The sequence below is a fragment of the Cyprinodon tularosa genome, unplaced genomic scaffold (assembly GCF_016077235.1).
Source record: "Cyprinodon tularosa strain WSP-4 unplaced genomic scaffold, ASM1607723v1 ctg569, whole genome shotgun sequence".
Lineage (NCBI taxonomy): Eukaryota > Metazoa > Chordata > Actinopteri > Cyprinodontiformes > Cyprinodontidae > Cyprinodon > Cyprinodon tularosa.
The window spans coordinates 177,104-286,673 of record NW_024039306.1 but is presented as its reverse complement, the minus strand read 5'-3'; the positions used below and the strand labels follow the sequence as shown (position 1 = coordinate 286,673).

Sequence of the window (109,570 nt, the reverse complement as noted above, 5' to 3'; positions counted from 1 at the left end):
CTCGTGCGGCGTTTGATTCAACATTTATTAACCCCCTCACACACACACACACACATACATTTTCTCTCTTTCTTTTTCTCTCTCTAACACACACACACTTATTTGAGCCCCTGAAAAAGCGGGGATACGGTTGGTGGCATCCGTAACATCAGTGCGGGGTTCTGACCTGGCCGGGCTGTATTAATCACAGCCCAATACTAGGTAAGATACATTTCGGGTTATACAAGCTGCAGCAGAGACAACAACAACAACAGCCTCTGCATTTCCTAACATTAGTTTCCTTCTCATAACTTATATCCTGTCTCCAACTCCCCACTTCCCATCTCATATCCTGGCACCCCTCCTCATTATAGAACAATTTTCTGCCCCCACATCAAACACAAACACTCTGTGCTTCCATCTCCTTCTCTTCATACATGTCGGCTCATAATTCTACCGTTATCACAACCTGCACCCCTTTGGAGCAAGTCGCAAAGCTTAGAGGGGCCCCCTGCAGAATTAATGACACAGTCGCACTGCTGATTTCATAAATAGCCATTCTTCCAGAAGAAGTTTGTGTGCTTAAGATATATAAAGTTACAACTTTCTGGTGCACGTTAGGCTCAGTTACAGGCAGCGCAATGATGCAGAGTGAGCCAGAGGAGTATCCAGCATGCAGATAGGCAGCCCTCACAATTCAGACAGACAGACATTGGGATAGATAGCTGGATATACAGACATTAGACTGGGTTTTTGGCTGCCATATCAAGTTTCCTCCCCCTCTGTCTGTCTGCCGGGACGGCCTTTTCTCTGAGGCCCTGACACCGAGGCACCACACAGCCAGCCACGACAGCTGCCACAGCAGCATCTAATACCAACACACTCCATGCTCCGCCGCCACTACAAAGAGAACCATCGTTTCAAACATGGCACACTTTGATGCTCTTGTAATGATCTTATTTTTTGTTGTTTTGAGAGAGAAAGCAGGAGGACGTAGAATTTGTATCATGCCCTTTTTTTTAATGCTTGTTTCTTGAGAACAAAGAGACTGCTCTCTACAGCTGCTGGTTGAAGATTAAGTGAGGAATAAAAAAAAACTCTCTGTGGTATCAGCATGCAACTTTGTGCATATATGTAACCTTGTGTCAGTGAGAGACCAAGCACTGGTTTTGGCCTCTCTGATTAGGAACGGCTGACGAATGGCCGTACATTACGTTAGAGCGATTACCTTGGAGTGTGCACGTATCAATCTGTGGCTGTGCAGCCGGCTTGTCAGCGTAGTTAAGGAGGGTGTCTCAGCCTGGAGAAAGTGCAGGTCTAGCCTTGGTCATGTTGATGGAGGGGCGGCACTTTAGAGGCTCCAGGACCCCATGGCACCAGTCTCCCCAGTCCCCCAGACAGACTGGGAGCATCTGGGCTCTGTCAGCGCCTCTGGCCCCTGCAGACTGCGATCTATATGACGGGAGAGAAGAGTGCAATGGATCAGGCCGAGGGAAAATATGAGCCAGATTCCTCTGCCTTGTGCTAAAGATATGCTGTGCCAGTAAGCGTGTAATGTGGATGTGTGGCTGCATTAAAGGGATACTTTAGGATTCTTCAAGTGAGCTTTTGTCAGAAGGTTATAAGCTGCTAAAATCTGACCTGCTCTAGGAAACTCTACTTGTGTCTTCATTTAGGATAAATTCAGATTATTTTGACCTGCAGGCTAAAGCGATAGACCAAAAATTAAACGGACTTCTGCTATCTCAGATCGATTCCAGATTGAAAATACATTGTATTTAATGTGAACAGTAGTTTTTATAAACCTGGAGTAAATCATCATATATGCATTTTGTGGGTATTTACAGAGAAGTGGGTGATTATTTATATGATAAATGGAGCAAATAACCATGCTTTTTGTTTTGTTTTTTCTTGTTACACCACTTTTGAATCAGTCAGTTACTCTGATCAGAAATGACCCAGATTGGATTTGCATAAATAGGCTAATGTTGCCACCTTCATCTATTAAAGTTGTTTGAGCAATTATCCAGTTTCTAAAATGTTTGTAAATCGTTCACGTTTAATAACTTAGCAGCAATTGATGATGGGAGGTTTTATTTACAGCACCTGTTAAAAACTGAGGCAGAAATGGTCCTGAAGGATTTGTTTAAAAAAATTGCATACACCTACCTAAACTTTTTGACGACTGATCGGATGATATGAAATAGACCTGAGGAAGATTGGACACAGTGTGCCCATGTTATTCCAGGGCTAAACCAGAGGGTTTTTTTTTCTCTGGCCCAGTTCCAAGTGGTATTAGGAAAGAACCAGTTTTTGTGGTCAGAGATGGAGCTTTTGATGACTGAAACATAAAGAACTTGTGCATTTCACTCAGCAAGATCACGGATGCTGCAACACCTTGTAACAAAATCTTTCATCTAATTAATCATTTGTGTCTACAGTAGGTAAATAAGCCCCTGATGCTAACAGAGATGTCTGCAGCTTGAAAGAATCAAAAATAAATTACGGTACATATAAACAGCTAATGTTTTTATTTAATTTAATTGAAGTCATTTTAATTTAGAATTTTTTGTAAGCCCGTCTTAGACTGGATGTTAGCTTAGCCTTTGGGACAGACTTATAGAAGGAACGTGCCAAGACAGTTTTACACTGCAGGTAAAATGGTAACCGCTTATAACCTCTTAATAACACCTTACTTGGAAAATCCTAAAGTATTGAGGCCCTGATTACAGTTCATAAAATTAATTTTGTAAGGTTTAAAAATTAGGTTATAGATTGGTGCCTGGTACTTAAAAAGACCCTTTTATTAACTGTCCAATTAGGACTTAATTAAAAGCATGGTCCTAAATATGTGCAAAGCTGGTTCAGAGCAAAATCAACATCAACATACGTCTGATAGAAATCACTCCAGAGTTCCCTTATGAAAGAGAGCAATGATTTGATAACTCCAAAGCTCTGCCACATGGAAACTGATACCGTCGCTCGCCAACACTAATTAATCCATACACTGAATTAAGAATATAAATGGTGGTCCCATTTTAACAAGGTCGTTTTAACTTCTCCTTTTACACTTTAACTGCTAAGGAAAAGAGAAAACAGGAAAAAAAAAAAACTATCAATGTGTTTCGCTTATTATGATTGACGATTGATGATTAAGTCCTCCAGCTGACACACACCACCAAAGCCGGTGAGTTGGAATTGGATGTGACACATACACAGTTCTGCATGTTAGGTAATTCGTTGACGAGGGGCCAAATTCATTTATGGAACAGCGGTATTGGCAGGCGTGGACACTCTCTGCAAAAACAACGATAATCACAGAGGTTTGGCGCGGCGTGACAAGGACTCTTCAGGGAAAGGCCCTTACACGCTGCTTTGTTGGCCGTCCCTCCCTAAGATGGAGGGAAACATCCGCCGCTTGGTCTTAAGACGAGAGCTGCACTGGAGAGGTTTTTGTTAGGAGTGGCTAAATTCAATAAAACAGCTCACACTTTATCTGGTATGTATAGAAATGGATTCTGCAGCAGACTTCCTTTTTTTGTTAAATTGATCAAATAAAGGGTCTGATAAATCCACTGTAATGAAACATGAGGGGGACCCTGTTGCAAGTCATTTAATCTCTTTCCGCATTCTCCATTTTTTCTGCTAATGAGCCTTATTGACAATCAAACAGAAGCTGTCATCCCCCAGGATGCAACACTCCCAGCCCCTGCGTGTTTGTCATAGTGTCCTGGCAATCAGAGCTGCCTGCACGACCAGGCTGGCTGTTAGTGGTTCTCACAGCAGCACTGCCTGAAAATGGCACACTTCCTGTAGAGTTGCAGCTGCCACCTCTGCTACTTCCATTACTTTCTATAGCATGCAGATGTTGTATCAACATTCCCTGCCAAGGGGACTGCAATAACTGCGAGATTCATGCCATGTTTCAGAGGCACGTCAATTTCTCAAGTGGCACAATTAAAGAGGGAAACACTGTAACAGGTTTTTCACAGGCGCTGAAATCGGAAAAGGGCTTTTTTCACTTCTTTTTTTTTTTTTCCAAAGGAGTTTTGTTTCATAAGGGTTCAGAAATCCACCCAATTTTTACTGCCCTCTTCCTGAGTCGAGCTTTTCTGTGAGCCTTTGTGCGGCAGACCTGTTGTGACCCACAGCGGATATGGAAATGGGGCTAAGGTTTTATGGGCCAAACGGATTGGACACACTCGAGCTCAGGGGGCATGAATATTGGATGTTATTTCTGCTCCCTTTTTATGTAATCCATTGCCAATACATTATTAATAGATGATATCATATCCAGAACTATACTGGACAAAGCACTACACAGAACTAGTATGAAAGGAGCTCTATATGCTGGAAACTGTGGTAGAAAATACAGTTCAAGTGATATTATTTTATCACTGCAGCCCTGCATGCCGCTGCCAAGAAGTTCACACTCTGTAATTTTTAGGCTAAGTGGAGTTCATATACAGTCCCTCGCAAAAGTGCTAATACTCCTGAGCTTGTTTTGTGATGTTGCATCCATAAACTCTAATGAATCTCATGGTCCATCACTGGCACCAGCACATCAATAGTTTATAAAGGGGAACATTAAGGAAGGTAACATGGTTATGGTTATCTAGAGGTTTTGCAAAAATAATCATTTGAAAGTGTCCTTAGAATATTTATTCGATCCCTACTACTTTAATACCCCTAAATAAAACTGTAGACAGACAACTGCTCCAGAAGTCAAACTGTGTGCATTTTAAATCAGTATTAATCAAGCTGTCAGTTACAGAACATTTTACAAAGTTGCAGTGAAGCTAAAGGAGGTTGGTTATAAAACAACTACCTAGGCTTTTACTTTGTTCAATTCGTAGACTTCAAATGCAAAGTTTAAAAAAGTAAAAAAGTTTAAAAAATGGAGATTAACTAAGAAATTGGTACCCATCCAATACTTTTTTGGTTACCCATGGTAAAAAGTATCATTTGCACACTTTCCAAATATATAATTTATGTTATTATTGTTAAAAGAAAGCTGGAACAAGCTCCTTCTCCAGTTTGCTACCAGAGATGTTGGGACAAAGCCAACATGTGCAAGACGGTGTTCTAATATGAAGAAACTAAAGTTTGTTTTTTTGCGATTATGTTAACATAAAAATTGTTATATGTGCCAGAAAACAATCACCATACCATGTCTGTGGTAAAACATTACGCTGTAGAGGGGCTTCTCTTAAAGGTATTGTGGAGGATTTTCCCCAAATTTTTTTAAAAGACCCACCCTCTCCGCTTTAGAAAAAATACTTTTTCTTAACTGACCGTGCGGACAGATGATCACTGCTTTTTGCTTCGTTGGTCACGTAACTCCTCCTCCACTGCACAGTGCCTGCGTTATCTTTGTTATTAGTCGCCGCTGTCGGGTAGCAACAGCCTATGGCAACAAGCGCCACTGTGCAGCAAATCCCATAATGCTTTGCGAGAAGAGCTCTCCGCGCAAAGCATTCCAGGATATATCTGCCTCTTCTGAGGCCTTTCTTTTCCTCTCATAGACTTCGTAGAAACTTTTTCTCTTACGATCCTCTGCTATTTTCATAGAACCGCGGTGAGAAAGGCGAACTTCTATAAAAAATATAGCTAAAGGGACGAGCACATAGGACGGCCTTACGTAAACATATCACCAGAATGATTGACAATTAGGAGGACCAATTATTGAGATGATCCACCGGGAAATTAAACATTGTCCTCTATACCTTTAAGCAGTGAAACTGGTCAAAGATAGGGGGAAGATTGATGGTGTAACATAAAGGGTAGAACTGAAAGTTCAAGGTTGCAAAATACTTGAGACTGGTGTGGAGGTTCATTAACTATAAACATGTCCACAAGGGATTGGTTGCATATTTAAGATGGTGCAAAAGTAGTTAATTATGAATATATGTCGTCCTTTTCAGGTTTTAAACCAACCTTATATTGGTTTATCACAGAAAAAAAAACACATTGAAGTTTAGTTCAGTGCTCTGCCCCAAAACAAGCAAGCATTTAAAAAAGCATTTGTAGGGCACTATACAGGGAGAATTTGGTTAACACAGAATTTGCATCATGGGTAAATCCCGCATTCCCCCCACCGGATTGAAATGCTCTGAAACATTGATGAAGTATCAAATGACATGTGAATACAAGTTTAATGGACACTGAAGCACTGGGATATTTTGCTCCTACTTCTCTACTTGCAGCGAGTGAAGTGGAAATCTTTGCGAGGATCGAAAAGATTTCCCCTTTTCACAAGTTTTCCTGACAAAGCTGACTCCCAGTGTACAGTAACAGGGGAGCGGTGTCTTATCTGATGTACAGAATCACAGACATGAGGCGGCTCTAATGTAGAAGTGTTTAAAAAAAAAGGGTAAAAAGAATGGGGGGGGTCCTGTCTTATTTTGATTCAAGTACTGAATTGTTCAAAAAGGTCAGATGTTTCATTTTTAAGTTATGGTCTCTGCTCGCACAGTTTTTATGACTCTCAGAAGTGCTCTACGTCTCATGCATAAACTACAGGACGGTTGCAGCCACTTTTTATTTTCCTGCACACAGCGGTTAAAACAAATCCCCTCTGTCAAAGAGAAAATCCTTAAAAAGTACTTCTCAACACTGCCCATTGCACAGAGAAGATAAACTACCATTCACCTCTAAGTTTTATGATCTGTCTTGATAGTGAACAACATAATGCCCCTAAGCATGAATGCAAATCCTATAAGCATACAACTTACATCAGGACAAAATGCACAAGGTAATATATATTCTCTTTTTAAGGTCAGTTTGAATTGTTTTTTCTCATGGGAAAATGCAGGTTGATAAAGAGCAAACAAAACCTCTTTTTTGAATGCTTGTCCTCCATGGCCTCAATGAAGGTTTCATTCCTTTATATTATCCAGCCCAATTCCCAGCATGCATGGCCATTGTGGCGCTTTCAACTGGAGCTCTCCATTGACTGGCCCATTGTCCGGTTGCTCTTTTGTGCGTGCTATCACCGGAGCAGAATCTTTCACCTGAACAGCTCAGGAGCGCAGCCTGGATGTGGTCACATTTAAAAAACAAAAACAAGTGAGTCACCCATGTAGATGCCAGGCGGCGCAATTAACCTGACACTGATGAAGAAATATTTGACACTTTAAAAACCTCCAGTGATGCTTCTTAATAACGTGGTCATTAGTCATGCTCAGGGTGCCTGCGTCACACAGAGATGTTCAATATTACAGCTTGGGCTTTTATTACCGAAACGACTTTTTCCCCCTAGTTTTTTTTTTTTTTTTTTTGAAATATAACAATACACGAGCAGATGTTTGAAAAGTGGCCCTCGGCAACACAAGGCTAGTTAAGATCGATATTGCTTTCAATATTTCTTTCCTTTGACAGATAACCAGTACTGAGGAAAGTCTTGATAAGAGTGGCAACATATGGATGCGGTAAGCCTTGCTTTCTTTTGATTGTGTGACCCCATGACCCATGCCTCTGTTTGAGAGCAAGGCAGCCACATGGTACGGTGGGGGTCTGTCAGGCTCTGGTTATGGGGCATTATTGACCCAGGATTTATAAATATTTAATGCACACATTAAGATCATGGTGGAGGGTGGCCATTAGAGTTCTCCAATAAAAGAGGCTCTCACGATGATTGAATGGTGTGGCAGAGCTAGTGGCTGTTTGTTGGGTACAAAGAAACCTGCTGAGACTATATATACTGTACCTCCAGCCTGCCTGGCAGGCTTCAGAGGTCTTAAAGCGCCCAGCAACTTGTCATGTATTCGTTTTTTTTTACCCTTTGATTTTCAGCTTTTAAAGGGGGTGCTTACGGATTGTTGATGTGAGATTCTGTTAAATAGTTATCAGGACCTGATATCTACCCCTCAGTAGATAATCATTTTTTTATATTTATTTATTTAATATAAAATCAGTTTTGTTGGTCCCATAGGCTTATGGTGTTGTTAGAGTGCCATCCATCCATCTTCTCCCGCTTATTACGTCAGGGTCCAGTGGGGCCAACACTCTATGGGGGTACACGCTGGACAGCTCGCCAGTCTTTCCCAGAGCAACATAGACCATACATTCACATCTAAGGACAACGTTTTTGGACTGTTTTTGTAAGCTGGGGTACCTGGAGAGAACCCACGCATGCACAAGGAGAACATTCAAACTACATGGAGAAATCCCAAAACAGTGCTACAGCCAGTCCAAGAATGACATAGACCTTTTTTAGACTTCTGCTATCCAAAGTCTAAACTTTTATGGGTTTTTAGGCAAATTGCATTTCCATCTTTGCATTTCATCAGATAGATATTTGCAGTACAGTGAAGCAAATAACTGTTTACTCAGCAAACACAGCTGAGCCACTAGTGACCTTCCTGAGTGAAACAGAGACTGAGAGCAGGACATTTAAAGCTCTTTCTTATCTGAGAATACATAATATTTATAATAAAATAAACTGCACTTCATATTAACTGTTATATTTTAATATTTTATTCCACTTATTAATATTTAATAATTACTTTAACAAAAAAACAATAACAACAGGAATGAAAATGTATTTACCAAAAAGGTCACAGAGGTAACTTTGATTGTTGCTGAGGCCTGGAAGCTAAAATCAATTATTCTAAAAATATATTTGATAATAAAGGTAAGAATGATTTTATCGGCTGCTGGTAGCAACATTCTTTTCAGCTATAATGATGAAGTACAAAATCTAAAAATCAATTAAAGGACTTTTAAACGACTAAAGAATGTTTGCCTTTGTATCAAACAGAAAGCTCGCTTCCCTAATAACTAGTTGTAGTTAGTTTTATTTTTTGTTTTTCCTCTTGCAAATTATAGAGTTTTTACAGCAGGTAAGATGCCGTATGAGCTACCTGAAAATATTCACATAGCTTCTTTTCAATAACACTGAAATGTATCCTCAGGTTTTGTATATTTGTTTTTTATTTAATTGATTATTATGAGTTTTGTACCTTTGTTTTTGCTTTTTTGTTTTTTAAAGAACGAAAACAAAAAAACAAAGCAGAGGGCGTGGAAATGGATTCAAAGCTGTGTATCTGAAATAGATAATGCAACGTCAGGAAGCAGATGTGCCCATTGTTATCGGATTCACTCGGTTATCAGGGAAATTATTTGAAGTTTGCAGAAAATTACATTGCTGCTTTTCGTGTATCTGTCCTTTGCACTATCAGCAGCTCCAGGAGGATCTCCTGTGCCGTAGAGATCTGTGCATGTGGGCTGACATAATAAGCTGCTGATATGCTGATTGCTACTCGGGTTGCTGTCACTTAATTGTGCATTAAAGGCAGACGTGGCCTCTGACAATGGTGCCTTGATGAGAAATTGACATTTTGTGACCTGCGCTCTACGAGCACTCAGGATGCCAGATAAGATGCTCAGTTGTTTTTAAGGAGAACCACTTTTCTAGCCTCAAACACTTCTATCCTCCTGTTTGACCCACTTGATGAGTATAGATTTCACAGCCCCCCCTCCCCTTCAAACTCCCAACTATAAGAGGTTCAAAACGATACCAGCTCTTATAGACAAAGGATAACCTTGCTCTTTCAATGTATCGATTCTTTATTAACTAGGTGGCTTAATGCAATGAAATGAGGGATTTGAATGAGCCCCATTTGGGGTGCTTTGAATAAAATAAGCTTGCACTGTTTATGAATGACTACAATGAACCTTTGAAGCACCACGGATGCAGAATGTGCTCATACAAAGACCAATAGAAACAAGTCAGAATGCTCTTGCTGAAAGAATATGGGGAAAGAGCAGTTTTTTATCTTTTATATGGATGTTACACTTCTTCCACAGGTTTCAAACAGTTATCTCCATAGCAATGTCTAAACACTACATCTTACAGATGAATCACAGGTTCGTCCTCAGATGCATCTACTGTCTTTCTTTTGTTTGTTTGTGTTCTTGTTCCTGATTGTCAGTTTTTCTGCCATCCAAACTGGGCTTAAAACTGAAGAAGTCCACAGTTGAGGAGTTATTGTGTTTTGTTGTTGTTGTTTTTTTACTGAAAATTTTAATAAAACATCACTTAGTCATTTCTGTTTCCATTCCAAATGCTGACATTTTTAAGTTTTCTTCCCTGTAAACACATGTAAGCTATGTGGCAGAGTCTTAAGTGGTGAGTAAGAATGACTTCTATACATTCTACAAAACAGAAAAAAATACAACCACAAATGGAGTGTTTTTTTTTATCTCCAAGGTTGCCCCTCATGCACATTTGTCTCTATTGGATCTTAACAACTATCATATGGGTCACAAACAATTTATTTGACAATACAACCAACAAAGTTTTCTCCAAAATGGTCGGTATAGATAATTTAAAATCAATATAAAAATAAACAATGAAGTTTGACTTCCCTTTTAAAAAAAATGGACAGAGAGTCTTGACGGTGTAACACAAAAATTTTGAGGATACACATGAAATATATGCACATTGCATTTCATCAAATACAAAAAAGAAAAACAAATGAAGGCAACAGTTCTTGGCTGAATTATCTGTGCTGCATCACTATATTAAGGGCATGACGATTAATACATACATAATGAAAAGCAATATACAAAATTTCAGAGATAAATACATTATTTATAGTTGATATGTTACAAAATTTCCTTCAGTGAGCGCAAGTGTGTATTTGAACAGAAATATGACAATGACCTACTGTACTCCTACATTCTCAATGGGTTTCATTTTTTTTTTCCATTTTTTGTTGATCTAAAAGAACATGAAAAAGACAGATGTATAAATATTTAGCACAAGTTTGGCAATATCACAATAGTCTACATTTTTTTTAACCACATATAAAACACAGGGGAGTTGGAGCCAAAAGGAGACTGCTCCTCATCAACAAGAAACAGACTTCACAGTAGCCTAGGAATGCATTAATATACAGTGCTAGCAAAAAAGTTGAAAAAACATGGCAAAACACACTTGCTTAAAAGGAAGCTCTAGACGTGGAAGTACATCATATTCATCAACAGAGCAGTGTTTTTGTACACATCAGTGTGCTTGTTGACTCCGAGGATTTTTTTTTTCACTTTTGAAGATGATTTCTAACTACAATAAATTACAAAATTTAAGTTAAAATGCAGGAATTAAACATGACACATCACCCCCTCCCCCCACCCCCACCCCATCCCCACCAGAAAATAAATCCTGTTTTTACTTCATATTTGTTGTACATTTATGATCAGTTTTGCTAAATTATATATTTCATATATTTTTCCAGTTGAAATTTAAATGGTCTTGGCCCCTGTGTCATTTTCTCACACATAAAAATACAAAAAGTCACATTATAAAGACGCACAACTGTTGTGAATCTATTAAAAGATGTTGAAACACAAGAGGAAAAAAAAACTGAGGCATACAAGTTTGTTGGCAAATGGTCTGTACATCAGTGTTTTTACTTTACAACCAGATGGTGAGTCCACAGAGTCCTTTCCAGTACTGAGAGCGGCTGTCCGAGGCTGAAGCTCAACTCGACAGGTATACAAAATAAATCCTTCATCATCCTGCGTCCTCTTCAAAGGTTGATAAAATTGTGGGGTATGGAGGGTAAAGAAAAATAAAATCCCACAGAAAAAAACCCATTAAAATATTGTTCTCATTAAATCCTTTTTTCTACAGGTTCTGAAAGTCATTGAAAAGGGAAAAAAAACTGTTTTCTCTCTTTTCTTTCTTCAGAACGAGCAGTTGACTATACATTGCACCGGCATTTTGCAGTGTGCTTGGGAAGAGGGTTTGGGGAGAGGGGGAGTGTCCTGTGAAGTGGTAGTGTGTCGACTGGTGCTCAAGATGACAAAAGTGCATTTACATTGGAGGAACAACCAGGCCGGACATGGCTGAGGGGGATAGAGAAAGGACAAGAGAGCAGATTAGTTGCTTTGGCTGCTACAGATTTAGATTTATAAATTTTAAAATTGTTAAAAACTGAGTGCATGCATGTGTAAAGTGTGTGTGCCAGTGCGTGCTTGTCGGAGTCCAGCCACTTGATGCTGCAACTGCGTGGATGTAAGCCTTTAAATGTGCCTGTTTACGCATGTGCCTGCGAGTGTTTGCCGTGTCCGCCGGCCCTCTCTGCCATACGTTCCTCTAACCTCCCTCCTGCTCTGACATTTCAGCCCACAGCACGCCGCTCCTGCTATGTGTGATATTTCTCTGCCATCGGGGTAATGGCAAACAGTGCCCCAGACTCCCAGGAGAGCTGGCTGTGGTGATGACGGAGAAACAACATGGTCACTTCCTGCAATACCACAACTCTTCTCAGTCTCCCACTCAGATCCATTTCTGACTTCCGTCTCTTTCCCTTGTCTCTTTATCGTATGCCTTTGCGTCATTATCCAATAGAGATTAGGCAAGATCAAAGGTAGCTCCTTTTTATTTCACTAAGACCATCTGCTTTGGATATCATTAGCAACTGTAGTTCACCCTAAGAGTTTATATATTCAGTATTTTCAGATGTTTTAACAATTAGGCGGTTAGTGAAGTGCTAGGATGATATATTAGTGTATTGCTCTCAGTATATTTGTAGAGTCATGCTTGAAATGCTTTTAAGTTTGCCAGCGCAGATGATGGCAAGGCATTGCTCATTAATTTCTGCACAACATGTATTAATAAGTATGAACGTGTAGCAAGATGAACTTTAATTTCCCACTTCATTAAGCCCAATGTTATTAATCTTGGGGCACGCGCTACAGCTAAGCTTGTTTTCAATGCAATCATGTTGGTCATGACACACGCACAAAACCTAATAAACATAATTACTAAAACAATTCGCTGAAGGTCTTGTCCTGCGACATCGGAGCGGATCATTTGTATGTAAGTTCAACGAGGATGTATGTATGCATAAATGTTTGCACAGACACTTTCAGACCTATGCTGTACTGCTCACGCGTGTGTGTGTGTGTGTGTGTGTGTTTGTATGTGTGTGTTGGCATGCTCTCTGTAAGTGTGTGCGTCTAAATGTAAAGTGAAAGGTGTAAATTGGCCTGTCAAAATGCATATATTTGTAATGATTAATCCCTCACCAAACCGGACAGAGGCCTGAGCAGCGGTATCTGACCAGTAGTCCGTAGGGAAGGGATGAGGGGGTGAGGGGGGCTCACCTTGCAGTCCGTTGCCGTTGGCGCTGGTGCAGGAGGGGGGTGGGGAGGCCTGGGGTCGGACCACAGGGGCGAAGGCGCTCTTTTGTTTAACTGCGGAGACGACAGGGAGGGTAAGGAAAGGAGGGAGGGCGAGAATGAAAACGTGCTGTGAGCGGTGCTAGAGAGGGGAGAGGGCAGTTAAGGTAAGGCCAGGGTAGAGTTACTGCCAAAGGGGGGAGGACACATGATCAGTACTCACAGGCCTCTATGGTCAACATTCTGTCCGGTTGAACAAATACATGTATAATGTAGTGAAATAAACCTAACATGTTCACAAATATAAGCCACATGTGTGTTCTCTAAAGTATTCAAACTTTTATGAATGAACACTTACATATGATCACCATCAATAATACTCTCACCCCCATTAGAAACGGTTGGTAGAGGTGCAAACAAATGCGGGAGCTGGAATTAAATCAGCAGCAGCTTAGTGCTACTACAGCGTGCAAGAGTGGCAAGGCACTCACTTCCATATGGGGAGTTGGCAGAGGATCCGTTGAGGAACCCTGGGGAGCTTGGCACACCCAGGTTCATACCGGCATTGCCGTAGCCATTCATGCTGTTGCTGACTGTGTTGTAGCTCGACTGCTGTGGGGTGCTGCTGGAGATGTAGCCTCTGGGGGACACGCTGCTGGTGTTCCGGATGTAGCCAACTGGATGACACAAATGTAAGAAGCAGAAGGACATTCATTCATTTTTTGTCTTTTCTTCTGGGGTGAAGTTGAAGCTCTTGATCAAAGATCTTTACCAGGTAATTATTCAATAACTTCTTTTTTTACTTATGAGTTAGATGTTTCTGTGAACCTCTGGTACCAAAGTGCTAACAAGTAGTGCATCAACGTAATTTTTTGGGGTGACTGGGGGGACATTTTCAAATGTCCTTTTTTGTTCCTGCACATTTTACTGTCCAAAAACAATGTTACGCTACAGAACACATACACTCGTCGAGCACTAAGACCAGTTGGCTGTCACTGCTGTCACTCTGAGAAGCTCACTTTACAAACATCTGATGCACCACTGACTCGGGTCTGTGATTGGATAGTTAAACATGCTGAAGTTAGTTATATAAAAAAATACTTCTGAAATCAAAATTTCGTCCATGAAGTAGCGCTATTTTTACCATTTACATTGAGTGAAGAAAGAAAGGCATTTTACACATATGGTGTTTAAGAATATTGTCAGAAGTAGCACAAAGATTTTAGGACACTGTTTAAGAGCCATCTCTAACATTTTGAGACACATCTAATAAATGGTGATGGCTCTATTTAACATAATTCTGCATGATATCTTTCAAGAATTTATGTATCTTCTTCTTTTATCTATCCTCAGTAAGAAAGGTGAGTAGAGAAATGTACTAAGAAATCTGCAGATGACAGGAGGAAGATGACTTGATTTGAAACTCAGAAATCAGACATTTTTTAATATCAGTGAACCCATGTTATAAACACGCCCCTTAAAGCGGACGTTACTACTAAGGAAAGAAAAGTAAAAGTTGCACTTTTTCAGCTTTGGTGATGTTTCTAAAAATGAAATCAGAAGACGATGTATCCAAAAGGAAACCATGTTCCACAAAACGAGACATACAGTAGCTGCAGTTAATTAAGAGTATGAGACAGAACAAGATTTTCAGTAATAGGAAAGTTAAATGTTAAGCTAATTATATTAAGCATTCTTTTTTTTTCTTTTAGAGCATACTGGAGTTGAAAATGTTTGCAACATTATAGAGAAGACATAAATAAATGACTGTCTTGGTAATGCTTTTCTTGATAATCCCGCTTTGATCTAATATAATACACTAAAAATAGGATGGTAAACTTCCTGTCAGTTTCTTGGTTGTAAAATAGCTGTTAAACTGTTTTATAAAACACCTTATAAAAGACTGATGAATGTAATGCAAATCTTTTTATGACAACATACTACAACTTTCAGAATGAATATATAGAAGATGGCTCATATTAATACTGTTGTTATATTTGGAAATTCTGTATTAGTTATTATTTAAAGCCAACAAAAGGTGAACATATTTTCCCTATTCTTGTAAATTGCTGCGCATTCCTCCAGGTAGCGACAGCGATCCTTCTCTAACCCCCTTTTGAGCACCTCTAAGTTATGGAGCTAACACTCCCAAATCACACACCTTGGTCATTCCCTTGTGACTCAGACACGTTGACTGCTAGCTGGCTGCTGAAGGAGTTGACTCCCATCATGCCATGGGAGGCTGTGTTGGCGAGAGAAGGAATCTGGTTGTGGTTGCGGGGAACACTGTATAGGGCTTCTGCGATGTCAGCTGCCCTCTTCAGAATAATCTCCTGGGAGGCAAAAAGAAGGCAAAGGGTTTTTTAATGCATAATACATGGCTGTCGAGTTGACTCGCAGCACTATTTTCCCCTAGATATAGTGCTGAATGTAAGCCTTAATTATGTCATCAAAAATTCTTTATGTGTAAATCAGACATGCTGAGAGGCTTTTTGAGGTACCTGATTGTTGTGGGGCATTCCATACAGGGCTTCTACGAGATCGGCCGCCCTCTTCAGTAACACCTCCTAATTAGGGAAACAGTAAAAGGAAATAAAAGTTACTCCCACAAAGGATTTTTTCACCCCTCAGGCCTTTGTCCTATCTAAAAGAAGATCCTGCTTTTGAAAAGAAAAAATCTTGCAGTGATTAATATGTTTTTGCTTTCAAGATATTAAAGCCTTAACAATGCAATGATTGCTTATTACTAAATTATTAACCACATACAATGTTTATTTAAGCAACCAACTCCAATTGAATGATAATACCAGCATTTATTGGGCATAGATAGTGACAGAGTGGTTCAAGGAGTGACTGAGCACCATGTTTTTCCTCTCCAGTGTTCAGACTTTTCTTCTTAAAAATGTTAGATGCACTTGAGAACTTGTTACAAAGCAGTCTAACCATCCCAGCAGTAAAGATCAATGACAATGATAGAAAAATTTAATTAACATGGATGAAACGATTGCTTATTTTTATTATTTTTAAACACCATGAAAAACGTGGTAGTCCAACAAAATATCATCTAAAATAGTTTTTGTTATTACTTTTGAGGACAGTGTGGGAGGGTGTGTTTGTGCAAGCAAAGTACAGGTATAACAGACAGAGAGATGCACATTAAAAGTGCTTTAAAATGTTTACATAAATAAGAGCCACCTAGATTGAAGAGGCACCAGAGGTACATTTATACAGCACTACCATTTTGCTCCTTCCAACCATGCAGAGCAGTGAATAATGTTCCCTATCTTAATTAAACTGGCATAGTCCTTTAAAAACAACACCTCACCCCTGATTCCGGGCCCCATGTTTGCTCCAGAGTTCAGTGCCGAGTCCCCTCTCTTCAGAACAATAAAGTGAATTAGCTCTGGGTTAATCTAGTTCTGTTGTAATGACATTAAGGAATTTTTCAATTAACCTCTTTGACTGGCTGTTGCAAAGGACTTCACAAATGACTTCCCATCCAGCAAGAGCTGGGTGCTCGTGCCTTGGGGACACGGATGCTCAGGATGTGGTCTTATCCATGTCTGCATGCTTGCCCCCGCTTGACAATGCGGATTAGCTGTGTTGCTTTGGCTCTTAACAGTGAAAATGAGTTGGCCCAGGATCACCCCCCCAACCACACACACACACATACAATCACACACACACGTACAATGTTTTGGGCTTTCAGCTAGGTGGGGTTTTGGCCTGTTTGTGTGTCTTTATCGGCTCTTTGAATTCAGCACTTACAATTAAATCCCTCTCCAGAAACCAGGCTGCTCTCTTTGTTTTCCATAATACAGAAGGCAGTTTGCTCTATGAAAACCCTCTCCTCCTCTTAAGAGTGCATTTAATCTGACAAAGGCGAGTTGCAGTCATGGCTGTTGTATGTTTGTATGTGTGTTTAAAATGCTCTCTTGTTGTCACCTGCTGTAGAGCAGAGATTTGTCGACTGCGCTGTTAGAACTCCGGTTAAAAGCAATGCAAATCTGTCACTAGAAACATCTCAGATGGTGCTTGTTTTCTCCCCACATTCACTGTGTTTTCTTTTGCAGGCCTCGGTAATTTGTCTGAAGTGTTCCATCACTTGGCAATGGCAGTGTGGGATTAAGACGGCAGCTGCCGTAAATGAATGTAAACACAGCCTTCGCGCCTTCAAACAGCGGCCTCCAAGAGTTGGCCTGCATCACCACGGCACAGCGTATGCAGTGTGTACGCAGCGTGTGTAAGGGGGCCCCCTTTCATCCTAAGGAGCATATCTAGCCTACGTCCTTGATTTATCAAGATGAATCGCTGTAGGAGCCACTTGCAGAGTATGCCATGCTCTGTTATAGAAACATATCGCTTAATCCACCCCAAGTTACCGGATGGGTGGCTCTTAGAATGGGCATTTACCTCTGAAATTGGTGTGTATGCTCAACGTTGCATGCATCTAGTTTGCATACAAATAAAGAATTATGGTTGTCGTGAAGCAGGTAGACTAAATGAGAGGCCCAGCTGTCTTGATGTGTTCTCATCAGGCAGAACAGATTTCTCTCTCTCTTGCTGAGTGAGATAAAGTGGTTTTCTTTCTTTTTGTCTGCAGTTAATAATTACCAATAATCTATTCTATCATATTTCAAGATCTCCTACATGGCTCTCAATTTTAAACAACAATTAAAGCAATTAAGACTGTCGCATTCGGAAGCCATGTTTCATTCTCTGCGAAACGTCCTCTCCCTCCTTGTCCATATGGTACTTTGCAGCAGTGACATAAGGACAGCTTGGAAAAAAAAGAGGAGGGGAGAAAACGATATTGCCTCTCATCCTTAATCTGTCGTTTACCGCGTGGTGTCTTAACTAACCAAGCTGACTCGCAGGGGCTATGCTTAAGTGGCAACCTAGTCATATCGGCGGATGATGAGAAGTGCTGCACCCAATCAAGGAAGGAAGTTTGTTTTCTTCTGACGAGACTCCTTCATGCGCATCAGCTCATGCTGTGAATACGATTAGTACGGAATAGCGTTCCGAGGGCATTTCCATGTAAATCTCAAATGCTGCTCCAGCATAAGTGTAATTGGCTTTCTTGTCATGGAGACATATCTGAACACACCATGTTAAATTGAAACAATTAACGGCTTCAAATGATTTCTGCTGTTCTGTGACAAATGCGTGACTGATTTCTGCTATTGTTTGGGATTGCTCTGCATAAATGGTCTCATGCTCCTCTAAAACGCTCTGATGACTGATCACCTAAGATTTAAAAGCTGCTTCGTGTGATTGCCAAGGCATAAAGCTAAGGGGGAAAAATCCAAAATGATGTCTTATGAAAAAAAAGGAGTCTTCAAGCACTAGATTAACATGGATGTTGTATTTATATTATCACAGTTAATAAAAGAGGGCCTAGGTTATGTAGCTTGGAGTGCTAATGCCATTATAAAACTGTAAGGCAATTACTCTGTTAGCTCTAGCCTGAGGTAATGAATGCATTTAGAAGCATAGGGCCATTAGATGAAGGTACTTCAAAGAGCACAGGAAGAGAGATTCATTTAAATACATGGGTAATTGCTTGACATGAACACATTTGTAATATTTTTTCCTTGTGGATTACACAAAGAATTGGAGAAGAATGGGCTTATGCTCATTTTGGGAGGGAACGAAAAGAATCCAAAGCAATCAGCTTAATAATAAAACAATATTGAGTTTCCACTTTTAATTTTATAATGAATCTAATTTGTTGCAGAGGAGAGAAATTGAGTGTGATATAATGTGATATCCAGTCTATTTGTCCATTACTGCCAGAGGGCACAAAATGGTATTATAAATTGTCTTTTTTATATTATGAATAGAAAATTGTTTTATAACAAGATCTTAAAAAGGAGGGTGAATTCCAAAGTCTCTCTTCACTTAACGCCATGCCCGCAAACCAATCTCCTTTCTCATCACTTGACTGCTCACACTTATTACTTTCATATTCACCCTGGACTTTGCATTGAATTTTTATATCTCTACTCCTCCCACAGGGTCAGGCTGTCATCTGCGATGTTGTCTTAGAATTACGAGGTAAACTTCAATCAGAGGCAGCTTCCCCCCTTTTTTCTCTGTGTAGCAACAATATTAGCGTGCATCCCTTGCTATCCATGAGCACTCCCATATTGGCTTTCTGTCTCCTTACAATTACCACGTGTCTTACTGGTCCCAGGGAGAAGGCTGGTGGAAATCAATAGCACAGTAATATTATCAACTGGAGGGTGAAGTCATGGGAGGGAGAGAACGGAGGAAGGAGGGGGGGGTGGCTGGATAGAGGTGGTGAGTGGGCTTGGTGTCGATTTGCCTTTCTGCTAATGCACATCGCGCTGTCCTCCAGCTTTATCTTCTTTTTATAGAGTCTCCCTGCCTCACCTGCACCATGTAATGGTTCTTCTCTGCCGTTCCTTCTCTCATTCCGAATGTGCGCGGCAGCCTCGGCCCGCCGCAGGCTTGTTTTATTAGGAATGTGCTTTTGACCCCGAGAGCTGACCCTCAGATGGCAAGCTTAACAATGACGAATCACTTCGTGGGATCATTTACATGCCCCCTGAACCCCATATTTGGGTCCATTAGAGAGCAAATCAAATATTTATGTTGTTTATTGGGAGTGCAGGGTTTCATCTCACTCTCTGATTGTTTCATGCAAAGGCCGAGAGACCGTGCTATATTAAGTATACGCTCACCCAGGAAACTAATCTCGGTCTCAGTGTCAACATCTGTCCAACAACCAGCCATGCTTTATATTCAAGGTTTCTTTGTAATAAAGCCATGTTACCTCTGGTAACATTGGGTCTGTGGTTGCAGAAAACATGTGACTTTGTTCATATACAGTGGCTCTCAGTAGTGTACATAGCTGTGTTAAAGTGCCAGGTTTTTGTGATGTAAATAAAATTAAATCTTTTTCACACTAATATATATCATGCAGAACTAAAGCAGAAAAACAATGTAGTTTTTTTTATTTGAAAAAGGTCCAATAACCTAGTTGCTTGGGTAATTATACCCTTAAACTAATACTTGGTTGAAATGCCTTTTAATTCATTTAATACACTATATTGCCAAAAGTATTTGCTCACCCATCCAAATTATTGGAATCAGGTGTTCCAATCACTTCCATGGCCACAGGTGTATAAATTCAAGCACCTAGGCATGCAGACTGTTTTTACAAACATTTGTGAAAGAATGGGTCGCTCTCAGGAGCTCAGTGAATTCCAGCGTGGAACTGTGATAGGATGCCACCTGTGCAACAAATCCAGTCGTGAAATTTCCTCGCTCCTAAATATTCCACAGTCAACTGTCAGCTGTATTATAAGAAAATGGAAGTGTTTGGGAACGACAGCAACTCAGCCACGAAGAGGTAGGCCACGTAAACTGACGGAGCGGGGTCAGCGGATGCTGACGCGCATAGTGCGAAGAGGTCGCCAACTTTCTGCAGAGTCAATCACTACAGACCTCCAAACTTCATGTGGCCTTCAGATTAGCTCAAGAACAGTGCGCAGAGAGCTTCATGGAATGGGTTTCCATGGTCGAGCAGCTGCATCCAAGCCATACATCACCAAGTGCAATGCAAAGCGTCGGATGCGGTGGTGTAAAGCACGCCGCCACTGGACTCTAGAGCAGTGGAGACGCGTTCTCTGGAGTGACGAATCGCGCTTCTCCATCTGGCAATCTGATGGACGGGTCTGGGTTTGGCGGTTGCCAGGAGAACGGTACTTGTCTGACTGCATTGTGCCAAGTGTAAAGTTTGGTGGAGGGGGGATTATGGTGTGAGGTTGTTTTTCAGGAGCTGGGCTTGGCCCCTTAGTTCCAGTGAAAGGAACTCTGAATGCTTCAGCATACCAAGACATTTTGGACAATTCCATGCTCCCAACTTTGTGGGAACAGTTTGGAGCTGGCCCCTTCCTCTTCCAACATGACTGTGCACCAGTGCACAAAGCAAGGTCCATAAAGACATGGATGACAGAGTCTGGTGTGGATGAACTTGACTGGCCTGCACAGAGTCCTGACCTCAACCCGATAGAACACCTTTGGGATGAATTAGAGCGGAGACTGAGAGCCAGGCCTTCTCGTCCAACATCAGTGTGCGACCTCACAAATGCGCTTCTGGAAGAATGGTCAAAAATTCCCATAAACACACTCCTAAACCTTGTGGACAGCCTTCCCAGAAGAGTTGAAGCTGTTCTAGCTGCAAAGGGTGGACCGACGTCATATTGAACCCTATGGATTAGGAACGGGATGTCACTTAAGCTCATATGTGAGTCAAGGCAGGTGAGCAAATACTTTTGGCAATATAGTGTATGTTTATATTTTCAAAGATGTCAAATCATGTTTAAAGTCAATCTTATCAGTGTGGAATATGGATCAACTGGCCTTGCAGGCTTTTTATACAGCTTCCTCTTTCATTTTGAAAAGTAACTCATGATCTCACAAAACAGTATTATCAGATAGAAGAATAGTACCAAAATGTAAAATGAAAGCGATATTAAATGATTGATAGAGCTCTTAGAAAGCTTCACAAACTTATTCCTAACAACAATTGTATTTTATATAAAAACTTCCATTTCTCTTGCAACTACAGGTACCTTTACTAAGAAATTGGACTGCTATACAAATCCTTTTTTAGTTCAAGTAAAATTTTTAGTGGGAGAAAACCAAACTAGAACCTTGGGCCATGATTCCAAAAGATCTTTTTGACTATAAACACCAAAAGACCTTCTAAAAGAACCACATGTCTACAGTGACACAAGGTGAAAGAAACGTCATGATTTGATAGTTTGTTTCTTGGAAATTTGGATCTTTTTCAAAATGAATTAAAATATTCTGAGTCAAAACCAGCAGTGTATGTTGTCTGTTAACACCTCAAATGGAAGAGGGGTTTTATTTTTCAACATTACTAGGAGTCTAAGCATATATCCTTTTTAATGAGATATTAGTGTTTGGAAAGAAGAATTGAAGTTTTGGAATTGCCTGGACAGAATCCTAGACCAAATTTGACCTGTGTGGTCACTTAAAGAGCTGTAGAAAAGAGTTGTCTGGAAATATGTCCAAGATTTCCAACTTAATCAGTTTTTGTACAGGACAATTTTCACGTATGTGGGAAACAACGTGAAATGATTTATAGTTCTACCATTTTAACATGAGGTGTACACTTTGGAGAGCCCTTGTAAAACTCTAGTCTTACCAGCAGAGATAGAATCGCGGATATAAAAGGTAAGGGAACTTCACCTTTTGGTCAGCGTTTACCCCTGAAATTAGAGTAACATTTCATGTCGAGGTGTAGCTTCCTGTCTCCGCAGGGACCAGGTCTAATTGAAACATTTCATATACTGAGCCAAAGACTAGCTGTGAAGTTCCATTTCTCCAGGATGCCTTGGTCAAACATCTATAGCTAACACACACTCTGTTCTTTATTAAATTGTCTGTTGGACATTAATAATATTGTTGTGTTGCTTGCTGGGATGTAATAGGTAAGGTCTTTAAAGGTTTCCCAGTATTATTAAAACTCCAAGGTGGCCCCCGCTTTACGGCATGCCGAGGGGTTCTGAATTGACTAATCAGTCATATTATTACTTTTGACACATCTGAAGGGTTGGTCATCACAATGGTTACTGGCAGGGTGGCAATTAGAGAAAACACACAGATTATATCAGTGAGAAGCTGAAAGAGGAAGAATCAAAGTAAAAGAATAAAGGGATCAAAAAGACCACGCAAGCGAGGATCTATAAAACAAAGACGTGAACACCTCCGTTTTAATGCTAAGTTCTTTCTCTCACTTTGGCCCATTAATGTGTGATGCCAAACTGATGTGACTTTCAACTGGAAGATGAAAAAAACAAAACATTTTAAAAGCCAAAGCATAATAACATGCAGTCTTTGTCTATTAGTTGCAGTAAGACTAGAAGGGTTTACGGCACAGAGTCCTGTAAACAAAAGATTAAACCAAATCGAGCCGCAGAAAATGAAAGGAAAACATGAGTGGGGTAATGAGGGTGCAGGCGTCGTTTCTGACCAGATTACCATCTCCACAGACTACTGGAGAGGAAAACGCCTGATTGAGCTATTTTACCACACAGAGAGTTTACGCCTCTCTCCCCACACACAAAAAACCAATACCATTACCACGCTGGTTGGTGGGTGAGCCACATATGTGGAGCAAAAGCTGTTAGCGCTTAGGGTTGCAGTGCTCTGCACTGATGGGAATGTTATTTAGTTTATTTGTCACAGAGTATTATCAAGACATTAGCTGGATCGTTCAGGATTTCTGTTAAGGTTCTGTTAAAGGAATATAAGCAGTTAATATCTTACTTCAAGTACCTAATTCTCTGGCTGTGTTGATTAAGTATAAATCTAGATCAGTTGATCATAGAAGCTGAAATTTGCGGCAGAGAACCTGTCAGATCTAGATAAAATTAAATCCCACAAATATCACAGTGGTTGATGTAAATGTTATTTTACCAAAATATGAATGTACCTTGTGTGTGCAGTGGATGATTACAGGTGATGGCAGCAACAAAATATGTTGTTTTGTAATCCACAGAGTTAGATAGTCACTTAAAAAAATATTTCAGGAGGACTTGTGCTTTGTCATACGTTTTAATGCTGTACTGAGTAAAATGAGTTGGATACTCTCCCCACCTTGGGTAACTCCAAAGCTCTGGTGAATATAGAGTAAACAGCAGATGTTGTCACTGCAAATTCTTGATCCTTTCCCAATATTCAAGCATTATCTACAGTAAAGATTGTATTTAAAAGTATTTCTTCCATTTATTTCATAATCATCTTACTTATTTTTTTTTTTCAATTAACTTTTTAATACATTGAAAGACAATAATATACACATTATTCTCAGTCTGGTTGCCTAATTTCAAACATCACATGTTAGGATCTAATGCTTCTCAGTACGTGAAGTACCTTTTCACTCTTGAGAAATTTCATGAGAAGAATTTTACTTGAGTAAAAAAAAAAATGCAGTAGTGCTGCTCTCACTTAAGTACATTTTTTGGGTACTCTACCCATTTCTGGTAATACATGTACTGACAATGTATAGTGTAAAATCATCCTGATGTTAAAGCAAATGGGTTTAACAAGCAATACATTATTTAGGTGCAAGCATCCTTTTATGATGTTATATGCTGCCGCTGTTCAGTTTTCAGTATGTTTTACAGAAGATCACTTGTGGCACATCACCAGTGTGCATGCCTCCATTGTTAATTACTAGTTTCGTTTTTACCTGTGATGTACCTGAAGTACCTGTCTAGACTGTACTCTGTTCAACAACTATTAGGCAAGGGTAGTTCTCCAACAACAAGCTACCAAGGACTATCAGGTATACCCAATGGGTAACGACCCTACTTGGACTAACTGTTAGCTTAAGCCTCACAAGCAAACTAGTATGGATTAAAACTAATCTAAAGATATTGGCAATTCATTTCTCCACTCTGTTAAGACAATGTACTGACCTTTGGTAACCTCTCAGGATCACCAGGGTGTCTGGGGATGACCTTCTGAAGCCTCTGGAAACCGTAGTCGATGGTGGGCTCATTCAGGGCTAGAAAACAGAAAAGGGGGGATTAGATTTAATTCACGGCTATTTTTTGAGATATGAGGGAACTAATTGAAAGAATTGGGAGTTTATAGAACAGAAATAATATCAGAATGCCTAATTTCAGAGAAACCTCAAGGGGGGATGCAGAAACAGATTCTTTTTGACACTTGTGTCACCTAGTGCTATTTCATTAGCAGCCATGACCTACATCAGTCTAAGAATCCTTTTGTGAGACCCTCCCCCTTTTGATCTGTTTGGGAATATTGACTACAGTAAACTACATACTGGGGGTCTTTTAATCTAACAGAGCTTTAATAATCTGTGAAAGACTGTCCACACATTGATCTAGTGTAAGTTGCTGTCATTTCACCCTTCTGCACCAACTGTACTGCAACACTGGGCCTGTGAAATACGGTGGCAGATCCCATGGAGCCATTAATCTCTCCCACCCCTCAAACAGTAATCTGGGGCATGAGGCATATTGGGCGATGAATCAGAGGCACAAAGTAAATGAATCATAACCCAGACTTTGGTGAGAGCCGGGCGTTTTATGTCTGACAGTCCTAATGGGTAATTGAAGGTTTCCTTACAGCTCCGCCTGATTCTAAACAATCATGTGTACACTCACAGAGAGGCCGGGGGGAGGAGGGTTAGGAAGGAGGAGAGCAGTGTAAAAGGGGAAGGAATGGCTTAATAGAGAACATCACTTCTCAATGTAGATATCATTTTCAGGAGAGTAACTCCGCCAAGCAAGGCGCTTCATAAATCAATGGCTTTCTATGGAGACTAATAAGAGCTGCCTGCCTCTATTCATTGTTCAGCCTGTAATTTGGCCCATCACTCATTACTCAGCATGTAATTTCAGCATTAACACCACACAGCTCGCTGAACCCGCTGAATGTATAAGCAAGTGAACAAAACCCCCTACAATTACAGAGAAATACACACACACACTGACTAGTTGGTATGTCTATCCTCAGTGGAACGGATTTCTGTCCATTTAAGTCAGTCTATTTGTACCTAACCCTGACCATCACCAGTACCTGCCCAACATCATAACCTGACTCTAACCCTTAACCTTAATGTTATGTTGTACTGCACTTGGACAAAGTCTACTAGTCTTTAAAAGATTGCTTTGGCAGAAAACAGTCCTAAACACACCATAAGCATTCACGCTCATACGCAGTCAAGGAGTCAGGGCCGGTGATAAAAAAGCCACAAAATGAATCTCTCCAATTTCCTAGGGTTACCCCTAACACCACCCACTCCTTTATCTTGTTGCACTTATTAAAGGGATTGGGTAAAATTTACCACTGCAAAAGAGGACGCTTCTTCCTCAAGCTGATACTTAATCAGTTCTTACCAATCACAAATCTGACCTAATATATATTCAAAAAATATCTGCAAGTTCTGCAGTAGTAGATGAATCAAAATCATATGTCAAAGTATTTGACTAATATTGTAATAAATAAAATTATTGCAAAGAGAACGTGATATGCATTAAACTACAGAATATACTGCTTGTTCTGATGGTAAAAAATATGTAGATATTTTACCATTAAGAGTATGTTAACTTGAAAATCATTTGTATTAAACTTCAACCCTGTTTTTACATAAATTCTAAATTTACGATATGGATTCAAAAAGGGTTTTAGCCCTTAGAACCAAAGAGCTGGGAGTTGAGATAAAGGGTTCTGGTTTGAAACGGGTCTAAATGGGAATCAGGACTTTATTTCTACACCTACTGTTGACAGAGACACTAATTTCTTATTCATTCAAACTTGCTTTTACAATTGAACACATGCACCAGTAGTGCTAAATGCTGAATACAGTAATTGCCAACTCGGGCATGGTCAAACAAAGCAATTATGTACTCAAGCATGGACAATGTGGGGGCTCTAATCGATAGCAAGGATCAAGCTTACAAACACAGTAGTATTCAACCCAATAGTGGAGATACACCTGAATAAACCCAATGCCACAGCTACATACACTGCTGGAAATATGATTTGACATGTCATCATGTGTCTCAAAATGACAAAGGTCCGCTTTGGAATGTATGGAGGGAAAGCCATCTTCTCCTTAATAAAGGATTGATCTGCCATATTGATCGTACATGACAAGGCTGTAGCGAGGAATTTGCCCCCTTTTCTTTTGTTATTTCCAGTCCCCTCCTTATGCTATGCACTCTGGCAGACCCGTGTATGTGTACACACACGAGAGTGTGAGTGCCCATGCCCTGCCTGGAAAACGCGTATGTGCTCGACGGCCCTGCCAGACCCTGCTGCTCAGTGTGATGTAAATTGTGTATGTGTAAAAAGCACTCCATAATCAGGCCATCCATCATCAGAGGCTGTCAGTGGGCTCTCTTAGGGTGATACATCACGCTCTCCTGTCCTCTGCCTCAGCTGGGGCCTGCACAACCCGCCAGGCATGCTGGGAACTCTGCCGGACAGATGTACAGTACAGAGCGAGAAAGAGATCAGGAGAAGTTGACTTTCTGACATATCTTTACAATGTTAATGATGCCCCTACTGTAATTTCCTGTCTAAGAATTACAATGAATGTGATTTGGAGGGCTCAGTTTGAACCGGGTTCTGGTGCCAGACCAAAAATATATACTAAAACTTGTCTTAGTTAGTGTCAGAACTCAGTGTAGTCCCCATTCCAGCACGAGACATGATCTCCCCATGCCGGCATGTCGCCGTCTCATCTATCATGGAGATGATCTTTGTAACAACCCTGGCGTAATGAAATTGGTGACATAGACCGCCATCTGCTATTGATTTCATGCAAATGCTTTTGACAGTTGATGGAGACTTGCATTAGTGCTAAACGGTGCTGTCAGTTGATGAGTTGACAGTTTTGTAGTCATAGCGTGTAACGCTGGTGCAGACAGGCACAGACAATGTCAATAATCCTGTAAGAGCTGCTGATGATATATACTGAGCACTTATATTCAGTCTCAACAATAAATGTGCAGTTGTTGCACTCCTCTGCACATTTTTTCCTCTGTGCAAAGATTTCCTTTCAGCTGCTGAGCTTTTACAAGAATCATTGGGACCACTCTCGTTACGTTTTCTTGCATTGACAGGCGTGTTTCCACATTTTTACCCTCTTCACCTCCAAGCCTTTTTCAATCCTCAACACCTCGTCACGTTCTTACTTCTCACTCATAAACTTTACGCTATTATGAAGAGGTGCAATGATCCTATGCCAAAATTTGTCTGGTCCTCCTTGACCTTTCAATGATAAGGGAAGGCAGTCTCACACCCCCCCTCCACCATTCTTACGCCTTCTGTAAGACTTCTGAGTCGCCTCAAGGAAACATGAAACCCTCCACACTCATCCCATAAATCCTGCGCTGGGTAGGGAGTCTAGCCGAAGGGAGGTGGAGGGACAGAGAAAACTATGGGAGGTATGGCAGGGAAGGAGGGGGGGGTCAGTGGCACGTTCCAGTCACGCCCGCTTCCCGGCCCGCGGCCAATCAATACCACTTTCCTGTTTTAGAGGCGGGTAATTATGAGGTGGAGAGATTGTGTGACCTCTCACCCCTGCTGCATTACTCGCCTGATATTAAGATAAATTGCCTGATTTTGGGTAAACATATGCTGCAATTCAAACTGTCAGCACTGGTTTGCTCAGGGATAATTTGTATTGATCTCCTGGCTTCTTCCCCATTTTGCTTACTGACCTCATGGATAATTAGAGAAAAAGAGACACAGGGAGGTAAGGCAGGGCTTGCATTTGAATACTTTGCTGGAGAGATGAAGAGCACATGGGGAGGGGGGCGGGGGGACATTAGACACTAATAGAATTTTCATTTTCTTTCATTTTCTGCACAGATTTAGACAGGTTGCATGTTTTGTTCAATTATATTCCTTTATATCTCTTCGCCCTGCCTGGATCACAGATGCTTCATGTTTTAATTTCCAAGATGATAGAAATTTTCCTAACCGAATGTGACAGCAAATATGTTTCAAATTTAACAGCTGATAACTTAAAGAATTATGGCCACGTGTGAGCAGAATTAGTATGATAAGTAGCAAAAGCACTTTCTACGGGCCATCATGAAGATTTGGAAGTAGATATTTTTATTACTATTTTAATAATTCTCTCCAGAGACTGAATGATCAAGTTTCAGAAAATGAAGAAATGGAATGCATGACTCTGAGAGCAGCTGTGACCGTATCGTTTCCTCTTTTGAACAGCCTCGCATGCGCACACTCGCACCCATGGCAGGCCTAAAGTTAAATTCCACTTCCCTGGAATGCAAGCTTCCCAATCTTATTTCTAAGTGACGCCCTAATCTGCTCCCCTTCATTCCTGCTATGTTTTCTCCAAGAGGGGCTTTAGCAGCCTTGGTTGCAGCCACCTTACTTAAAATGTAGAGTGGATCGCTTGTACATGGCATACGAGTGTGGTGTGCTGCTCAGTTCTCCATGTTCTCTGGAAATAGGACATGAGTAACCGCTCTGAGAGAGCAGAGAAACATGGCCGGTTGCTGGCAGCCAGAAGTGCTTACATGGCAATACAGCAGTGTGTGCCCTCAATCTATATGAAAGTGGACTGAACACGTGTATTGACTTACAGTATCAGGGCATAAACATAGGGAAATGTTTGAGCAAAGCAGTAAATTCAAGGGAAATTGTTCCTTGTTAAGTCTATGAGCGTGAATGGAAGCTTGCACAGAGTACTAGCATTCCTGCCAGCCATTACAGCTTATTACGATAACTCTATCTTTCCAGGAGATAAAAACCTAGCCTTGTTGCCATTTGCCAGCTATTACTTTCGCTAATTATACTTAACTGCTTCGAGCTTATCTCCACTCCTCCTACACCATTGAGCAGTTATTTTTTTTTTCCCCCCTTAACACAAATTAGAGGTGGAGTGGGAGTTGGAAAAGGGGAGACAGATAAACAGCGCAAGCAAGAAGTTCATTCAAGTGTTATTGCATTTGTGACTTGTCAAACAGTCAAACTGAAGCCCTTTAGGCACCTGCAGTCTGTTAGATGAAAGCAGAACTATCATCCACAGAATGACCTCTTCCCACCCAAATTCACCAGTCTATATGAATTGCCTTGTTAAAGCAATAGTACACAATTATGCAGAATACTGCTTACATATATATATATATATATATATATATATATATATATATATATATATATATATATATATATATATATATATATATATATATATATATATATATATATATAATCTACGAGAAATGGCCTCCCATTCTCTGAAACTTTGAAATAAAGTCCAATGGAATCAGCTGCCATCAAGAGTCATTTAATCAGCCCATCAGAGAGTAGTTTGTTGGCAAACATTTGTTAACAAACTGTATTAGGGAGAACAAGGGGCACAGGAGATAGACTTAGGATAAAGTTCTGGATATGTTCAAAGCAGGCTTAGAGTAGAAAACAATACTCCAAGCTTTTAAAATCTCACAACACACTGCAGAGTCCTTGAATTCAAAAATGGAAAGAGCCTGGTGCAACTGCACACCTATTAAGATGTAGTAATCTATGTAAACTGAATGGTTGTATGTAGGCTTATGGTAACTGTTTAAGCTGCAGAAAATGACAGCAAAGCGGGTAGAATCTGTTGAACATACAGTAATTTTTTTTGTCACTCTCTATAGAAAAGCGATAATAATTAAGCCATATTAAGTCCAATTTGAATTTTGCTATAAGCTCATTAAGTGTAAACAGCAATTATATAGAAAAAGTTCTTCACGTAAGATAGCACTAGAATTAAACATTTTGTCCTGCATGCAAAACAATGTCAAAAACACTAACACAATGTAGTGGTGGCAGCATCATGCTGTGGGGATGCTGGTTATAGTTGTGGGTGAGCTGGGTGGAGATAAATGTATAATACTTAAAGAAAGTCTGTTAGAGGCTGAAAAAGGACTCAAGACTGACATTAATCTTTAATCTTAACTATGACCATTAAAAACAAGCAGAGCTACTAAACTACTTCAGCACCAATATACTCTAGACATTTATAACACAAGAGACATAAATGCAGTTAAGATTCTAAAACAAGATTTGAATATAACCTTTCACAAATCCCAATAAATACACCAAGCATTTTGGTGTAAAATGTGAAAAAAGCACACAAAAAAACACATCTGAGGTGTGAATACTTTAGAATTTTTTCCTTTAGAACTTCTATAGGTAGAGTGAGTGGCTTCCAATGGTTACTGTGTAAGGAGTTAAAACTGAGCGATTCAAGTAAAGGGAAGGAACAAAAAACAGAGGTCGTGCTGCTGCTCCTCAGAATAGATAGGTTCCCGTCAGAAAAATAGAAAACATGCACAAAGATGTGGAAACCAACTTCATAAATCAACCAAACCCAAACCAAGCCAAATGGAAATGTTCACAGCAAACCCACGCAAAGCAAACCTCATCTGTTTTAACACTGACCATATCATCTCCATCCACTGCAGCCAGTTACCACTCAGTGATTCCATCTCCAGCAGTCTTGAGATGAACAGGAAATTAAAATTTCAAAGATCTGCAGTTAAGATAAATCAATGGAGACAGATCAATGTTCATTGAAATTTCATGAACTTTGAGCCAATACAGATGAAAAAAGCTCAACAGTTACAGTCTCCCACAGATATTGCCCCTGCAACAGATAAAATGTAATTAACACGGTTAAAAGGGAGCAGTGTTACAGATTGCACATCCATAATTTCAGCTCCCTTCATATCGGCTGCATTATTAGAAAGGGCCAGAGACACCTGTTCAATCCTCTTAGATGACATCTAAAGCATGTGTGCCACTTCTCTGAGGACGTTGGCGGACTTTCACACATTACCGGCCTGCAGAAATCAAATGGGCTCCCTTCACAGCTGATTGCAAGCGCAAATTAATATTGTAAAATTAAGATCAATACATGGACAGGGCACGGATCGATGGCGGCTAAATTACGGGTGAATTTTCCCCCTCATTCAAGATGAGTTGTGTTTTCCTCTCAAAGTCAATACCTTGCTGCCTCCCTCATTCATTTCTCAATAAACTCGCCGATGAATTTCAATCAAAAAGCGGCAGCCGAGGAAAGGGAAGGCTGTTTGGAGGCTCAAGTTCCTTCAAAGCCCGTTGGGTGGGAATTTGGCTTAAAAGAAGGGGTGGACGTGAAAGGAGGTATTTTTTCTAACTATTTAGAGGTACATATTTCTATCTATTTATCTTGTGGAAAAGGACAAATACTGTCACTTAGCAAACAAACCACCAACAGTTTCACAAAAACCAATTAAAATCAAATCAATGTATACTATTTTTAATGGTAGAAAAAAACGCTAATACCTTTTCTTTTTTTTCCTCCTGAAAGTTAACCACTTTCAGAGAGAAGTAATGGGGAAAAAAACACGCTCAACCACCAGTACTTATTTCAATCAATTTCCTGAAGCTGGATTTCACAGGTCACTTGCTGATAACACGCTGTGGAATAATGCCACAGTGTGCTTCTCAAAGCTTACCTGACAAGCAGCCTGACAGTGGGGGAGTGCGAGCACGTGTCACTTCAGCCCTCTAATTGGACACAAGGACCTTCCTCTGTGGAACCTTGTCGTGATGCACACAAGCTCACAAGGCCTTCAAACTAGGCCCATCTAACTTGGCAATGAGTGTCTGCTCCACTCCTGTGGAGCTAGCGCTAAATACCAGCAGTTGTAATAAGACAGGCAGGTATGGCGATGGCTGGTGGGTAACACGCTTTGACACATGCTAAAACTGTTGTGCCAACTGGTTACATCCCATTTCACTGTGGTGATGACATTTATAAATGCCCATGTCATCCTTTATTGCTACTTTACTCGCTTCTGTCTTAAAAACAGGCTGTTAAGAAAGGATCTGAAGCCCAGTGTGGAGCAGATTATATATATATACTCAGATTCAGTAAGAACTATTTAGTGTGTATTTGTACTTCCTCTTCAGAAGTTGATCTGTTTACATACCTCCTTGAATGCCTTTGATTATAACATATCTTTCAGTAGGCCACACCCCATCACTGACCAGTCACTAGTGAAGTACCAAACCCAGCCCTGCAGGACAGGAAATGAAAAGGAAGCTCTCCATCTAATCAGCTTGTAAGTCTAGGACTTCAAAGTGACGGCAGGGCGGAGAGGATAGGCTCAATTCACCAGCTGGACAGAACAGGGGCCTATCTGATGTGCACCGATAAAGATGTCTGTAGTTGTTTATTTATCTATTTATTTATTTTTAGAAGAGAGGAGGGTCTAGAACCGCGCTACATTTTTTTTACACTTTCCACGACAGGAACAGGAAGTGTTTGATTTTTTGGATAGTACTATTTATAGCCTTGACAAAAAAGGCCTGTTCGCTAAAATGCAGGGAATTCCCAAGCATAAGTATGTGTTTTTGCATTAGTACATTTAAGATATAAGGCTGAAGTTCAGGTGCCTTGCCAAAGAAAATATACACTGTTTACTATGGAAACCAAACTCCTTTGAGGATATTTTTCTACCACCTTTGCACATCTAGAGTCCTCAGTATTTCCTTATTCCTTGCAAAACAGTTAAGGCACATTAAACGAAATGCATGTTTTTGTCTTGACTTTGACTAGGCAATTGTACAGATGTATACACTGTGCTCTAAACTAGTCCATCATAGCTTTTGTTTTGCTTTTAGAGTTGTCCTGATGAAAAGTGAACCTCCAACCTGGTCTCCAGTGTTGCAGCAACCAATGCGTCTAGCCAAGGACAATTCTGAGCTCATCTTCTCTTGAACTTTACAAGGCCTCCCTTTCATTGCTGTTTTGTAGTTAGTGTGCATGTGTCAAAATGTTTTATATTTCCATAAAGACAAGATTTTGGGAGCACTTGGCTGATATTTGATTTATACCTAGATTCTCCCACTACGCTTTTAGTTTTCCATCTCTACCAAAGACACAATATTTGTCTTTACTGCCATAATGAAAAACTTTATTTGCATGGCCTATTAGTTTAGCCAGAATGCCACATCTTGATAGGTTTGTAATAGTCTTTTTACTTTTAGAACTCATTTTATAAAGTAAATTCCCTACCTTTCCATTTTTTACTATTTTATATTGCTGTATCACATAAAATCCCTAATAAATACTTAGAATGTTTAGGTTGCAAAGTGACAATTGACAAAGTGACAAATTGAAGTGGTATGAACACTTTGTCAAGACATTTTATCTAGATAGAGATCCCACTTCTGCACTATCTACCTCTTCCTTTTTACTCCCTCGCAGGGTTGACATTTCTTGATCTCCACCCGTATTGAGTGAAGCACACATGACCCCTTTGTCCTTATGTTGATGAATGGCTGCCTCATACCCATTTTGTCAGATTTTGGTGCAGTGGAGTCGATAGCGTCACCTTGACAAGGAAACTTTGTGATCCATCAGCCCTCAAGGCTGTCTGGCCACAACTAAGGCCTGGCAAGAGCAACTCTCTGTATGGGGGGCATCTGCTTCATCCCAAATCCTTCACCCAGTGTGCTACAGTCTTGTGAGGTCGGACGAATGGCTCTTATTACTGCCGCTTTACAGTGGGAGGAGGGAAAAAAAAGAAAAACACTTGACTTGTACTAATAGCTGGGAAGCCATGCTGGTCACCAAAGGTCTGAAGACGAAGCACCCTGTCAGTGCCTAGCTTGGGAAATTAGCAAATAATGTTCCCTTCCCCCTGACAAATATGTGACAGCTCGCCTTCGCCAATCATTCTCTCCTAACGTTATGATGCATGTCCTGGATCCCCACTGGAGGATACAGGCGAAGTTTACTGACCCTCAATTTACCCATGACAAATGGGGTCCCGGTAAATGTGCGTTTTCTGGGGCGCGGAAGGGGTTCATTTTAAGCAATCCTGGTTATGTGGATGTCACTGATTAGGATAAATAGCGGCTGAGTGTGTTAGGACTGCTCGCAGAACCATATTACCACAGGCCTGCATTGCTGCCCCTGAAAGGGAGTTCTTCATGGAAACTTGGCCAAGATAAAAAAAAAAACAAAACAAAAACAAAGGCTCTGATGCAATTAGGAGTTTAAATTGGAAGGATTTTACAGTCAGATATTTATTTATGATTCACTCTTTCGCACATCTTTATAAGCTAAAAAAAAGGTAAGGAGGCAACAAATCTGAGCTTTTCTTTTATTTTATGATATTTGACTGAACCAATTTTGTTTCTGTTTTAAGTACCTTATGAAGTGTAAAGTAAAGTAAAATATTGACTGAGGTGCAGCCGTGACTTTCTCCTTTTGATTTTTCAACAACCTTGCTGACAGCTGGTTCTACCACTCCTGTCCTGACCAATAGATAACCAATACATGGATTAGACAGAGGACAAGCATGTAAGCTCCAAGGGACAAGGCTCTTTTAAAGAGCTGCAAACAAACAAAAATAGCTTCTCGTTCCTTTAAAAAAGTGTCAATTAAAGAACATAAATAGGCTCCTTGAAGCACTCAGCTACAGCTTAGTTACGTTTTATATGGTCTGTCTGTTTGTCTCATTAGTGCTTTAAGCATTCAATAGTCAATGCAGACAGGATTATTTGACATACGCTACAGGATACTCTCTTTCTGAGAATGGATTGTGAGTTTTGGAGCTGATCCAGGGTGCTAACCTGACTGAGGACGTGTCCCTTTGCTGTTCAAATCGACTGCAGTCTCCTCTGTGTTGACTCTTGGTAATTTGTGATAATTTCTTAAATTGACCGAGCTAAATCTCCACAATTAGGGCGGTGGGAAGTGAGCAGTCAACATGACGGAACAAAAAATTATCCCCCACTCCTCAGGTTGCATTCTGAGGTCGAAGGCTTTGATAACTCTGATATGCATGGGTTGCTCTGCGGTAAGGTTTTGTGCGTATTTGACAGCACTGTGTCACTGCATGCCCTTTTCTGCTCGTGTAGTTCCAATCTTTTTCTGTGTGTAGGCCATGTGTTCAAGTGCTGCGCAAGAAAAAGGAAAAACTGTGGTCTTAAAATGAGCTGTTTCATTTTTAAAGACAGAATCCACTCTCCCCGCAGTCAATTTGCTTTTTAATCTCCAAGAGAAGTAGCTAACATCCTTTTTCCCTCGCAATTACTCTACATATGGAATCAGCGACACCTAATTCAGGCGTTGGGCTGCCTTTAGCGGTTTAATTCTCGTAAGCTTCACCCCCATCGCGCAATCACAGCGAGCCATGGCTGGAGCATGGAAGCAAAGGAGTCGGACTTGTCAGTTGGTGACTTTCTCTTTTAATTCACCACACTAATCAATTGCACCACCGTTGCCTCCAGGGGTAATTGTATCTTAATACTAACTAGAAGTGAGAATGAGATGGGAAAGACGGAGTGGAAGAATGGGGGGGGGAGAAAAATCAACAAAGATAGAAGGAAGGGGACACATTTCTCCAGTAAAACCTGATGGTAATCATCCCAATCCGCTTAGCCTCTGTGACTAATGGGGTCTGTTCTTAAGGGACCTGGCACTTTCACTATGGTGCTATAGAAGCCATTAATGTCTTAACTTATACACCTTCTTGGGGCTGTTTAGTAACACACACACATAGAGACTCCTTCGCACTCACACTTTCTCCCCCACTTTCATTCACTTTCAGACACACACATACACTTACGCAGTCACACTGCACTCCTGTTTCATTATCCCGGTGCCTTGTTGGCCTCTGCTCCGCTCCTGCTAGGGAGGTTAAACGCAGGAGAGCTGGGCCAGACTGCACGGTTGGAGGAAAAAGGGGACCAATGGCTGCTTCTGGGGAGGGGTGGTAGTTCTGGGGAATCAGAGCAAGGGGGACTTGATGAGAAACAGCTGCTCCAGGATTGAAGGGTCTGGATTGGGATATTTTTTTGGGGGGGCTGGCGGAGCTAAAATTTGGCCTTGCTGTGCTCAAGGCCAGAGCTTCACTTGAGCTGGAAGGGAGGGGGGGATTTCATTCTCCACACTAGAGTTGGAACAGACAGAGGCTTCCAGGTCAGACAGGCTCTGACCCTCACAACCTCTGTCTACTCACCAATGATGACAGATAAGACCACCACTTCCTTCTGTTAGGCCAGATAATCAGATCTTTTACTCATAGTGTGACACACGTGCTCCCGCTTTCTCTCACCCTCTCTTCCCACACTTTCTCCTACAAATTCATGCCGATCACACATGAGAATAACTTCAGACACGATCATTCACTTAAGCTAGTTATAGACGTTATTATTTGATTCATAAAAAAGTGAAAACGCATTTGACTTATAAATTAAGCAATTTAAGCTCAGACCTAATCTGTTAAATGGCAGATATAAACGATTAGGAGAAAGATTTCTCTTGATGGCTTGGTTTTAATAAAGCATGGTACCTGACCAGATCTTACATACTTCACATTCAGCGAACCAAATCATTTTAGAAAAAGCATAGAAAAATTTGCTGTTATATCAATCAGAAAATTCTCAAAGTCAGTTGTTGATGGTATCAGTGAGGTTTTTTATAATGAATCCAGAGGCGGTGAAGAGATCTAAGAATCTATATTTTGGATAAGATGCCGACAGATGTCTGCAATTCTATTCTTGAATTGAAAATCGTGTAATTGTTAACAAATCTGTGATTCTTTTGTCTTTGGAAATAACAGGAAAACCTTGTTTATATTGACTGCTCCCTCCACTGCATGGTGTGATGTTTAAATTTGCTCTTGAAACAAATTTCAGCTGCTCATGGCAGACAAGCAGGAAGAAAAATCCTTAATGTATCTTTTTTATCATTTTGTATTGTAATTATCCACATCAACCATAATCATCTTTGGTTAGGCTTTGGAAAAAAACAAAGATAAGAATCAGTCACAAAATCTTGTTGGGTGCGTTTTTTTTATGAGTTGGAGTCTATAGTCAAATCGATTGTAAAAAGACAAAGAAAGACAGGAAGAGAAGGTTGTGACTCACCAGTGTAGACAAATCTCCCAGGGGCACCTTTGCAGAACTGCTTGGACTTGTAGGACAGCGTGACTTCCACAACGCCGGGGATGTGCCGAGGGGGAGTCTGAACACGGATGGCGTGGGGAGTTATCAGCTGGATTGCAGAGGAGGAGAAAAAAAAATTATAAGTTGCTGTGAAAAAGAATATGTCAGAAATTTTATGTTCAATGCAAAAAGTAAAAAATCTAGTGTAGGAAAAAGTCCTGATTCTGGAAGCTGACACTAACTGCTGGTCATCAGTCTAAATCAGCTCTAATTTATTCATGCAAACCCTGTTCGAATAAGCTTTAAATCACCACAGTTGCATTTAGTGTTTATTTTATACAAAGGTTTGAATGATATTTCTGTTTGAAATACATGTTAGTTTCTCATCAGAGATTCTTTGAAAGCATAAAAACTGCTATTTCTGTTATTCTTATAAATATTTACCATCTGTCAGGTTTATGGGATAACTACGATGGATGTAATACTAATTAAAAAAAACCAAGATATCTACTTATAACCCTTTGAACAGAAACTCAGTCCTAAAATTCTAAACCCTTTTAACAACTTTTCTATAAGGAAATGTTATATCATACCTCACTCCATACGAGCATGGTGCCGAACACGACTTGTAGACCATCGAAAAAGTTGTCACCGATGATGATGACGGTGGCTCCTCCGGTGGTCCATCCCTCACTGGGGCTGATAGCCTTGATGCATGGGGTGGCTGCTTATCCAAGACAAAGAGAAGAGCAAATTCAGCACATAGGCTTTGACACTCCAGCACATGTCTCTTTTCAATCAGACACGTTACTGAATCACCTCCACCTTAAGCCCAGCATGTCTCTCCCACAAAGACATATCATGGAAATTGCCTCCAGAAAAAAAAAAAAAAAAAAAATGATGGATTTGTCCTTTAAGGCATGAGAATCAAAATCATTTATCAGCCTGGTGGAGTGGTTTAGTTAAGCAGACCCTTCAAATGGTCCACTTCACAAAGGCTAAACGCCCAGGCTCACCAGGAAAATTATTTGATGGAGCAAATTATGTGTCAGGGCAAATGTAGCTATCAGAATTGATTAAGCATGCACGGACATGTACAGTAAAATTTTAAAGCTGAACACATCTTAAATGAGTCAAGACGTGGAAATGACAAGCTAAAGCTTTGCTGCTTCATGTTATTTCATTACCTTTGTTCTACGATACAGTGAAGGCACACTAAGGATAGGTTCAGGTTTCATAACGTGGAATGCGCTCATGAATTATTCAGAATGAGTTTTTTTTTTTTGCTTTCTTTTTGTGATCGATTCAATCCATTTCATATTGTTTATTACAATGCTTTTCATCTGGCATGACTTCTGCTGTGAGGCTCTGCCATTCATCAACAGTGGGAGTTGTTATTATAATCTAATTTGAGTGATCTTATGCCTCACTTTCACTGTCACTTGATGCATTGCCTTAATATGGCGTTCGGCAAAACACTGTGTTTACAACAGAAATAGCATGACAGCTTGCCATAAAATAGCAATATCAAATTTAATCTATTTTCATCAATATCTTATAATACAATGTGAAATGTGCATGTTTTTCCTGCTGCTCAGATGCGTGCAACTATTCCTGCAAGTTCTCCCTCAATTTTTTTTGTTTTTCTTTCCTTCTTCGCTCCTTCTGCAAGCTCACTTCTAAACCTCCTTTATCCCTTCCATCCAGTAAGTAAATCACAGTCAGCCATTGTTGTATGGATCACCTCAGACAAGACATCTCCCTTTGTTTGCCTTGCTGTTGGGTCTGTTCAGGTCATGTTTGCTCTCTCTCCCTGCCCATGACGTGCGCACACACACATTGGTACTACAGGGAATCTGACTTTAACAGGCGCTGTTGACTTCATGCTAATCACCTCGTACAGATTTTCATTTGTGAGGCCTGGAGGAGTGACATTTGCTTTCCTTAATTGCGAAGCAGAGCGTCTGAAAGAGGACCAACCCTCCATGGGCATGCCGGGGCCCCCTCTAAGGGCCTGACCTTCATCAGTGCGGACGATTACAGCAAATAATTCACCCTTCAAAATTACTGTAAACAAATTGACTTTGGGGATGAGAGAGAACGAAAGGAGGAGAGGAGGGAGAAGGGGGGGCAAAAAGAGTGCCTGATGGTGACGGTGACTTTTCAGGGGGGGCAGCTGCTGCCTGAAACCTACGACGTTCTGCGCTTAGTCACGCACACACACAGACACGAACGTAGACACACACCACCTTGGAAATCCCAGCAATGGCTAACCACCTCCTGCCCCCCAAAACCCACTCCTACACGCAGGAGGACCCATGGCGAGGCAGCGACTGAGGCTCTAAGCCGTCCACCCTTCTGCCTGAAAATTTGCATATGTCTCAATGCACAGTCAGAGCGGGGAGCATGTGCTGAATGGGGACCGTGGCAAAGTGGATTACACAGTCAGCACAGCCGATGTGATGACAGACACGCACAGCCCCCCCCCAACGCACCCACCCGCCACCCCTTGATAGACATCAGTCAAAATGGACAGAGGAGGACGCAGTGAGCCTATCTGATGGGTCACTGAGTCTTTGGGTTTGTTTGTTTTTTACAAACTTTGGGCTTAAAACTACAAATTTCAAGACAGTCCTCTACTTAAACACACAGCAGGTTATTTTATGCTTAAAAATGACAACATGCTGCAACTTTTTAACCTGCTTTTCATCTTTTTCTTTCTCAGTTTAGCGTTAGCCACGGAGGACGTCAAAACCGATACAAGATCTGAGTGGAGGAGCTTCTGGCTCTGGTATAGTGACACTCAAACAGGTCTGATGTGGCCCTGTGAAGCCGTCCTTTGTTCTGCCTGCTGAAATGTGTTGTAATTGGGCTGTGGGATGTCCAGATGGTCGGTTGATAGTGCAGCTGATGGGATTATACCTTTTACCTCTCCCTGGGCCATCTGTTCCCTTTGACTCTCTCTTCTGTCTCTCTTTCTTGCTGTCTCACCCTCTGTCTCTCTCCTTCTCTTATTTCTTTTTCCTCTATCCCCTTCTTCCCTTCTTCTTCTTTTTTTTTTTTTTACCTCTTAGACCCGGCGGTCTGGATTCGCTTGTCTTTATTGCATAAACCCTAACAGCATTACAGCCACTTGGCATGCAAATGAGTCAGGAGCTGCAGGCCCTATGCTAAGTCTCCTATATTGTCTGGGGCTCTATAATGGTGAAACTGAGCTAAGGAACGTGTGTGCATGAGTATATGTCTGTATTTGTGTGTGGGTGAGTGAGTGAGAGCGTTTCTGTATTTTTGTGTGTGTGTCGTGGGGGGGGGGTTGTTGTGTGTGAGAGACTCAGCTATTTGTGAGCATGTTTATGCACCTTTGAGCCTGAATCCATACATGTTTGAGTGACAGCGGGCCTCAAAGCACATTCATGTCTGAATGCATAATATGCTTGTTGTGTGACAGAGCACACAAGTGAACAAAAATGTCACATGGCAAGATTCAGTCTGTCATCTAGGTGCTTTCCCCTCCCGGCACCAATAGGGGGCAGCACTTCTTGAGCCTGAGCTGCAGATTGAAATGATGCATCCCTGCTTGAGCCAGTCAGACAGCCACAAAAGCTGAAAGCCTCTCGCCCTGTGAACTCCAGAGGAAGAATGTGTTGCTAATTTAAAGCACGCTGTCTGTCTGTTTGCCTCCAAGTTGTCAGAGCAGCTACGGAGAAAAAGGCTGGAGTTCCGTTTTATAAAACCGCCTCTCATTTTTTTTCCTCCTGTGCCACATCTCTGTTTGTTAAAGGTGACTCAAACAAAGTGAGCCATCGCTGTTGATGCATAATAAATTAGTTTGTTGCAGAGCTGAGCCTGGGAGGAAAAAAAAAAACACATCTCAACTTCTAAAGAAGAGGGAAGGTGTATTAAAGTTATTAGACAAAGACATGTTCAACTGGGCGGTTGACAATTGCTTCTTTTCGTGCTTTACGGGGCGTCACTCTTCTGCTTTGAAGAGTGCAGTGAAGAGGAGAATAAAAGGATGGGTTGGGGTAACCTGTAAAGAACCCATACACGCACAAACACACACACATAACACACAGAGGGTCTCATGGGAGCGGGGGAACACGGAGGCAAGGGCTCAACCTCTTTAATTGCTCTCCTCATTAAGAAACTGGTTGCTAGGCGATCCACACCTATCGTGTCATAAACGTGAAACACACAAACAGAACGTCAGTGAACATAATGACTTTGGTGCTCCGGGCAGGACTTTAATTATTTGATTTTGTTCTCGAGTAGAGGAGTCATTAATAAAGACAAAAACAAATAGATTAGCTTTTTCCCCCACTAGGACTAGAGAGCATCGAGATATATTAATTGTCTATGTTTTTTCTTTTTTTTTTTCTGTATTTGTCGTTGTTGTATTAAACATTACATTTGCTTTTGGTCACAGAGGCATTAATGCCCATTAATGTGTAGAGAAGCTTGTTTTAGTCTGTGGCATATATATAAACTGTTTGCCTAGCCATAATTGGCTCTTGAATTTTCAATATAAGCAATTGCAGGAATGTCTAAGTCAGCTTTCTCTTCTCTTTTTTACAGCATTTCAGCTGCACGTTTTGCTTCTATCCATAAGTGAGGGCCACAAGGGTCGAAAGGTTACACTTGGTACATTTAACTTTTTGGATTTCCCATGGTTTGGTGGTCCCACTTTTCTCTCTTTTGGCTGAGAAGGCAATCAGTCTATCATATGGAATCAGTTGGAGGAAAAACAGTAAGTTCTGTTTTTCGCATAGGCCACCCCACTCCTCCATGCACCCACGCACACACATTCAGTATCAGCTGCAGACGCCCCCCTCCCCGCCCCCGCCCTCTGTCTTTTCTTTTCTCTCCCTGTTTCAACTCTCACTCAGCTAAATCTACAGAACCCCAATGGCAGGAAATTGACCTCATAGCCAAATTCTTCAGCAATTTGATCATGCTTCAAAGTGGCTTTTAGGACAAATGTAGGTGCATTACGGAATTGGTAGGATAACATTTTTTTTTCTTTATTGGTTGTCACTTGCAGTATTTAAATGATAAACACTCTGCATATTGCATAGTATTTCCAGGCACCACATCACACAAGGTGGGATGGAAGCGAGAAGCAACTTCAAAAGTAAAAAAAAAAAAATGAGATGATTGAGAGTCTATTGATTCTAAAGGAAGAATAAGGAGCTATGGGTGTGTGATCTAAAAACTGGAAGTAAAAAATAAAAAAGAAGAAACTAATAGAAAAAAAAATGAGCGTAGCAAATTATAAGATGTAAAAATGTGCCTACCATTTTCCAGATAAGGAGGCGTACCTTCTGAAGGGTCGAGTCTGCGAGCCCTTCGCCCATGCTTGGAATTGTTGTGCACAAACATGTTGTCAGAAACGGCCAAAACATGGCCGTCCACGTTGACGGTCGTCGATACGACAACCTGCAAGGGAAGCACAAAGAAGATTTGATGTAGCAGATACAGGCTATGGATTCGAACTGTGAAATCTATATTGCATACATCATTGTATATCTTTAAAATATAAATACACACAGCACCTTTTCACATTTGATCACATTATAGCCACAGACTTTAATGGAGTACTTTTTAATGGACTGCTACAAAACAATTCATAATTGTACAGTAGCAAAAACTAGATATTTGAATTTTTATCTGGAAACTCCACATAGCCCCGAACACAGCATCCTGAGGATGAAGCATGTTTATGGCAGCATCATGCTGTGGGACATAGTCAATTGGTATGAAGGGAGCTTAAAGAAGGGCCATCCTGGAAGAAAAACAAACAGCTGGAGGCTGCAAAACATGCAAAACCAGGGAAGGGGTATCACCTTCCAGAGGGACAGCAACCTCAAACATACAGTTGCATGAAGAATGTATGCCTGCATATTCAGATTTCACAAAGTCCTAGAGTGACTGCCTTTAACAAATTAAGAAAAAAAAATATTATTTTAAGTTAGTTTTTCTGCAAAAAAAAAATTTTGTTTTGAGAGATCTGATAGAAACATACACACTAACACCATGTTATTGATTCAACCAAAAAAGATGCATGCTAAACATGTCTATATTATTCTTCCTCTACTTCATTATTTTTAACTTGTTTTGGTGTATTTCATGATATTCCAATGAATTTCATGAAGTTTGTAGTTCTAATTTAAAAAAAATGAGTAAAAAACTGAAGGAAAATGAATTTCTTCCTGGTCAGGAGCATACCTTTCTAACTGTTGTTACACCTGTTGGAATGATTACCCCTTTTGAATAATATCACTTTGCAATCTTCTTCATTTCTGTTTTTTTATGTTTTGCATTTTTTTTAAATTGACTATTTAATTGCTTGAATACCATTTCCATTTATCCACTCCACTAACTCCCATCGTGACTGACACTCAAAAATATTGATCAGTATCCCACCAACCCTGAGCATGGAAGGCCGTTCCTTTTAAAATATTACCGGAGTCATTAACATCCAGGCCGTACGCCATCCCCATCGCTCAGCAAACATTTTACCAGTATCATATTCCAAACCACACTCCATATTTTATAACGCTTATTTTTGTTGTTGTTTTTTGGCCACCGCATTCCAAACAAGCAGGCCTGCCTGTGAATGGCTGAAGTGTTTTCTGAGCCGGAAAGAGAGAGCCCCTCTCAGGTTTGCTTCGCCGGTAAGTGACCTCGGCGTGGTGCTGGAATTTAGGGGGGGTCCTTTTTTGGTTGGTTTGGGAAAGGTGGGGGTGTAAACGGGAGTAGAGGGAGAAGGGGAAGTGAAAGAGCTCCATTCTTGTGAGCAGGTTCAGAGCTGGGCCAAGCAGAGGATGATGGATTGGGCCCTTTCTGGCCTCCAGCTGGTTTTGGGGGGTAATAAGTAGAGTCTAAGGCATGTAAAATACACAACTTTGGCCAGAGAAATACCTATGCAGAAACATCTGGGAAATCCATTAGGGGGGTAATGGCATCCTAACTGTTACGATCATCATCTTTTAAAATAAAAAATATATCCTTTTGTTTCAGAACCTAAAAAAAATGAAAGTTGGTTCTTGCATTTCTTCCAGCCACTATATCGTGAGGGGTAAAAACCCATGGTGGCTGTCACGCATCAGTCCACATTCACCCTGAGGGAAGATTTGAGGAGGCAGGGGAGGTTTGATGGCCGTGACATCAGGAGGGGACACCCTGTCTTGTCTGTTTCACGTCTGGGCTTCCTCCTGGAGGATGCCGCCTCATATGTCTATCACTGCATAGTGCTGCCAGTGACGGACGCTCTCCTGTAGTTTGTAGTTACCGTGATAGAACAAATCACACTTACTCTTGCTGTCTCACCTTGACCTAGTGGGCTGTTTGTGTTGAAAATGTCTCAGTAGGATGGATGAATGGTTGGATAAATGGATCAGGAGAGGTCAATCGCTGTTAGTCTTTACTTCTCTGACAGATCAGAAGTTTGTGGGAAAAGAAGCACTAAAATCACTCTGTTCATGTGTTCACGTTTTTTCAGAGCCTGCTTTTCCCATTCTTAGAGCTGCATGACTGGCATTAAGCATGTGTACATGGGCCTTAGAAGTAGAAATGGACACAAAAAAAGCAAACACATGCGCTCCGTTTATGTGCATGCATCCATATGTGTTCGTGCCCGTGCATATGAGTGCGCAAGAAGGTATGCATTTCCTCTGCCAGACAGATCCTGAGTTAACACTGTTGTTACATGTGGTTGGATCTTCTCCCCTATACACTGGGGCTCAGAAAGCTGTCAGGAACACAATTGATGGCACTCTTAAATCCTATATCCTTATTTGTGTCAGATGGTATTCCCTAATAAATATTCTGTCCAGGGCACGCATGACACAAAATCCCTCACTCTTTCTTCCTCTGTTTTTTTTTCTGCTTTCTCCAGTGCCAGTAATAAGAATGTGTTCATATGTGAATCTGTGTCAGGGTGAGTTAGTGCAGAGTAGCAGCTGTAGCTGCACATTTCTACACCTGTGCGTGTGTGTGTGTCTGAAAAAGGGAGACAGACAGTGAAAGACAGTGACAGAAATAGAACATATGTGTGAAATAGGTTTCAGTCACCTGGAATCTGCGCATGTCTCGTGGATTCCCTGCATTTTTCAGACAGTTCTGATTGCACTTGAGAAAGAACTTTAGGAAGAATCTGAAAGAGAGGAACAGAGAGAAGCAAAAACGATGACTTATCTTTACAAAGGTGAAATACTTTAAAGAAAATAAAAACACTACTTATTTAATGAAACTCTCCAAACACTCCTGGCTGCATCCATTCATTCATCCACAGCATTTTTATGTTATTTTATTTTCTAACTCAAGAGCTTCAGCTTCTTTGTGATCTCACCTGAGTTCACAGGTCTACCCCAACACCCATCTGCCACTAACATACAGGAAGTCACTTGATATTCCACCCACCTCTTTAATCCCAGGACACCCCCTGTGCAATTAAAGTTCTCCTGTTCAATAGGGAAGCAAATGAGGCCCACCTGTGACCAGGTCTTGTTTGAAGAGCATCAGGGATAAAGGACCTAACAAGGTGAGAGCGCGCCACAAAACTTATAGTCCTGTCAGGCAATTAGGCGGACACTCCTGGGACCGCAAAATGCCACACACACAGGCGCACACACCTAATGCATACACACACCCATGTACTTGTGGTTGGGTGAGGCAATTATGCCACAAATTACAACCTGGCTAATCGCGTCTGAACAAATGTCACGTCTGAGTGAGATCTGGGCCCGGTTTAGCTCGCATCAGCTTCCCTCTTCTTTTGCTGGACGTATTGATAAGGGGGCAAATATAGAGCTGTGCTTATTCAGATGTGGCCTCCCCAATGCAAGATACTTAAAGATTGAAATTTTACTGGAGAAAACTTGTGCAAGAAATGATCTCAGTTGTAACCCATTGTGCAAGAACTCTACACATAGAATAAACAATGAAATCGACCACAGATCCTGACTGATTGTGCCTTTGGTTGCTCCAATTAGAAAATACAGCACAGCCATATTTATTTTTCATCACATTGCACAGTTATTACTATATACAATGCTGGTTGCCTTTGTAAAAATGACTTGTCTGTAGAATCATTGTGTCTTACTGGATTACCATAGATTGCACCATAGATTGCACGGCCATTTCATTCAACTAAATTCAGTGGCTTGTGTGGCCTGTGAGGACGCTTTCACAACACTTAAGACTTTGCGTTCACCCAGTGGGATTCCAGCCAGGCTATAAATCAGACTCTGAAATGACCCTTCTAACCCTGGCCGCATTAACACATGCACTGGTCATTTAGAAGTGTTCTTCGATAGACTCCTATACTTTTGTGCTCCAATGTGGACCCAGGAGGGAGAGCAGAGGTGAGAAAATATTTTCCCTCCACATCCAAGGAGCTTTGGCTTCAACATCAATAAAAGATGTTTTAAACCATGCCAGAATGCTGATTGCCTGTCGGTGTGTGGCAAGGCTGTAAAAAAAAAAAAAGACACCCTAACTTGTCATTAGTGCGTTTCACTTGATTGTGTTCTCTGTGTTTTTCGGGTTGCATCTGTTGGCTGATCATCAAAATGACCATTATGTACTCTAATTCCCTGACCCTGTTTTTATTTCCCAGAAGAGTCATAATGTAGAGCAGCAGACATCTGCGGAAAGCAGACCTGAAATACGACTTTTATTTGTCTGTCGCCCCTCATAGAGCATGCATGTATTTGAATGTGTGTGTGTTTGTGTGTGTGTGTGTACATCACCTATTGAGAGACAATTTATGTCAGTGCTTGAGACAGAACATATTTTTCAGGTATTCACTTCATAAAAAGACTTTGCATTGTCTTTTCCTTGTATATTTCAATACCTTTTCATGCAATTTCTGCAAACAAAAAGTTAATGTCCACACAGTAATAAAGCAGCTTCTTTATGTTTAATCTTATGAAGGCAATTAAGTACAACTTCTCCTCTTAAAAAGAGGCTTCATTTATATTGTCCAAACTGCTATAGCATTCATTACATTTGAGTTGGTTAGGATTCTCCATGAGTACTCTGCAAATTGGTCCTTGGTGAAAAGGAGAGCAATTAAGACAAGGCCCCTCTCTCTCCTGTACTTCTTAAATATCTACAGAAGTTTGTGCTGGTGTTTTGGCACGCACAGAGACAAAAGGAGGTTGTTTAATTGTTTTTTAATGGGATATCAAGTCGTCGCTGCCATTAGATGTTGGCAATGGAGGGCAAAGGGGGATAGAGGGAAAGAATGAACTGCAATTAGGTTTGATTAAAGCTATCCTTCTCAATAATCAGCTGTTCTGACAGGACAGGGGGACCCTGGTGGCCGCCGAGATGGAGGAAGGTGTTGAGTGATATTAAGGCCAATGAAGGGGATATTAACATGGCTAATTAAAGCTCTTCCAAAGCCGGGAGAGGAAGCTCTCAGTGGACTGCACTGGATGAAATAATCGGCCAAGGCAGCTATCAGTTGGAGGAGGGAGAGAACAGGAGTGTGGGAAGGGGTGGGGTGCAGTCCATGCAAGGGAAGGGGGGGTGTGGGGGGGAGGAGAGTTAAGGGAGGGATAGTGGGAGGCGTAAAGGAAAACTATGAAGTGTGAAGAAAGACAAAGAGGAAGACATCGACAGGCATATAGAGAAAGACTTCCAGGCCTGCTACAGAATCTCTTTTTGACATCAAGCCTCTCATTCTGTACGCCTGAAGTCTGCCAGTATAACTAAGACCTGACACGGGCTTTTATCTCCGACAGCTAGTCATACAGGTCCACAAATCAACGTTAAAACAATCCTGCTCGTGCCTTGGTCTAAGGCAATTAATACGGTTCTCCTGTAGTACCTCCATGCTCGCCCACTGCCGAAGCTACTAATCATGCCATAATGATTTCTCTCCCTCTGGTCAAAGGGGAAATAGATTGTCTCTTTAGTAATGCAGCAGGCTCTGCGCCTTCCACTCCCTGGCTTCACAGACCCGGTAATTGAGGAGAAAAAGGCCGACTTTGGCACTTTGACTGATTTGAGGGCTGCTAGACCCTCTTATCTTTACTCTGATCATTTTAGGCTGACACTCAAAGGAAGACCCATCGCCCTAATTCGAGCTCACCCTCTCCTATCATCAAACAGAGGGGGGAATAGGGAAAAAAAGGAAGAGAGAAGAGGGGAAAAAAACAAACACAGGAGGTGATGAAGCCCTTCTCTCATTCAATGGCCAATTTAATTGCTGGGTTGATGTCACTCATGCATAAATGTCCAACCTTTTGATTTGAGTGAGGAGGGCAAATAAGGATAATGTTTTATTATTAAGAACGTTCTATCGATTTTAGAGGCCAGCTCTCTTTTCATTTTTATTCTTTTTTTCAAGGTTTCTGTAAGGTGTTTAACGGTGTTTAATTTATTCATCTTCATTTTAAGCCTTTTAGTCTTAAATATGACCAGAATTTTTAAACAAGTTATAAGTTCATTTCTTACCTTATTACTCTAGTTTCTTTTTTTTTTTTCTTTGCTGTATTTTTAGAAAGTCTTTATTGTTTGAAACGTTACAACTTTGTTTCATATCTGCCAACCTGTCATGATTTGCAGATGAAAATTAGCCTTTGCGACTAAATCTGGCATATCTACATGATGGACTAAAGAGCTCATGTTACTTAATATGAGATGTTTCTTTACAAATGTTTTTTTGGGAAAGCACAGATCCCATGACGTAGAAATGTAAAAAGAAAAAAAATATTTTTTTTTTTTCTTGAGACATTCAGCTTTACTTGCAACCTATATATATTATCTGTCTCTGAAGCACCATAATCTATTTTTATTATAAACTTTGAAACGTTGGTAATTCAAATGAACATTGTATTTTATTGAATTTTTATTCAAATTTTTATTGAAAATGGCCACCTTATCTGTTTTTTTTTTTTTTTTTCAGTTTTTCTCCAAATGATCACAACATTGTAATTGACAAAAAGCAATAGCTGACTCTAAAGATGTATAAATTAAGTTTAGGGATTCATTTTTAATTTTGAATATAGTGTATTAAAAAAAAACAGTTTCAGTATAACTAAAAAATATGTTTTGGCAAATAGATGATCAATTTATTAAAATATGACTAGTAACTCAGTATTTTAAGGCATATATTGCTATGTGTTTGCAACCAAATGAGTGAACATGTTTTTTGTTTTGCATAATAGTCATTGTAAAGTGTATTTCTAAATAAGTTTGGCTCAAAGCCAGGATATCAGTTACGGGTCTTAAGAATTCAGTGCATCTTATTGGCTTAAACCTGAGAGACCCTATTCACATGCCAGAGCCATTGATAGAAATGCATTTTACTTAAATAGGTTGAATATTTGGATTTTTGTTATTATTATTATTATTATCTGAAACATAAAAAAAAATTTGTATATCCATTTCTGTCTACATTAATTTCTGTCATTTCTTAATTACTTCCTGGGAAGCAATTTTTTTCCCACTGAAAGTACACCTTGTTCTTATTGTTCAAAAGAGCTCCCTGTATTTACTCAGGCCGTTACACAATACACTGACAGATGGCCACAGTATCTGTAAGAGGCAGGTATTGACAAGTCTAAGCTCCTGATTGGTGCCCCGGTACTAATGACTAGCATGCAGTGTCCACAGCCGGCAGCCATGACAGTGAGGTCATCCGTTGCGGGGTGGTGAGTATCGATCACCACCCAGCTCTAGCCCATCAGGCCCCAGCTGCCTCCCAGACTCAATGGGCCCCTGTTACAAGAGCCCTGTAAGAAACGGCTCCCAACACCAGACTACAATCTGCTGACACCAGATCTCTACGCTGAGATAGTAGTACACGGGTCAATAGCATATCGGATTTCCAAAACGCCAGGGTCTTAATGTCAAGCCTCCTGCCTTTCCTACCTACTGCTCTGGTTATTAGGCACTTCACTGAACTGCATTCAGATCCCTGTTGTGACAAGGAGGGGCAGGTAAAACGAGAAATAGAGACACTTATAGATCTTAATCTTCCCCGAACACTTATTTATGCAGCTGAGCGTGCCCCGATATACATGCCAGTTAAGTCCCTGGGAGGCCGCACTAAGTGAACTCGGCCCTTTCTGTCATATTTCTGGTTTGCCGCTGTCCTCTCTCGTCAAATAGGGCTGTTTTTTCTCGTCTTAGCTGAAGTAAACGACAGCACATTAACAATATTTGCTCTACCCCTGTACAAGCGCCAAGGGACCAGACCACCAGATCCTATCACTTCTTTATCAGGGAACAAGTGCCTCACTATCCGACCTTATTGGGTTTGGGAGATTAACCCTTCCACCCACTGGTGCTGCCCACCTCCTCAGAGAAAAGCAAGGCAGATGTTGCTGTGATTATTATTGTTCGACATCGAATACACCCAACTACACGTCTCTGAGAATTTATTAGGTATTTCCAAGGCCCTTTCTGGGTTTTTATTTCTTTATTTTTTTCAGCCGCTATTGTTGGTTTATAGTGTTGTTTCATATTTCATATTTCTGTTGATCGTATATGTGGGTTTTGCGAGGGTGTCACAAATAATTTATGTGCTTCCTCTGCAACGTAAGATGTAGCTCTGTCCCTCCATTCATCCCTCTTTACCCTCTCCACCACCACCCCACCCCCTTCCTCTCTAATGGGCAGAGTGGCATTGACATTATTTCACTTGAGGATCCCTCACTCTGTCAATCCCTCTTCATTTACTCCATGGCTACAGGACTCATTATGGTATCTCTTCCTCCTTCACTCTCCCTCACACTCTCACTCATTCTCCTCACCACCTATCTCTCTCTCTCTTTTTCTCTACACTGTTAGTTTCTTACTTAAGAGAATCGCTCGTCTTCACAAATGGTTTCACGTCAAGCCCACTCCCAGAATAGCCCCCACTGATTCCCTTCGGGCTTTGGCATAGGTTTACTGTAACAGATTAGACGAAGACTTGGAGCTCCTGCTAACTATCCATCACCAGCTAACAGTGGACTAAGGCTGTGTGCTTTATGCAGCTTTTAGCTCCAGCCCCGCCACACATTACATGTTTAGCCCCAAGCTTTCTCTGCCTTTCCTATCCCATTCAGATCTAGATGCCGTAGAGGCTGTGTACTGTTGCATGCTGTTCTTTGTTTTACTCAGAATACGGCGTTACTCTACCAGGACTTTGAACACAATATAATAAGACACGGGGCATGAATAATTCTGCGTAACTTTGTCTTGTCTAGTGCTTTGGTAAAAAAAAAACAAATAAGATGCTAAATGCCACAAAGCAACCATCCTCTGCATTGAAGGTGGAAATCCTCAATACAGCTGAATGGCTGTTTAGCTTGAAAAAATGTTTATTACAGATTATGCATGGACAAGGGAGAGGTTCCCTTGATACAAAATTAAGAAAAACAGCAAGGTTTTATGATAATGTAAAAATTTAATGATTGCTTTTGTCAAAAAGAGAAAGTCAAACTTATGTTTTACTGTTGGCAACATGTTTTATGTTGTATCTATTGGCAACATAAGGTACCTAGCCCTAAGAAAAAGTAAAAGATTTAACATTATCTAAATTTGGAAACATTTTCTAGCAATTATCATACTGAATATTATACTTTTTTCTGTTTTGCTGTAGTAACATATCCCATTCAGAAACAGTTCTAAAGATGTCTTTAAGATGTCTTTTGTAAAATCTACTTTTTTTCTGATAATCCCAATCTAGAAAATGCAATTTTCTTGTAACTGTCCAGTTACTGATAAAAAAAAAAATCTCTTACATTGCAAATCTTTAATCCACTGAAGCTTGTAGTACAAATGTATTTTATATGGCTTCACAATAAATGTTCTGATTGAGTTGCAAATTATTACTACCTCGCTTTATTCCCATCATTATTGCATCATATCACACCAAATTGGGTTGCATGGTATATTTCTGTTTAGAATATACCAAATTAAACTAACTGTAGTTGAGAGCTATAGGCTAAATCGTATAAATCCAGTATTTGTAGTTATTGCACCTTGAATGTTAAAGAATCTTGAAAATGTATGAAGAGATTATTATTTCAGGTACACAGTAATTAAGCCAATGCCTGTACAAAACATTATGTTTAAACCATAGCTTAGTAAAACATTAGTTTTACCTTTTATTTGTATCACCTATGACAGTATAAACAGTATAGATCGATTCAGCCATTATAACAACACTCAACAACCCAGCTTCCAGGAATACCTACTCACCAGCTGGACACCAAAAAGGTATCCGCTTGTTTTTTGGGGGGCGGTTTTGTGCATAGGAAGAAATATGCTGCTTTGATTACTGGTCAGAGCTGGAGCTTGAGGCCTTGAGGAAATACCAGTCAGCACCTCCTTGCACTAGTGAGATGGAAGATAACCACATGTTGCAGTGGCTGGGTGAATAGTTGTATTTAGGGTGTCAGAAGGGGTGCTCTGGAAGAACACAATAAGAGCCATACAGTACAGGCGCTCTCCTGTGGCACCCCTAAGAGTGATCAGATCCAGGCGAGGTGCAGAAGAACACAGCTGTACAGCAAAGGTTTGCAGGGAGGCTGTTACCGCTTACAGTGCAGACAGTCTTGGTGGACTTAGCATGCCATCAGGGGCTGATTTACATATGTGTGTATGTGTGTGTGAGTGCTGCTTTTAGGTCAGTGAGTCAATAGTTTTTGCAGTCAGTCCAAGCATGCTCGTATTTATGCGAGTGTATTCCTACATCATATTATTACTGATGTATAATACATACATCTAAAGTGGCTGTCAGAGCTGATCAGTCATCATGAAGCACTCACTGTGACATTGCCACCACTTTGACGCATTCTCAGAAGCTTTAAAAAAAAAAGGAGGGGGAAAAAAAACATAGCGGACTGTCATGTAGGTAGGGGGGGATAGAGACAGAAAGACAGAGAGTGGGTCGGTGCTTAAAGCTAACAGGTAACCTTTCTCTGCACCTAGGACAAAGGCAGGGGGGAAAAAGAAAATGTCAAATTAAGAGAGGCCAGGCAGAGAGACGTGGCTGCCATATTTGTGTGAAAGCCCAGTGCTGTTGGCAGCAGAGATGGCTGCTTTCTGATTCATCTGGGGCCGTATGGCAAAGCTTTGTCAGTCTGTGCGAGGTATAAATAATTCAGGGTGAGAGATGGCAATTACAGGGCCCTGCACAACCAAAATGAATATTTTATAAGGACTAAAACTGCCCTGGAATGAATCACACACATGGAGTCACACACACGCATGAGTGTAAGTGAATGTGTGCACACGTACACAGATGCAAGCAAACACACACAAAGGTAGTTCTATGAACCCTTAGCATGGCTGTTGTGTTGTTGACAGTGTGACTATTAGGTTAGTCTTTGCATTCATAGGTTAATCATTTTTGATATTCTTGTACACATATAGGATTTCTGTGTATATACAGTAATGTTTCACTACCTTGGACTTTTAAAAATACTCTGCTGGAAAACAATATCATTTGTACGCCTTTAATGAGTAAAACGTGTTGATCAGATCTCAGTAAAAGTAAAAAGTGTCAAATTTGAGGATAATAAAACAGAATTAGAGTCTGCACTTTTTGACCCTGTAAATATGGTCTTTGTGTGTGAGCACAGGGAAAGAGGGAGTGTAGTGGGGGGGTGCAAATGCTAATGGGAAAAGATTAAACCCAAAAGCCGCCTGGAGCATTTACCTCTAAAAGGTTTTGTCTGTCAGGTTTCCTGCAAAAGTCTGTCTTTATAATTCTGAGACAAAAAATAACATTGTTCCTGAGTCCTGAGGAGCGCAGTGACTTGGTTGAATGGCCATTGTGTGAGCCTAGCTAATGATACCTTAGCTTTTGTGAGAGGGAGGCCAGGTAGGTCTGTGACATCAACGTCACACAAGTGCTTCTCTGTCCGGATGTTTAGGGAAGGATTTCGCCCCATGGTGGGAAAAGAGTAGAGAATAAACAGATCCTGCTTTTGTGCCATCGTTTGGAACCCCACATTATGTGAAAAGAAATGACTTTTAAAATTTGTAAATTAATCATAACTATTATCCAAGGGTGTGATCTGTACATTTGCAGCCATATATTTGCATACACTGTATAAAATAACTGAAAAATCTTCTTTTTGTATTTCTTTTTTTAACTTTCTTAAAATTCCAGAATGTTACATAAATTTCCTCAGTAATTGGTATAAATGCATTTTAAGCTGCGCTACTTGGGGAAATATGCATGTTATCTTTCTACAGTATTTTGCAGGAATTTATGCCCATTCCTCCTGACTCCTAAGTGATTTTGTAATATGTAATTTGTCAGTTTTAGAAAGCTTTTAAAGAAGTAAAGTCTTTCCCTCTGAGTGATCTGATAAATATTTTTTTAGATGTAAAAACTTTCCATATTTTAATTGCTATGTCAATGCCTGAATTATGCAAACCTGTTTGACTGACAAAATTGTTTAAAACTTCATAAGGACAAGTAGTTATTTTAATAAACCAAAGTACTAACCATGCACCAGGGATCAACATATTCTATACCTGAGTGCACTTGAACAGCCAGAGCAAGGCCTGTTTTCCATTAAAAATTGGGGGAAAAAAGTTCTTATAATAAAATTCAAGCGGAATATGATTACATTTTGTTTGTAGAAGTTTAGAAGTAAACGTTTTAAATTCTGTTAGCAAGCATAATCTTTTTCCCTAAATTGACAGGGTTCCTAAAAGTCAGTGAACCACTAAAATAGGCAGGTATATCATTAGAGCCTAGTTACTAAAATGTGTTTCTTGGCAACATCTAAAAGCAGTTTATAAATTAAACATTGTTTGTAATTTGGGGTCATAACAAAATTATCATTATTGGAGAGATGCCTAAAAATATATTTGTTTTTTCTCAGTATTAAACACCCCTACATTACCTCTATCATATCATATAATATGTGAGCCTCCGTTTCTAGAAGAGCTACCAAAGCATCGAATGATGTAATTTCAGCAATGCATTTTTTTTCCCTCCCCACTTCTTTCTTTATATCAGTGGGAGTGTGGACGTTTTGTCAGTCCAAAGGGAAGATGGCAACCCTCTAAGGGAGGAAAGACCCCATGCATGAAGACACAGAATGCATGTGTTGGAAAAAGTGACAGCAAGGCAAATGCTTAGAGAAAGCTGCTTCCTTACCAAACCGCACACTGTTAGTGATACAGCTCGTTGTTATGAAGGCAGCTGACAAACCCCTAGCATGGCATGTCTCGCCCCGCTTGTGAATTTTCAAAGACTGTGATTTGCAAATAACATGAGTCTCTGGGCATAGACTGGGCATGTAAGTACAGTCGGAAAAAAAAAGAGCTCCCCCTGTTCTGCTGGGGGAAACCATTACTTGTCAGCTCAGTTCTTTGTCAGGAACCTGACAGATAAATAGACGGTGTTTTGCTGCTCAGTCCTCCTGCCTTATGTACACAGAAGCGCGTGTCTGCTTCCACATTCAGGTTGACTAGCTTTAGGCGGAGGAATTTGTTGAAAGACACCCTGCCGCTTCTCAGGGCAATGACTGAAAATATCGTGGGCCACTTCAGACAAGCCTCTAACAACAAACAATGGGGGATGATGTGTAACCAGATAAAACACAGATCGGATAGCTGGGTCTGAGCACCACTACAGGGCTTATTTTTCATGCAAATTACTACTAATGAGCTTCCTGAAATCTGACTAATTATATCAAAGTGATTTCTTTAATTAGTTTGTAATAAGTCCTCGCAAAAAACATCATAGTAAACAGATTAAGCTATATAAAAATATCAATTTGTCACACTTATATAAGACGCTGCACAGTTGGAGCTAATCTAGCTTTTCCAAATGCAAGAGCAAACATTTATTAAAGAATTAAACATGCACTTAGAGAATAGTTGGTAACATTAAAGAGGCATGTCTTTTGCATATTTGTCACTGTTTCTCCACAATAGTATAGGGAAGAAGGTTCTAAAAGATGGTCCTAATAGTGGGTGTAATGACTTCCACATATGTGACTGCTACGACATTTAATAATTCAATACTCTAATAAAAAATTCAGTAATTAAAAGTCATGAAATATTTTAACTATCTAGTCCAAGAAGAGCTGGTCTTATTTTAATCAGCCATCAGAGATTACACTTGCGAGTGACTGGAAATACTGCCCATCAAAGCCCAAATACCTATTTGAAAAAGAGCAGATGCTCTTTGAAAAGATAAGAAATTGAATTTATCCAGCACTTTGCACCTCTTGTTAATCCGACAACATTCCTCAAAATTCCCAAAGGGTAAAGAAGAAGAAGAAGAAAAAAAAGGTCTAATGTAGTACCAGTCACAGGAGAACTGCAAAGACTACCGATCTTTTCTGATACCTTCAATCTGCACTGAGATGGATTAAACATTCAATTTGTTACTCGCCAGACCACCACCTTGGCTCACCACTTACCATACAAATGGAAAACACGCTAGTAATCTATTAGCCTGCCTGGCCTGACACTGTATTATGTTGTATTTGTATTATATTTACTTCGGGGAAATTACGATTCAAGTCATATTTATCTTCGTGTGGAAATGTGTGTCTAAATGGAAATCACCTATAGTGCGAGGGTGGATGCAGAGCAATACTAATGTGATCCATGAACCGTGCGATTTAGTCACCCTCTATGGATGCACTATGGGCTGATTCTACATATCAAACATGCTCTCCCCCTGTTAAAGCCCGTACCCAGAGCCCCCGATGCTGTTTGATAATTATTACGCTTACATTGCAGCACAAGACCTTGCCTGTGGAGCTGCAAGAGCCAGCCCCCTTCCCCATAAACACACACACTCACACATGCAGACGCACACACTCCCTTTGTCATATACAGTAGTAAACAGCTTCCCAGTAAGCTGTTTGCACTTCATTGCCCGCTTTAGGAAATAAAAACAAAGAGCAAATTGGGGGTTTTGCGTCTCGGTGAATAAATAAGGTTGTTTTACTCACAGAATCCATTACCTTTTAAAACATGTGCCTAATGCGTGGAGTCTTTTCATTCCACAAACAAAGCTCAAATTAGGAATTAAATACTTTCGAATTTAGATAACGGCATTAGCTCCCTGACATCAATGTAAAAAAAGTTGGAAGCCATCCATATCATTCCCGCGCCTCCATTGTTACGTTAAATTGCAATATTAATCCCGCGCTCCAACCAAGGTGCCGCTGTTTTTTTATGCGATACACTTGAATTATGCTATTGAAGTAATTGATAGTGATTCACTCATTGAGGGTACTAATCCCATGATTCAGTTCATCTCTCTCAGTGCCATTTACCTCCAGATGTTTAGGGTTTGGGGGTAATCAATAAAGAGGGAATAAAGATTGGCATTCACAATACTCCCCTTGACAAGCTCCAGCCGAATGTTTGTCAAGCAAATTAAACACACTTAGACTTTTCACCTGCTCCTACAACGACACCACATATGGCCGTGAAGTTAAAAATAAGAAACTGTGCATACATTACCATGCATAATGCACAAGTCCCTCCATTTAATATGCAAATTTTGTAAAATATTACTGAATACCTTCTGTTCAGAATGAATAAATTTGAATTGCAATTAGAATAATCTTGTATAATTAATGAAAACTGTCAATTTTGGTTCCGAAGTAATTTGATTAGCATGTTGATAGGACACTTATCAAGTTCAGTAAACTGTTAGATTAAGAAGATGAAAAAAAGAGAGATTCTAAGGATATTTTTCTCAACGGCTCTGACATTTTCCCTTGGCATTGTAAACAAAGACAGTAGCTGGCAAACTTCCTGATTCAGGGGGTGGGGGCTTCGAGAGAGGGAGGGTGCAACAGAGGAAGAGAAATAGAGACGAGGAAAGAGATAGAGAGCCTCTTGAGATAATCTGTGAATCTCAGTCCACAGATGAAAAGAAGTCTATCGTCGAGGTTCCTGAGCGAGCCACTCATCTCTGCCCTCTGCTCTCCAGCTAAGCCCGAGTTTATGGGATTTATCTTCTGAACCATTTGTAGTTTTCATATTACATGATGAGTTAAAAACAGCACACAGATTCGCTAAATGTTTCCAGGCTATGAATGTGGAGTTCTCAGCTCAAACCCGCAGACAGCTAATCCCAGACTGCAATTCTTCTGAGAGTAACTATCTATTAGCGATCAACAAATTGATGTACGCCATTGTTGCATTGTATAAAACAGAACCATCTGTACAGTCTACAGATGAACAGAGCTAGTGACCTCCTTTTCCCCTCTCTTTCTCTGCTCATTAGCTATCCTGAACCTCTTTTTCTCCCTGCCTTTAGTTTTCAAATCCCCAAATGAGACCTAAATCGCTTCCAATACAGGTTAGCTCGAGGAAGGAGGAGGAGGGGGGCAAACATCTGTCGCGCTAGGTACCCGCATGCAGCTCGGGGTATCTCCTGCGAGGAACTTTGGGGATGTTTAATTCATAAACGCTGTCATCCATGTAAACCTCCTGATTTCATAATGACTAACTCTTGGTGGTTTAATTAATTTAATAATGCCTTTCAGAAGCTATAAATGAAAGGGTCTCTGAAGTGGCGCATTAATTAGCTGATGCCGATGCTACCCCTGTCAGACTGGTGGCTGTCAAAAAGCGGGGCAGAGCGGAGGATGGGTACGGCTGACGTCTCCAGGTTCAAAGGTCATGCCAATCACACTCCTCACTGTGCCTAATGAGTCGTAATTTGTGTCTCATACACACGTGTGTTTGAGGTCAACTTGTGGTCATGTCCGTAATTCTAGACCACATGAAAATAACCGGTAGTGCGACAAGGTAGTTACATCCTCAGTAATAAGCAGTGGCATGGCCGCATTATGTTCCAGCTTGTATTTACATAGTAACCTCCCTCTCAGAAGAAGGACTCCATCACAACTCTACCTTTACCTTATGTAAGGCTGGGGTTCTCAATTGCTGTAAAGGAGAGTAGAGATGTCTTTGAAACAATATTCTGTGAAGTTATTATGAGTAACAGTTCCCTTACCTGTAGAGGAAAGATATCACTGCAGGTTTGTAGAAGAGGAAAATCCTAAAAGCTGTCCCTGTGTCTCAGTTGATCTTAGCATTTACAACAAATCAAATAGAATTTTTTTCCCCGTAGTATACAACACTATTTTGTGAGCTACATCTATAGCAGCTACTTCCTGCCCATAGCACACCATGGTCTAAAATGGTCTTGTTAGGAAGAGCTTTCCAAAACATATAATTTCCCTTTGACATAATTTAAGTATTTATGAGTTGAAATAAATGTAATTAAAATGAAATAAGTTGAACTAGCAGTCAGTGAAGTTTGTTACTGTTTGTTGTGTTACCAAGCTGAAGTTGGGGTGGCTGCCAGGTGGGTCAATTTGCCTATTAAGCTAACTGGAAGTATGATGGGACAACCCTCCGTGCAACAATAGGGCCATCTCTGATGCTTTTGCACAAGTGACAGCATTTTACACAAACAAATATATTTAGGTAAAAGCACTTACAGTCAGCAAACATGGCCTTAGGTCTGACAATTGTCTTTTGAGAAACTTCAATTAGAATACAATGCAAAAGATCAAAGATGGAACATTCTTGTGAGTTTCTAGGTCAGTTGGATGTTTGGAAATTATCCTAGTGGAGTAATGATCACCTGATCAGCAGATGAGATGCATCGATCCAGCCAAGCAGTGTAACATGGAATTTGTTTGGTTCAGATAAAACCATTAATGTTAACAGTATTTGTCTAAGTCTGTAGACCTTTGACTGTTACTCATATAGCAATTTACATACAGCCATGAGCATTTTAGCTATAATGTGAATTTCTAAAATTTGCTATATCGGGCATTAGCTGTTAACCCTTCTGCTCCCTGAGGTTTTCTTCACTTTACTTTTAACCCAATGGTAATGTGACATATCTGTCTACAATAACTAAGAGAACTGTTACTCAAAAGAACTTCCCACAACATTACTTCAAATAAATCGCAACTGTCCCTTTATTTGTAGTATTATGGCTTCCTTGAAAAGAGTCTGCAAAATAGATTAAAACTAACATTATTAAAGAAGAAAATCTCTGCAACTCAACGCATGAGTACACAAAATCATCACAGAAGCAACTAGATTATATTCCAAACTAACTCCATGCATCTCATAAGGAGGTTGTTTTCCTTCTTCATATTTCATAAATATGAACCAGGGTGGTTTGGGTCTGTGCCTGTCCATTTATTACCATAAAAATCAGCTGACTGAAGTATCTCACTATCTGTGGAGGCAATTAACTGTTTTGAGAGAATGCGTAATACGGGACTTTGTAATGGTATCATTTGGAGTCAAGGCACAGATGCGCCGTGCAGAGCCATACTGTAATTAGAGAGAAACGCTGTACAGGTTTTCCACTAATTAGCAAATTATGCTGAAAATAGCATCAAGCTAATTAACAGTTATTATGGCATTTTTGAAAGTATGACTTTAATTAGCAAAGTCCTGACGCAGGCAATTTCAAACTCGTCTCCGAGAAGATGAGGAAGTAGAGCTGAAAAAAAGAAACATGGGGCATGATCAAGAAGATACCCAGATTATTATGATGCTGTCAAAAACTAAAGGAAGGGAAGAAAAAATGGCAGTAGGGGGAAAGAGAGACTGAGGGGCTGGGAGGGGTGGGGGTAAGGCTTTTGTGTGTTGTGTCTGAATCTCCATCCAAATGAGGGGACATGTGTGCTGTGCCACGTTGCCAAGAGGAGCCCTGAGCCGTGTGCCCAGTGTCAGGTGGCGGCGGCTCACCCCTCAGCCACCAGGCGAAGACGAGAGTGAGCTCAGCTGGTGCCCATAGCCACTCACTTATTCTACTCCGCTGCACATTAAAGGAGCCCTCGAGTGGAGCCAAGCAACGCCAGCCAGCCAACCTGACAACACCGCTCCACCTCCTCCTCATATCCAACAGCTCCTCTTAGCACTTCCTCAGACCCACCTTGAAGCTAATGATGGTGTCTGCGTAAACTTAGAGAATTCCTTGCTCACTGAATGAATTTCACATTTTACAGTTAAGAGTTTTTGCAGTTATTGATACAGCTGATGAGTCGAGATTTCTGAGAAGCTTCATGAGAATGTGTGCTGGCCAAAGCACCTGTGCAGAATCTTTTGAAGGGAGGAGGTGTCACCAATGGAAGTAGGGAAAAGAGCAAAAGAGGAGTGGAAGAGATGGAAGGAGAGAGGAAAGAAGGAGAGGGGTGGACTGAAGGGTCTTTGAAGGCCCAGTGTGTGAGAGAACAGAAGTGTGCCTAGCCCCAGGCAGCCTACGGCTCAGGCCCATTAGCTAGACTGACCTTGCCCGTGCCTTTGTCTTTGTGCTCTCCTCCCGCTGCTTCCCCTTCTCAAGCATTCCCTTTTTGTTGTCTCCGAGCGAGATTGGGATGGGGGCCATATCTCTCAGCTTTCTAAACCTCCCAACGTCCCCCTTATGGTATAAGCCCCCCCCCCACCCCCAACCCCCTCTACGCATAGCCTGAAGCTTGTGCCCCCCAAAGGACATGGTATAGTGACACGCCTAGCCGGTGGCCACCTCTGGCCTGACGAGAACTTGGCTGAAGTGGTCAGCGCCCTGGAGGCCCCCAGAGAAAACTGCCACACATCGCATCAGCAGGGCCTAAATCGCAGCGCTGCCGGCCTTGCATACATGCACCCATTCTGGGCAGCCTGCCTCTTTATTGCTTGCCTCTCATTTGAGAGGATGGAGACTGGCTGCCAAGTTTTGACACCGCCACATATGGCCTCCTCCATCAATCGGACTAATCAAGCATCAAGGGGAGGCAGGACCAACTTAATTGCCAGCCAGATATAGCTGCTCTCACTTGACGTGCAACCTGAAATAGAAACAGGTCTAAGGAGACATGACAGAAGATAAATGAATGTGGCCATTGTTCTAACAATTGTATGAAGATGCCTTTCTTTACACTTCAAGTCTTAATCTATGCTGTGCACAAATAACAGCTAATGCAACAAAAGCAGTTACTTCAACAACAGTATTGCAAATATTTCTTTAATATAGCATCATCCCCTCATTAAAAGCTAGATGGTGTTCACATTAGTAATGTCTGATACCTCCGGTTGGAGAAGTGTAAAGTAAGTTGTTAGGGACTTTTTTCTTTCCCATGGAGGCAGCAGTGCTCGGCACCTTTAGACTCCTTGAGGCATTTCTTTCTGCCTCCCTCTCTCAACTTCCTGTTTCCCTACACCCCCCACTGGGGCAGCAGCCGCAGAATAACTTAGCACATGGAATGAGGAGGCGAGATCAACAGCGGCGATCCATTCATCTCCAGTTTCTCCTGTCACTCTCTCTTTCCGTTTGTAAACACTGAGGGTATGTGGTCAGAATGGCCTTTTGTCCACTGTGTTTTTCTGCATCCCTCTTTTATTCACTTCAAAGGTAACAAGTGACAGATGTCTGTCTTCTCTGCGGTCTTAAACGCCGAGGCTCTGCGATAGCATCTGGGCTGAATGTCAAACTGTGAGTCTACCCTGAGAACGCACTGTGCTTATGCCAAGCTCATTGTTATTAATGTCAGGGACACTGCCTACAGAAGTATTTAAGATACTCCCTGTAGTTCACAGCAGGGGGCACAAAAAAGGGGGGGGGGATATGTAGAAATGATAGACAAAGAATATTAGAAAATATATTAGAATAGAGAAATTACAACAAAGAGGCAAAGTGGATGGATGAATAACATTAATTAGGTCTTTATCGAAATTTCCTGGTGGGTACGCCGTTTTTGATAGTATGACTCTGCATGGATCAATTTATCCACAGGAGGTGATTAAAACAAACCAAAATTATATCTATAAACACATATAGAATCAGTTCAATAAATTAGCACATCATGGAAAAGATTATTTATTCAATTCAAGAAATTCAATTTACATAGTTCCATTACACACAGTTATATATTTCAAGTGTTTCACTGAGAATTCAAAAAATAAATAACTGCTTAATAAATTATAATTTACATAATACCTAAAGAATATTTTTTTGTAGCATAAGTGTTATTATATGGTCTTTTTATTAATGTAAAAGACTTTTGACTGCTGAAGCCACAAGAGGTTGTTGCTAAATAAGCCGGCTGCTTAAAGTGCTGTATCCATGTATATTAAAGAAAAGTTCAGTGGAAGGAAAAAGTGCGGTATCACAACATATACACATGCAAGAGGGTTATCCAAATTGTCAGAGAATGTAAAAACTATCCATTCAAAAATTGAAGGGAGATTTCTAAAATGTAGACAGGAGCTTAAATTAGTTCTTTAAACAATAATGCAAAAATACTGTATCCATGACTGCAACAATACTCCTAAAATGAAAATTGTCTATCCTGATTTAATGGGGGGAATTGAGGTCCAAAGAGCTATTTTCAGACAAAAATGAAGGTAAACAACAACAAAAAAAAAACAAGTTGGTTGCAGTTCAGCATTAAGTTTTCACTGATATTGGTTCACTAAAGTCATCTCAATAGGCTATATATAAGAGCTTAAGCACTTCTGTTATTCAGTGGAGATGCTGATTTGATACCTGACCCCCCCCAAAATACTAATATCCAGATTAACTACTATGGTATCATTGTTTTATTGGAAAGCAAACTGGTTTGACCTAAAACCTGCAAAGAATTCATGGAGAACTCTGATGAGGGTCACAAAACCCAACAAAAGCAGCCTGTTGTTATAGCAACATGGCTTTACTAAAAATCTCAGCAGAGCCACAGACTGATTACCACTTTGTCATGTCGCAAAACGAGACCTGGCAAAGTATTGTGTGCATATGCTAAAAAGAAAATTAACACACTTTACAGGACATCAAGATTAAGGAAAGTCAACACTTGACCTACTGTATACCATTATGCATGAAATTAATCTATATAATATATGAGTCACTTATTTTATTAGACTTCATTGAAATTCTCATTGCTTAGGGTGCACCTGTGTATGTAACATGGTAAAGCAGAAGTTGGAATTGATTAAACAGTTCCTTGGAATTGCAAAAACCAAAACTAGTGGCAAAGGTGGCAGCGTTCTGAGCTTGTAATCACAGCACGGTGCTCTGTTTACCCAACTCCCTCTTCTCGATTGCCGCCTGCTTTTGGTATTTACATGTTTAATTGAGAAGTGCGCTGCCGGTTTCTTCCTCCCATCTGCCGAGTCCCCTTTTCTTATCAGCCTCATTCCTCAAACTGACAGCTCTTCCTTTCTGCGTATCTCTCTTTCACTCCCGTGCCACTACCCTACTAACTCCCCTCTCGTCCTTCCTCTTTTCCCTCTTCATTCTGTGAAAGAGCTAGATATGAGTAACGACAACTCGTTTTTTCCTCAAATCAAACCAATAAGCTGCAACATGCAAATACAAACTTCCATGTCAAGAGCGTCACATCACAGAGCTCTCTGTTGTGTGGTCCAGTTTTTTTTTTTCTTTCTGTTCCCAACCCCACATCTAAATCACGCGGCTGTCAGACGCAACATGTGTGTCATTGTATCCCCATCAGCGTGTTTCATTGTACACACTACCACCTCTGAAGGGCTGCCTCTTATCAGTGGAGTGTCAGAAAGCCCCCTGCACCACCACCTCCTCCCTGCTGCCTCTCTAAATGCTTTTCTATTAAGAGCAGTGTTGTGTCCCTCTGATAGCAGCAGCTTCTCCACTTCATCATTCATAATCCCAATGGGCATCAATGGATTCTATAGCCAGGCTGTACCAAAGGCTTTGTCATTCAGTGCAAAATGAAAACAACCTAAATGAGAGTGGGAGTCTGAGCACCAGTTAAAAGAGATGAGGAAATTAGCAAATAGCCCAAAACACTTGAATCTGAATAGCCTAATCCTTAGCAAAGCACTGGTGGTACCTCACATGTGCGATGGGCTTTTATTCTTCAAAGATGACATTACATATTATTACATAAGCATAAAACTACGGTACTTCCAGTGTTTTGAAAAAAAAAAAAAAGAAGTATTCAAAGTATGCATAGTATTTTATTTTACATAACAGTGACACATTTATGAGTATAAAGTAGCAAGAAGTATCACAGTGGCAAAAAAATGCATGCTTTGCTTTAATATTAAACCCTAATTAATTGATTAATCCCTACCGTGTATTTCAGAGATTTTTTATTTGATTTAGGTCTGGACTTTGGTGTAGCCATTTAATACATCAACATGCTTTAAACTGAATTATTCCACTTTAGCATTGACTGTTTAGGTTAAGCCCAAGTAGAAAGTGAACCGCTTTCCTAATCTTAAAACTTTAGCAGTAACTAACTTTTTTTCTTAGTTTGCTTTGTCATTATCTCACATTAGCACAAACCAGGTTTAATTTCCCTACTGAAAGAAAAAATATCTCCAATCTTACATAAAGACTAGATTTTTCGGTATACACAGCACATGCTTATTGGAACAACAGATTCCTCCACCCGAGCTGTGCAGCTCCTCCACAGTTACAACAGGGCTTTAGGCTTCTTATCTAAGGCCTATAAAGGACAGATAAATTTGTTCTTTTATCCAAGGTGACAAAAAGAGGAGAAAAGCTAGCGAGGATGCTTTATAACTAGCAAAAATAATTGCAAAGGTCCTGGGAAGTCCTCATGGATCCTTCCCACTGCAGAACCTGTTAGTGAGGTATATGCACACATATCAAATGTCTGAGCAATTACATCATATTCGTCCCACATCACACAAAGAATGTCTTCAGATTTTTCAGGATTATTTTATAGTGTCAAAGTAAAGGGGGCAGAATACTTGTGCACTCCTCACATTTTTAAGATTTTTATCCTAAAAACCTATAGATATATGATTTTCATCCCGCCTATTAATTATGAACATTTTTATATTTCAATAAAATAAACTGAATTCTGTGATTGTATTGTGACAAAATGTAGATGAAAAGGGTATGATTCCTTTAGAAAAGCACTGTATGTGCTGCCTTTCAAAGGCGGTTCTATTTTAGATAAGTGCACCACATGACTGGGAAAAACAATAAATATCCTGAGGCAGGGAAGTGATCTGCAAATCAAGGTATGAGAGACAGACGAGGTGTGAAGGATTGCCTTGGAGTCAATGAGTCGATGCAATCAACTGGTTTTCCTTAGATAGAAAACTTTGAATCAATTTGACTGGATGATCTGGTTGAATTGTCTCTGTAAAGTGCCTTGAGATGACGTGTTGTGAATTGGCGCTATATAAATAAACTGAATTGAATTGAATTGAAACTAGGAGCACAAGGATCCACAAGGCTACAGTGATGTCGAAGGCCAACTTTTCCTGACCAAAAAAAGTCCAGACTGAAGTTCCCATCCTTCCCAGCATGTGTAAGTCCCCATGGGGGCCTAGATGTGATCAGCAGCATCCCCACCACGTCTCCTCATTATTGAGTAAATAGGTTTGGGCATGTCCTCAGTAAACAAAGCCAAGACTGACAGTTAAGGGAGTGAGGGGAGTGGGAGGCAGCCTCGTTCCCAATTAGAGTCGCCTCAGGCAAAACTTTAAAGAGGAGATCAATCCTACAGATCGCTAAACTGATCCTGTCACAGGCTGGGGATATTTAAACCGCGGTGCTGAGGAAAGCGGCGCAGGGCAGTTCTCAGTACAGTTTGACTGTGCGTGCTAATGACTTGGGGGTAGACTCTCTCACCAGGACACACACCCCACAGCGAGGCGGTCATGATTGACGGGTGAAATCGGACCTCAGCTGCAGTTCTCGGCACCACAGGGGCCAGATGGGGGAAATAGTGATTTGCGTTTTTTAGTATGCAGGCCTTGCACTTACGGATATTCCCTAATTGTCTCCCATACTCACCTGTGAGGCTGTTTCCCATCACAGATGCAGAGTACATTTCAAATTAACCCAGGATGTTTTGATTTTTCACACCCGACACCTTTGAAGCAGACTTATTAAAATGTGCCAGCGGGTCTCGTGGCTGTCCATCCATCCAAGTTAAAAAAAGTTCGACAAAAATAAAAGCACCAACGTTAGACGAATGAAGCCGGTGAAATGGAGATGACACCTGGGCTTAACATGACATCCAAGTAAAGCTGCAGATACTGAATCTTTGACTACAAGTGAGAAGCTGGCTTACTCCAACTCCCAGCTACACATGGGTAATATGTAATGACCTACTGAGTTTCCTGCAACTGAAGAGGAACTGAACATTTAAATGAGAGAGTGATGCATTATGTATATCACTCAAATTCCTGTGGAGGAATTAATCATGATCATAAAAGCCAAAGACAAAACAAGCCATTCAAGCCGTTCCTAAATAGTTGTGATCTAATGCAAAACAAATTCATTTTTCATGCCATTAAAGATAAAGAAAATCTGAAAAGGTTTGGTTGTGCTTGTCTGCTTCTCTTATTAGGAGTCATTGACTTTCAACTTTATTTGCGGATTATTGCAAATCCCCGGTACAAATCATATCATGAAATCATGTAGCTGGGACATTGGATGTGTTCTGCTAATGCTCAAGGAAGATCCCCTGAGGGAACCACTGAGAGGAGGAGAAGGAGAAGAAAGAGATGGGAAGTAAAGAAAGGGTGTGAAGGGAAGAAGGCAAGAGAGGGAGAGGTGAAGAGCGGGTTACAGGATTGGGAAAGAGGGAGAAGAGAGCGGGAAAAGAAAGGCGGAGAGGAGAGGAGGGGAGGGCGGCGGCAGTCAAGCTGCACTTTATCCTGACAGATCTCCTTTACACACTAATTTCCTTGTTAAAGAAGAGAAAATGGCACTCAATCCGGAGAAATCCTTTTCTCCCGGAGCAGGCCTGTCAGCTGAGGGATGAGTGGATACAAGCGGAGCTTTTCCTCCTCAGGCGAGCTCCCCCTGGCACACAGCGGTAAGGCTACCGCTCATAGCTCAGCTCTCTATCTATAGCCATAATTAATACACCATCAGAATATAATGAGCCATACCATGATACATGCATTTCAGCGGCTGCTGTCAGCTGCAAGTCATTTAGCCGCTTGTTGGAAATCACGTGCAAAGTGAATTGATTTTCTGATCATGTCATTTCCGACACAAATATTAGGCAAATCGTATGCAAACATTTCATGCTCAACTGCTGTTTCTAAACATTCCCCATGACAAAATACTTAACTTCCTTTGCATTTGGAGTTTAAAGCCTTGCAAAATTATTCATTTCTCTTGAGCCTTTCCGCATTTTATCCTGATACAACCACAAACATATAATTTATCAAGATTTTTTTTTTTTTATGATAGACCAACACAAAGAGGTGGTAAACATAGAAGGGGAGAGTAAAAAAAAATTACACATGATTCACACTAATACAAATCTGAGACATCAGGTATACACATCTTCAGCCTCCCTCCCTAATCAATATTAAGTAGATTGACTTATGCAGCAATTACAGCCACAAGTATATTTTTTGTTGGCTTTGCACATCTGGATATTTTTGCTGATTTTTCCCTACAAAATGACTTAATCTGGATTTAAAATGTCTAATGTCTATGTCTATTAACAACAATGTCCAAGTCTTACCACAGAATCTCAGTCTAGTGGAGGTCTGGACTTTGACGGGCCATTCAAAAAGGTGAATATAAATTTGTGTTTGATCTCTTATGTAAGACCAAAATTTCTTCCATGGCAGTCCTGTTCTTAGCTCCATCCACCAGGATTCTCACATAATGCAGTAGACTAAGTTATGAAATTCTGCATCTCCTCCAAAGTTAATATAGGCCTCTTGGATGTCTGATTGATGGTCGTACTGTAGCTTTGCAGCAGTACCCTATTCTATGAGGTCTTTAAAGTTTAGGATGCTCTTCCAACGCATAACTTAACACTTTTCTCTCCTATCTGTCAGCATTGTTCCTTGATTTTGACGCTGCCACGTGGTTTTAAACTTCTACTGCCTAGATGAACTGTATTCATGCTGTGATTAAATTAGATACAACTGGGATTTCATTTTGGGGTATTGGTTCAAAAGGGGCTAAATAAAAAAAAATTGAAGGCCACATTTTTAATATATTTCTTTCTAAAAAATATTCATTTTAATTTTCACAAATATGTGACTTTGTGTTGGTTTATCACAAAAAAATCTAATAAAATATATTGACGCTTGCAGCTGTTATGTGACACAAACCGTGAATACTTTTTAAGGCAGTGTACCAGCAAAGATAATAAAATCCCAATCTTCCTCAAGCACTTATTTATCACCAAATTTGTGATTCACCAACATGTATTAGCTTGGATTTGAAAGAGGCAGAGAAAGAGAAAAGCCTCTTTTTATTTTAAGCCAGGGGTGTTAGATGTTCGGTCTGGATGTTCTCATCTCCCAAGATTACCATTCTCGGGGTGTGTGTCAAGACTACTTTTGAGAAATCTCGGTAACAATTCAGATGCAATCGATAGGGAGTGACAGTTTATTCTAAGGCTTAGCATGGGCCAAGAAAAGAACGACCAGAGCATCAAGTTTAGAGGAATGAATTTGGTTTGTATTTGATTTTTCCATTAAATTTATCACCACTTTAACTCTTTCCTTTTCCCTTTCTCCTTCTTGTCGCTCCTTCTTTTTCACTTTCAACCCCCGGTCCTTCCTCCCTCACATAGAGAACAGGGCTGTAAACGGCTGTCCATTTCTCATCTGTGATTCACATGTCTTCATATTCGTCCATTTCTGATTGCTTCACACCCTATACCTGCAAAGCTTTTAGTGCTCATCTGTGACCTTGTAAGATGATGGGGGGAAATTATAAAATAAATTTTCAGTGGAAGACTGAGGCTGCCCTTTATAACACTTCATCATATCTGCTGCAGACGGAAAATAGTTGAGAAACATTTTCTTACAAAACCACCTAATACTGGTTTGGCACAGAATCATATGGTAAATCTATTACCACTTTGTCAAGAGAAACCACTTGAGGTTTCCCACAGTCGCAGCAGGGAAAGTAGGAAATTGTAACCCTGAAAGTGCTGTCCGACTTCTCCTATTAAAGTGTTTTCAAAATCTTCTCCCATTCTTGTATTTAAGGGTCATTGAGAAAGCCAATCAGAGGGGACAGGCCAGTCAGAAGGCCAGTCAGAAAGGCAGTGGCGCGAACAGGAAAGGAACCAGCTGATGAAATTCATCCATACTTCTCACTTATGATGACATGATTGATTTTCCCTCAGAGTGCTCAAATGTAGGATTGTCTTCCTACCCCCATCTCCTCCTCCATCCCAGCCTCAATCTGCCCACCCACCCGCCAGCACCAGCAGCTAATGGATAAAGCCTCTGTCTGTCTCGGGCACTGGCGAGGGGTTGACGAGTGGAAGAACAACTGCGGCGAATGAAGGGTGAAATCTGAGAGTGCAATTTTCCGTCTGTCAATCTCCCTTCAAGAGAACAAGTTGACCACCAATCAGGGGGAGTCGATTCGGGGGCCGCTGCTTGACGGTTGCGCTCTGAGTGACAGCGTTGTGTCACTACATTAACACAGCAATGAAAGACATAAAAAAGAGATTTTTTTTTTTTTTCAAGTGGGCTCTGGCCAGTTATTAGATTTCTGGGTGTCATTTGTAGGTATACTGTACTGCTTTAACAAATGAACAAACTGACAGGTTAATGCATAACAGAACACTGTATAATTCATGCTACTTGATTTCAGAGAATCCTATCATCCACTATAGGTGCTTCAAAATACAACCAATTAAACTTTGCTCAATTATTAAAGGTAGAAAGTACGGGAGAAACATGCCTTAAAAATTCCTGCTTGCAGTCAATTATGATAAAACTTTAATGAGGCTGGATAGAGAGCCATAAAAACTGATAGCCCCTCTGTCATGAATTATATATCCATATCGATTTTGTTTCTTTGCTATAAGAATTGCAGGTAATCGTATGTTACCACATGTAAAGTGCACTTCCCCGGCGAGGATAAATATTAACCATCAAATATATATGAGGTGTGTGTCCATTTATGACCAAGCTCATGTAGAAAATGAAGAGCGAAGATGTCGAGGTAAAGGGCCATTGGGAATGGATGGAGCGTGCCATTTCTGACAGTAAGAGAGACCCTTAGTGCTGCTGCCTTGATATGTTACCTAGTTAGCGTCACAGAGAGAGGAATAAATAGTTCTTTATTATTTGTGGTTGCCATCATGTCTCTCCTAATAGACAGGCTATACTGAGTTTAAACCACATTATCCTCTGCAAGACTATCGCAATTACTCTTGAGAGCCGGGTCTGATGTGTGGATAAGGCAGGTCGCCCATGTCTTAATGAACACAAACAATGTGAAATGGAGGAGGAAGCAGTGGGGGGAAATATAATGGCAGGGGAGGCCTTGTTTTAATATAGACAGCACTAAGTTGTTTGCTATGATCTATGTGAAGTCTGAGAATGCTGAATCCCCCAATGTTAGTTTGTTGTTATGCTTTTTTTTTTTGCTTTTTTTTTCTTTCCAAGGATCCTAATAACCAATCAGACCGCATGCTTTTCCCTGCAACAGCCTCTTTAGTGTTGGTCAGAAATGCTCCCTTTTTTCTTTACTTGTCAGGACGCTTGTGGAGGTGAAAGGGCAACAAACTGGATCACTCTGACGCCCAGCTTGAGTGTTATCCCCTACACAAATGGCTCAGCGCTAGATTAATTGATAAACTGCCGCTTCACTTCATTAGTCAGACAGACCGGGCTTAACGAAGGAACACACAGAGAGTGTCACTCTGAATATGTTAATCATGACCAGCCATTACTGGGGTTCTTCCTTCAACCTTCCTGTCTCCAGTCCTGCTAAACGACAAAAGGATGTGTGTATGCTTTTTGTCGAGCAAGGTAACAATAGAAAGACATAACAGAAGACAGACAGACTCAAGGCTGGTCCTGATGTTATTGAATATAAATATATAATAACCATGTAAAAAATGCATCATTTGGCCTTTTCACAAAGGCAGTTGTAATATTGCGCTAGGTGAGCACTGTACTTGACGTACACACTGGAGGTGAGGGTGTCAGGGGAGAGCTCGCAGGAGGGAGAGAAAGACTGAGAGAGAGAGAAGGGTTGGTTTTATTGTTGCCCAGCCCTTCCGCTTAAGTGCACATGGCTGGGAGGAAGCCGGGACCTCCAGCTCTGACCTCTGCGCATGTATATTTAATAGGCCATCAGTTGGCCGGGGCAGCGCTCTGATCAGGATTCAGAGAGGGGCTTTGAACACCCCTGTGTATTCCTGAGCGTGCAGCCTCAAGCTGCTCTCCCCAGCTGTGTCAATCCGACAGCACTGTTACAGGCACCCAGACAAGGCGCTGGGCACTCCACTGCTATCGCCTAATGACTACAGAAAAAAAAAAGAAGCAAAACAAACATAAAAACAATAACATTTGGCATATGGAGCTCTGCTACCATCTAATGAGTGGGTTTAACAACTGAAATACAACACTGGTTGATGTATCGCAGGGCGTCTTGGGTGAGTTTGGATTACATCAGCTATGCTATACAATGCCATGTTCGCTTTAATAATAACAAAAAGGCAATCTCACGGTGACTGCTCTACACATGCAGGTAACGATCGCGGGGAACAAGACGGCAAACAGAGAAGTGCCACTCGTGTGTCTTCTCCTTTTAACAAGGTATCACTACTCTTTGAATCAAATGGGCTCTGCACATGCACATGGATGTAAGTGTGCTTGCGCGTGAGGGCAGCTTAACGAGGGTGGTTCATTTGACAGGCAATTAGTTTGCGGAGCTGCTATTGACAGCCTCTGCGCTTGTGTTTGTTCAACAGCTCTGGGTGAGTTCCACGCTCCCTGGGCTACGTGACAAAGCACCTCCGACAGGGAGCTCCTGATCTCCACCGAGGCTCGGAGGCTCGCGCTGTGAAAAGAAGGGAGGGGTGGAAATGTGACAGCCCTAGCAGAAAGAAGAGAGGAGGAAAAGGGGGAAAAAAGGGGGAAGAGATACAAAATCCACAAGGGTCTATTAAGGGGGTTGTTGCAAGTTAATGTAGCCACAGCACACTTTTTCAGTGTTGTATTTTGAAAAGGGCCCGAGCAATGATGTTGTCATTTGTTGTTTGATTGTGGGGATAGCAGAGGGTAATCTTGGGAGACACAGGCGTGGGTGGGGGCTGGAGCAAGATAGAGGAGAGGAAAATATAACAAGATCCAAACACTCTTTTATCCTTGAAAATCCCATATTCTAATGCAGGGGCCCATCCCTCTTTTAGTTGCAACCGTTTTGTTTGTAAAGCCCAAGCTCCCAATCAATATCATTATTTTCACAGAGGATCGAAGTGCCTTCACCGAGTTAATGGGGGATTGAGGTGGTAAACGTTTACCCTCTCACTGTCAGCAGAGCAGTGGTCCATAGTGGGCCCAGATGACAGCACTGGCCCCCACTGTGGACACACTGTGTGGAGATGTCCTGTGGGTAGACAGGCTGCATGGACTGTCAACCGCCTGCCATGCCTTAGATGGCCGAACATATCAGCCACTTGAGTTAGAGCAGCAGCATGGGCTCTGACTTCTGCTAAAGCTAACAGAAACAAAACACACAGCTCCAGTGTCGCCTGGCTTTGCTTCCTAGTTGAAAGGAAGCCTTGTTATGAGCTAAATTGTTTGAGTGAATTTACAGTCAGGAGCAAGATATGCTAAAGTTCAAACTTTTCGTTGCAAAATCCAATAAGGATATTTTGTAATAAATGACACAAAATAGCAGATAACTGTATAGTCTAAACATGCTCTGTATTCACACCCACTCCCCAAGTCAACAGTTGATTTAACCACCCTTCACTGGGATTATAGCTACACTAACAAATGAATGTGCTTTGATCTACGCCATTCCACTCTAGCTCTGGCTCTACGACAAGTGTTGTTTCTACTCTTGGAAGGTGTGAATAGCTGCTTCAGTCTTCAGGGTTGCTCTGGATTTAGCAACATTCATTTTCAAATTGACTCTGACCAGCTCTCCTGTCAATGAATAATAGAAGTATCCCTGCATGATACTGGCACTATCATGTTTCACCTTATGGTTAGTATGTGATATGCAGCAAAAATATATAACGGATTTTCCATCCTAAAATTCTACTGCTCCTGCAGCTTGATCATGGGGCCACAAAGAAGCTTGGCAGTTGTGCCATTTTCTTTAACTTTTGGTTGATGGATTTAGCAGTGCTCCATATAATTATCGTTTTATAATTTAACTATTCTTCAAACTTTCCCACAACCTTATTTCTGACCTGTTGAATACTCTGCACTCAAAAAATAAATTGAAAAATAAAGAAAAATACTAAGATCTTCAGGTAAAGGTGACCTCTGTGCAAACTGGCCCTAATGCATTTTATATAGAGACAATAAAGTATAAGAGGGTAATTAAAGATATATGAAAAATATTTAAAATCCTTGTTTATAAAACCAAACTGAAATTTGTGTTTTTAATGTGGAAAAGTTAAAGAGGTATGGATATTTTTTTCAAGGCATTGTAATTCAGTACCAAATAACATTATGCATTAGCACATATTTGTCAACGAATCTGCTGTTTTGTCCAATTTTCGAGAACTGAAGCCTAATCAGCGGCTGGCAACAACCTAGCACATTCTTCTGTATAGCAGCATATGCTAAATAGCTCTTCAAGCGTGCATATGCATTTCTGTAAAATACTTCTCATGTCTGCGTATCTGCATCTCCCAGATGGGTCCCAAGCTGTGCCAAACTGCATCTCATCAACAGCTATGAACTATGGCATCACATGACCATGGGAGATATGTGGGGTCCCATTCTGTCTAGCCTTGGCAAGACGTGGTCAGGCGATGCATCATCTGGGAGCTGCCACTCTGTCAGAATGGAAGCGGGTGGGAAAAAGATAGCAAGAAAAGGTGGGATTTTCTTTTTGCCCAAGGAGGAGAAAGTTGTGTTCAATAGATAGCAGAGCCGATTTAGGCGATTGTTTTTTTAACAGCTAGAGTTGATCTATGTTTGCCTGAGGGTGTGACAGAGCAGTGAGAGATTTCATGGGACATTGCCACATGATTCATTGAGTTTTCGGTTTCCGCCCTGTTTTAATCGCTGACGGGTCCCAAGCCAAAAAATCTCAGAGGATTCCGGAGAGTTCTCCTCTCCTCTGTTCAACAGAATGGAATTTGGGTCTGCAAGTGCCTCACGTCATTCGAGGCGTCCTTCACAGTTTCAGGGGCCCTAATTCAAACCACATGGAGGCCAGCGTCCGGTTACGGACCTCTGCAGGAAGAAAAAAAGTGGACACATTCCCATTGGCTGCTTTGGGACAGGAAATGGGGTGTCTTGATAGAAAAAAGATAACAAACACATATAAGTAGGAGTCACAACATTGCCAAAGCACACACACATTCACATGCATAAATATACATACACATGTGCATACATGAGGACATGTGCAAATATACATGGACATACACAAATATACGTGCAAACTGTGAAACAAACGCTTATGGGCCAGCAAAAGCTGTTTGCTTGACATGATGGAAGAATGAGCAGCAGGCTCTGGAATATTGCTCCTATTCTTCATTGACAAGCATATATATTTTTTTTTTCGCTGTTCCCAACTGACTTTGCAGCGCTGAACTCCATTTATGAATTATCTGACATATTTCCTGCTATTTTTTTGACAGGAGTACTCAGAGGAAATTTCAAGGCACCTTTCTCCTGACAAGTAGAAATATCAATATTTGAATAAATTGCAGATTTGGATCTCTTCACATGGATGCTCTCCAGAAAGATGTGTATGTGTGTGTGCGTGCATGTGTGTTAGTGAAGGGAATGGGAAGGGGTTTGTTTCATTCTGTTACCACGGTCTTATCCCCCTGAGCCCGCAGGCAGAAATCTGTATGCAGCATTTCATTAGGAAAGAGCTCAACTGAGTGACATGTGAAGCACACCTCACCGTCGACCTGATGAAGTTTACTTCTCTCAGACGACAAAAAGCCACTTTGTAGACTAGCCCTTTTTTCCACAGAGAGAAGAGAGAAAGAGGAAGGGGGGCGATGGTAGAGCACCAATAAAAGAATCATGAATGTTGTTTCACGGAATGACAGGCCTATCTGTACACAAATATTTCTCTTAGAGAAAAATGTACGCTGCAGAGCTTTTTTTCCTGTGCCTTTTAAAGCAGATTTGACTTGATAGAACTGACAGTGTTGGAAATATGATCACCTAAATTCTAAGCCATGTAGAAAACAGCTGACAAGAGGCAGAAAAAGGGGAGAACAGAAACAGATTGTTCTTATCTCACAGAAGTGGCAACTTTTTTATGTAAGGAGAGGCAGCATTTCACCCGCTGAGCTAAATAATTTACAAACAAATATACCATTGTCCTACAACCTTGATAAATACACCATCTGTGATTCAGAGGTCAATGTCAAGCATCCATAACACTCAGTGCTGTCGTCTTAAAGCTGCTGGTGTTACGTATGAGAGACTTTGGCCTATCTGTCTCACTCTGTTTAGCTGTAGTAGCTGCCATGCTGTCTGCATGTCTGCTTCTGCCGCTGATAGATCATTCTCCTGGAGTCGACCCCCTCCTCTCCACACCCAGTCGTTGTTTCAGCAAGGCTGAGAAATGGATTAGCCATGTGAGGGTGCTCAGGTACCAAGAGGGCTGTGACCCCGTGACCCCCAGAGGCAACCTCCCTGACTGGAACGTCATACTTTCTCTCTCTCAAACGAAAAACAAAAACAAATCTTATCTTTGACCTCAGCAGCTCAGCGACAGGAAAAAAGGAAAAGCCCTCCATCAAGGTGGAGCTTTGACAATCATCTGTCCACATGACCTGTGATTTCTCCGACAGGGTCTGCCTGACACTTGCAACAGAAAGGTGAACGTGAGCAGGTTGTCCATCTTTCGCCTCGCCTGCCCTTATCTTCTCTCCTCTCCATCTCTCCTGTCCCTCTGCCGTGTGTGCACAACTTAATAAGCAAGCAAGGGTTAGATTCCCATTATGGAAACCCTGGAAAATGGCCCGGACATTACCCCCCACTCTCATATCTGGGATCTCCATCTGGAGAGCACAGCGCCCTCACTCCCACTGCCCCCCTTGTCCAATCTTAGTGTGTGTTCTGGTGAGTCCACGATGCGGAGATGGCTTTCACTCTCCACTGGTTACAATGAGATTGGCCCACCAGGTTGACTCTATTCGAATCGACAACCCATTTCAATAACGTGGCAAAATAAAACAGAGCGGTTCATGCTGAATAAAACATTTTTGAAGACTGTGTGGATGGGATTTTAAATGGTGAAAATTTGGAAAAGTTTTTTTTTAATTATATAAATCTAGTCATAATGCAAAATAGTGCCTCAACTGGTGATTTAGGACCTTTCCACATTAGCAAAGACTTTTTTTAAAACCGTACACCATTTACAGTAGAAATCTCTGCTGTGAGCTGAAATAAATGACTAATAAGTGGATGTATAAACAACTGGAGAATACAAGTATTTCAGCTGTTTTGAGTCTAAACCTTTTGCTCCTTTACCGCATTAAGGATCTCAGAAATTGAACAAGCATTAAATAGTTTGCATAAATGTGCATGATATCAATTTTGGATAGAGGAAATAACTACATAAGAGAGACAACAAAAAATAACCTAAATATGCTGTGAGCTTTCTTCTCTCATTTCCAGCTTTTTTTGTACTTTCCCAACTCCAGTCCTTCTCTCTTATGTGATTTTTTAGACCCAAAAGGGACACTTTGGGGGATTAGTCAGAGATTGGTACATGCATGCGTAGTTTATTCCCAGTTCAGAATGGTAAACATTTTCTGGTCTGCTGCTCATTGAGATGTAGACAAACGATACAAGCCTTCTGTCACATAACAGAGTCACCGAGATCTCTTTAAAAATGTTGATGTCATTGAGGTCGACATTTTTGTCACCTGCTGTTGTGAAGTTTGTATCAAATAGTTTTGTTGTTTTACTGTAATCCAACCTACTGTGTTTGCAAACTAAAAAATACCAATGTATGAAAATGTTAAAAGTTTTGTGGTTGGAGTTTTAATAATTGAGTGCAATTTAGTCAGTTCTCCAATAACCTGTACTGTATGGCTGTATAAGTACTCCCATGGCAGGTAGGGCTGTTTCATAACTAGAGTATGTGATTAACAGAGTAATAAAGTTTACACTGAGGTCAGCAAGGCAGTAATCCCTAGCTTTATTAGTAAAAACAAAGCCTACGGCTTACTCAATGCACCTCATCACATCTGAGTGCCTCATGCACGTGCATAAGGTCCGAACATAATATGGTGTGACTTAAACCATGCAATGAGAAGAGAAAATAAATATGCTAAGAGCAGCAGGGGTGGACCAGGCCAGGCCTCTGCGGACCTATGTCATCACTCCCTCTGGCCCCGGCTGCACTCCCCACCCGAGCGAAGGGCTCAGTGATTACGGAGGCTCAACTTCCCTCTAAGAAAGCAAACCGGAGCTGCAGTCCAAACAAGGCCGAGCCAGCAGCAAGGGAGCGCAGCTACACCAGGCAGCTCGGGTTTACCGTCGCCTCCGACCTGGCTGGCCCCCGGGCTTGCATTAGTCCCCCCCCCAGCCCTGCTTCTCTAGGACAAACAAACAAGCACCACTTACACAGTCAGGGACGAGCGGTGAGGCAGGGAGAGCTGATGCCACCAGCACTGTGTAGAGAGGAACTTGACCCAATTGGATTTGCTTTATCACCCCATATAATGACTCCCAGACCGGGGCTGTTTCAGTTTTTGAAAAAAACACTGAAAGAATACAAAAAAATTCAGCTTGCCTGCCATTCTGAGTTTTGCCCAAAATGGGCAGCTCCCCCAAAACAGATGGGGAGGCATCTCAAAAATGTTCTCTCCCTCTGGGGACATGTGGTTTTCCCCATCATTATATAACTGTAAACTCCTGGATGTCAGAGATTGGGGATAATAACTTTCAGATGTTGGCAGCCTGAGCCAATGCTGGGACCTGCTGGATGGGAACAGTTATTTGGCAGAGGAGAGGAAGTCCGAAAGATTAGGACTAAGATGTGACAGGGAGGAAAGTGGATCTGGCCGAAGCTCACTGGGTCGCCTTGGCTTGTTCCAGCGTGTTCAGCATTGTACCGGGCCCTAATCGTGAACGTGTGGAAGGCTTGGACGCACCTCTGTGTGTGTTTGTGTGGGTGGGGTGGAAAACGAGAAATGAATTAATATCAAAACCACAGGAAATCGTGTCATTGTGTTAACACGCCGAAATCAAGCTAAAGTGATCCACCAATTGTGGCATTCCGTTTCAGCTCTCTAACAGATTTGATGTGACAGTTTTAGCACTTGCAGATTGCAGTGCAGATGTGCTGCTAATTCAGAAACAGACACACCTCTCTCAGTAAACAGGTCCTTATAGAAATATCATCCTGAAAAAACATTTTTTTACTGGTTTGTCTTACATCGCAGAAGAGAATCATTGCAGAGGTTGAGGGGTTAGCAGAGTGGTTAAGGTTTGGTCACATAAACCCTTGCTTCTCAAATGAAATAAAACAGATCCTCATATAATATATATATATAAATTCCAGCTGGACAGGGCAGGTCCTGTTTATCTTTTTTTTTTGCATTTTTCCCCCCTCTCTTTTGCTTTAAAGTATTGATCGCAGTGCTGAACAAGCAGAGGAGTGTTTTTTATTGTAAATCAATACTGATCGATCCGCAGCCTGGGTGTTGAATATGGATCAATATCACACCAGGCTGTGGAGGAGATCTGATTTCAATTGGCGAGAGAAGCCCGCAGCAGGTTTCCATCAAGCGGTAATTCAAGACATGGGAACATAAGTCAGATGGATTGATATAGACTAGCCAGGACCTTTCTTGCCACTGAACCAGCACAAGGAAATTTCTGTCATATATCATTAACGCACTTGGGGCAGGCTGTTAAAAAAAGAGGGGGGGCTGGGGTACCTTTGTGACCCTCAATAAGGAGCTCTGGTCACACATTGAATAAACACTATGTTATTAGTGGGGTTTTCATTAAGGAAGTGCAGAATAGCATGAGTAAAAAGCTCAGCTATTGCAGTATGGTCGGGTTCTGGAACTGATTAAGCACAGGTCAACTTGAGATTCATACTGTAAGCTGTTATTAATTTACTGAACAAATGTCCCGGAGAACAAAAAGAAAACAGAGACAAAAGAAACTGGCTAATGTTGAAATATTTCTTCTAGGCTGAACATATGGTCTAATCTTTAATAGAGCTGCACGTTTGTTTAATTTGAACTGAGCAATAAGATACATTGCACGGTTTAACTGCACACATGTGGCGTTTAAGTGCATTGAGCATGTAAAAAAAAAAAAAGCTGGTCACCTGGTTCATTCATCACTTGTTTGTGATGCTTGAAGAGAGGGCCGCCGTTCCAAACGACAGCATTGTAAAACAATAAAAACAGAGCTATAGTTAGAAATAACTTGTCACTTTTAATAAATGACAGTGGTGCAGGGCTCTTTCTCTGGGGCCTTCTCCTCCGATACATCCTAGGCACCCCTGGGGGCCAACAGAGCAGCCAGCAGACCAGCTCGTTTCCCCGAAGGTAACTGATGACCCTATCTCTGAATCCCCCCTCCACCACCTCCACCCCTATTTTTGTCCTGTGACCTCACGCCAGCGGGAGCAGCACCATGTCCGATGAAATCTTCAGACTGCTTCCCATCCTAATCTCACCCGTGTCACGCTACAAATTGCTACATTCAGAAAATGGAAATAAATTGAGGGGAAGATGGAGGGAGGGACTAGCCGAGGTGGGAAATAAAAGAAAAAAAAGGGGAAGGGGGGCATAGAGGGGAAGAGTGTGCATCGACAACCGGTCCCCTAAGAAAAATACTGGAGCAACGAACAACTCGGGAGATCCCAACATGGAATCACATCTCAGTGAACATATTGATCTGATTTACAAAACCTTCACTCTAATGCGAAACAAATGGCGTGGGCGTGAACTGGTACTTAACCATAAAACCCCAGCATTACTCCGTCTCCCGATGAAATACCACATATATCCCTTGCCGGGGCCTAATGTGCTGTTTTACGGCCTGATATGACTGAGGTTGACCCAACAGTTTGCTTGACAATTAGAGGAAACCTAATAAGGGTTGAATGAGGAGGGAGAACAAGCCAAGAGAAAGAAAATACACACTTTTGCAGAAGGGAAAACATAGGTCTGAGTGACCTAAATTAGTTCACGGAGTTGGTAGCAGTTTAACAGAGCTACATCATAAACAAACAAAACAACGACAAAAGCGCAGTAAAACTAAATTGGAAAAAGTGCTGCTAAAGACTTGTTTTGTTTATCTCAATAATGGTTTTCACCAGGAATAGACTATATAGACTATTTCATTTATAATTTTAATGTTATTATTATCATATCAGTTAAAAGTGATGAGAAAAGATGCTTTCAACTTTTTTTGTGTTTTCTATATTAAATCTCTCACTGCTTTTAGTCTCAACAAATACAACCAGATGGGAGAAATCCAACAATAAAACGTGAACATTTTCAAATTAGCTTTCCCAGCTGCACAGCAGTTACATTAAGTAGGGCAATATATTGATAGTTATCATTGCACTACTGGAACTTACAGGGGAAAAGTAAATTCCAGAGGCAGGATCGGGAAGTTTGTAAAGGATCGCTGCATGGAATGAATATTGTTAGGATGGCACACCAAAAGAAACAAAACACGCTACACAAATATATACATTTTACTAAACATATTATTATTTCCCAAAAATGTCCATATTAAGCCACCTGGACACACAGACCTGCATGGCAATCCTTTATTATTTAACTAATTGGTTTTATGGTGGGATTTAAATTGCACAAATAGTATCAAAAAAATCTAACGGAAAGTTTTAATCAAATATATAAAATTAATAGGAAAATAAAAAATAACCCCTCTAAAACCTTTTTGACACTCCTGTTCGGGATGCATATTAGTGTGCGTGTGCGTCTGTTTTAGTGTGTGTACACAAGGACCAGTGTTGCTTTTGGCCCAGCATTCATCTCATCACCCCAGCTCTGGCCTTGTTCCTGTCAGCATTGAACCAGGGGAGTAAAAGACTGGAGAAGAAGGAAAGGAAGAGAAGGAAAGAGGGGATAGAGGGGGGGGGGTATGAAGGAGGAGGGGTTGTCTCCATGGACAGATGGACTGCTCTTTCTCAACACATGTGGAACCATGTTTCGTCTTTCACTGCCGTCAAGCTGGAGCCGAATCCGTCGCTCTGTTGGCCCGCGCCACTCTTTCGTATTGCACACCTCTCTCTTTAGCACAGCACACACACTCACTAAGTCATACACACACAGAGCACACAAACATCTCCGTCTTTTTCTCTGCACACATGTTAAAGTCATCACCCCTGCTCAGCGCTAGTAAAACACAACACCCCCGGCTTCTCTGCTGTTGTCAAGTCTTGCCATTAGCTGATGCCACTGGGGAATCCTACCCCAGTGAGGTGGGCGTCCCGCGGGAGCATCAGGCACCACGTTACATTCAGCCGCCACTCATGTGAACCCAAACATGTGAGCATAATTTGGAAAATATCATTTATACTGTGCGTCCTCGTACGTGTCTTGACATTTACAAACTGCGATAAAAACCGACACAAGGGGAGGAGGGAATAGGGGGAACAGGGCGAGAATAATTTGAGGTAATGTTTTGCTTAGTGAACAAGTATTACCCAATCCTGGATGGTTGGGAGAGCTGGGAAGGAAGGTTCTGGCTCTTGAGGGGCTGCACAGAGGGTCTGGGTTTCATTTTTCAGCAAGTGCAAGCCAAAGGAGAGCTGCCAAAGTACAGCTTTCGCTCTCAACACTTCCTGCTCTTCCTGCTCTGGACCCCGGGAGGAGGCAGGCTTCACTCAAACACAGCGCCGGCTTGAAACAGGGGTGGCCGGCTTGTGCTCCCATTTCTCAACCCACATCTGTCTCAGGAATGATGCCAAACACATCCATAAATACAACACTGACTGAACGTGTTATTAAGTCGCAAGTAATTAGGTGTTCGCAGGTGTTTGCATGCATGCAGAAATATAATAAGAGGGCACTTCCTATACATGTTAACAGCTTTTATGGCTAAACCATAAAGGAAACACTGCAACTTAAGTACCATAACTTAAAGGTGTAATGCATAAAAAGGAAAATTTGAAACAAATTTAAGAAAGACCCTCTGCATCATTTTCATTAAAGATGTTTGGAGCACCGTGTTGGATTAACACTGCCTACTGACTGGCATCTTAATTGCCCCTGTGCAGACGCAGTGAAAACATGTCATTTAGGTACTTCATAAACACACTTCTTTTTCGCAGGTTATCAAGGCAGCTGCACAGTGAAAACACACCCCCTTTTTTTCCCCCAATGCTGATGTGCAATTAAAATGGTTTTAGAAATCCTCTTTGACAGTCCAGGGCTTAGCCAAAAATGTAAATGACATTAAAGGAGACAATGAATTTAATTTTGTTTAATGTCCCCTTTCGCTGATTCTCATTTACATCGCATTTCCACATAAAGGGCTGACCTTATAAATACTGGCATTTGTTCAGCTTTCGGAGGTAATCACGGCTCTGCAAAAACCAGATGGGAGCGCGCAAATTTCCCCGATTTGTTTCTTAGGAGGCCGCTTGTGAGACGTTCTGAGGCTTGCGGTCCCTTTTGTTTCTGGTAAACAACTTGACAACAAGTCAAGTGCACTCTGGGAAATGACCTCGTAGGTGTTCCCGCAAATGAACGATAACGCAAAGTCGTTTAGAAAATACAGGCTGGCTAATGAGGGACATAACAGAAAGCTAAGCAAAATTTACATTAGGCCAAAATCTAATTGCATTAACACACAAACAGGTGCAGTGAAGCCTTTTATAAATGAGCTAAATGAATAAAAGCCTCCCACTGCACAGCCATGTGTGCTGACCAAAAAAAAGGAGGCAAGGGGGGGAAAAAATAAAGGGAAAAAACAAGTCAATGTCATGAATTATTCAGTGGCTGGGCTGCACTCCAAAGGTCAGCGCTCTTTGACCTTTGTGACAGGAAGTGAAATGGAGTGCTGTGGCCACTGGAAAAAATGAAGCTGACATGTTTCTCTCTCTTCCAAAAACTGTTTACGAATAGCAACAAAAATCGAGACAGGATGTTTGACCACAGGAACATACAAAAAAAAATCAGAATTCACACACTGACACCACATTCTGCCTCTGCCTGTCTGATGTCTGCCTCCAAAAAATAATTTAAAAAAAAGACCAAATCTTCCCAGGCTAAAAGCGACCTTTGAACCCAGACAGTCCGAAAGAGTCATTTTCTCTCATCTTTCAACAACATGTGCCGCCTTATTACAAAATCCATGTGAGAGCCTGGCCAATGTATCTAATCTTTCACACAAGAAAAGACAAAGTCAATATGCAGAAGAGTGAAGACAGATCCCAGACCAGAGGAGTCATCGTAAATTAAGTTATGTTTGGGATATATGCTGGGTGCACTGTAAATGGGGGGGAAAAAAACATCTAATCAGATATTGGGTACCTCATCACTATAACTCTCAAGATTTAAATTACAGACTAAATAAACCCGCTCCCCCAGTTACTTTAAAGCACCATTAACTTATAAAAGTGACATCTGCAGCTCTGCTGGATTTATGCAAACTGGGAAGGGATGTGTCCATAGCAACACCACAACAATTAGTCTCTAGATGAATCTAATTCTTGTACCAACTGGCTTTGAATATATTTTTTCACATATTATGTCTGAAGAGAAATGTTGATATTACTTGGAAACAAAACTTCTTTATAATATATTGGAAAATATACTTAAAACTTCAGATATAATACAATTACTATAATGAGAGGTTGGCATCAAGGTATGACAAGGTTTTGAAGAGTTGCAAGCTCCAAATCTATTCATCGTTCCATTCCTTAAAGGCCTTTTAAAACTTTCTTAGAACATTTTCCTGAAAAACCATTTTCCTCTATCTTTATGAGGCATTGAGTGATACAAAAAATGTCTCTTCCCCACTTGTTGCTGCTTATTACTTAAATGGGTGCTACACGTTTCTCTTGCTTTTGCCAAAAAAATCTAAAAAAGGAAACCGAAGGTATGGAAAGAAAAAAAAAGCACAACTAATAAGCCTATTAAAATAATAGACATATTATCAAACCAGAAAACAGTAGCATTTTATACAGATATTATGAATGACAACATAATAATGAGCACAATAAGAACCTCCAAATAACTCCCTAATTTATCAGGGTTTTATTCAATATTATTGCTTAAAATGAACTGTATATCCATCAAAATTAAAATGGAAATACAAATTATTATAAATTATAAGTTATTTCTTTAACATTGGGATAAGTGTTGCTTTTTTGTTTTAGAATAAATTTACCAGTTTGTTCTATATTTTTAGTGGTGGTTTTATGAACCGTGAGAACTTCATGCGAACCCATGCCTAGTATGAAGCCACAAGAATTGATCAAAAATAGGACTTTTCTTCATCCAAAAACAAATATGAATAATGCAAGGGCATCAAGTGTAATTGCTGAAATATTTAAAGCCCAAGCAGAGCTGAAACTTTGTGACAGCTGTTGGGCCAATATCTAACCAACATTTTTTTTTTTCTTTTTTTTTTAAGAGAATCCTTCCTCTTCAGAAATCTGAGTGAAAATCTGTATCAAAACTCAGGGAGAAAATAGGGTAAACAGATGTCTGGCTTGACCGCAGGAAAATAGGACACATTTGGAATGATAAGTTTCCCAAACTCCGTTGGATATGCCAGATCCATGGGAACGCCAGTTAATGTCTTGCTAGATGCCAGCTAGCTGTGTGCGCTTTCCCCCCTCGTACCATCTGGGAAAATGTTACAGAGAGTGAAAGCCATCAATGATTCACTCCAAATCTGTTTCTTAAGGTTCAGCCATGCTACTGTTTCTCAACGAAATGTGGCAGTGCTGGCTTTTTTTGGGTTGTTTTTTTTTTTTCTGTTTTTTTGTTTTTTGTTTTCCTTTTCCTCTCAAGCTGTAATTCTAGACAGATGAGACATCCTTGATTCAGCAATCAAACTGCTCTTCTAGGTTTATGTCACTCAGCTATGTTCTACTCAATTGGAAATAATCAGTTTCTGCCAGCAGCGACCACAGCACAGGTGCCTCTAATGATGTGCATGAGAAAATGACAGATGTAACAGAAATGGCTGTAAAACAAGGGGGCTTAAACTAAAAGCTTAACCATATGCACTGCAGGAAGAGTCAAGTAACTGCTCTAAATTATCGTACAGTAAGTAAGGCGGGTGTTCGGGTCATGTCCGTAACTCTTGCTAAACTCTGCAAACTTTCACAAGCGCCCCCGACTCCACAAGCTCTCCCCCCTCAGCCACTGGGAACCTGCGTGGGTCTGTTAGGGTGAGCTGACGGGCTCATAGTTACGACATGGAGACAATGGGAGGGTCTAATGAGGAACATATGCTTTTGTGTTTCAACAGAGCTGCTCATTGTGCAAGGAAAGGGATACTCTGCCCCTATTCAGACTCGTCACAATGAAAATCCGAGCCCTCCCTGAGCCAGTTGAGCTTACAATATCCATCCGCTTCTTTTTTTTACCCCCAACTTTTTTTCCCACCCCTTCTTCTTGACTTTAATTCTGCACGCTTTCATTTCGTTTATTGTACTTAAGTTACACGCTTTGTCAGGACAGAATGAGGGACAATGGTGTGCGAAACTTTAAACAGTAGCAACAACACAAAGCAAACATTAAAGCTCCGGAAATCCGGGCAAAAAGTTCATAGCCTATCTGAGATTTAGTCTGATCTTTGATAAATGAACCTGACTGTTAAATATAGCTTCTACATCTACTAAGATTGTTCTAAAGAAAATGTATAAATATTTGAAGACTAAGATTATGATTGTACAACATTTAGTAAAAAAAAAAAAAAAAAAAAAAAAAAAATATATATATATATATATATATATATATATATATATATATATATATATATATATATATATATATATATATATATATATATATTACAGCTCTTTAAAGTATAAAGCGACCCCTGCAAATTCTCCTGAAATAAGCATCTCTACATGACAACTAATCCACTTTATTCATCACAAGCAGCTAACATCACTGAGGTGGAAATGCGGTTATCACCTCAACCCAACAACAATGTGAAATACGTGTTGAGCTCATTCAAAGAGGTTTTAAAAAATGCTTTTAAACAATTTGGTAGCTCCATCAAATATTGATTCTTAATTAAAACATCAGGTGTATTTTGTCAAGAAATGGTTAGAAGTATGTTTACTTTATAATGATCTGAAATCTGTTTCTACACTGTGTTATTTTTTAAGGCACCTCTAACTGCCACTCATAATTAAAATATATTTATGTGGAATATAGAAGTATCATGTATTTTCATACTACTCAAATGTATGTAAACAAACAGTAAGATTAGAAAAGCATTGAATTTTACATAGGTGTCCTCATTTTTTTTGTTTATCTGTAGACGTATATGAGTCAATCTCAGCAGTAGTATAAACAACATACAGAAAATGTGCATGCATGCCTGCAGAAAGCGTGTCTCTTACTGCACTGGTGTTCTCATCTGAGTGTGTGTTGACGTGCATGTGTGTCTGCGTGAGTTTGGGGTTCAGACAGCAGTAGCCCTGGTAATCCATCCAGGCTCCCAGGGCAGCCGGCTTCTACTTCCTGATGCATGAGAAGCCGCTGGAGTGGAGTGGCAGCAACAACTGCTCAGCCCTATTTGATTACTAATAAGAGAGTTGTCCCCTCTGTCAGATACCAGGCATTCTCCGCTAAGCAAACAGTGATTCCGGCTAGTCAAACATTAGCATTGCTGCCTCCCTCACTACGTGGTGAGAGTTACATTGAGAGCCAATGCTCAGGCTGCAACACCCTGCATCACTTCTATATTCAACCACACACACACATACAAACACACACATGTTCAACCTTAACAAACCCCTCACAGACCAGGACCTATTGCTCCGGCATGTAAAAGAAATGTCAGCGCCTGTAGAGAGGAGCGTTTATTCTCCCTTTTTAGTGCTGAAGGTAATATAAATGTGCAAGGTGCAACTTCCTTTCAGGTGGAGCACAAAACAGCAGCCATAAAATGTTTATCCCCCTTAAAACAAAACTTTAATGGGGAACTTAGCTTTCAGCTTACCACTAGTGGAAGGAGCAGTCCATGAAAAGCTATTATTATTGATGCCGTCGCTGTCAAAAATAAAGATGGAACAGCATGCCAGATAAGAGTGAGCTAATTAGACATGTTCCCAGTATGATCCTCTGGTGGCTCGACCACCTGTGATCCAACAGACCCTATCCAGGTGGTGACCGCCCCCTCGGTGGTGCACAGGTTACCTGGGAAAGACGCCCCTTAGCCGCTCACACAGACTCACCCGCAGTTCCCACACTATGGTGCTGGAAGATGCAAGTCAGCCCAACTGGGCCAGACTGGTGCACCAGGAGGGAGCTCAAGCTCTCAGTCACTCATCCGTTTAGTCAGTGTGACTCACTTATTACCTGATCTCACACACACACACACACACGCAGAATGTTACACACAGCCTACCTGTCAATGATGACTGGGTCTGACGGGGTCTCGTTCCTGTTTCCACAGCTTTTCTTATCACAGCATCGGCTGCAGACACAGAGAAAACGATTTTCTTTTAACAAAAAATAATTAGCTAAATATCAGAACATTTATTCACTAAGTACATCAGAGTGGTTAGACGCTGCCTTGAGATTTCCTTCACTCAGTCTACCCAATCCAATTGATGCTGGTGGTTGATAAAAATGGTGAAAACAACATGTTGTGTTGTTTGGCTTAGCAATGGAAGGGAGGGGAGTGGGGACTGGGCCAGGAGGCAGGGGAGTCACTTTTCACAGCTTCAGCTTTTGTTTACCTCTAATTGCCAAGCTGCTATTTCTGAGGGAGATGCAAGGTGCCACCCTCAACCAATATTTCTGCAGGGCATTTATCAATTATGGCCCTCAAAAGCACTAATCTATCTTCCAGCACATGCTTCAGCTGTTCAGCAGCAGCAAACAAATGCATCATCTCTGCTTCCGTTCGAGATGAAAACATAGAAGCATATGTGAATGGGATTGATTTATGCCATATGCTGCAAGGAGAAAAACAAAGCTTCTGTCAGTCAACCACACACTGTCCCTTATTTACAAGAAGCAATATTAAAGGAGTGCTTTATAGCAGAGATGTATTAAAGAAAAAAAATGTAATTCAAAACAAGCTAGAAAAAGATAGAATTAGGTAATATATCAAAACCCCATTCTTATATATGCAGTAATAGGTTCTAGTACTTATTTTATGCAGCAACAAAATGCACTTCCTCTTGATAAAAAAAAAAAAAAAGAATTACCCCTACAGCACAAGCATATTCAGTGTGTCACAAATAAGTGATGGATGCATGTATAAATTGAGCGTGAGTGATGAGTTTATGCATGAAAAAGGACAAATCATTCTCTGCTCTCATGCTGCTCCTGCTCCCCAACTAGCAAACTTGAACAATGCACCGGGTGCAACAAAGGAGAGGTTAACCGACAGTATCCAAATTCAGTGTTCACAGAGCTCACGCTGAGCCTCAACAATAACAACAAAAGGAGTTTTTTCCTTTTAGTATCAGTGACACCAATGAATAGACGGGTGCAACGTGAGCTGTTGAGATTTACGTGGTTTAAATGACACTAAAAGGCTCGCTGATCAGTGTTGACAGGTGGGATCAAGCGAGAAATCACTCTGTGCTAAAATAAAAAAAAGAGAGAGAATGCACTGCATGCTGCATTTATGCATAACGGAGCATTAACAGTGGCATGCAGCGCCTAAAGAAATCACATTAAGTTAAAAAAAAAAAAGAAATTGAATCTTGTGTGGTTATGCCAATTTCCATTCAATAAAAAGACAGTCTGTTCATTTTCACTGTCATATTTGTATCAAAGTCTAATCACATCATATCAAAGTTGGAAATGACAGCAGCTTTCTCATTCTTCCTCCATCTCTCTCAGTGTGTGTGGCTGCTGAAGGACCACAGAACAATTTAGTCTGCTGCACCATATCAAAAGTGTCAAAACTTATTGGAGGGGAAGAGAATAACATTTTGCCCTGTTGCTGAAAAACAGACAGCGCATGGAAAATAATTGCATTAATAAAAAATATATATAATTAAGAACTGGGCTACACAGAATGCTTACCTGCACATGATTTCATGAGTGAGAAGAACTCTGCACATTTCTGGATTCTTGTCCTGTCCTTCATAAACTATGGCCTTTTTTTTTTTTTTTAAAGCAAAATGAGAAAGATATCAATTATAACAAATTCTGGCAATACAATTTTTATACTGATATTAATTCTCCTGAAAACAAAACAAATTAAAAAAATTAAATGCAACTCAGAATAATATGTGTTCCAAACATCTATTTAAAAAATACTAAACAAATAAAAAACATACTATCATCAATATAAATAGCACAAATTATTATTTTATGTCTTGTAACATTTTTTATTAAAAATAAAAAAAAAAGATGCATGTTCTTGATAGTTATTATAATAACCTAATAATACATTGTATTTTTTGTTTTATTAATCTCGGTAATATCCTGTGGCTCGCACAGACACATAGGGAGATTTTTCACGAGCAGAGATCCAATAGAAGTGTCATCAATATGCTTATAATCTGGGGATATTTGGGGGAAAGTGTTAATGGGCAATCTGTTGTTTATTTTGAGCCGCTAACAATGATCTTTCTGTGGATAAAAAGCGGTGTCTGGCGGTACGGTTGAGTAATTTTTGAGCATTGGCTGAAACAGATGGCGTGGAGCTATCAGTTCTGCCGCTCTTCTCTCCCTCCCTCGATCCCCTCCCTCCCTCTCCTCTCTTTCCTTCTTCCATTTCTAAGTATACTCTTTTTTTTCCCCTTCTTTTACTAATATATTGAGGCACATAAGAACAGAAAGGAAAATTTAACAAGTCAATGTCAATAAAAAAATGATGCAACAAATAAGAAAGGAGATAATTTTTATTGCTGATTTAAACTGTGCTTCCATTAATAAATTCAATCATTGTCTGGCACGCTTCAGGCCAACAGGATAAAACGATTTGGGGAAAAGAGTGACACATCTGAACCAGGTCGCATCACTCACATTATAAAAGATATCTAACTTGACCTGCATTATGCATTTTTTTTTATCCTTTTTGTTGCATTTTATACATGCTTGCAACTGGCGATTATCTATATTGGTTTGATTTATGTGGCTATTTGTAGCTGCAGTAACAGAAATCCATAAATTGCTTGTTCTGCGTCATTGACTCGGATCATTCGCGCAGGAATGTTGTCCAAGCTCCACGGCTCTATCTAACCCCGTCGTTTAGTAGCAAAACATAGAAAAAAAATGAAGAGGTAGAAATTACACATATATAAACTGCTTTTTTTAAATAACTGATCATTTGATTTAATTGATTTATTTATCCACAGCTAATCGGGGTTTACGCACGATTTAAAATCCGCAGCGTGCGTTTGAATTTAAAGTTATTTTTGCATATTAATGTAAAAAACTCTATTTCCAAACTGCTTTAAAGCGTCACCTCTGACTCCTTGCAAGGAAAGGCAAATCAGATCATATGGAGCGGATGTGGGGTGTAAATTTTTAATGCTTCTACAAACTGAGCTTACAAAAAAAGCCCCCCAAAAAGGAAAAAAAAAAAAAAAACTCAAGGGTGACATTGACTTTTCTGAGTCTAGTAATAATGTAGGGTCAAAAGTAAACAGGTAAAATGGAAGCTGTCTCTTCTGATTACGGAGTTAATTTGATTTTATTTTATGCCATGAGTGCAGTTATGTTTTTGCCTGTCTGTGGGGGTGACGATTTGCACGGCAAGTTAAGGTTTTTTTGCGCTGTGCGTAAAAGAAAGTGAAAGATGTTCCAAACAGCTTACCTGCTTCGTCATGGAATCGATTAATCGTATGTAAAGATCCTGTTCTGTTCTGACGCCTGGGGAGACAGAAAAAGGCGCACTTTAGGATTGTTTGGGGAATTTTCAGCTTGCAAATAAAATAAAATGAAAAAAATAAGCACGCATCGTCCAAATGGAAATATATATTTTATAAATACTTGCATTTATTTTTTATTTGCACTTTTACTCACCGTTGCTGTACAATAACTGTAGTTTGTAATGTATTCCATTGTTAGTTTTTTCACTGGTTGGTTCCTGCAGAAGACAAGAGTTTGAGAGATTCAGCATCAGGGAAAAAATATTTTTAAAACTAACAAATATGTGCGTCATATTAAATTTTAAATATAAAAAAATATTTTTTTTCTTTAGTGATTATAAGTTATAAGTGAATAAAGTTTTAAATAAATAAACACGTGTTTGTAATCATTTCAGATTATAATTTCAAAACATGTGCGGATTATTTGCAGAGATCTGTTTATTTCTAAATAATAATAATATTTAAAAAAATACTATGCTTACTTTTTCTTTCTCCACAAAGTCCACAAAAGCTGTTCTTTCGATCTCCACGGGCTGACCCTGTCTGTCATACAGCGCCAGGACGAAATGGAAAAAATTGGATTTTCTGAGGTTGGAAGGGGGCTGCTTTTCATAATGTGCCCGTGCCAAGCCGACACCGCTGCGGGGAGAAAACAAGACACCATCTCGGTTAAAGCACCGGACACCGGGGACATACCACTAGATGATGGAGAAGCTGATGGGGGGGACACATTGAGGATGCAGGAAGCGCGCCTGAGTATAAACGGGTGGAGATTTTCTTGATTTGTCACAATAATGGCTAATCTGATGTAATGAAAGAAGCGGAAAGCCGAAGGGGGGGCATTTTATTGGGAGACCGTAATTGATACAGAGTATTCAGGGGATTGAGGGGTCGATATGATGAGGGGCTGAATGCGTGCGGAGGGAAAAAAAAAAAAGAAAAATCAGAGGCATTTTTTGGCATGCGTACCTTTGGGCGGCTGTGTTTGCATCCACCACCCCAGCTGTGTGCATCCAGGAGCGGACTGAGTTCAGTCCACCCAGCGGTTCCTCCTTCATCGTCGTCCCACCTCGCGGTATAGTTTCCTGAATCCCAAACATTTAGGACAATTTGCGTGGAAATTATAATAAGAAGAAAAAAAATAGAAGAGCCTCCTGTGAAAATGATGGGAAATAAACGTCCAAGCGTGTTATCCTTCAGGGTTTTATCTTTGCGGGATAAGACAAACCCGGTCCACAGGTCTTTCCTCCCTCTTCAGTCCGTCCGATGTGAGCAATTCTCAAAGTGCTGTACTTAGTTAGAGCGAAATCCACAGACTGCAAAAGTGAATTGTTCAATAGACAAGATTTTTTTTGTGTTGCTATTGTTCCTCTTTTTTTTTTTCTTCTTGTCTTTTTCTGTGCTATTCAGAGAAAAATCGATGGCAGTTGTTTGTGTTTGTGGGTGATGCTGCTGCTCTCAAAGTGCCCACATCCCTGAAGCGCACGCATCCAAAACCTTCAGGACTTCTCGTTGAATTAAAAAAAAAAAGCAAGCCCCACTCCTGGAAAAAGGTGCTGCTGCTGGTGGTGCTGCTGCTGCTGCTGCTTCTCCGCAAGACAAACACACGAAGGCAAAGGCTGATCACCAGTGGAGGTGTTCCTCGTACACAGGAGAGGTGGATAAGGGGGCCCCTTTCGCGACGCGCAGGATGGATGGGAACATGCAAAACTAAGCCCTCTTTCCCCGAGGACTGAAATCTTTCCCGGGAGCCAAAACTCTAAACCCACGGGAGAGGCGCTGTCAGAACGTGACGCCGAAAGGGGCGGGCTTTTGACCATATATGGAGCGCTGACGGTTCCTGTCAGGCAGCGGCGCTCCACTCCGCGGGTGCAGCCCATTTAGTGCAGCAGCACGAGAACACTCACTCGCTCCACTTTTTTCCCTTCTTGCTTAGGCCCCTATATGTGGTGAGTTTGACTTTTTTAATGATATGGACGATACAACCGGGGTGTAATCATCAAACATTATAATAAAAAAATATGTATAATTCTAATAGTGATAATAAAAACGCATATAAATAATTCGATCTTCAGAATTCATATTTCTTTTCTTTTTTCTTTAATTATAATCGCTTATTTGTTTTACTTACAGTTAATTAAAATATTTTTTTTCCCATTGATTAAATTTTTTTGCATATATTTATTGTAAAAAGTTTTGGCGCATTAATATTCTGAAAGCATTTTAGGCCACATTATTTCTATAAAAGCACAACACGCTTATTCTTATCATTTTACCCTTCTATATATTTTATTTTGTTTCATAAGTGTTTAAAAAATAGAGCTAATTCACCTAATAAATTATAACATAGGTTCCATGTCAAATAATGAAAATTGGTTATACATTATAAAACTTTTTTTTATTGAGAAATTTTACAAATATGATTTTTTTTTCCTGTTGCATGGAAATAGTTTAATTTCACAGAGATTTGAATAATCTGAGCATTTCTTTTAACATTAATTTAAATGTCGCTGCAAGCCTTTGAAATGTCAATTTAAGAAAGACCTTTATTTTTATTTATTTCTTACTACTATGTTGATTTCATTAAAATAGTCACATCCAGGATGTTAAGAGCAACTTTCTGCAGACCCCCACGCAGCTTCTCTCTCCTCCCTCTTATTTTCATGCACGTCCCGTAAAATCAGTAATAATCAGAAACATCTTAATCATTTTTAAAGAGGCCAACTGCCTTACATGTCCGACTCTGTCCGAGAGGGACAAGCAAGCAATTCGGTTCATTAGTGGTGAAAAGGGGGGTGGGGAGGAGGGGTGAAAGGGGGTGAAGGGGAGGGTGCGAGGAAGAGAGATGTGTGCTATATCCTGAGCAATCTATCTAGCTGGTGCTGAGGGTTAATAGCTGCTGCCAAAGATAAGTGAATTATAAGCTGTTGCTTTCACCTCTGCAAAATATATTGCCAAATTGCTCAGTCACAAAATAAAGGTTTGCTTTTCTTAAACTTTTTTTTTTTAATTTATAATCGATCCTACTTCCAGTTTGCAAAGAAATAAAAGTGTCTTTGACACATCAGATGGGACTCTTTAATCGTATTTTCTCTTCAAGGAGAGACATATTGCAAATGTGTCTGTTGCGCGCATAGTATTTATTTCTTTTTCTTTTATTCCTTTTTTTTTGTTGCACACTTTCAAGTCGCTTATTAGAACTTAACCCCTGATTACACGCACCGAGGCGATTTAAATCTGATTATCAAATTAGGGAGACTTTTGAGACAAATCCTCTTAGATCTGATACTGTTGACTGGAGAGGGAAAATGGATCTCCACACCCGTCACGTAGGTAACGATGCTGTCCTGAAAGGGACTTTTAAACCGTATTTGACAACAAATGCAGCTGTCCCCCCGCTATTTCAGAAGATATTAAAAGAGGGTGGTGGTGGTGGGGGGGAAAATGAATGCAAATCTGTGTGCAGGAGCCATCTGGACGCGGAGAGAGGGAGTCAGCTGCTGCTTGCTGCTGCATGCGCGGAGCCTGAATCCGTCTCAGCTCATTCTGTGGGATCATCTGCGTGGTGGGCTTTACACCGTGGAAAATGCGCTCTCCATCATTAGGTGAACTGGTATAGCATCAGAAATAATAAGGTATAAATATTGGGAAAGATGGTTTCTCCTGTTTGGTTTAATGCTTACATGCATGGAAACGAGTGGATTCAAAGGGATTGTTATCATTTTTTTTTTTTGGATTAAATAAAAATTAAATATTTCCTCAGCAGTGCGCAGGAGGCAAGTGATGGGTGACAAGTGCAAACTATATTTGATCTGCATCTTGGCCCGCTTTTGGAGCCAGAATGCGCTCTGTCTTAAATGAAACGGCTGATCTTCACTCTTCTATTCAGTGACCACAATGAATGGGCCCCCAAAGATTTGAGTCAGAAGACGGTTATCAAACCAAATTCCTCCATTAATAATAATGAAAAAAAATAAAAAAAACTTGGGAAGACCTTCAGTCTACGTGCATCCTTCGCATTGAGGGTGACGTCTTTCTTTGTGTGTGTGTTTGTCTCTGCGTGTGTGAATTTACGGGGCGAGGCCCTCATGATCTCCTTAAATTTGCATGTAAATGGCGACATCAGCCTCTACGCGTGCCAGGGGCCAGCGGGCCTCCCAGATGTCAAGGCAAAGTCAATCAGCCGGCCGCTGCCCAGCTGTCCATCGATGCACTTTATTGGGACAACACTTTCATTATACTCACCTGCATTGTTTCCTAATAGATTGATTGGCGATAGAAGAAGAGGGAATGATTAAAAAAAAGGAGAAAAAGAGAAGGATGGGTCTTATTAGCTCCTATAAAGCTAGATCACTCACTGCTTTTTCATAGAGGTTGTTTTAAACAAGTCATTCTTTTTTTCCACGATTTATTATTAATCAAATCCGCCTACAGTAAATGCATCATTCCTAAGTCATTGTGGGAAAAACAGTGAGTGAATTTATTGTTTGTAACACAAACAATAAATGTATTTTTTTTTACCTTTATTTAAAGAAAGTAAAATTGCCAGCTCTAAAAAAAATAATACCCTCCTATAATTATTTCAATAAATTGCGCAAAAAATAAATTTATTGAAAAACGAATGTATTTTTTAAAGCTTTATAAGCATTTAAAGTTCTACTTTAAATTACAAATTAGTTATTATGCTTAATTAGAAAACATTATTTCTTTAAAAATATACATATTTAGTAAAATTCTGCATTAAAAAAATGGAATTCCTAATTATAGAAACTTTCTGAACTCCAGGCCTGATTTATGGACTTTCGAAAATGCCATGTGACATATTCAAACATCGCATTAAAACACAAGCCTGCGCGTTATTTTTAATTATAGCGGTAAAACACAGACGGAGAGTGGCGAGATCAATCACGGGATCAGGCGGGCGCTGAGCACCCAGCCCGCTTCAGGATGCTGGCGCTGATGGACGGACAGCGCCCCTCGTTGGTTACACATGAGATCATCTCCTCCATCTTCAAGGCAGCTGTGCTCATTTTTAGAGAAAAGATAAGCAGAATTAATCAACTTTATGATGATTGAAAGAAAAATACTAATTATCATCATGAGAAGCAAATAATAATAGTACGATAAAAAAAAATATTTGAAGACATGATCATAAAAATGTGTAATATTATTTCAAATCATTCACAAAAAAGTAGTATTAAAAAAAGAAACGTATCACCTTCAAGTATTATTTTCTTATTATTAAATGTTTGTTTATTTTTATTTTTTTACCTTTTGTCTAAAATAAATGCGCGCAGGTTTTCCGACCCAGTGCCGGTGTGACCTCACATTTCGTCACTGACTTCTGTCAGAGGCGCTCATGTTAATTGTGTGCAGTGGTGAGTTCTGTCAAGGGCATTGCCCGTGCGCGCAATTTGCATTTCCATTCTGCTGTGGAAATGATGAGAGAGAGTTTCTGCGCGGTTTAGAGCCTCGCGGCGCAGTCTGTGGGCGAATTACATTTAAAGAAGGCGAGAGAAATTAAATAAGAAACCGAGACCACTTCAGGGCTATTAACATCTAAAATATCCCCTGGAAATTTGGACCAAAATACACATGACCAAATACCCAGGGTATACCCTTCGCAGAGCGGCCCCGCACGTCTCGGTTGTGTCCATCACTGTTTTGTTGGCCTATCTAAAATGACTTATTTAAGGAAAGAGAAGTAAAAAAAAAAAAAAAAAAAAACTCACGTTGATGAAAGTGAGGCAAAAATAAAAACATATACATTTTCAGTCTTTAATCGGAACATATTACCTTATAAAGAGGGGAAACAGGTGCAAGAATATGACTTTGAAAAAACTCCCTTAATAATGAATTAATTTGAAATAGCCACTAGTTGCGTTCAGAAATGTAGAAAAGAACCAGTTTTAACCTTGGCCATCATCCCTCTCCAAACAGTCCCAGCAGCCTTTGCGCCCTGGAGAACTTGAATTCACCTGCTGACCTCTATGATGGAGGTACTGCCAACTTACTGTTATACTCCCCCCTGTCTGCAGGAAGTCCAATAATTCTCAAGTTCCTTCCCATCAAAATGTATATTTTCAACATGTTGCATCACTGCCTCTAATCCATCTCTACAGGGAATATCATCATTTGATGGCGATGGGAAGCAATAGCTTCACGGTTCCTCAACACTCTGAAGGAGTTTTTTGAATTCAAGTCAAAGATCATTATTAATATTGAACTGTGTTGCTATTAAGAGACATGTTAATTATGATGTCAAGACAAAAGAAGTCAAGGTGAAAGCTGCACAGCAATAGCTAAAAATAATCTACACCAGCCCAGAGTGCAGTGTGATCCTTGCAGAGCAGTGTTACTGGCAAGGGACCTTTTTGCTGCAACAAAGACGTTAAGAAAAGAAAGAGGAAGTAAATGAATTAGAGAACAAGCCAGTTTTTGTTATTGTTTCATCCATGCTCCTCTTGTCCCTATTTTTCAACCTCTTCCCCTCTTCTGGAAAGGCTTGCAAATTGTATAATGCTTCTCTTTGTTTCCACCGACATGAATAGCTGTCCTGAGCATGCACACACACATAAAAAAAAAAAAAAAAAAACACTGACAAACTGATCATCTTAAAAAAAAAAAAAAAAAAAGCAACGCCCTGGTGCTCACTTGGCCTACTTTCCACGGCAGCGCTGGGACGTGGGAAGAGCAACAGAATTCAGGGGAGGATGTTCTAGCACTCCGGGAAGCATTCAGTATAGCAAGTGTGATGCACATAAACATAGCCCTTGCATTGTCAACCTTAGACCGCGTTTGCCCCAGATAACTAGTCCCCATGTGCTAGACTATTCTCTTTGACTTTGCAATTGAAATCCTGAGAAGATTATGCAAAAGCTAAAAAGAGCCAAACTCCAGGGTGGGATTTCAATTGTCAATTCCTGTTGGATTTTATAGCATTATGACATATAGTACACCATCTGTTACACTTCCTGTGAGTATAGGTCTACATCTGCACAAGTGAAGTCCTATTGATGCGAACATCAGTATAATTAAAACCTGCTTGGGAAGGGACAGCAATATGCAATCTAATATTTCCCGCTTAAACTCCCTTTTAACACAGATGTAAGGCTAAGCAAACAGGTCTCTGGGTAACACAAATTAAAAAAGGTGCCGGAAAGTAACCACTCCTAACTTCAGCTAAACAGACTTCCTGGAGCGCCAGATAATCTGGGGCTTCTATGTACACCGCCTAACCAAATGTCGACATCTGTGAGGGTGTGCATAAAGAAAAGCTCCTCTGAGAAACCAGTAGGGGGGTGGGGGGATAATAATCTTAGTTCCCCTCACCTTCAGCTTGCCCATGGGGGTTTTGAAAAGGGAGATGAAGGAATCCTATGTAAACATGCCAAGTCAAATTTTCACTTGAAATGTGACATAAAGGCAAAGGGCAACCTTGGCGCATCACTAATGTGGTTCCACACATGAGTGTTCAGTGCCCCTGGATGTAAACAACTGATGTATTCAGAACATGGTTTGAACACTGACTCATGGTGCAAAAACCATAGCATGTTGGAGCAGGGGCGCCTCCAGAAAGATTGCAAAAGGGGCAGTTGAAGGGGGAGCTGATCATCTTGGGGTGTTGAACTAAAGCTGAAAACCAAAATGGAATTTTAGGAGTTTTAATATTATTATTTTGAACCTTAGTTGCAACAAAGGGCTATAAAGTCAAAAACCATTATATTCTGAATAATAAGTTAATCCTTTAACGTTCCATACAACATGTACAAGTCAGAAAACTCTTTACTTTAAAATGTAAGAGTTTATTGGATATTTTTGAAACTATATTATCAAATTCAAATATACACATATGTATCCAAATGATAATATTTATAGATTTCTTTTTCACTGTTAAATCATGTTTTTTTTTTTTATTTACAATAGACTTAGAAAGTATTTAATAAAATTTTGTTTCTTCACCTTTACATAAATTCTGGTTTGAATCAGTATAAGTGCATTTCGGGTTTCATTTGGATTATACTGTATGTGTGTATTACAAATATAATCAAGAAATTGACAAACTACTTACACATTTATTCATAAAATATACCCACATAGCTAAGGTTTTACAGCTTATGAAATGTAAGTTATTCTTTTCTGTGACTCTGCTGAATATCATTCCAACTTTCCTCTATCTGCATCTGAATGTCCTTAAATCATTGAAAAAAGAGATTTGCAGTCTTTGCTTTTTGCATAAAATACATTTAGTGATAAAATAATTTATTAAAGGACATGAGACGAGTTTAAGTTTCTCTTTTTGTGAAGAGCGTTAACTTTGTTAAAGAAAAAAAGGGTTTCAGAGATATATGTATTGAATTTATGTTGAGGATTTTGAAATTACAAGACAATACTGAGAAAAAAAGCTGTCTGCAAAACTAATAAATTAGCAATAAGTATTTAGCAACATTCCATCATGCCTTTTAAGGTTATTTGTTTATTGATATCATAATCTAGAGTGTTTATGTCACACAAAATACTACATCCCTTATACTATAAGGTGGTTGGAACACCCTACGTATTTAGATTCCTTTGATCTGGGACTGTACATTTAATGCACATAGCTGATAATGTGACAATGATTTAACAAAAAAAAGGTAAACTTGCCCCAAATCAGAATATCTGAATATGGGCTCAAACAAAGTGAGTTTTACTGTCTCTCTTCCTCTCTCTCTCTTTATCTTTGGAAACATGCAAAGTTTGAGCATCTGTTCCATCATGTAGTCTTTGTTGGGAAATTAAATATTGAACTGATCTAGTGTACCATGAATGTTTCAGTCACATAAGTGATTAGACAAACCGGGGGAGGGGACTAGACGTCACGGCATTTTACATGCAAATACGATATACTGTATTTGTTGGCTTTTGCCTTCAAGTGTTTTATCCACCAGATTGTGTTGTTAGAGAGAGTGCTTGGTGGTGGCATGTCAATTACGCCTCACATACAAAGTTGTAATTCAGCACACAGTCACATTTATATGCATGTCACGAGTGTGCACGAAAACAATCAAGAGAATGAGAGTTATTGTTTAGTCCAGCTGATTTAGTGCAAATAAATATAATTGGGGAAAAATAAAGTGAAGCCTTGGATTTATGGGTAAATTACAAACTTGGAAGCATCTGTTTTTACGCTTCTGTGTTATTGCGCATAAAGAGAACTTATTTAAATTGGTTTCCTTGTTCCATCTTGGAGTAAAACATATCTTTTTTTTTTTTTCTTATTTCCTCATCCATTCCTCCAAATCACCAACTGTCTCAAAGGAGAGCACCCGCATTTTCCCTCCAAATGATGTTTTATTTCTTTTGACATAATGTTGGATTGGATTAAAATAAGCAAGGGGTAACATGCAAGCAGGGGAAGGAAACAGTATCATCACAGAGATCATAAAATGGTGTCGTGAGTAGTCTTTTGTCCAGGAGCATAGGAGAGTTCTGTTGCTAAAAGGAAGGACAAAAGAAGAAGGCGCCACGGGTATAAGGTTCCCCTGAGCAACAAAGCTGAAAGTTTCAACTTGCAACACATGGGTGTAACTTTAACTGGAATAATGTGGATCAAAGACTCACAAACAAAGTGGGTGGAAATGCTGGAGGAGTGCTCAAGTGAAGGACAGGTTCACCAGAGAGAAAGCAGGAGCGACAATTTTTATTAAACGTAGACCAGGCAGTCGAGGCTAATTAATGAGACTGTGTGTTTGGGAACTCTAAGAGCGGAGTGATTCCTCCGACGTACATCGTTCCCTGAGCCAGGCTTGTGTGAGAGGCTACCTGGGCAGGGATCTGGCTTAACAAGGTTTTAGGAATCCCAAAATTTAAATACTCTTATCTGGAATAAATTAGTGTTTTTGTAAACACAGCATTTAATTTAGCACCTAAACTGTGGTTTGAAATTTTGATTTCATTCAAGCACTGTCTAGTTTACCGAAACTTTACAATTTAATGAACCAAACTGTAATCTAAATCCTGACCCATAGCAAGTCAAACAACAAGGGCTTTTTAATGGCATTACATCACCACCTGCTATTGTTTTAGCAGATATTTTCTAGAAATAATAAGAAAACATTCTGTGTTTAAACATAATTTTTCTTTTTCTTAAGTAAATTGAAGAAAAAAATTTTTTCTTTAACTATTGAAATGTAGATAAGGCCTTAAACTCTCAAAGCTTTTAGAATCTAACTATCATTGTGAAAGAAACCAACTCTGATTCTGACAATAAAGAGTAAAAGTTGCCTGATTATTTAATTATTGGATTTTAATATGGCTACTCAAAATGTGACTAATATACTAAAAATATGGATCCCAAGCACATTGGACATATTAACAATATCCTTTAACAACACAATCCATGGCTTCCTAATAATTGTTAGGCTGATACAATTACTGGGTATGTTGACAAAAGCATTTTTTTGTTAAAAAAATAATTTCTCTTGTGTTTTTTTTAAAGAACTTTTTAGAAAGGTCCAATACAAAATTTGCATTAGAAAAACTTCTTTATATCAATATAGAAAAGTTTAAAACCCTTTTTGTTTATATGTAGCTCACAGCGTGTTGTAATTATCATGTCATGCAACAAACAGGGTTCTTACATTGACAAGTTTATATATTTTCTACAAACAACAAGATTCTTGCATATTAACCAAGAAGTAAAAGACTATTATCATGAGAAATATTATAAAGTCCAGATTTTTATAAATAATGATCAAAACTATGCCGTAATTGCATGCCTTTTACAATTTTTGAATTTGCCTTTTGTACTAAATTATTATTTATTTCAGAGACAACCTCCCCTCCTCCTTGTATGCACACATATTTTCAGGTACATCACATGGGGAATAGGGCAACTGATCATTTTTTACTGTGCTCATTATGCTTGTTCTGTACTATTCCTGTGATGTTTTAAATGGATTTAATTTTTAATGAAGTTTTAACTGAATTCTCTATGACTCTTTAAAAAAAAACACATCAAATTTGGTAACGTTAAGGAAGGGATTTGTTATGACAGTGATGGTAGGACACGATCATTAACCATCACTTCAAGCCAAGTTATTTTGTTTTTTTGTTTTTTTGCTTGTTGGTTCCATTTATTTAATTTAGATTATTTTTTACAGCTGATCAGCTGTATTATTATTCCTTTTATAAACTATTAACCAAATTAAACACAAAACAAGATCAGTTGTTTTCTCCCTCTGAGTGTTTTTCTTACACTTAGTTTTTTAGGGGGAGGGTCTGGGTATTACAATCTGTTATCTATTACCTTTCTTTATTTATATTGCCATGCATTTGTTCATGAAAGCAATGCACCCATAGATAGCATATGTAAATCAGATTTACCTGGTAGCAAAGCTGAGACTGTCGATTTTGTTTTGTTGGGATCCATTACCCTCTATTGTCTTTGTCTGCCTTTTTTTTTTTTGAGAGATGGAAACTTTGCAGTTCTGCCTTTTTTTAAATAAAAACACAATCATTAAAATTTGTGGGGCTTAAAGCAATTCATCAGGTTAGATCAGTAAAATGTGGATGTGTACCCTTTACACGGCACCAGAACCTGCTCGTACAAGTGTTATGAAAGGTCCCTGTGGCACTCTGCTCCTCTGACATGGATTTGAAGACTTGCCACTTTATTAGCTGCTAAGCCCCACTACTTGTTCTATATAGTGGAGGCCTACGTTATGAGCCGGGATCTCATTGTCTGGCAATATTAGAGGACCAGCCGCCAGTACCTCTCTCTCTTTCTGTCTTTGCCCCCCCTGAGAGAAAAAAAACTGAATGTTAGAAGGGAAGCTACAAGTGCAATTTAACCCATCTTATTTACAATATGATCTGATACGAGGACATCATCATCGCTGCAAGGATTCACAACAACACATACCCTGCAATATAATTCTTCTTCAGTTTTCATTGATTTCCGAGAGTATGTTCTGTTTGATGTGCAGCTGAGCCCATAACACAAAGTACATGTGCTCAGAGTCCAGCTGAAAACTTTGATGCTCTGGACAAATCCAGCAATGTATGTTTTTAGATATTAAACACAGATAAGTGAATTTTGAACAGTGGTTTTATGATTAAAGTTCAGATCTATATATTATTTAAAAGACTGATTACAGATTTGGTAAACCCGTTTGTGTGCCAGCAACATACTCACAGGTTCATCATCCAGAATAAAAATGACCTGCTATAGCTTGAATAATAAGTGCCATAGTGCCATCTAGTGAACACATTTGCACACTGTAAAATGAAAGTGGCTGTGCAAATAAAATGACCTGCAAAACATCCTGCAATGGGCACATGGAGGAATGAATAAAAAGAAGTAAACAAAGGAAAAAACTGTGTTTTGGTTGTTGTTTTTTCACTGAAAACACGTGTTCTATAGAGTGGGGCATAACAAAATTAAATGACCACACATACGAGGGAAATAAACAAAGATTTGCCCTTCAAGCCAGGTCTCTGACAGCCTTTAGTTTTCAGTAAGCTGCAAGGACAACCTCCTTTCAGAAAATGAGGCAATGTCGAAGGCTGCACATGCAAATTACACTCTGCCATCTAAATTACAAAGACATACACAGACCTCAAGTCATCAGGCCTCACAATTCACTCATCTGGCCTCCCAGCTGTTAAGGCTGCCAGAAGACGTTACAGAAGCAACAGAATCAAAATAATAAGGAAAGAAAAAAAAAATACAAAAAAACCACGAGCCAAAACTGGAGTCTTGAATAATTGATTGTGTTTGTCTTTGCTGTTTGTGTGTGTGAGCAAAGACTGAAGGCCTGGACAGAGCTTAATGCCCCTGAGCAGGGCAGACACATCCACTGGCCAATGGTTTGTGTTAAAGACCGTCTGATGGGCCGAGTGTGGGGGAGGAGTGTGTTTGTGTTGTGCATTAATGCCTCTGTGTGACCACTTGCACCAAATTGCACGAGGACAGCGGCTGCTTCTGCTTTTTTTCCTCCAAAACAAAGTTGGTTCATGTTTCCTTTCTTTTTTTTTTTTTTTGCTCAAGAATACAATAAGGTAAAGATTTACAGGATAACAAAGCATTGTTTTAAAACAGTCCAGAAATAGGTGTGCTGTAAGATGTTAAAAAGTCAATAAACCTTCATTTTGTCTGTGCTGGTAATGAGCCATATTTTCTGGGGAAAATGGCTGCTTCTCCGGAGGCAGCGTGTCTACTGAATGTGGCCCTGATCCTGGATAAAACAGAAGGCTCACCAATCAATCTCTCCAGGTTGCCCACAGCCAGAGAAAGCAGCTGCACCACATGTTTGCCTTGCGCGATAGCGACAAGTTAACATACGGGCAGCACAGTAACCATCCACAAGCAGCCTCTAGCTGTCTTATAATGAATTCCCACAGGGATGGGGAACTATCAGAGTCAGTGGTGTTACTGGAGGCTCGGAATAAAGTCAACACCTCTCCTTATACCTGATGAAGCTACAGCACCGCACACACACATAGTCACTGCCAAAAGTATAAACTTGTAAAGAAACATTTTTAAATCCTCTAAAAAAACCAAAAACAATTCAGTTATTCAATTTATAAAATTGCAAATGAGGTTTAAGTCAAACACTTTGAAAGGAAGAATTTCCCTTTGACTTAAATGCTGTTATTTTGTAATTGCAACAAATTTCCAAACCTAAATTGAAATTAATTTTTAAAGAAGTTTAAAGTAAATTACACTATGCAAATGTACGTCACCTTTAGCTAAAAAAAAAATCCAATTCAAAAGTCCAAATTTACTGCCTTCTATTTTGATATTTCATATATTTAGCGAATAGGTTGAAAATCAAAACCTCCTTTTACCTAATTTAGCAAATAAAATGTAACTATTGCAGCTTTTATTTATCCAAAAGTGGAAACTAAAGAAGAAAAAAGGATCAAAGTTAACATGCATTAGAGTTTAAAGTTTCTGAAATTATAGTATTGAAACTTAGCTTTTGTTCATTGAATGTGTAGTTCTTCAATGTCATGATGTTATGTATTAACACATGTACAATAAACAGGGTGTTTGGTGTTTTGTTAAATTGTTTGGTTCCTACCAAGATAGAAAAAAAAGCATAGATTTAAAAGTGTTTAGGTAACTGGTCTTGTTTTAAGAATTTATTTGGTTATTTCCACTGTTCCACTTGAAACTATAATCCTAAAACAAGACTTGGGTGAAATTCTCTTACTGCATAGACAGATTATGACTTCACGTTTTTATCTCGCTTTTAGATTCCCCCTTTTTGGTTCTCAAATGAAAAAGAAAACCTCTAAGGTGTGGCTTGCAGCTTTTACTGCAGTCAGAGCAGCTGATCTTTAAGTTGTAATATTTTTCAGATCTAGCTCTTCTTTGCAAAATTAAAGCACAGTCAGTTTCAATGGAAACCATCTAAGCAGCTATTTACAATGCTCATCATTGATTCACAATTCAATTTAGACCTGGCTGTTTTGTGTATCATAGTCCCATTGTAGTTCCTGCTGCATAATTATGGACTCTATACAATTACATTTGTTTATATAGTGCTAATTCGCATCACATGTCATTTCAAGGTACTTCAATCAATCAATTCAATTATCCAAATAGGTTAAAAGTTTTATTTCTAAGAAAACCCAGTTGATTGCATTACCACACCAACACTGCAGTATTCACTGCTCTTGGATGAGCATGTAGCATTAAGAGACATTTGCGTGCATTGATTTGTTGACTTTGAAGCAAACCCTCATATCAAAATGCATCCAGTGACAGTAGAGAGGAAAACTTTTTAAACTTAAAAATTTTTAACAGGAAGAGAAGTACAGCAGAACCAGCTTCAGTCTGAACGGCCTTCCACTGGAGCCGATTTGGGATTTAAAAAAAAGATAGAAGCAAAAATACAAAAAATAATAATGATAAAAATAATTAACTTTATTGATCTCACGGTGGAGAAATTCATTTTTTGCATTTAACCCATCCCCTCGGGGAGCAGTGTTCTGCCACTTTGTGGCACCCGAGGAGCAGTCTGGGGTTAAGGGTCTTGCTCAGGGACCCAGTGTGGCAGTCTGTGTGAGTTGAACCCAAGCGCGATGCTCTAACAACTACACCACCACTCCCGAAAAGGAACATAAATGCACTGATCCAAAAAACCTTTCTATGTTAGAAAAACGCAATGGTAGACTGGCTCCATAGGTGACATACAATGAAACATATGTTTGAGGCTTTATTGATTCTAGCTTTATCTAACCTCTCATCCACTCTGAAATATTTCTCTGTTACCACTGAAGAAAACCATTCATGGTTCTGTCAACCCCATTTTGGGAACAAACATGGGAGTACAGGAACAAGGGCATTTTTGTTTAATAGAACTTTCCATATTTTTCCAGACGTCTGCTGTGTCCCAACATTGATAATACATGACCTATTCATCTTATTTTAGCTTTTGAAATAGCTTTCTTCTAGCAAGTCTCCCATAAAAACCAAACATGTCAGCAGATTTTCTGGACTGAGTTAAGGATCTCTTAGTCGGGCCAGTTGACAGCTTCTCCAAAATGCTCTCCTTTCCCTGTTCCGTTTAGGTAGACAGCTATTTCTATGTCTCTTTATTGTAAGATAACTTAACCAAGATAAAACTTTCACATGCTTTATTGCTTTATTCCCCTTCATGATGCCGTTTGTTCGCTATGTTTTTAAAGAAAAAAAAGAAAAAGGTCATTTAAGAATCCCTGCACTTATTCTCACAAAATATTATTCAAAGCTTGACTCTACTGGTTTTGACTTCTTATGACAAATAGATTTCACAGTTGATTTTATTTAGGGATATAGTGATTTAATTATAAATATGAAACACATTATTTTTTGGGTCATTTTTAACACAAAAATAAGGAGAAAGGGTGTTGAACAATAAAGACAGCATCAATGGTCTGAACAAACCTCAGTTCCGTTCAAAATAACAGATTTTGGATTTTTTCTTGACCCTTAGTGATAGCACATGATGACCACCCCCTCCTACCGAGGATGCTGTTTATTTTAGAAAGGTTTATGTAAATGACCCCTACTTTTCCCACTGGATGCATGAGTTACTAATCCAGTTTGTCCAACCGCAAGGTCACCGACCTTCTGGGGAGCCTGACTGTGTAAGAATTTAGATATAAATTTAGATCATTTAGAGTTTAAACTCTGTTAAAAGTTCAACATATTCATATTCTCTTTTTAATTTGACAGTGATGAGATCTGATAAGCTTTTTGTCCAATATCTTACCAGCTTAATAACTCAGTGGACTTTACTATAGGCTTTAGGGTTGTAAACAGAGCTTGTGAATTAGAGGGTGTTTATTTAAATTGGATATTAACTTTAAATAAAGAAATTATTTTCCGAAATAAGGAACTCATGTCGGATCAGTCTGAATGAATGCAAATTAGTTTTTTTGTTTGTTTTTAGCATGTTTGCTCATCATCTTGCCAAATTCTAAATGTAAAGAAAAACAACACATTTCTTATTTCTAAAACCAACTTATTCTATTTCTAAAACCAACCCTATTTCTTATTTCTAAAACCAACCCTAGGCAAATTTGACCCTGCTGCTCAATTTCAAATGTAATTGCAATGTAAACTAGGAATAGTAGGTCAAGAACTGAGCCTTGGGGGACACCTTTAATTCATTTTGTAGACCTACCACATCTACAAGAACAACATTGGAACTGTGCAAAAGCAGAATTAAAAGCTGAGATGTGGTGTAATTAATTGGCTTTACCATGTCTAATGAAAATGTTTCGGTTATTGCTCATTTATCATGTTTCCTGCTTTTGCTCCTAACTCTCTGTTTGTATTTAGACGCGTCTGTGCCTAATCTTCTGCTCGGCTTCTTCCGACAGGATATGCCGTGTGATTGATCAGAAAGATGAGTACAGCTTCAGAGATACTGCATAGATATTTTTGGTGAAGTTTGGTCCAGGTCGTTTAAGCTGCCCCACTATCTAGTGTCTTGACACCTTTAGGAGAATTTACAGTTAAATAAAAGAAAACAAAAAAGGTCACTGGTGTCTAAAACATTTTGG

General features: G+C 40.2%; 1 protein-coding gene across 8 annotated transcripts; it reads right to left on the bottom strand.

Annotated features, from left to right (window-relative positions):
- Positions 1 to 9,719: 9,719 nt before the first annotated feature.
- On the bottom strand, positions 9,720 to 94,274 carry LOC119797036 (transcription factor COE3). 8 transcript variants are annotated; one of them, XM_038305892.1, is made up of 16 exons: positions 93,497 to 94,274; positions 93,010 to 93,166; positions 92,682 to 92,745; positions 92,473 to 92,528; positions 90,732 to 90,805; positions 89,095 to 89,163; positions 45,697 to 45,778; positions 42,918 to 43,059; positions 38,217 to 38,350; positions 37,606 to 37,732; positions 24,594 to 24,682; positions 15,612 to 15,677; positions 15,272 to 15,443; positions 13,602 to 13,787; positions 13,018 to 13,185; positions 9,720 to 11,832 (listed from the first exon to the last, which is right to left on the bottom strand). In XM_038305892.1, exons 1-16 carry the CDS (start codon positions 93,625 to 93,627, stop codon positions 11,801 to 11,803), a joined length of 1,749 nt encoding a protein of 582 aa, XP_038161820.1. In that variant the 5' UTR covers positions 93,628 to 94,274; the 3' UTR covers positions 9,720 to 11,800. The 8 variants fall into 8 exon arrangements, with proteins under 8 accessions (XP_038161820.1, XP_038161821.1, XP_038161822.1 ...); XM_038305893.1 differs by having other exon boundaries at positions 38,217 to 38,347; XM_038305894.1 differs by having other exon boundaries at positions 42,942 to 43,059.
- Between the last annotated feature and the right edge of the window lie 15,296 nt (positions 94,275 to 109,570).

Coding starts and splice junctions, on each gene's coding strand:
- LOC119797036 (XM_038305892.1), bottom strand. CDS start 93,627: ATGTTTGGGATTCAGGAAACTATACCGCGAGGTGGGACGACGATGAAG. Junction 15,444..15,611: donor GAATGCCCCACAACAATCAG/GTACCTCAAAAA, acceptor TTTGCCTCCCAG/GAGATTATTCTGAAGAGGGC. Junction 11,833..13,017: donor TCAGGCCTCTGTCCGGTTTG/GTGAGGGATTAA, acceptor TATCCCCCTCAG/CCATGTCCGGCCTGGTTGTT.